The sequence below is a fragment of the Macaca nemestrina genome, chromosome 3, assembly GCF_043159975.1.
Source record: "Macaca nemestrina isolate mMacNem1 chromosome 3, mMacNem.hap1, whole genome shotgun sequence".
NCBI lineage: Eukaryota > Metazoa > Chordata > Mammalia > Primates > Cercopithecidae > Macaca > Macaca nemestrina.
The window spans coordinates 4,991,559-5,135,737 of NC_092127.1; the positions used below are offsets into that span (position 1 = coordinate 4,991,559).

The window sequence follows — 144,179 nt, forward strand, 5'->3', positions numbered from 1 at the left end:
GTGAAACCCTGTCTCTACCAAAAATACAATAATTAGCTGGGCGTGGTGGCACATGTCTATAATCCCAGCTACTCAGGAGGCTGAGGCATAAGAATCGCTTAAACCTGGGAGGCGGAGGTTGCAGTGAGCCGAGATTGTGCCACTGCACTCCAGCGTTGGTGACAGAGTGAGACTTGGTTTCGAAAAACAAAAATTACAAAGGTGACAAAGTCAGGCCCAAACATATTCTGTCTGGGCCTCAGAGAATCAACCTGTGAAATCACACAGCCCAGAGGGCCAGGACCTATCCGTGTAATTTCCTACTGAAGGCAAAGCATGAGCAGTTGATGTATTTCACCATAATTACGCATGCAAGAGTATATGTGGTGTGCATATAATGAGAATATTTTTTTCAAATCCAAACTCAGGACACATGGCCTGACAAAGGACTTCTAAAAATTGTTCATTTTAAACATAATAAAACAGACAAATCCATTGTGTGTATGTGTGTGTGTATATCTGTATACATATATATAAATCAGTATGTTTCATACTGCATACCATTGCCAAGTGTTTGGTAGAACTTGGGAAAAATTCTGAGGCTGAATCTGGGCTCGACAAGAAGAAAGCTGTGTTGAACGGTGTTGTCTGATAGGCACCCAGGAGGAGAAACTGGCAGCCCCCATAGCTCACATGTGCCATCGCTAGACAATGAACTTGTCAGTGTCATAAAACTTACATATTAAACCACACGTATCATTTCCATTAGTGGTATGGTGAGAAGAGAATAGATATTCTCAACAGAGATGTAACTCTTAAAAAATTGGGAGTAGAAGATCAGAATGAATCATCAAAGCACGCAGAGGTTTCAGGTAAAAACTAAACAGATGAGGCAAGCTACACGTGTTTATTCTTTGACATTATAAAGTATGTGTACATCATAAAAAAAATCACCTTTCTTAATAAAGTCAGAACTTTCAAGGTGAACACTGAAAATGAATCTCCCAGGTGAGACCGAGAAGCCAGGCTGAGAAGTTCTCCTTCTGTGCCCCCAAGAGTCACTTGTGTTTTGACTTCTCATCAACGCTTGTGGCCACCTCCACACCCACCATGGGGAGGCTCCCCCAGCTGTGGCCTAAGGGCCCTCCTAGGAGACTCCAAGGCACAGCTGAGACAAAGCTGAGGGTTCAAAAAGACCTTACCAAAGGCTGATGGATTACAAAGAGGAAATAAAAAGCTAGACCATAATTTGAGGTGAACCCCTAGATGTTCATGGACTCCAGGTTAAAAAATTCTGACATGTATAGGTATAGTGTAGATTTTTATGAAAAGTGATTTGAGTCTGTATTTCCCAAAGTAAAATAATGCTTTATGCAAAGGGTCAAACCTACTTTTTGCCAAAAAATTATCTTTTTATATAATTTTAAATTAAGTAAATAATTGATCTTTTCCCTCTTCAGTTATATCTAGAGACCATTTCAAAAAAAAAAAAAAATCAAGAACAGAGGAAGAAGAAGAGCTACTTGATGTAAATAAGTGACTGAAAGACAAGTTCAGAGAAGAATTTAGGAATATGAGAGAACTTGAAAAACATGATCCAGAAAAAAGAGGCAAAAAGTAAATATTTTACGAATTATACTCGGCCCACATTTCATTGTTTTACATTTGAGGATTTTTCAGATTAAAAAAACACATTTATTATGGACAGATTGGAACCTATAGAAAAATATAATCAAGAAAATGTAAATCACCTAATAATTTCATCACTCTGATCATCACTATTATTATGTTGGTATATCTCTAGTTTAACAAATTTTTAAATGTAAATAAAACAAAATTTGTGATCATCCTCATTATTATTTCGTGAATGTCATTATCACGTCATGAACATTTCAACAAATCATTAATTAGAGTTTTGATATGAATTTTAATATCCACCTAAGAGTTTATCAAATGGATATATTATAATTTAACAATTCCCCCAAACTGGTAAATTATTACCAGTTATTCACTATTATATTTACTATATTTAAGACTTTAATGGATATACATAAATATTTATTCATTTATTTCCTACAGGCAAAACATAATTGTGAATATCTTTAGGAATATTTTTAAAACTGCTCTCCAGAAACTTACACCAATTTACCTTATTACTAACAGTATATATGCGCACCAGCATTAGCTTTCCTCCTGGTCTACACTGGGTGTATTAGACGGAGTCTCACTCTGTCCGCCAGGCTGGAGTGCAGTGGTGCGATCTCTGCTCACTGCAAGCTCCGCCTCCCGGGTTCACGCCATTCTTCTGCCTCAGTCTCCTGAGTAGCTGGGACTACAGGCACCGCCACCTCGCCAGGCTAATTTTTTGTATTTTTAGTAGAGACGGGGTTTCACCGTGTTAGCCAGAATGGTCTCGATCTCCTGACCTCGTGATCCACCCATCTCGGCCTCCCACAGTGCTGGGATCACAGGCGTGAGCCACGGCCCCTGGCCCTTATCTAGTAAGATTTCTTAGAACAAATAGACATTTATTGGCTCACAGTTCTGGAGGCTGAGAAGTCCAATGTCAAGGCACCAGCATCTGGCAAGGGACTTCTTGCTGCGTCATAACATGGCTGAAGGGTGGAAGGGCAAGAGAGAGAGAGAGACAGAGAGAGAGAGAGATTGATTGATTGATTGTAAGAGGGGGCAAACCCATTCCCATGGTAATGAGCCCATTCCCATGATGACAGCTTTAATAACCTAACTACCTCTTAGAGTTCCCACTTCTCAATACCATCACAATGACACATTTTACCATGAGTTTTGAAGTGGACGTTTGTTAAACAACAGTATAATATAATATTTATTGAGCATTTGCTATGAGCCAGGTACTGAGTTAAGCATTTTGTATGCATTTTCTAATGTAATCTTCCCCATGATCCAATAAGGTAGGCACTATCATTAACACCATTTTACACATGAGGAAGCTGAGGCACAGGATTAACGTTATCAAATGTTATATAATTGGTGAGGGAGCACCACAGTCTGTGCTCTTAACCATTATCTTACACGCATCTTATGCTCATGTGTGTATTTGTACTTTTACACATATGTATATGTGCATAAACAATATAGACAATTGTTTTAAAACTACACATAAATGATATCATATTGTAGAAATATTTTTGCAATTTTCTTTTTTCACTGAACATTGGTTTTGAGATTTATCCCTGTTGATATATGCAGATACATTTGATCATTCATGTTAACTGTCTTATAGAATTCCATTGTGTGAATGAACCACAGTTTAGCCATTTTCCACTGAGGGGAGGTTAGTTTCATTTTTTTCACAGTTAGATAAAACGCTTCACTGAACAGCTTTCCATATGTCTTTTGGGGCACATTTGCATGACTTTCTCTAGAATAGATAACTCAAATGGATTTTTTTGGCTACTGGGGCTTGTGCCTCTCCAAAATGAATGTGCCCATTTATTTACCAGCAATGTATACAAATTCCTATATTGTATGTCTCTGACATGGTTTAGATCTGTGTCCCTGCCCAAGCTTCATGTCACATTGTAATCCCCAATGTTGGAGGTAGGACCTGGTGAGAGGTGATTGGATCATGGGGGCAGTTTAGCACCATCCCCCTTGGAACTGTTGTCGCGATAGTGAGTTCTCCCGAGATCTGGTTGTTTAAAAGTGTGTGGCCCCTTCCTCCTCCTCTCTCTCTTCCTCCTGACCTGGCCATGTAAGATACTCTTGCTGCCTCTCCGCCTTCTGCCATGATTGTAAGTTTCCTGAGGCCTTCCCAGAAGCCAAGCAGAAGCTGCCAGGCTTCTGTACGGCGTGTGGAACTGTGAGCCAATTAAACCTCTTTTCTTTGTAAATTACCCAGTCTCTGGTATTTCTTTATAGCAGTATGAGAATGGACTAATAAAATCTCTGGCTGTATTAGTTTGCTAGGGCTGTCAAAACGAAGTATCACTGCCTGGGTGGCTTAAACAGCAGAAATGTATTTGCTACAATTCTGGAGGCTGCAAGTCAAAGATCAAGGTGTCACTGGAGTTGGTTTTCTTCTGCAGCCTCTCTCCTTGGCTTGCAGGTGTCCATCATTTTGTGTCTTCACATGGTCTTCCTTCTCTGTGCATTGTGTCTTAATTTCTTCTTCTTACAAAAACACTAGTCAGATTAGATTAGAACCCCTCCCCAATAACCATATTTTATTTCACATTAATTAACTCTATCCAAAATGTATTTATCTGTAGAGACAAGGTCTCACTATGTTGCCCAGGCTGGTCTTGACCTCCTGGCCTCAAGCAGTCCTCTACCTCAGTCTCCCAAAGTGCTGGGATTACAGGCATGAGCCACCATGCCTGGCCTTAATTATCTCTTCAAAGACTGTATGTTTAAATACAGTTACATTCTGAGGTGCTGGGGGCTAGAACTTCAACATATGAATGTTGAGGGAATACAATTTAGCCCACTCACACTTGTCAGCACTTGGGTGTATCAGTCTTAATAATTTGTATCTGTGAAAGTTGACAGAATCAACATTGGAGTCACTCGTGTTAAAAATCCTGACAAATGGGGCTGGGGAAGGCCGTGGAAGGGAGATCTCTCACAAGTGCCTGGCAACAGGATCTATCATAAAAGACTCTGCAAAAACCACAAGCTTGCACAGAGGCCTTTGCAACCTTACTCAAAAAAATAATTCTGTGAGGACAACTGCCCATCAACTGCTTGTCCAGCTTTGGACTGGTGCCATAATTGCTATTGATCCTGTAGCCAAGGATAATTATCTCAAAACAATTCTGTAATCCTCCTCATTTATTCCTTTAGAGACCTTTGTCTTCCTTTACCTTCCTGAATATGCAGAGCTTACTATGGAGTGTGTACTCCTACTGCAGTGCTCTAGTCCCAAATAAACATCATTTTCCTTTAGAGTCTCCCTCTCTGTTATTTAGGTTGTAAATGGTATTGGGTTATTTATTTTTTTACTTTTTTTCGAGATGGAGTTTCACTCTTATTGCCCAGGCAACAAGTGCAATGGTGCAACCTTGGCTCATTGCAACCTCCGCCTCCTGGGTTCAAGCGATTCTCCTGCCTTAGTCTCCCAAGTAGCTGGGGTATTACAGGCATGTGCCACAATGCCCGGCTATTTTTTTTTTTTTTTTTTAAGTAGAGATGGGGTTTCACCATGTTGGCCAGGCTGGTCTGGTACTCCTGACCTCAGATGATCCGCCCGCCTCGGCCTCCAAAAGCACTGAGATTATAGGCATGAGCCACTGTGCCCCGCCTATTGGGTCATTTAACCATGTATGGACAAGTGTATTTTCCCTACTGGATAACAGCCCTTTGAAGGTAGAGCTATTTTCTTATTGATCTTTTTAACTCCACTGGATAATACATAGTTGGCACACAGTAAATACTTACCATTAGAATTAGATTTTCAAACCAATGCGAAGGAAAAGAGAAAAGTAAGCTCTGTAGGATTTGCTTGGTTAGAATTCTTATTACCTAAATATTTTCTTTGGATTGTTTTTATTAATTTCAAAGTTCATAGGTGATATGGTTTGGCTGTGTTCCCACCCAAATCTCTTCTTCAAGCGATTCTCCTGCCTCAGCCTCCCAAGTAGCTGGGACTACAGGCACGTGCCACCACACCGGCTAATTTTTGTATGTTTAGTAGAGATGGAATTTCACTATGTTGGCCAGGCTGGTCTTGAGGTCTGGAACTCCTGACTTCAGGTGATCTGCCGGCCTCAGTCTCCCAAGGTGCTGGGATTACAGGCATGATCCACTGCTTCCAGTCCTTCTGTCTGTTATGGGAGTCTCTGAAAAGCATTTCTCTGATTTTGTAAATCCCAGTATATCTAGGCAGGGTGGAGACATAGAGTGAGCAAAATACAAATGTAACCTGATTTGCTTTGGTTTTTAGTTATGTTAAAGACATGAATCAGTTGGGTAAAATAAAGATTGGAAATAAACCTATATATTAAGTTATCTATTTAGAAAAGATACATGACCTAAGTGTTAAGCATGTGTTTCTACATATTTTGGTCATTTTATGAATGGCATAATTTTATAAAATTTTAAATTAATTCAGTCTTAAATAGACAAGTTCTAAAGAGAAAATGAAATAACCTTCCATTGAAAAATGTCCCTGCTATCTTCCTCTTTCTGGATGTTCTAGCAGGGAGTGAGCCCTCCCTCTTTGGGACTGTTGTAGCACTTGGTGTGGAACGGTTATCTGTACAAATAGTTGTAACAACCACTAACATGGAGTTTTCGCTCTCCAGTTATAACGTAAGCCCCAGGAAGTCAGTCACTATGACTTTATAGCCCTGTTGTGTTTTATCCATACATAGTAGCTACCTAAAATTATGCTAATAAATTCTCCATATTCTTCTCCATCCTCCTCCCTGAGATTCTTCACAAGAAGGAAAAAAATTTAAAACCCAAACCTGCTGGGCATAGTGGTACACACCAGAAGTCCCAGCTACTCAGGAGGCTGAGGCTGGGGGATTGCTTGAGCCCAGGAGTTTGAGATGAACCTGGGTGACATAGGGAGACCCTGTTTCCAAAAAAACAAAATAAAACCACCTCCCACTCCCCAAACTTTGTCAAGTAGCAATGGCTGTTTGCTCTCTCTCTCTGTGGTTGAAAAAAAAGATTTTCTTTCAGTCCTGAAGAAGTTGGCCTGGCAGCTGAGAGAATATTTTGATGATTTCCTGAAGAGAGGAAACCTTATAAACAGTCCAACTGGCATTAGTTATTTGGATTTCCTGAGAAATTCCAGGGTCACGGTAATGACAGGGATCGTGCACAATATCCTCTCAATGCCCATGCACAGGTTGTCCTGCCTGCCCCTCTAGACTGGGAATGCCATTCTTCTAATCCACCGAGTCTTACCAGACCCAGTGAGAAACTTTCAGGGAGGCTCAGCTCCTTAGATTCTTTGCCTGTGTGGTGCTGTCTTCCTGGAGACCCTGTGCTAATGGACAAGGGGTGTCCCGGTCCATGGATGGTCCATGAGAAGTCGACCTCTAGGAACAAAAGCGCTACAGGAATGAAATTACTCCATTTGTTACCAAAATTATTGGTATTATTATTAAAATTACTTTTTTTTTTTTGGACAGAGTCTGGCTTTGCCTCCCAGGCTGGAGTGCAGTGGCAATATTGGCTCATTACAACCTCCAGTTTCCAGGTTCAAGTGAGTCTCCCGCCTCAGCCTCCTGAGTAGGTGGGATTACAGATGTGCGCCACCAGACCTGGCTAATTTTTATATTTTTAGTAGAGATGGGGGTTTTGCCATTTTGGCCAGGCTGGTCTTAAACTCCTGGCCTCAGGTGATCTGCCTACCTCAGCCTCCCAAAGTGCTGGGATTACAGGCATGAGCCACCAGGCCTGACCTGAAATTACTTTCATGTAAGAACCAGTCTGCTTTCCCTAGCTGAGGAGGTTACTGCTGTGTACAGGAGGAGAGGTACTGACTCAGTATGACTCACTTCCCCTGGACAGCTCCTTCGTTTCCCCAGTGCCACACTGTATTTTTAGCTTTGGCCTTCTACAGCGCTTGCCCTTTTGCCTGGTTAGAACAATGTGCTATGCAGTGCAAACCCACAGCCTTCCCTGCCCCATGCAACATAGGGGATGAATATATTAGATTATGGCTTCTTTGAAAGATCTGCAATTTAGGTAGGACAAAGTAAAACTGCTCACACACACACACACACACACACCCCTTTGGTAACACTGCCGCCACCTCTTCTGCCATCTGATGCAAGAGATTAGTATAATCTTAACATTTATGAAAATATTTATAAAATATAGACAAGAATCCTTGCACCAAAATGTTAATTCTACTCATTCTAGAATAAGAAACAGAAACAACCTTTAAAAATAGAAGGTCGTTAAATAAATCATGGATTATCTATACAATGAAATGCCAAGCAGGTATTAAAAATGATTACAATGAAATTTTAATGAAATGGGAAACCCTAAATATGAAATATTTGGTAAAAAGTCTTAAGCCAAAAACTATAAATACAACATTATTAACAACAGGCTATGCCTGTGCTTGTCTCACTGTGTTCACTGCCACAGCCTCAACCAGCAGCGAGCCCCTTCCATCCGTCCCCCCTTCGATCCGTCCCCCCTTTGATCCGTCCCCACTTCCATCCGTCCCCGCTTCGATCCGTCCCCACTTCGATCCGTCCTCCACATTGAAGCCAGAGAGGTCTTTCCAAATCGAGTCTAATCTTGTCCACTCTACACTCAGGCTCTCCAGTGACTCTCCTACTGATGTTCAGACTCATTGACATGGGTTGCAGGGTAGCAGAGGGCTCTGGAACCCATGTCAAGGAGCCTACCCTCAGGAAGATGTTCAGGCTCACTGACATGGGTTCCAGAACCCTCTGCTACCCGGTCCTGGAGCCACCTCAGCATATGTGTATGTCCTATTCCCCCATCTTAAGCAGCATGCTTTATATTGCCCAGACTATTGCACATGTTCCGAACAGAAAGTCCGTGCCTTCTTTTTGTCTTGATATCTTCTTCTCAGCTGGTCCAAGTGCAGTCACAACCAGTTACAGATTTCTTTGTTCCTTCTCCACTCCCACGGCTTCACTTGACTAGCCTTAAAAAAGACATTTTCTCATCCTTCAAATCTCAGATTTCCCCTCATTTCCTCAGGAAAGCTTTCCCTCATCTCCACCAGGATCTCCTCGCCCCTTCTCCATGCTTTTATTCCTCTCTGCGTGTTCCCTTACGGTAGAACCTATTGTCTACTTGTTTTTTCTTTTCTTTTTTTTTTTTTTTTTGGAGACGGAGTCTCGCTCTGTCACCCAGGCTGGAGTGCAGTGGCGCCATCTTGGCTCACTGCAACCTCCGACTCCCAGATTCAAGCTATTCTCCTGCCTCAGCCTCCCGAGTAGCTGGGATTACAGGCACCGCCACCACCATGCCTGACTAATTTTTGTATTTTTAGTAGAAACGGGGTTTCACCATATTGGTCAGGGTGGTCTCGAACTCCGGACCTCGTGATCCACTTGCCTTGGCCTCCCAAAGTGCTGGGATTACAGGCGTGAGACACTGCGCCCGGCCGAACCTATTGCCTTTTAAAGTAGCCGCTGATTCCCTTACGAATGAAAGCCTGTCGTGTTCATTGTTCGCTGCCAGGGAACAGTGCCACAGGGTAGGCACTCATTAACTGTTGAAAAATCAATAGTGATAAGCTCCCATTGGTTAATAGAAATTTTCTCTCTGAGGTATTCAATTTTGAGTGGTTTAAAATTTTTTTTTACTCTCATACTGTTTTTTGTTTTTTTTTTTTTAAATTGTGGTTTAAAAAAAAAAAAGCTGACATTAAATTTTACCACCTTCCTCTGCACGGTGACTCACGCCTATAATCCTAGCACTTTGGGAGGCCGAGGTGGGCGGATTGCCTGAACTCAGGAGTTCAAGACCATCCTGGCAACATGGCAGAACCCTGTCTCTACTAAAAACACAAAAAATTAGCATGGTGGTGTGTGCCTGTAATCCCAGCTACTCGGGAGGAGTACGTGTGTCTCGTGTGTCGGGAGACACACGAGAATTGCTTGAACCTGGGAAGCGGAGGTTGCAGCAAGCCGAGATTGTGCCACTACACTCCAGCCTGAGACTCCATCTAAAAAAAAGTAAAAGAATAAATAAATGTTACCACCTTAACCATTTTTTAAGTGTACAGATTAGTAGTGTTAGGTGTATTCACATTGTTATGCAACAGATCTGCAGAACATTTTCATCTGGAAAAACTGAAACTTTTGTAAACCAAAAATAAAATTCTAAGTTTCCCCAAGTGACTGAATGGACCCTTTCTGAGCCAATGGGGCTCCAGAAAAACCTGAAAAACTGAATTCCCGGCCATCATGGGAAGGGAGATGGGATACACCTACCCCTTCCTGTTGGAGTTTTGGTACAACTGACCAGCATTAACATTAAAATAGACATGTTAAGCCTGACAAAACAGACTTTTTGTAGCAATAAGATAACAAAATTCCAACCTGAGTCTGGTATAGCATCATATGACAGACATCAGACCTTGAGGAAAATAAAATTATTTTACCCCAAAATATATTTCTTTGACATATTTTGAAATGGTCCTGCAAACTCTTCTGTGGGGGAAATTTGCATCTGTAGAGAATTTCCGTCAATGCAGCCAGGCCTTTCCTGGATCTAGGAGAGGTTTACTAGGAGTCTGACACCTATTTTCTTTTCTTTTCTTTTTTTTTTTTTTGGAGACAAACTCTTGCCCTGTCACCCAGGCTGGAGTGTAGCGGCATGATCTTGGCTCACTGCAACCTCCACCTCCTGAGTTCAAGCAATTCTCCTGCCTCAGCCTCCCAAGTAGCTGGCACTACAGGCAGGTGCCACCATGTCCAGCTAATTTTTGCATTTTTAGTAGGGATGGGGTTTCACCATGTTGGCCAGGCTGGTCTCGAACTCCTGACCTCAGGTGATCCGCCTGCCTCAGCCTCACAAAGTGCAAGGATTACAGGTGTGAGTCACTGCACCTGGCCTTGACACCTTTTAAGTGTCTCTGAAATGAGACATTTGCCATCTATTCTCTCTGAAGGCTGCTACCTGGAGGCTTCATCTACATAACAAGAACCTTGGCTTCTACAATCCCCCTTATCTTAACTCAAGCATTTCTTTCTACTGACTTCAAGTCTTTACACAAAGCTTAATTCTCTCAATGAATTCCCAATCAGAAAATCTTTGAATCTGCCTATGACCTGTAAGCACCCCCACCCATTCCACCTCCCACTGTGAGATGTCCTGACTTTCCAGGCTGAACTAATGTACACCTTACATGCATTGATTTGTAGTTTTGCCTGTAACTTCCGTCACCCTAAAATGTATAAAACCAAGCTATAACCTGACCATCTTGGGCATGCCTTCTCAGAACCTCTTGAGACTGTTCCCTGGGCCATGGCCACTCATGCTGGCTCAGAATTAACCTCTGTAAATGTTTTACAGAGTTTGGTATTTTGTCAACACTCTCCATCCACTAAACACTAATTCCTCCCACCTCTTCCTGGTAACTACTTTCTGTTTCTTTAATTTTGACTACTTTAGATACTTCAGAGGAAAGGAATCTTGCAGTATTTATGACTGGCTTATTTCTCTTAGCATAATGTCTTTGAGAGTCATCTATCTTAAATTTTTTTTTTTTTTTGATATGAACTCTCTTACCTCTATAACTAGAAAAGAAGTTTTAATAGAATCGTAGGAGCTAAAAGTGACTCTAGAACTTATTTTGACCTATTTCCCCCACTTCATACTTTACTTTTTCTAGATGATGTAAACAAAAAATAAAATTCTAAGCTCCCCAACTGACTAAATGGGTCCCCTTCTCAGCCAAGGGCATTCCAAAGTCAACCCGAAAAACTAGTTCCAATCATGATGGGAAGGGGGGTTAGATAGGCTCGCCTTATTACACCCTCCTCCCTTTGGAATCTGGGCACAACTGACCAGCATTAACATTGAAACAGAGATCTCAAGACTGACAAAATACTCTTTGTAGCAATAAGATATCGAATTCCAACCTGACTCTAGTGTAGCATCACAGAAGAGATAGCAGGCTCCAAAGACATCGAAGTATTTAACTCTGAAATGTATTTCACTGACGTATTTTTAAGTGGCTCTGCAAAGCTGTGTCTTACAGGGAAAATCTGCATTCTGTAGAGAATCTCCTTTCCTTTTCAGGTCTTTTCCTGATCCAGGAGAGATTAACTGAGTCTGGCACCTTTTTAAGTCTGATGAGAAACATTTACCATCTATTCTCTCAGAAGTCGGCCACCTGGAAGCTTCATCTGCATAAGAACTTTTGTCTCCACAACACCTTATCTTAACCCAGACATTCCTTTCTATTGATTCCAGGTCTTCAGATAATAATTTAACTTTTTTTAACCAATTGCCAATCAAAAAATCTTTGGATCCACCTATGACCTGGAAGCTCCTGCTTTGATCTGTCCAGTCTATTTGGACTGAACCAATGTACATCTTACATGTATTGATTGATGTCTGCCTATAATTTCTGTCCTGCTAACATGTATAAAATCCAGCTGTCAATCAACCACCTTGGGCACATGTTCTCAGGACCTCTGGGGCTGTGTCACAGGCCTTGGCCACTCATATTTGGCTCAGAATAAACCTCTTTAAGTTTTACAAAGTGACTTTTTTTTTTTGAGACGAAGTCTCGCTCATGTTCCCCAGGCTGGGTGCAGTGATGCGATCTCAGCTTACTGCAACCTCTGCCTCCCAGGTCCAAGCGATTCTCCTGCCTCATCCTCCCGAGTAGCTGGGATTACAGGCACCTGTCACCACGCCCGGCTAAATTTTATATCTTTAGTAGAGACGGGGGTTTCACCATGTTGGCCAGGCTGGTCTTGAACTCCTGACCTCAGGTGATCCGCCCACCTCAGCCTCTCAAAGTGCTGGGATTACAGGCGTGAGCCACCGCGCCCGGCCCAGAGCGACTCTTTTCATCGACACTAGATGAGAAATCCAGAGACAGAAAAGAAACTTGCCGAAGGATAAAGATTAAATAATAGTAAAATTGAACCCAACTCATATATAAATAAGTAATGAAAGTAAATTTTAATCCTTTTACACATTATAGCACTTTTCAGCCTTTTATTTTCTACTCAGTTTTAGCTGTTTAAAAATAATTTTGTTCTCCAATATTTCATTTTGTATTTGAAGCAAAATTAATCTGCCTAGAGAACAACAATTCTGTTAAAGATTGTGCTTTTTCAATTGTGTTTATAAAATGCATTCCATTGGTGTTCAGATTTGACATTCTGGACATGGGGCATCCTGTTGCATTAAGAATAAAAGGCTTCCTCAGGTTTGTGGGAGAATTTGATTCTTGAGCCACCCAGATCTCACAGGGCTGGAGTCACCAGCAAAATGTTACAGAGATATTGTAGTTCAGCTGCTTACAATTACACAGCATTATCTCCTCCTGAAAGAGAAAGATCCGGTGAGTGACAGATTGTCAAATACCTACCAAAGAAGACCCTCTTGTTTTCAGGGACCAAACTAACTCAACAAACAGGGATTATGAGTCCACCATGGGCCCTGTTGTCATTTAGAGACAAATTTAAGACACGTATTTCTTGAGTTGGTGAAAAAGAAAATGAAATAATCATGCCATTGAGAGCTAAAGGGTCATAGCAGTTATGGAGTAAAACCCCTTCATTTTATTGCATATGAGAAACGGAAGTCCAGAGAGGGACCCAGGGCAAACGGCTAGTCAGTTATGCCCTGGACCTTGAGATTCCTGCTTCTGACTCCCAGGCCAGGGCTCCACGCAGTGCCCTAAGGAGTCAAGGAGGATGTGACAGCCCCCAGATTGTATGCAGGCTCGGTGTGAAAAGGGAGACAAAGACTCTCACTCAGCCTGCTTTTCTTAGAATTTTATTCTGCTTTTCTAATTTACTTGTCAGCGTGATTTTCAGTCTTGTCTTAGTATCTGTACTGGTTTTGAATAATGAGGAGAAAACTCTGGAGATTTCCAGCCCGCAGTGATTTAGCTTAGCTTGACAGGGTAGTCCAACATGGATGGATTATCTTTCTTTCTTCCAATAGACAGAACGAGGAAAGGAAATTGCAAGCCTCAGCTGAGACTGGGCACATGATATATAGTGTATTGACCTTGGTTTATGTGAAATAATGACTAAAACCTGCTTGGGGAGGATCTTTTGCTTGATGTTTTTGGTTTTGTTTATGACTGGAAGATAGGAATCCTTTCCTATCTAAATGTGAGGTTGCGGCGCATTTTGGCAATTTTTCTAACATATACACATTTTGTATGTTAAGATTTGAAGGAGAATAGACTCCCAAACGTTTTATTGTGCATTGCCCTTAGAATATTCTAAAATGCAGTGAAAATAATTTTAGAAATTTTGATTAAATGATAGATTGCTTCACATTTTATATTACTGTATGACTTTATAAGCTTATGTTACTGATATGAAACTTAGTGAATATATGTACAAATAAATAATTGTAATTCTTTGAAAGGTAGGCAAAAATTATCACATCATTATGATACTTTGTTCTGTAGGGTTGCAAGAAAAGAAATAATATCCTTTGGACAAAAAAGTACCCCAAGCCAGGTGTGGTGGGGTGTGCCTGTAGTCCAAGCTACTCGGGAGGCTGAGACGGGAAGATCACTTGAAGTCAGGTGTTCAAAGCTGCAGTAAGCCATGATCACACCACTGGACTCCAGCCTGGGCAACAGAGTGAGATCTCATTTCAAAAACAAACAAAAAGTATCTCAATTTATAAAAGCCTCTCAATTTATTACAGAATATCCACACAAATGAGGAATATGTTTAAATTTATGTAAATTAATTTAAGGGAATGCACACTGTAACATTTGCTAAATACTGTCCTGTAACTGTTGCTGTTGATTGGATACTCAGCAAAGTGATACTGTTAGACAGGACTAGTGCTTTCCACAGTCCCTCAACAGAGGCTGTAGGTTCAGAATTACCCAAATGTTCTTCTCCATTGGGCAGAAATGATTTTCTGTGTGTAACTTTTGGTAACGGAGATGGTCAGAGGTTCCATGTTCCTCAGTGTGGTGGTCACCAGGTGGATTTCATACTACACCAGGTCCCTGTTTTCTAAACTCTCTTCCCAGAGCTAAAAGCTGACGTGGATCTTGCTGACAACACGTAGAGTGGGAACCCACTCAAGCCCACTCAGTGAAAAGTCAACCAGTCAAGTGAAAGTGGATGAGCAGGAGGGCAGAGGTGAATGACTGAGGGGTTACTAATAAGGGTTACAAATGGTAAGAGTCTAAGAGACAAATTAACTATCAAATATTTCTGATGGATTCCCCCAAAGGAGTGAGGAACCTTTGCCAGTATTTACTTTCAATCTGTCAATTTTAGACTATAAGTTAATTAATTTCAACACAGTTTACTTTGGCAATTATACCTTGGTGTGTTTACTTATGTGCCAGAGTTCTGCAGGCAAAAGAATGGTCCAATTCAAGGGACAGCTTTTTAGCTTTAAGATGTTTTAAACAAAATGCTAACACTTTTACCTCAGAATAAATAACTCAGTTCCCTTCTTTTGAGTAGACTCAGAATTAGAAAACATTCTGGCTAAATAAAATTGGATCTAGGTCAGCTCTCTCACTTGACAGAGGAGGAAACTGAGGCAGAGAAAGGCGAAGTGACTTTTTCCTAAATCTCATGGTTGGTTATGGGCAGAACCTGGACCAGAACTCAAGTTTCTTGATTCTCAGTTCGTTGCTTTTCTCCTCTCAAAGTCTGTTTTCCTCAAACATGGCTTTTTACTTGATCATGTTTTCATTTTCTCAGTCCTACATCTCAGCTCATCCTCACGGGTCCGTCCTTTTCTGGTTCCTTTCTACAGGCTACCTTTCTGGCAAGCTCTTTCTGGAGTACAGTGGCATGATCTCAGCTCACTGAGACCTCTATCTCCTGGGTTCAAATGACTCCTGCCTCAGCCTCCTTAGTAGCTGATATTACAAGAGTGCACCACCACGCCCAGCTAATTTTTGTATTTTTAGTAGAGACGGGGTTTCAACCATGTTGGCCAGGCTGGTCTCGAACTCCTGACCTCAAGTGATCCACCCATCTCTGCCTTCCAAAGTGCTGGGATTACAGGCGTGAACCACCGCGCCCGGCCCTGGTAAGCTCTTTCTGAAGAGTAGGCTGCTCCTCCCACCCTCTCACTCGCTGTTCAGTCCACTGGCTTGGGCTTCTTCGCCTTGAACTTGCTCTCTCCAAGGTGTCCAGTGACTCTGCATTGCCAGTGAAAATGTCCACCCTCATCCTTAGTTTATCTGACTTCTCTGCAACATTAAACTCTACTGTTCACTCACTCCTTCCTAAAACCACGCATTTTTTTCTTCTTGGCTTCTAGGATACAATCTCCTGGTTTTCTTCTCTCTCTGGCTTCTCCTTCATGGATTCCTTGGTGGGGTCTGGGTTCCCACTTCTTAAATGCTCGTATGGCCCAGTTACTCTTTTCATGTATATGTTTTTAGATGTGCTCTCGGGCACATCGTTCCTCCTCCATTACCTCTGTGAGGATGACTCTTATGCCCACATATCTGGCTCAGACCTCTCTCGCTCTCTCTCACCGCCCCCACCTTTTTTTTTTTTTTTTTTTTTTTGAGACAGGGTCTCACTGTTACCCAGGCTGCAGTGCAGTGGCACAATCAATCGCACAACTCACTGCAGTCTCTCAAACTCCTGCGATCATGCAATCCTCCCACCTCAGCCTCCCAAGTAGCTGGAACTACAGGTGCACACACCAGGCCTGGTTAATTTTTTATGTTTGTATTTTTTGTAGAGTTGAGATCTCCCTATGTTTCCCAGGCTGGTCTCCAACTCCTGGCCTCCAGCAATTCTCCCACCTGGGCCTCCCAAAGCACTAGGATTACAGATGTGAGCCACCATGCCCAGCCTCAGACATCTCTTTTCAGTTTCAGCCACATATATCTGCCATGAACGTCACCTCAAATTCACCACATTCAAAACCTGTGCCACTTCCTCTGTCTTCTGTATCTTGGTGTCTGTACAAATCAGAAAACAAAGTAACTTAGACTCCCCATTCTCCCTCAATTCACACTTAACAAGCTACCAAGTAGTATAGAAACTATTGCTTTATCATCTCTCCTGTCTTCCTTCATCATCTCCCTCATCTCTACCTTTGATCAAACACTGTTTTGTCTTGTCTGGACTGTAACAGTAGCGTCTTAGCTGCCCTTTCGGCCTCTAGTCTGCCCACCCCTACATATTGCTGGACCCCCAAATACTGCTGGAAGTATGACCCTTCTATTTATTTATTTTTTTTGAGACAAAGTCATACTCTGTCACCCAGGCTGGAGTGCAGTGGCGTGATCTCGGCTCACTGCATCCTCTGTCTCCTGGCTTCAAGCAATTCTCCTGTCTCAGCCTCCCAAGTAGCTGGGATTAAAGGCGTGAGCCACCAGGTCCAGCTAATTGTTTTTGTATTTTTTGTTTGTTTGTTTTGAGACAGAGTCTCGCTTGTCACCCACGCTGGAGTGCAGTGGTGCGATCTCGGCTTACTGTAAGCTCTGCCTCCTGGGTTCACGCCATTCTCCTGCCTCAGCTTCCGAAGTAGCTGGGAGTACAGGTGCCCGCCACCACGCCCAGCTAATTTTTTTTTCTATTTTTAGTAGAGACGGGGTTTCACCATGTTAGCCAGGCTGGTCTCGAACTCCTGACCTCAGGTGATCCACGTGCCTCGGCCTCCCAAAGTGCTGGGATTACAGGCGTGAGCCACCGCGCCCAGCCTGTTTTTGTATTTTTAGTAGAGACAGGGTTTCACCATGTTGGCCAGGTTGGTCTCGAACTCCTGACCTCAAGTGATCCACGTGCCTCGGCCTCCCAAAGTGCTGGGATTACAGGCATGAGCCACCATGCCCAGCCTGTATGACCCTTCGAAACTGCAAATATGATTAGAACCCTTTGGCGTGCATGCCAGATCTTGCATTCGCTGGGTATGGCATTCCTCTCCAGCCTCACCTCCCTTCACCCCCACACATCCAGCCTCCATCTCAGCCTCTCCAAAACACGTGAAAGCTCTACGATGCACTGCGCCGTTTCTTACCTCCAGTTCTCTTCACGTGCTGTTCTTGAAATGCTCCTCCCTTTTTTCTCATTCGCTCACACTCGTCCTTTAAGTGCAGTTTAAGTGCCACCTCCTCAGAGGGCCTGCTTGCATTCTTCCATCTGACTTAGATGCCTCCTCTCCTCCCTGACTCTCTCTCAGCACCCATTCCATACCCTATTATAATTGTTTCTAAACTGTAAACTCCTCAGAGACCGAGTGCACTTTTAGCCTGGTATTAATAGCGCATTTACAGATTTCACTTGAGTTTTTCCAGTAATGTAGCATATGCATTACAGCACAAGGAGATTATGCCTCCCCAACTTTCTCTGCTTTCCAGAGCTCCCAGGTGTGGGGTGTGGAGGCATGGGCAAGACCATCTACTGCTCGGAGCCGGGAGCTGCAGGTGCCACCTCCTTCCCCTAACCACGCCCCCTTCCCCCCGCCCCCCCTTCTCCCTACTCTTGCGGGTGAGCCCCATGGCCAAGCTGCTGCGGAGCCAGGAAATGAGACGTCTGGATGCCCTGCTGCTGGACTGCCACAGCTTCCCATGCCAGCTTCTTGGCCCCTCCCTACCCCCACCCCAACGAGACTGGGCGAGAGGGGAGGTGTCCATGCTCGTTCTGCTGACTGGCCCCTTTGAGGGGAGATGGCTGGCCCCAAGACAGGAGATGGTGGTTCTCTAAGCATAGAAGGTGGGAAACTTAGCATCTTTTCTTTCCTCAGTCAATCCCAGAGGTAACAGTAAAATCTAAATTCTTCTTGTTGGCCAAGAGCAATTTTGAGGGCTTTACATTTAATCCTTATGGTTAACCCTATGATGAATGAATTAGCCTTATTATTCTCAATTGACATATGAGGAAATTGAGTGAAAGAAAGGTTAAGTAACTTAACAAAGTCACCAGCTAGTAACAAGCGCAGATTCAAACCAAAGCAGGCTGGCGCCAGAGCCCCTCTGTGTGCCCACGGGGCTCCGCTGCCTCTCTCCTCAACCAGTTGTTACAGGGAGGTTCACTGACACCCACGGCAATTGTCCAGAGCAGTGTCCGGCAGCCAGGCGTTCCTCCCTGAGCCTCAGTGACCACATGGGATCATGTGCTTCTCTTTGCCCCTCATTTAATTTTACCTGCTGGGTATGGTTTTCAAGTTACAACATCTCTTGGCTGGTTCCCCATGGCTTTTCAAAAATGTTTCTCTTAGAGTTTAATTATTAGTCATCTGCCCACTATTTATTTATACTTTTCATGACCTTTACTTTCATTTGCTTTTACTGCTTTTTTTAAATTGAGAAAGTAATATGCACTCATGAGAAGCTATGCTGATTGCAAAAAGTGGACAGTATGTAGAACAAAGGCATACATTTTGTTCACGACTTAAATGTGGTGATAAAATGTATGCTTTTTTTGTCTGTGACTAACCTAGCCTTCCTTCTAACTCCATCCTCACCTCGCCTCTCAGCCACCCCCACCCACAGACTAGTGGCAAAAAATCAAAAAATAATAATAACTCGTGGCTCATGCCTGTAATCCCAGCACTTTGGGAGGCCGAGGTGGGCAGATCACAAGGTCAGGAGATCAAAACCATTCTGGCTAAGATGATGAAACCCCGTCTCTACTAAAAGTAGAAAAATTAGCCGGGTGTGGTGGTGGGGGCCTGGAGGCTGAGGCAGGAGAATGGCGGGAACCCGGGAGGCGGAGCTGGCAGTGAGCAGAGATCGCGCCACTGCACTCCAGCCTGGGCGACAGAGTGAGACTCTGCCTCAAAAAAAAAAAAATTAATAATAATAATAACTCAGTGTCTGATCTTGGTTAAACCTCAGTCTGCCTGGTCGTTTCAGCTGTGCTTTAGTGGGGGTTTCAGCCTGTCTTGGAAGAAAGGGCCCGTCTCCCAGAGAGCTTGTCCTTTATCCTACTCCTCTCAATGAGGAGAGGGAGGGACGCGGTGCAGCTGTATGGCCTGGAAGCCAGCATTCTTGCGTCTGCTGGGTGTCTGTCTGCTATTCCCCGGCTCCCCCGGCCCCTGGGCAATGCTCTCTACCCATCAAGGAGACCCTGCAGATCCCTGGTGCTGAAGTTGAGTGTGGAAGGTCGGGGTCTTGTGTGGGGGCAATGCTCCTGGTGGGCCTTCCTGGCTGCCCTGACCTCAGCCAGACTCCTGACAACCCTGCCACGCTTCTGGGTCTGGGGAAGCGTCCATCAACCCTACTCAGGTGGTCTTCCTGCAGCCCTCCACAAAGCCAGTTTACCCTGGCCACGGCAGCTGCCTCTGCTCAGCTTCCCAGCCAGGGCCAGTCAGCACAGGAACCCAAGAGCAGCTCGGGAAAGCTAGCATGGGTCCTTCTTCCTCTTGATCACAGTGCACAACTACAGCGTGTCTCACACTGGCTGTGCTGGGTTGGAATGGGATACCTCCCGAGGCAGTCCTCCCCGGAGCCCCAGGCAGAGCGCTTTGGGAGGGTGCAACTTCTCTCTCTGCCCTTACTGTTGCTTGCACTTACCTTTCTTCACCATCCCTCCTGGATGCCACATATTGAAAAACAAAACAAAGTATGGCCTGTCACTGACTACAGTGTTATTTTCTTCACTGTGTGAGAGAATCCAGTGTGTATGAGTCCTGAGGCTTGGGGGCTCGTACACTCAAGGGGCAGATAAAGGAGTCTGAATCTTTACTTTTTTCTCAGTAAAGCTCTATTTTCAGATATCAGTGATTGAAAATTGCTTCAGTTCTTCTGCAGGCATTCCTTCCACAATGTGTAAGTCTAGTGATGCTTGGCTGCAAGTGACAACATCCAGGTAAAAGTGTCTTAAACAATGAAGACACTGATCATCTCAAATGACAACAGTGCTGGGGCTCCAGGCTCCAGGGTTGGTTTGGCAACTCCAGAAGGCCACCAAGCACCCAGCCTCCAGCTGCCCTGTGCTCCACCATCCTCAGCACGCCAGGTTCTCACGGTCAGGCTCGCCCCCGGGCCTGGGGGAAGCTGCAGCTGCTCCAGGCATCCCTTCAGCAGGCAGCCTCCTCAGCAGGCAGGGGCAAGGGGCGCCTTCGGGGTGGACAGACACCTCCTCAGGTCTCTCCTCTTCTTAGCAGTGAAAACCTTTCCAGAAGCTGTCCCAGCAGACTCCTCTATTTCACGTCATCCCTAACCTTGCCACATGCCCGGAGTTGGAAGGAACACTGGGAAGGAGGGTGCCAGGTGTTTCCACAGCCTCTGCTGTGGGAAGCGGATTGGCTGCCGTGGAGGAAGGGGGTGTAGATGGCTGTGGTGTAAGAAACAGCGGCATCCGCCGCCTGAAACAGACCCTGCTCTTTCCCCGGGCAGGGCTATGCTTTAAGAGCTCTAGGCTTGTGCTCAGAAAAGGAAAATAGAAGAATCCACTAACAATTTTAAAATATAATCTCCTCTATATGGCAGCATACACTATGGATACGTGGTAATATACACTTTTTTGTATTTTACTTTGTTCATTTGACAATGCTGACTTAATCATATACTAAATTCTATGTATACTCGAGTCTATTTCTGGACTTTCTGCAGTGTCGAGTCCTGTGCAGTGTGACGCTTGTGTTGTACACTCTGGCAGGGCTAGGCATCTTTACTACTCTTCAAAATTTGCTTGAATATTTTTGCAAGTATGTTTTTGTAGTGTTAGCCCCATTTAGAGCTGAGCTATGCCTTAAAGGCCTGGTTATGTTCATGTTTACACACACGTATTCATGCTTAACTGGAATTATGTGCTATTAAATGACCAAGCTCCTCTTGTTAGCTATCCCAGGGGGTCACACTTCAAATTTCTACCTGAGCCAGGCAAGTAATGTAAATGATTGAAGCAGGCTGTAGTTCAAAGATTTAAACATGCAGCAATTTTCTTAGCTTCCTGAAAGAAATAGTCTTTCCTCCATTTTTCTAGAACCATGTGTCTCATTTAATCTCTTTTGATAGAAACATAGTAACTAGGAAATATTTTTCAACTACCACGTGACTAGTAAGTTGCATCCAATATTTGACCTTAATTATGGGGAAATAATAAAGAGTAGTGGGGATTGTGGCAAATATGCCTCATCTGAAGAGAGTAATGGCATCAGCCCTACCAGTTGCTGCTACTGGGAATTACAGATATTCACATATCTGCTGATTTTTACAGAGAGCTAGAAATACAGATTTTATATGAAATTTCCTTATTTAAAATGCTAATATTTAACACATCTTCAGGCCAGGTGCCATCCATAGGCTATTAGCATGTAAGCTCTGAATTGGACCTATATATTACTACCTTTAAAAAGTAGTTTATTTTTGCTAAATTGTAAACTATCATTTTTAACTGACTAAACCAAATACTAATCAAAATAACTAAAACCCAAAACAACTCAGAGGAAGCTGTATGTAAAATTATGTTGGATAATGTTAATATTAACCAAGGGGGCCGGGCGCGGTGGCTCAAGCCTGTAATCCCAGCACTTTGGGAGGCCGAGGCGGGTGGATCACGAGGTCAGGAGATCGAGACCATCCTGGCTAACATGGTGAAACCCCGTCTCTACTAAAAATACAAAAAACTAGCCGGGCGAGGTAGCGGCGCCTGTAGTTCCAGCTACTCGGGAGGCTGAGGCAGGAGAATGGCGGGAACCCGGGGGGCGGAGCTTGCAGTGAGCCGAGATCGCGCCACTCACTCCAGCCTGGGCAACAGAGCGAGACTCCGCCTCAAAAAAAAAAAAAAAAAAAAAAATATTAACCAAGGGAAACCACATTGAGATCTAATGATTTCCCCAGCTTGTTTGGGCATCATCTTATTTATTCATTTTATTCAATTAATTTATTTACTGAGTACCAACTCAACTCAAAGTATGGTAGCAGACTTAAAAGGAGGGAAAAAGAAAAAAAGACATGACACCTTCTCTGGTTTGGCTTACTTTCTTAGTGCCATTAATGCTGATATTAATATAATATCAACATTAGCCCAGCTTTGGACTAAGGTTGTCATACACACACACACGCACACACACGCACGCACACACACACACACTTTATTACGATATTTAAATAAATATTGAGTTTTTTCTTTTAAGTATCACCCATAATGCAAATAAACAAAAAACCCTCCGAATTCTAGAAGAGTTCTTGTTTTCTTTTTTTTTTTTTTTTTTTTTTTTTTTTTTTTTTTTTTTTGGAGACAGAGTCTTGCTCTGTCGCCCAGGCTGGAGTGCAGTGGCCGGATCTCAGCTCACTGCAAGCTCCGCCTCCCGGGTTCCCGCCATTCTCCTGCCTCAGCCTCCCGAGTAGCTGGGAGTACAGGCGCCGCCACCTCGCCCGGCTAATTTTTGTATTTTTTAGTAGAGACGGGGTTTCACCGTGTTAGCCAGGATGGTCTCGATCTCCCGACCTCGTGATCCGCCCGTCTCGGCCTCCCAAAGTGCTGGGATTACAGGCTTGAGCCACCGCGCCCGGCCTTTGTTTTCATTTAGAAGTCCAAACAATGGGAAAATTAATCAAGGTAAAGCAAATAATTTAAATACGTGAAGTCGTAAATTAAAAAAGAGGAAAAAGCTGAGACTGGATTCCTGCCGTTATAAGATGCTGTCTTCACCCAGAGACATTAAGTCATATTATTTAATGTTACATTTTAAAATAGGTTTTGTAATGAAAGAAGAATCAGCCCCACCTCTACCTTAACTGCAATTGAAGTCAAATTGGCAAATTTGTTTCAATACAATTTTCTCCAATTCTTGACCACTTTCCAGGAGGCGTTTGATCAATGCGAATGTTCTATTTTTATGTTTGTTTCTATACTGGTTACTTCATTCTCAAGGGAATTACAAAACCAATCATTATTTTAAGTGTTTATTAAATTAGAAATATTTTGATAGAGATATGATAGAAATATACTTTAGTTGGCACTTCTATTAAAGTGATGGAGAGTTCTGAAATTATCTGTAGTTTGGTTTGTACATTATCAATAACTCTGAAGGTTGTGAAGCTGCATCTTGAGAAGATATTTTTCTTCTGCCTATTCCAAGTTGTCTATACAGTACAGTTGAAAAATGCTCATATACATTGACTCACTTATGCTAGAAATGGGACCATTTAAAAAATCTATTTTTTGTGTATAATTTGAGGGAACTGTTGAATAATTTTCAGGAAGTTAGAAATACAGCACCTGGATTTACCATGACAAGGTCCATTTTTCTTTTCCTTTTCTTTTGTGTGTGTGTGTGTGTGTTTGACAGAAAGATTAACAAATTAAAAGAACACATCATTAGTCAATAGGAATTTCAAAAATAACATACATGTAATTCTTGAAAGCAGGTAATATGAATTTACATATACGTTACTTTTCAATAAAGTACTATATAAATAATGGAATCTTTGGTGATTTCACTTTTCTACAGTGCCCTTAAGTGAAATAAATTTTATTCTGCCTCTTCACAACAAAATGATAAATATTTTTTCTTTGTTTGTTTTACTTACCTTTATAAAAGAAAACTGCATGAGCTATCATTTAAAAAATTTCTGAGACTGGGCATGGTGGTTCATGCTTGTAATCCAGCACTTTGGGAGGCCAACGTGGGAGGATCGTTTGAGCCCAGGAGTTCAAGAGCAGCCTAGGCTGAAATTAGGTGAGCGATTTTAGGTATTAACCTACCCAGTAAAAAACTACCAATGGTAATTTCCTGAATTTGAAATTATAATATTAAAAATTCATCATTTTATTTCCTTCTCTGTATGAATATCTCTTACAATCAAATTATCTCTGATTCTCTACATTATGAATCAGTTCATTATCATTATCATATATGGTTGGAGCGAGAGCTTTTGATTCCTGCCTGGTGACTGTGAAAATCTCTAAGCCACCAGGTGGCAGAGTGTCCTTGGTTTAGATTGAGCATTGCATTTTTTTTTTTTTTTTTTTTTTTTTTAACTGATTGCCAAATGTATTAATAGTTTACAGCTATTGTGAGCAACCTTTAAACCTTTTACTCATGTACCCCTAAAATCATTTTGGAAACATGTGCATCACCCACAAACTTTTAAGTTTACATATATTTCAACAAAAATTTAAATAACCAAGGAGATATAACTTTTGGCATACTGTAGAAACTTTAAAATAAAATGGTTATATCAATCTTTACATACATCAAACATGATAGGGGTCTGATAACCACCATCATCTGTTTTTAAAAATTCTGAAACAAGCTCATCTTTCATAGTTGGATGCTTTATATTACTCCTTTTTTCCTTGAATCTCATTTTCCGTTTTATCTCCTCTACAGAATTTTATACTAATATAAAATATTTTATAATTAAAAAGCTGTGATCATCCTAGTGTACTTCTCTGCAACAAGAGTATATATATAGATATTTTATTTTTTATTTCTCGTGACCAAAAGGTGCTGAATGTCAGAATTTTACTAATATACAGTATCCAACACCATAAACATATTACTTTTGATAAATAGTTATAACAAAAAGTGAAATTAATCGGAAATGCATTCCTGAATGAGTCAGCTTAGGGGGTTAGAAGTTTTATTGTTTGGGGCCCAGGATTCTTGCACTCCCAGGCAGTGCACTGCAGGAAGATTCTGGATGGGAAGAGAGGGGGCCTTTTGTCAAGTCGGAGAAGGGTGCTTGTGAAAGAAGAGACAGGAAGAGGAAATCCAGCCTAATGAAAGCTTGTTAATTTTAACATAATGGGCGCAGGTTGATTTTAGGAAAGAATATGTATATGAGCTGATGATCTAGAAATTTGTTTTCTTAAAACAGTGGTTCTCACCTGGGGGAGATTTTGCCCACAGGGCACATTTGGCCATGTTTGGAGACATTTCTGGCTGTCACGCTGGGGGCAGGGTGCCGGCATCTGTTAGGTAGAGGACAGGGCTACTGCTAAACTACTCTGTTCCCAAAGTGACACAGCTGAGAGCCTGAAACCTAGCAAGTCCTCAATAAACGTTTGTGGAAAGGAAAAGACAATAAAAAGGAAGGAAGGAATCACACAATTGGCTACAGAGAGAGCTACAGTAAGATGACTAGACTCTTGTAATTACATTTGCTGAAAACTTCAGAGTACTTCCTTCTCTTCTGTGTTTATAGTTTTCTTATTCGAAAGGAGAAATTCGAGGAATAAAATTTAAAAGGTCTACATTTTCCCAGTATATGTTTTCATTAATTAGAGAAATCCTGAAAAACACAAAAAAGACCAAAACGACCCCTAATTATACCACCTAAATATCTATGGAGAATAATAAATAGCAGCCCCTGTTTTGCTGATCTCATCCCACTTTGCCTAAATAACATCTGCTAATTAGTTGATGCCCATTCTTTCATAAGTTTTTCAAGGTTCTTTTTTTTTTGTTTTTTTCTTTCAGATGAGAGTCTTGCTCTTGTTACCCAGGCTGGAGCGCAATGGCGCGATCTCGGTTCACAGCAACTTCTGCCTCCCAGATTCAAGCGATTCTCCTGCCTCAGCCTCCTGGGTAGCTGGGCTTATAGGCGCCCGCCACCATGCCCAGCTAATTTTGTTGTATTTTTAGTAGAGATGGGGTTTCACCATGTTGGCTGGGCTGGTCTCGAACTCCTGACTTCAGGTGATCCACCTGCTTTGGCCTCCCAAAGTGTTGGGATTACAGGTGTGAGCCACCGGGCCTAGCCTTTTCTAAGTTTATAAAGAACAATTTATACATTTAAACTTTAGAGTATAGAATATCAAGATGGCTTCAAAATTGCCTATTTGAGAGATTCTTTCTTTCCTAGTATTAAAAGCACAGCGGTCCATTGGAGGTATATATGTATATTTACACACACGCACATGCACACACACATGTACACACATATTATTGTGTACTATGAGAAACAAATGACCGTACTTTAAAGATAATCTTTATTGAGATATCATACTGCTGAAGTTTAGAACCATCTCCTTGGGGATTTAGGCAACTGCAAAGTTAGAGGGAACACGGCCCTCTATAAGACCCACTGCACTCCTGACACCAGTCGCAGGTTCGGGGGATTGGTCCCAAAACCACCCTTGAGTTCAGTTATTCACTAGAGGGACTCACAGAGCTCGCTAAGAACTGGGATACTCACAGCTGTGGTTTATTATAGGGAAAGGTTACAGATTAAAATCAGCCAAGGGAAGAAGCACAAAGAGCAGAATCCAGGAAAAACACCCAACATAGAGCTTCTGTTGTTCTCTCCCCATGGAGCCTTAGACGTTATTTTCTCAGTATGTGTCTGTAACAATATGCATGGAATATTGCCGAGTAGGGAAGTTTTCATGGGGCTCCATTATGCAGATGTGATTGATGGCCTGTACGGCTGATCTCAGTCTCTGGCAAGCTGATACTGTGTGACTCAAACCCCTGCGCTACATCCCATTGTTGATCTTTCTGACGGGGTCAGCTCCACCCTAAATACTATCTGGCATGGCTAGATCCAACCTTACATGACATTGTTAGACTACTAGCATAATCCAAGGCCCCAGGTAAACAAAGTCACTCCTATCTCTTATGACATCCAAGGGCTTAGACGTTACCACCCAGAAGCTGAGGGCAAAGGCCGGACCTCTTCGGGTATAAATTTAAATTCTTTATTACACATGTATACATACAGCCTATATGTAGCCATTTTAAGTGTACAGTTCAGGCTGGGTGCCATGGCTCATGCCTGTAATCCAGCACTTTGGGAGGATGAGGCAGGCAGATTACCTGAGATCAGGAGTTTGAGACCAGCCTGGCCAACATGGTGAAACCCCATCTCTACTAAAAATACAAAAATTAGCTGGGCGTGGTGGCACGTGGCTGTAGTTCCATCTACTTGGAGGCTGAGGTGGGAGAATCGCTTGAACCCAGAAGTGGAGGTTGCAGTGAGCCAAGATTGCTCCACTGCACTCCAGCTTAGGCAACAGAGTGACGCTCCATCAAAAAAAAAAAAAAAAAGAGAAGAAAAAGTGTACAGTTTAATGAGTTTTGAAAAAATGTATACATCTGTGTAACCACCACCACAATCAAGAGAAAGGACATTCCCAGCACCCCAGTAAGTCCCTCTTGTTCCCTTGTGGTCAGTTCCTCTCTGCCCCCTGGCTGGTTTCCCCTTTTTAGAATTTCATGTATAAATGGAATCATACAATGTGCATGATTTGCTGTCTGGCTTCCTTCAGGCAGCATGTTTTTGGGATTCATGCATAGTGTGCCAGCTGTGTGTTAGTGCTAGGTAGTAGATCATCTCCTATGTATGTGCCGCAATGTGTCTATATATTCACCTGTTCAACATTTGGGCTGTTTCCAGTTTTAGGCTACTTTGGACAAAGCTGCTATAAACATTCACATATATCTGTTTGTGTAGACATATGTTTTCATTTATTTTGGGTAAATCGCTTGGAGTGGAATTGTTGGGTTGGATGGTAATCATATGTTTAATTTATAAGAAACTGCCAAACTGTTTCTATCGTGGTTTTAACATTTTACATTCCTGCCAGTAAAGTATGAGAATCCAATTGCTTCACAGCCTTTCTAGCACCTCAGGCTTTCCAACTTTAGCCATTTTCATGGGTGTATACAGTAATTACTTATTGTGGTTTTAATTTGCATTCCCTGGTGACTTTTTATGAGTTTACTGGCAACCATACATCTTCTTTTGTGAATCTGATGAGATTCTTTGTCTATTTTCAACTGGGTTGTCTGTCTTCTCATTGATTTGTAGGAGTTCTTTATATTTTTTGGATATATCCTTTTCCAGATATGTATGTTTGTAGCTTGCTTTTTAAAATCTCTTAATGGTATCTTTTGAAAAGCAGATTTAATTTTGATGAAACTGAAGAAAACTACATTTTTAAATGGTGCTGTGAACTCCGAATACATTTATAGCTATTTCGTTGCCATCCAAAAATTCTACAAAAGTTATCTAACAGGAAACTGATGAATTTCAGGGGAGTGCCCACTTACAAAGTCTTTCTCCTAAAATTAAGCAGTGTTAATAGTAATATTACACAGTTTCTCACAGATCATCAACTAAGTCCTTCTTCGGTGGGAAAGGCAGACGCTTTACAAGAAATAGGTATTAATTTTACTTCCTGCTCTATTTTTTCTTTACATAGTAGACACAAAAACCGTTAAAGCTGGCTGGGTGTGGTAGCTCACGCATGTAATCCCAGCACTTTGAGAGGCTGAGATGGGTGGATCACCTGAGGTCAGGAGTTCAAGACCAGCCTGGGCAACATGGTGAAACCCCACCTCTACTAAAAATACAAAAGTTAGCTGGGCACGGTGGCACATGCCTGTAATCCCAGCTACTCGGGAGGCTAAGGTAGAAGAATCACTTGAGCCCGGGAGGCGGAGGTTGCAGTGAGCCAAGATTGCACCATTGCACTCCAGCCTGGGCAACAGAGTGAAACTCTGTCTCAAAATAATCATAATAAAATTTTTTTAAAAATTAAAACCATTAAAGCAACCAAATAGTACAATTTTGGCTACTACATTGTTTTGGCTGCTACATTTTAGGCACTGTGCTAAAATAAATTAATCCTCTTGGAAACTCTGTGAAGTAGATATTTTTGTCTTCATATTCAGATACTCAGATAAGGACAGTGAGTTCAGAGAAATTAAATACCTGGATGAATATCACACAAAGAGGTGGCTACGCTGTGATTCCAAGCTAGGTCTAACTCCAAAGTTGGTGTTCTTCATTAATATTCTGTATCTGTTCAGGACATGTACAAATCAAATCATGGACATTTGATTTTAGATATACCGAATGTTGATTTTGGCAGGTTGTAGAGGGAGTAGAGGCTGAGGAGAGGGGATGGCGGACAAAGATTAGGTCTGGAACTTATTTTGGTTCATGCCTCCAGTTCCTAATCCCCTAGATAGGCTGGATAACTTTATGAGGGTCAGTGTAGCCAAGCCAAATTGAATCAATTTAAACACATTCAGAAGCAGAACTGCTTCAGATAATCTAACCAGTTAGCAGGACATTCCGCTTATTACATGCTCTGCCGGAATTTCACGAGATCCTTCTTTTGTTAAAGAATATTGAGAGTGACTTCCTCAAACTTTATGCTAAGGCTTGATCTAAATTTCACATGTAATCAATACTTTTCTTGCTACCACTTATGTCAGATCTCCTCATGAAAGTCATGTAATTATTTGGAATCTTATCCTGGTGATTAACACAATTAATGCCCAACTCTCTTTTGAAACCTTTAATGCATGTTGTTTTCCAACTTAGCAGACGTGAAATTCCTGTAGTTTACTGAAGCTGCAAGTTTGGGACTTTGGCAGTCTCATATTAGTAGTCACACATTCTACTAAGGCCCTTCCTTCTACTTGATGCCCTGAGTGGATGTCACTTGCACAGCAAACATCATATGCTCAGTGAGATCATTAAGTTATAACTGCTTTAATCAGCAATATAGTGTCCGCTATTGTATACTTCTGCTGAATTCTAACTCTGTGAATTTTCCTTTTTACAGTTACATGTTGCATATGAAAATCCAGATGATCTTGACTAGTCAGACTGAAATGAATTAAAGACTGAGCATAACCTATTAGTTATGCACTTATTAATAAAAAGACAAATCTGTGTTTTCCCCCTTCTTTAAAAATCAAGCACCAAAACAATAAGTTAGTTTTAGAATGCATTGAGATGGTATTCAACTGAATTGTGGAAGGAAGAAGTAAATTAGAAAGAAAGTGATAGCTATATGTGCTTAGAAATCGGCTGCTTTCAACCAAGGGAAAAAGGAACACTTACACAAAGGCCAATGCTTTTTTTTTTTAATTGCAAAAGAATATTTAAAAGATAGTTAAAAGACTTTCAAGTCTTTTAAGAAATGACAGTTAAAATAGAATTTTGCAGCCTTTCCTTTTATCATAAACTATAACAGGAGGTGAAATCCACAATTTTCTGAAATTTTGTCCCATTTAAGCTTCCAAAATGTTTCTTATTTTTAAACCTGAAAAACATTAAAACACCCTTATCCTGAGAAGTTTGTATCATGTTTATATCTGCTCTGATCCTCCCACAATCCACTATTTGATTATTAAAGGTAATTGGCACTTAGCATCAAATATTTAATACACTGATATGTAAGTATCTAATTTTCTTACTATCAGGCAGGAATTTAGACTTCTTATAAAGTTTTTATGCTTATCTGATTGCTGCTGCTTATAATTAAGGCCTCAATAATCATAAAAACATTCCAATAAATGTTTCAGATATAAAAGAAATTTAAGCAATATTTTTAAAAAATAGGGTGAAAAAATGACAATAGGCATGTCTTTCTCCCTCTCTGAAAATATCCCCTAAAAAAACTCTCCTGAAAAAAGTTTCTCATTAGAAATAATTATGAATATACTGTCTGTGCTTCACAAAAGAGTTGTAAATATAAAAAAAGGAAGTCAGATAAAATATATACACTAAAAAGGGAGAAAAGACATGTAAATAATATAGTCTGTTCTTTTGGAATCCTATTTTTGAAGTGCTTTACAAATTACCATATTCTTATAGTATTTTGTGAGTTAAGTAGATAGTTAATATTCTTGGTATTTGGCAACTCAGATCATAAAGAGGTAAAATACACTAAATTGTCCACATCCCTTGAGCCTACACCTGAGGCAGTAAGATAACCCATGTCCCAGGACTCAGCTTTAGTACTTTGTCCACGCTCTTTTCCTCTGTCCATGGTGCTCTGCCTAGGGGATGTAGCTAGCCATCCCACCCTATAGGGGTTAACTGGGCCAACTGAGAAGGGCCATGACAAAGAATAGCTTAGGCATCACTCGACATCAGGCATAGAAAGAGAACAACTAATGGGTAAGAAGAGTCAAGTGATATTGATCGGTGGCTCCCCAGGGTTGAATTCAGAACATGTTCTGCTGTCTCTTGGGTGCCAAGTTTTGATGGAAAGGGCAAAGGACAACTTGAACAATGTGGGGTGGGCGGGTGAAATCTCCATTTATTGTTGTTCACGTGGGAATGGAGTGCTCGGAATGAGGGAGATCTTGACAAGGCTCCCTGCCAGTAGCGGCCTCTTGTTTCTTATCAAAAACTGAATACTCCGTCCTCCTTTCTCTTCACCGCTGGGGTTGGAAAGTATTGGGAGAGCGTATCGGTACCAGAGGGCAGAGATATTGTGTGAAGAGGACCTTTGTGCTTAATGGGAAAAAAATAGGAGAATGAAAAGAGGAGAAAGAACAATACTTAGAAGTTGAAAAATGGAAAACAGACTAAATGAAAAAGAATAAGCAAGAAAGTGGCCCTAGGTCTAGAAAACACCAATTTTTTTATTTTGCCAGAGGGTGAAAGGTCCAATGTAAAGGAAACACACACACACACACACACACACTTCAAGAAGCTCATGTAAGGAAAGAATAGGCACAACTTATATATACATTAGTAGGGCGTGGGTCAAATACATTATGGTACAGCCATACAATAGAATACCATATAGGCTTTTAAAACGATTTAAGTATACAAATATTGGCACAGACATCTAAGATTGATTTACTGAAAAAATAAAATGGCAGAGTAATTTTTAAGATATAACTTTATTCTAAAAGTAATACAGGTATAGAATATGTATAGAATAATATGTATAGAAAATAATATGGAGGGTAAAGCATCAAGCAGCCAAAGGCAGTTATTTCTTGGGGGAGAAAGGGAGAAGGAGGAGAAATTATTGTGGAAGGTGATTGTGTTTTATATTGCACATTTTTGTGTTTATTTGAAACTTTTTTTTTTTTAGACGAAGTCTTGTTCTGTTGCCCAGGCTGGAGTGCAGTGGTGTGATCTTGGCTCAGTGCAACCTCTCCTCCTGGGTTCAAGCAATTCTCCTGCTTCAGTCTCCCAAGTAGCTGGGACTACAGGTGCGCCACCATGCCCAGCTAATTTTTGTACTTTTAGTAGAGACATGGTTTCACTATGTTGGCCAGGCTGGTCTCGAACTCCTGACCTCATGATCTGCCTGCCTCGGCCTCCCTAAGTGCTGGGATTACAGGTGTGAGCTACTGCTCCTGGCCTATTTGAAACTTTTAAAAATAAAAATATCATTTCCATTGTGTATTCGAAATACATCAATAAGAAGTATAGAAATAAGTTATATTGCAAAGAAGAAACATAATACATAGGTTAAAAAAAGAAAAATTTTATAATTTGCAGTAAAACTTAACATTGAAGTAATCTATACACAGATGTCTGTATCTATGAAATGGTGATCCCAAAGTAAGAGTTTCAATTTCATTTAAAGAATGTTTGTCTTAAATTGACATGAGTGGTGAATTTTTAAAAGGTGATAATTATAGAAGTGTATTATACTTTATTAGCTCAAAACTGGATATTAGATATAATCCATAACTTACCTATTGATGTAATTGATATTTTTCAGTAATTGAGTATTTTCTTCTGATCAATTTGAATTATTCTCTTCAGCTCTTATATTTGGGTAAATCTCATAAAGTAACTCTAATTGCTTCAATTTAAAGACAGTCCTTCCAAGGAGAGACTCACAAAGCACTAAGAGGAAAGGGAGAGCAATAAAATTTTACAAATATGTATTGAAATACATGAACAGCATATTTTAAATCAAGTCTTTAGAAAACAGCAGAATTTGGAAGCCGTCTAACTTGACTGCAATAGTCAACCTGCATAGATGGGCCCAACTGCTGTAACTTTTGAAGTAAGTAGACTAGGTTACATGTGAAACATACAGTAATGACAATTTCACCTGGGATTTTGGATATTCTTCCACTTATCATTTAGGAAAAACTCTTACATGAAATCAGACCAAGAAGCTATCCAGGGCATTGTAAAATCTCAGCCGCAGCCATACCAAAAAGAAAAAGAAAAAAAAGTGTAGGCCGAGCACGGTGGCCCACGCCTGTAATCCCAGCACTTTGGCAGGCCGAAGTGGGCAGATCACCTGAGGTCGGGAGTTCGAGACCAGCCTGACCAACATGGTGAAACCCCATCTCTACTAAAAATACAAAATTAGCTGGGCGTGGTGGCGCATGCCTGTAATCCCAGCTACTCAGAAGGCTGAGGCAGGAGAATTGCTTGAACCCGGGAGGCGGAGGTTTCGGTGATCAGAGATCGCGCCACTGCACTCCATCCAGCCCGGACAACAAGAGCGAAACTCTGTCTCAAAAATAAAAAGAAGTTAAATCTTTTGTTGGGTACAAAATCACACAGAAGCTATGTTCCCGTCTGTTTGCATATGGCAGTCAGGTAGATAGAATTCTATTTAATAGGATGTCATAAACAGTCCACTCACATAGAGCTGGGGCCCTGTCCCAAATTAATGTAAGCATAAGAAGAATTTCCTAAGCTGGAAAAACTTACAAGTATTTATGATTTTGGAAACTTTTGAAGGCTTGTCTTATACATTTCAGGCTTAAGTAAAACTTCAGAGTCATTTCTCCCCATAGTATTGTAAAATTAGAGGCCAGGCAGAAAAGAATTAAAAGAGTAGGATGAGGAAAGTCAGTAGGGGCAGAGCTGGGGATTTGTTAACACCTAGAACAGTGCGAAGAGGTGACAGGAAACGGTCCCCTTCCGACATCTGGACCAAGGTGAGGCACTGGGGAAACTCAACGGGAGACACTGCTCTCAGAGGGGAAGAGCTGCTGGCTGTAAACAACTCAGGCTGTCTTGTCTTGGGAGAACAGTTAAGGAATGGACACCACGAGGGCAACGGACTTCTGAGATAACTAAACGCACCTCTACTTGGCCACTTAGCTCCTCACCAGGCCCCAGGGTCCCACCCTTCCCGGGTTGCCTTCCCAGCATGCCCCGCGCTTTTCCCGGCGTGCCCTGCGGCCGCTCCCCAAGCCGGTCCCCCGGAGGACTCCGGGCGCCCCTCCGCCATCGGCAGCTCCCTGCAGACTTGCAGGCTCAGACGGGAGCTGTCCACCGCCTGCATCAGGAAACGGGCTTGCGTGCGTGCAGTAACTACCTTCTTCAACGTGAGATTCCCCCAGGTCCCGTAAATGCTTGGGAAATTTCCCTAACCCCCTCCCGTTCCATGTGACCTTAAAAATCCTGAAAAACCTATGGTCCCAAGGCTTACCCACCTGGGAACAAGTCTTGTTTCCAAAAGTCAATCAACCTCAGGTTAAGCAATCTAGGGAGAACACCTGCTCAGGATCAAAACGTTTCCTCTTCATTCCTTTGCAGAAATCTTCAGCTTTAGCCTATCTTGAGCTATTATTCATTGTCTAATTGCTTTGTTCCCTAGTAACTCAAATAAAATCAAATTCTGCAGAAACCGAGTTTCGCTGTGTCTGGAGGAACAAGGAATGCAAAGGTAGTGTGAGGAAACGAACCATTCACCTTTTTCAGTCCTAGCATAGAAGTAAATACAAACTTTACCTAGTTGTATTGTTGATACTATGAATGTGTGACATTAAGAATTTAGAGTTTATAGAGTAATCTATGTGTTCATTAACGAGCTTGAATCTAGAAATAATCTTGTTGGTTGGTAGCCTAATTGTGATTATCCTGTGCATTTTAAAAATGAAGAAACAATCTGTGAGAGCTTACGAGACTTTCTAAAGCCTCACATCTAGTAAGTAGCAGAACTAAGGACTCAAACCCAGGACTCCTCACTTTATTACCCATGTTAAGAAATTCTTTTTTAAAAAAGTCATTGAAGTTATTATTCAAAGCCCTTCACTTATGTTTATTTTGATTAATATAAATGACTGTTCTATGATGACAAATATCCTTTTCTTTGAGGATAGTCTGATAAAAAAAACCACAACACATCCATATAGAGATAGACACTGTAGATACAGAGATATTATCTATACAGAGAAAGAGAAAGAGAGATACAATATAAGTGTACAATATAGGAAAGGCAGTTGTAGGGAAAGAAAGATAAAGAAAGAGAAAAAGAGAAAGGGAAATCACAAGGTGATATGGCTCAAAAGAGAGATCTCTCAGTTGGGAGGACCTCTGGAGATTTGGGATGACGCTGGGCCACTTGTGGTTCATAATACCAGGATCACACTAATAATTCTTATATCTCAGGCTCAGCCCCACCTGGCCCTTCTGGAGCCTTTCAAGCCCATGGATCTCCTAGGGTAATTTCAGCCTGACTTTGGAGTACAAGGTGGAGAAAAGACAAGACATATTACTCAGGATGGGTAACGAGTATGTCATATACCAAGAGATCTGGCATATATGATCAGGATTAATGGTTTTTATCATCACCCTGGGTTTGATCAAATTTTTTTTATGTGCTTTTAATGTCTAATGTTAGAAAAGTAAATTCCTGGAAAATTAGTTAAAGGCTGGATTATTTCTCCATTTTGAAGTATAGGCTAAGGATACTTTTACCAGAGTTTGAGAACTTATTTTATAATAATACCCAGATATTTTCTGAGGGAATATGATATTAAAGATTTTGACAGTAATGAAGGGAACAGAGGTGATGAAAAATACTGTTTTTCCTGCACTATATATCCTGGTCTGTATTTTAAAGATAAAGTAATCTATTGGAAAAGATGTTGATGTAAGAAATTAAAGTCTTTAAAAACAAGCTCTAAACATTGTACTTTTTAAAAAGAGGATAAGAATATCATCCTGAAATACTTTTTGAATATTACATGTGATTTCATTGCATACTAAAATAATTTAAGTATCCAATTAAACACAGATTTGTGAAGAAAATAGATGGTTCTGTTTAGGGATTTGGTTGAAAAATTAATGCTAAAATGCAATGAAACAAACCCAGATTTATAACAGTAGACATAGTATTATTTCTAAAACACATAATTACAAAAATATATTTAGCCAATATAGATTTTTTTTTGTTTTTGAAGAATACGTCATTTAGTAAAAATTACAAAGTCCTGAACAAAGAGGTCTAAAGTCATTAATACATAAACACTTCGATTGTAAGCCTTCCCATTGTAGTTACCTGTAGGAGTAAATAAAGGAGCTTTATTAAATGTAAGGCCGCATCTTTTCTACCTAAGTCTTTTAGACTTTTAGGTTCCTTGGAAATTTCACCCACTAAAATCAACATGTGATTGCTAAATCAGTATTAAGATAGTAAGAATCCAACTGTGGGTTTTTTTCTAGATTATTTATTTTTAATTTCTTCTTGGATTCTATATACAAATACTATGCTTTGATATTTTGAAATTTAAATAACAGAAAAGGAGAATTTCTATAATGGGATTCCTACTTATTTTATGTCTATGAAAGCTACTTTGCTTGTTTATTTGCTATATACAGACAGAAAAATGTATGGAACTAATTTTAAAAACCCAATATATTTTCTGTTATGGAATTTAAAATAAGCCTGACAGTAACTTATTTTTTTGTCCTTGGGGAGAAATATCAGAAGCTAATTTCCTCTCTGAGGGCAGATCAAATTTATTGTGTGACAGATAATTTCTTAAACACACTGGATCTGTCCTAAAATACTATCTTTGGGACATAGGCCTTAAGACTACCTTCTAAGTGAAGGAGGTCTTTGGGATACTTAAGAATGTAAGCTGTCTTGGATAAAGTCTGAGATGAACTATCCTGATTTCAAAATCCACTTACGGAGTACTGTCTAAAGGTTAGCTTTGAGTGTATTGACTTTGTCATACTCTTATCGTACATTAATATTTAAGTTTCTGTGGAAGGATTGTGGAGAAATCTGCTAGAGAAAGTGTGCAACATGGTAAAGAGAATTGTAGGAAGAGAAATGGCAGCCCTGCTCAAGCAGTGAGAATAATAAAATGGTCATCTGGAGGTTTCCAGAGACAGTTGGCAAGGTTCAAATCCAAGCTCTACCAGGTAATAACTATGTAAGGTTTCACTGTACAACGGAGATAATATATAGTACATTTACCTCATAGTGTTGTTGTAAGGATTATAGAAATACAGGTAATGTGTATGGCATGTAGTAAGCAGTCAATAAATGTTTGCTATTATCATTATAGCTGAAAACTTAAGCTACTTACCTCTACCTGTAGAGACGGTGAGTGATGAGCTAAAAATATGGCCTAGATAGTTATGTTTGAGGTTTCTTTTATAATCTTAATCCATCTGGCCTCATACTAATTTTCCTTATTATACTACCTGTAATGTAACCTCCACCCCCAGTTGTCTAGCCTATATACCCTTTCAGAATTCTCTTACCCTAATGTTCATCTGGGTTTCTTGTTCACTCCTCCAAACTCTTACGCTTCCCTTGTTGTAAAATCCTCCAACTGTACCCTCCAGAATTCCCAACCCAGAGGCACAAACTCTTCTCCATCCTCCACCATTTTAAATACTATGATCTAGTTTAATCACAAACTGGCTTTTTGTCCAGGACATTACTTCCTTTTTCAGGAGGAAGCTGCTCATTTGCCTCGCTCTTTAGTGCGATTTCCAGACTATTTCCCTTTAACTTTCTTCGCCCGCAGTCACCTCAGAGATCTCACTGACACTATTAGAACAGTGTTGGGAATGATAATAATTGATATTGGTAGGGTTAAATGGGGACAATGCATGTAAAATGTCTGGCATAGTGCTAAGAACATATGAAATTCCCAGTAAATTTTAGTTTTTGCTACTATATTTACCTTCTAAGTGAAGGAGGTCTTTGGGGGTTACTTAGAATGTAAACTCTCTTGGGAGTCTGAGATGAACTGTGATATCCAAAATAACTACACCTAAGAAATCATGAATTGAGCCCATTCCTATTATCTCCTATCTGTTCTAGTCCACTGACCTTCCTGCTGTTTCCCAGTTCTATCCCTGCACACATGTTCTCTCTTCCCTCTCTAAGCTGGAGCACAGTTTAGATTCTATTTTTCTATGAGTCATTTTTTGGTCAATATCCTAGACTCCCTTGCTTTGTTGTCTTTTGACACATTCTCAAACCTAGATGTGCCCAACTGCTCATCTTGTCTTCACCTGCACCCAGGCTGCTTAGTGCTGCTGGGGAATATCATACTACTGAGTAGGCTTACATTACTGTAAATTCATTGTCACCAGCTTCACCTGGATTCCTAGTATTTCCTGTCAATTTCTTGTCAATCCCCACTATGTTTTATTAGTCAACTCTATATTCCATTCTCCACTGTGCTTATTTCAAACCTTTTTCAATCTCTTCAAAGCACACATTCTCTACTGGTATGTTTATGGCAGCACTATTCACAATAATAAAGATATGGAATCAACCTAAGTGTCTATCAACAGAGGATTAGATAAAGAAAATATGGTATATATACACAGTGGAATACTATTCAGCTTTTAAAAAAAGAATGAAATCATGTCTTTTGCAGCAACATGAATGAACCTGGAGGCCATTAGCTTAAGTGAAACAACTCAGACACAGAAAGACAAATACCACACATTTTCACTAATAAGTGGAAGCTAAAAAAATGTGTCCACATGGATGTAGCATGTGGAATGATGGACAGTGGAGACTCAGAGGGTGGGGACTGAGGGGGTGGGAGGCAGGTGGAGGATCGGGGGCTACTTGGTGGATACAGCGTGTGTTGTTCCAGTGATGCACGGAAGGCCCTGACGTCACCACAACACAATATATCCATGTAGCAAAATTGCACTTGTACCCCAGGAATATATACAAATAAATACATAAAAGCTCCTCTTTATGTTGTTATTATTTCTTTATTCTTTTTTAAGTTGACATAAAATTGTATATATTTATCATATACAACATGTTTTGAAATATGTACATATTGTGTAATGGCTTAAACTAATTAACATATGCCTTATTTCACATAATAAAACTTCCTCTTTTCTCAAGTACATACACCCTTACAATAGAAATGAGTTAGTCATTTGTTCATTGACTAAATATATATTGAGTACCTTCTGGTTGTCGTTACAGATTCTAGGGGTACAATGGTGAACAGGCGAATGGAATGGTGAAGTCAAGTCCTGGAGATGACTGGTGTTAGTCCCCAGTTGTACTAAACCTGTTTTCATGGAGTTTACACAAGAAGTGGAGACAAAAGACAGACAATAACCAAGTAGTCAGTAAACCAATAAAATAATTTCAGACAGTGGTAAGAGAGGTAAGATAATAATAGCAGTGTGATAAGATAGAGACCGGACACTGAGGTGGGAGACTAATTTTAGTGGTTAGGGAAAGCCTCATTTTATCCAATACAGTGAAGGTAGTTTCACTGTTAAAAAAAATACATTTTACATTAAAGAGAGTATATGCATATTTATTTACTTAATCGATTTTCAAAATAGCCTTTCTTATTATACAGATGAAAACCGAGGCTCAGGGAATTAAGGAAATTGCCCAAGGCCACACATAGCTACTAAATGACAGAGCTGGGATTCAAATGTTGGTCCAATTAACCCAAAGCCCGTGCCATCTCCACTATACCATATTGCCACTCACCAAGATAGGCTCTTGAGAAAAAGGGCTTGTGTTACTGTTAGGTTTGAACAATCTTTTTTAGTATGTTTGAGGCCTTTTTTAACCTGTTTTCTACATCAAAAATAGTAATACACAATATTTATGTGATATTTTTCCAGGCACTTTTGTTATCATTATCTCACTATCACATAACCACTCAGTAAGATACAGAGCACTCACAGACCTTTGAGACCACTTTTATAACTGAAATGTAAAAGTTGAGTGATTTTCCATGATTTCATAGCTGTGGAATGGTGGATATAAACTAGATTCGGATTTCTTGACTTTTAATCTTTTTTTTTTTTCTCCAATATGCCTATACAAAATGTTCGTTTCCTTTTAAAGTACTGAGTTTAAGGGTTTAAATCCAAATAAAACCTAAGAATTAATTTTCATTTCTGATGCAGAATACCAAGGATTTCTCCATTAGTCCTGGTAACTTCATTGCGAAGAAATGATAAAGAGAATAAAAGGGAGTAAGATAAACACTGTACAGGCATAACATTAAATTACTCTTTCTTTTTCTAATTTTATACAAATGAAAAAAAGGATACCCAACTGCAAAGTCCCTGAGATACTGTTTAAATTCAAGTACTTCTGAAATACAAATATGTGATAACTTATTTGCAGCTTAGGAAAAAAAGCCATTTTTGTTTGTCGTGTTGTTGTTGATGATGTCTATGTGTTGTTTGATAATTACTAAGAAAGTATACTCTGGTTTCTCTGCAGACCATATAAATATTTTGCCTTTTTATAATTGTTAAGGAAGTAATAATGAAAATGGAAAAAGAGCCTTTTTGATGTTATTCTGTCATTGCATTGTCAAAAGAAAATATATTCCCCTCTTTTCCAAAAGTCAGCTGGGTTTTATCAGCTTTGCAAAATGATGAATGAATGCCTTGTTCATTCTTATTGCTTCAGTCATTCTTATTTATGCCAGTGATTCACGGATTATGTTTTGATTGTTCTTGAGAGATGAAAACACTTCCTCGCTGATGAATAAACACTGCCACTTTTAAAATGTTTGTATGCAAAATGTCTTTAAAGCCATTATGAAATGCTTTGCAAGAGTATTAGGAAGCTGTTTTTCGAAAGGCATTTTTTTCTCCACCTTTTCTTTCATGCTAAGCAGCCCAGTTGAAAGGCTTTTCAGAGTTAACTTGTTTAAGCAATACCAGTGTTTTAGTGTAATGAATAACTTTTTATAGAGGACAATCGCACACAATTCCGCATGCCGGTGTTTCTGTTTCTGTGCTCCACCGATGCAGGGGTTCTGTGGTAGAATCTCTTTCTTTGAGAAAAGCTGAGGCGATGAAAGCCCTGATTAACCTCTGATATTCACGTGGTGCTCTTGATCTTGAGGACTGCAGCAGTCACAAAGCTTTAATGGCAGCCATATGCTTAGGGTATTGTGGATATGGGTGACCCAAATGTGAACTTGGGGGGTGACTGATGCTAACTGCTATTTGTTTCAGGTTTGGTGTGGAGATTACTGATGAAGAGTTTGACTTACTACTTGACAGAATCCCCTTGATGAAGATGGAAATGTCAGAAACCCCCAGTTCATGGCCATGTTGGATTCTTAGCACTCCTTTTCCACATTTTCTCATGTCTTCGTAATTTTTTTATTCTTGTTTTTAATACAGAGAATGTACCCCTAAAAGTACTAGGATTATTTAAATTTTCTCTTTATTGCCTGGTATCTTACTTATTAATATTTTCTAAGTGACGAGGGATTTTTGAAAAAACATTGTTAACAAAAGGGTAGAATTTTTACATGATGAACTACGGCAATGCATTTGAAACTATTTAATGTCTTAGAACCTGAATAGTGGACATGGGAGGATAATGTGTGACTGAGGTGACAAACGAGGCATGTGAACTGTGTTTGCAGAGTTGGGAAGAAAATTGCAGTAAGTGACAAAAGTCAAGTCCTGGAGATGACCGGTATTTAGTCCCCAGTTGCACTAAACATTCCCCCACACACTGACCTTTTACCCCCTCACTCACCTCCCAAGGGACTCCCATTACGAGACATCTTTCTACTTTCTTTCCAGAGGAGTCTGCCTGGACAGTAGAGTACACACCCATTGCCAATGGTTGTGTTAAAGGCAGAGTAAGAATGCTTTCTGAAATACTCTCAATCTGTATTTTTCTATCTGGGAACCCAAATTTTTACTCTTTTCTAAAATCTTTTCATGGATTTTATAGGGTAGTTCAAGGCTTAAGCATTTAAAATTCTGATCAGTATTGACCATTTTGTTCCTCGAGTACTTTAAGGCATGTTGCAGTCCCAGGCATCTGATGAGTTGGGCTGAAGCCATTGAAAGATGGGCTGCTTCTTCCTAAAGATACTTTTTTTCCCAGAGCAGTTTCAGAATATAACTATCTTCATCCCATATGCCTCCTGGACCATCCTCCAAATCTCATGATTATCTCTTTAGCCACGAAACCCACCCATGTTTTCTGTTAGTTCTTGATAGCAGGGTGGAAGTTAGCAACCTGGTTTGGCCTAAAGGGCATGAGAAGAGCATGCTGCAAGTCAGAGAATGTCCTCAGACAGAGTCGCAGGTGCTGGCAATAGAAAGCCCTCGAAGTGAAAAAGAACCAGGAGTGCTGAGGAGATACCAGTAGGCCTTACCTAAAGGTGAGCATCTCCCACCGTGCAATTATTCCGTAGCATTTCCCAAGCTTACTTGACCATCTCTCATGGAGCATCTTAAGAGGCCAGCATTCCACAGAGCATGGGAGTGCTACCTTAGTTGAATACGTTATTCATCTAAGTATTAGCCTTTATTTTAGGAGGTCAAGATCAGGTGCCTGAGAGAATGAAATGAAGCAGGGGCAGGGGTTGTTTGCTTTGTTTGGTTTTGTTTATTTGTTTGTTTTTTGAGACAGAGTCTTGCTCTGTCGCCCAGGCTGGACTGCAGTGGCACGATCTCGGCTTACTGTAACCTCTGCCTTCCAGGTTCAAGCGATTCTCCTGCCTTAGCCTCCCGAGTAGCTGGGATTACAGGCACGAGCCACGATGCCCAGGTAAGTTTTTTATATTTTTAGTAGAGACGGAATTTCACCATGTTGCCCAGTCTGGTCTTGAACTCTTGACCTCGGGTGATCTGCCTACCTCGGCCTCCTAAAGTGCTGGGATTACCGCGCCTGGCCTGTTTATTTGTTTATATATGGGGCTTATAGGGAAAGAGAAATGCAAGCAAGTTGTTCTGAAGGGAGTTTTCTGAACTTCCAGAAGGCAGCAGGGTAGAGGCACTGAGGCCCAAGTGTCAGTGCCAAAGGAAAGTGGCAGGGTGGAAAGAGAGAGGTGGGGCACTAACCATAGAGCCGACATGAGCCTGGCCTATTCCCCTCAGTTTCAGGTGGATACATGTAAATGACAGGTCACATCTCTTTGAATTCTTTATGTTATTGACTCAACACATAAAACGACAGATTGTAATTTCGTTGTTAACATTAACAAATGCCTCTACTTATCTGATATTTTACATACCCAAACTCATTATTATTCCATTTTTGCCTGTGAGAAAACAGATACATAGGAAGATTAAGTGAGTTGCGCAGGTTACAGAAGTCAGTGAGTGCACACTGCCAGCTAAACCTAGGTCCATCTGATTTGAAAGTCTCCAAGAGTTTCCACTATTTCACATTGCATTTCTGAATTATACAACAACAGAAATAATTGTTCCCTTTAATAAGCGTTTATTATGTGCCCCATGCCCTGCTAAGAGCTTGACATGCGTTATTTAATTTAATGGTAGAGACCGTTTTCCTCAATTCCGCTTAAGTTCACTGATGGATTGCCATCTGTCCATCTCGTCTGCCAGAGAGAAGGATGGTATTCATTGCTTGGTGGTGTGGTGTAAAGGCCCCTGAACTGGGTGTTCGGAGACTTGGATGACAAGAGTTATAGCTTGGCTTTTCATTTCATAATGACACGCCCCTCGTCAAATCCTTAATATCCCCTTGCTCAGGTTTTCTCATCTGTAAAATGAAAAGTTTAGCTCAAAAGATATCCAAGGTTCTCTCTAAGTGTAAAATTCTGCTTGAAGCAGTTTTTATTCTTATCAATATTAATGGAGATTTGAGGCAGCCACTTAGTATGACTTAAGAAGATGCTGTAACAGAAGCATGTGTCTTCCTGGTAAATAAGAAGAATTAACAAGCAATAACATTAAAGTAATAAATTCATTTTTAGAGTCTACTTTATAATCATCAAATTAAAATCAATACAATAAACATTTATGAGTACTTGTGTTTACAGTCAAGCATTCCTGAATTGTGAAAATAAATGTTTCTTTTAGAGAATTTTTTTTGTAATTTTGTCACAAAATCTGCATATATGATTGAGAACTTCATTTCTTATATATATAAATGGAAATGGAAAAGAAACATAACTGTCAAGTTGAGGAGAAAGAAGAACTATAGAAAAGAGTATATAGAATGGTTAACAGTTCCAGGAGTATTAACAATATAAAAATCCATATCACTTTAGACTATTTTTATTTTACTTCTTTGTAAGTCCTACCTTTAGTGCCCCAGTTTTTAAGGATACACATAAATACTAAAACTTTTTAAAAACTGAATTAAACTCAGGAGGCTGAGGCAGGAGGATCACTTGAGCCCCGCAGTTTGAGGCCGCGGTGAGCTATGACTGTGCTACTGCACTCTGGCCGGAGTGACCACATGAGACCCCGTCTCTAAAACAAAGAAACAAATAAAAAACTGAATGAAAATTAATGTTTTGACCATAATAAGATGTTTGAAAAAACTGTGGCAAAAGATGACAAAGTCCGTTAAGAACAAATGGTAGACTTTGTGACATGCTCACACTAGTTTCATCACCAAGAAACCAATGGAATTATTTCGCTGGGTTTGTGACTTACCTCGTTCATTTTATAGGCAGCTGTCCCACCAGGAATACCACATCCAAGAGCAGGATTCTCCTTCCAAAGTGTGTGTGTGGACTGGAGAAGCAGCCTTTGGAAGATGGGGCTACCCAGACTTTATAGAGCCTGCTTTAATTCCTTGGAGGTCTGCAATCTCCAGGTTGTCAGCCATCCAGGACCGTGGCTGTTGGTGAGACAGAGTGCTTCCTTCTGGGTGAAGAACTCTGTATTACTTTCCGGGGGCTATCATCATGGGGCACCACAAACTGGGTGGCTTAAAATGACAGGAATGTATTCTCTCACAGTTCCAGAGGCTGGAAGTTCAAAATCAAGGTGTGAGCTGGGGCACGCTCCCTCTGAGACTCAGGAGAATCCTTCCCTGCCCTTTCCTTACTTCTCAGGGTGACTGGTGATCCCTGTGAGCCTTGTTCCGTGGCTGTGCCACTCTCATCTTTGCCTCTGCTGTCATATGGCACACCGCGCGTCTCTGTCTCTGTGTCCGAATTTCCTTGCTCTCATAAAGATACCAGTCTTCTCAGATTGAGGGCTCAACCTACTCCAGTATGACTGTGTTTTAACTAGTAACATCTCCAACTACCCTATTTTCAAATGAAGGCATATTCTGAGGTGCTGGGGATAAGGACTTTGACGTATCATTTGGGGACACAATTTAACACACGACAAACCCTGTTATAGATCTAGCATGTCTAGTTTCTTACAAATTAGCTCTTGTGCACTCTTGTGCATTCTCTGACAACAGCAGTACCAATAGCTAACATGTAATGCCTACTACTTGTCAGGCACTAAATACTAACTCATTTCATTCTTACGACAGCCCTGCTTCACATATGAGAAAGCTGGGACACAGAAAGCAACTTGCCCATTGTCCTCCAGTTAGCAGTGGCGGAGCCAGGGTGCAAATCCAGACTGCACCTGCCCGGAGCCCACGTACTCAATACCACCCTGCCTTCTGGACAGTCAGGACAAGCAATTGTGCCTCTGCTACCATTACTGTGCCAACAAGTAAGGTTACACTTGAAATGTGGCTTGCAATGCAAGGTTTAGCTTTTATAGGCAACTCACTTATGTTTTCTGGTTACTTACTATTTTTTTAGGTCTGAATTCAATTTAGACTTAGTATTAAAAAAAGAATATTAAAATCAGTGATTTTTATATTGATTACATATTGAAATGATTATATTTTAGATATATTGGGCCACATAAAATATATCATTAAAATTAATTCCACTTAAAAGCATCTTTTTTAGTGTGCTATTAGCAAATTTAAAATTGTGAATGTAGTTTTTAGTGTATTCCTATGAGACAGCTTTGAATTAGACAGCAAATTTTTAAAATTAGAGTAGGCAGCATGATGGAAGAAAGAAATTGATTCAGTCTTTTGTCCCAAGTAAATCAGTTCCTCAGGTCTCTGTGCCTTTGTTTCTCTATTTATACAATGTGATAGAAAACTTGAATTTTCCTCACAAGTTTAATTTAACTAATAAATTGAAGACAGTCGATTATGAATCATTTTGCCTAATGTTTGCGGGAGGCTAGACAATTACCCAGCGAAGCAAGAATATTGTAATAAAATAGCTCATCCAGATTAAATATGAATTTTAAGTGTTTATTTATTACTTTCTTTAAGCAAATAGTTGTGTATCTTTGAACTACATAGAATCCAGAACAAATTTTTTTTTTTTTTTTTTTGAGACAGAGTCTCGCTGTGTTCCCCAGGCTGGAATGCAGTGGTGTGATCTCGGCTCACTGCAACCTCTGCATCCTCGGTTCAAGTTATTCTCCTGCCTCAGCCTCCCGAGTAGCTGGGACTATAGGCGTGCGCCATCACGCCTGGCTAATTTTTGTATTGTCTAGGCTGGTCTGAAACTGCTGACCTCAGGTGATTTGCCTGCCTTGGCCTCCCCAAGTTTTGGGATTACAGGTGTGAGCCACTGTGCTTGGCCAGAACAAAACATTTCCGTGGCGAGGCCTGGCTTGCTTGGCTCTAAAGCCAATACTTTTCTCATTATACGTTCCAGGTAATGAAAATTACGATAAAAATACAAAAAATTAGGTGGGTGTGGTGGCAGGCACTTGTAGTCTCAGATACTCGGGAGGCTGAGGCAGGAGAATGACGTGAACCCGGGAGGCGGAGCTCGCAGTGAGCCGAGATTGCACCACTGCACTCCAGTCGGGGCGACAGAGTGAGACTCCGTCAAAAAGAAAAGAAAAGAAAAGAAAATTATGCTTAATAATTTTTAGGTGAGGTGATGATCAGCTGTGCTTCCCCTCAGCAGTGGAAGATGTATGTAGATAAATGAGATGAGGTTAAAGCTTCTATGCTTTTATTTGACGTGATATATTAATTTGTGTAGCCAATTTTTACATAAACCAGAATCTCAAAACTTTTACTCTGTACTTTGCTGGGACTGTGAAGTTGCCACAGTGGCACTTTCATATGAATAAATTCAGAAAATAAAACCACTTAGAGACGATAAGATATTCAGACGTTTCAAGCATTTCATGTGTTTTTGTCACTTATTCTCTTTTTTGTTGTTGTTGTTGTTTTTTGAGACGGAGTCTCGCTCTGTCTCCCAGGCTGGAGTGAGTGGCGCGATCTTGGCTCACTGCAAGCTCCGCCTCCCGGGTTCCCGCCATTCTCCCGCCTCAGCCTCCCGAGTAGCTGGGACTACAGGCGCCGCCACCTCACCCGGCTAGTTTTTCGTATTTTTAGTAGAGACGGGATTTCACCGTGTTAGCCAGGATGGTCTCGATCTCCTGACCTCGTGATCCGCCCGCCTTGGCCTCCCAAAGTGCTGGAATTACAGGCGTGAGCCACTGCGCCCGGCTTTATTATCTTTTAAGTTAGAAAAGCAATAAAGGGTTATCGTAAATATCCAAATATAAAGTGTATGTAAAATGAAGAGGGAAAGTTTCTGCACTTACCGTCTTTGCCCAAATCCGGCCTTCAAACAGAAACCAGTTAATTATTAATTTTAACATAGAAGTCAGTACATTAGTTTCGTGGCTCTAAAATGTTTGATAAATTATCCCAGTGTTCAATATGAACCTGTTTATGGCTGTGGCCTCTACTAATGTTATATGTATACAATTATTGTTTGTTCTTTATAGTCATATTGGATAAAATGTATACATCTCACATTCATTAAATAAGGCAGTTCTGCTAAAAATATGTGTATTTTCCAACATTTTTTGTTGTTGTTGTTGTTGTTTTAGCAAAGAATAATGAAAAGCTGATTTAGAACAATGATCTCCTCCAGAGATGTTTGTTAGAAAAAGCAGACATTTTTCACATCCCAATTTCATTGTGTGTTGGCATGGCTTATTATGGGGTTTACAAAGATCATCTGTGTGGTCTCATGAATATGGGAGAGTATCCATAAAATTATATGAGTTATAGGTTTTGTTTAGGTTTGTTTTGAATGGCAGAGAAATGGCATTATTTAAAAATATGAATGAGCCATGAATATGGGAGAGTATCCATAAAATTATATGAGTTATAGGTTTTGTTTAGGTTTGTTTTGAATGGCAGAGAAATGGCATTATTTAAAAATATGAATGAGCTATGAAAGAGAATAATTAGGTCAGGGTAGTAGTTAGGGTCTAGTTTCTTTAGCTTCATGAGTACATTTACCACAAGTCATTTGAACATGTTTATCCCACACATACAATTACATAAAAATCATAGATATATTCCGTCTTTATGAAGGTCACTTTCCTTATGTTCAGGGGACTCATCTATGAGTACATTAAGTTTGGCCTTTTGGAGAGTCCCACAGAATGGTGAGCCCCACAGTATGGTGAGCCATAAGATTTTCCCTGCTGGATTGTAATTGAGTCTTGCAAATGGCAAACCCCTTGTATCTCAGTATCATAATTAAGGAGTTTCGGGAAACTTATTGACAAATGGTCTAATTCTGAACATGTTATCTGAGAGCAAGAGGACAGTATTTGCAAGTCAAATGATGGAAGAATCTATTGTCGGACAATTAAAACATCTTCGCCGAGACCCACCGAACTAACCTTTGTGTGGTCTTGTTCTCAGATGGAAATGATTCCTGGAGACAGTTGACAGCGTGAATTTTGAGACGACACTAAATGTGTGTGGGAACTTGCAAAAACAAATCTAAAAACAGATTTAGGATCAGGGTTTTCTTCGCTACTTCTTTGCTATGATGGGGTGGGAGTGGGAGCTGGGGCCGGGGGTTGTGGGGAGGCATCAAGGGAAAGGTGACGTTAGAGATGCTGGTAGAAGTTAGTCCTGGTCGAGCCCGGGGTGAACAATGACACAGTGTTGTTGTGGGCTGCCTCCACGACTTAGATATTCTTCCCATGTCAGTATAATCACTACTGGGAGGTAGCTCGATTAAGGATTACCATATCATTAATAGTATCCATGACTTTTGTTCAAAGGCTACTTGTGCAATGTTGCCTTGTGGATGAAGCGCCGTAATCCTCTGAGCCGCAGCTGTAGAGAGGGAGGCTTCTCAGAGCCGCCCACACTGACTTCCCTGTCCTCTCGGATCAGTTCTAAAAAACAGACAGAAACAACAGTCAACTCAAAGCCAAAAAAAAGAAACATCCATTCTACATTTCCACATTCATCCCCAAGCTTCAATCCCTGCCAATGTCTCCCATTCATCTCTTCTCTAACATCCAGATCACCACTCGGATGGTGGCCAGATTAAAGGGGAACAATGCAGTTTTAAATGTAAAGTTTGCATCTAATTTTTTTCTTTGCATGAGAAAAAGCACATTGATTCTATCTATGTGTCTGTCTAATGCTTAGCCAGTAGTTTGTCAGGTCTTTCTTATTTTCTTTGGCAACATGAGGCATGCTTGTGTCTTCCCACTGTCTAGGGTTTCTCAGTTTATTCGGTGAAGACACTTAACTTTGAAATTTGTACTTGGGTAGGAAATTATATATGCAGTTATTAAACAGTGGAATTTTGCTGCATTTAATTAATATTATTGCTGCTAAGCAACTTCTACTTCCAGTGGGTGGGAGCACTGAAAGAAATTGAAAAATTTAGCAGTAGCTTGAAACCTAAGCAAACACACCCGGGTACTGGGATTGGGCAGAAGAAAATAACTGAGTGAGCCACATTTGTTAAAACTCCTTGTGTTAGAAGACGGGAAAGAATGGAGGTAAGCTTTAGAGGACATTTCATTTCATAAAGATCACCCCTCAAAAGGGGAAAGGAAAGGGAAGAGGGAAAAAAATAACCTTTATTTATTTGGCAGAGGAAAATGTTTAAAAGTAGTATGAAACCTAGAGTTCAATTTCTTGGATTTTAGCTTCATAATCATTTTTATTCCAAATTGAAATGAAGCTTTGCCTTGGTTTACTCATAAATCATTATTCTAAAGAGTATTAGTCTTTTATTTTCATCTTATTGCTTCATTTAAAAATCACTGTAACTTTATTTTTTACAAAAAACACTGACAACTCTTATCTATCCTAAGTTGTTTTTCTGAGGAATCTATAAAAAGATTTGGACTATGGCCTTTGGATCAGCATGTCTTAAGTTCTTTCTGGTTGCCCAAAGATTGACGTTTGTCTAAAGTACATGGGAAATTTTACTTTTTAAAACCTTGCTCAGTGATGACACTTTCTTTTCCCATCTTTTCTCTTTCCTGTGGCGTTGACATCCAAGCTGTGCTGTAATTTAATGTCACTGACATCTCTTCCCTTTAAGATATATTTATTGGGATGGAAATTACGTAAGTCTTGCTATCTGAAACACTGTAAGTGCGAGACAGCTGGGAAAACTCAGGAATAGTTTAGCACTTCTCTAGGCCAAGAGTATCTAGTCAACAAAATCATTCTCTTTGGGAAGAAAGACTTCACAATACTCATCAGACACTTTAATTTAGTGTCTCTCTATGTCATGAATGTATATGCTCAAGGGATATGGTTTACGTGTAATGCTGCTTAATCTTGTATGTAGTATTTGAGGAACAGAAAACTTGGGAGAATGTGCTCTTGACTATGAAAAACAACCTAATTCTGACCTTTACTGTGCTCATATTGGTTAAAGAAGTACCCAGTTCTAGTAGAGGTACTGGTAGTTTGCTAAGACATGAGCCATCATTTCCATCCCCATTCCAGGATTTGTCTTTGTTGAGTTGATGCCTATAAGTAGAAGTTCTTTAACCTGGAGTTACTTTAAGAAGACACATTATTCCTAACATAGATGACAAGTATCTGAGATTTTTAAGAAAATTATTTAACATGTTAGCATAGCACTTGCAGGTGAAGGCAAGAATGAACCAGGAGAAGAAAGGTGAACAGTGGTCCAAGCAGACATTCACATATGGGAATGTTACCGTATTAAAATGTGATACCAATTTCTGTGAGTGTAAATAATACCTCAATGTATCGTGTATTCACTCTTTTTTTTTTTTTTTTTTTTTTTTTTTGAGACGGAGTCTCGCTCTGTCGCCCAGGCTGGAGTGCAGTGGCGCGATCTCGGCTCACTGCAAGCTCCGCCTCCCGGGTTCACGCCATTCTCCTGCCTCAGCCTCCCGAGTAGCTGGGACTACAGGCGCCCACAACCGCGCCCGGCTAATTTTTTGTATTTTTAGTAGAGACGGGGTTTCACCGTGGTCTCGATCTCCTGACCTTGTGATCCGCCCGCCTCGGCCTCCCAAAGTGCTGGGATTACAGGCGTGAGCCACCGCGCCCGGCCTCGTGTATTCACTCTTACAAAGAGGTTCACAAATTATGCAGGGTTTTTTTTTTAGTGACAGGAAAATTTCATAAAATTGGTACTCTGCTAAAATATGTAATTTTAGGTAACACAACAGACTTGCTGCTCAGTGCCATATGGGGTAATAGTGATTATCCATACTTTTTTTTTTTTTTTTTTTTGATGCGGAGTCTTGCTCTGTCACCCAGGCTGGAGTGCAGTGGTGTGATCTCGGCTTACTGCAACCTCTGCCTCCCAGGCTCAAGCGATTCTCCTGCTACAACCTCTCAAGTAGCTGGGACTATGGGTGCCTGTCACTACGCCCGGCTAATTTTTGTATTTTTAGTAGAGATGGGGTTTCACCATGTTGCCCAGCCCTGACCTCAAGTGATACCCCCACCTTGGCCTCCCAAAGTGCTGGCATTACAGGCGTGAGCCATGGCGCCTAGCTTGTTATTATCCATTCCTGATGTTCTTTTCCTTGTCGAGGGAGCCCCGCTAGCGTAGCATTCTTGGCTTCTGTCTTCTGCCTCCTTATTTTCTCCTCCCAGGAGTAGAAGAGTGACATTTCTGATTTGCACTGTGGGAGAGCATAGCCCAGCCCCTTTCTCTGCCCTGGGAGCCACTGCCCACAGGGTGCTTGCGTTCCAGACTGCCCTTCTGGCTCGAAAGTTTCACAGGAGCCTGCCTCTAGGGGGAGAGCTGCAGTTTTTAGCACCGTGACTAGATGATAAGTTTGAGGGACAATATTCAGAGGATCATTATTACCATGCAATTATGCCATATTATCCAAGAGCTCTGTCAATAATAAAGCTGACTCACATAATACTTATCTCTCAGTTCTAGACCCAGGTGATAAAAGCAGAGGTCTTTTTTTATAGACACTGCCCCTTAAGCAGCAGTGTCTATAGCTTAAATGCTCGGAATCAGTGGTTCTCAAAGTTTGATCTGAGGACTTTTTGGAGTCCTTGAGACCCTTTCAGGGATCTGTGGGGTCAAAACTATTTTGTAATACTACTAAGATGTTATTTGCACTCTCGTTCTGATGAGCATGGAGTGGAGTGTGCAGAAGTGACGTGTGATGACACTACTGAAAAGTGCGCTATGTAATTTTACGTTTTAAATTACACAGTTTTTATATTGCTAAACATTGATAGTCAGAATGAATGTATATGTTCTGGATTTCTCAGTAAATAATTATATATAAATAACTTTCTCCTACATACATCAGTGCTGATTGGGGTCCTGATTAATTTTAAGAGTGTAAAAGAATTCTTAGATTAAAAAATTTGAAAATTGCTGCTCTAAACCATAATGGGGAGAGAAGCGCTCTGGCCTAAAGTGAGACACCTCTGGGTGGCTCTGCTACTGAAAAGTGTGGGCGTTCCCTCAGGAGACAGCCAGATTTCGTAATCTTGGACATCTCAATCTACCCCGATGAAAACTGGAAGAGATGAATTACTCATTAAGCTGCTGTTCATTGAAGGTCTGCTCTATGCTGGGCACTGTCTCCTAGGCAGGGAGGACCCATGGATGAGCAGCTCCATCACTGTCCTCTAGAGTCTCACTGTCAAGAGGAGGCAACAAACCGGTGAAGAGATTGACATAGAGTGTCAGGTATATCAGAGGTGCTGTGGGAACACAGAGGGGTGCTAATCCAGGGAGCAGGAGATGGATAGACACTCTAAACTGGATCTTGACAGACAGGTAAGAGTTGGCCAGGAGAGGAAAAAAGTGAACGATATTCCAAGCAGAGACACTAACATATGCAAAGGCCTAAAGCAGTGCTTTTTGAATAGTGGGCTGGAATCCATTAGTAGGTCATAAAATCAATTTAATGTGTCATCACCAGCATTTAAGAAAAAAGCAAAATAGAACAGAATGTCGGAGTGCACCTCATATAGTAAGGATATTTTTTTAATGAAACCTTTTTTCTCAGTGTGTGTGTGTGTGTGTGTGTGTGTGTGTGTGTGTCTATACTGGGTTAAGATGTAAAATGCATTTCTTAGTGTAAGAAAAGAATTTTAGATATTATCTAGGAAAATAATTTTAGATATTTGATTTTAGTAATAAAAGTTGTCTTTTCAGTATAAGGAATGAAATGCTACAATCGTATGCTAATTCTTTTAGAGCATGTTATATCCTATGAATGCTGAGACCTGTTAATACATTTAGCCAGTCAGTGAGTTCAGATTTGTAAGTTTGGCAGTGCTGGCATCGAAAAGCTTGGAGGAAAATCTACTGAGGCAGACTGAAATTTCTGAAGTATTATACATAGGAAAAATTATTAGTGATTGATCATAATTCAATTAAGAAAATGCTATTGAGGCATTCATCAAAGTGCCTAAAGAAATAAACAAGCATTTTATTCATGCATCCTGAGAGTTGTGACAGAATTTTCGGGTAATAAATGTTAGAGTTTTGGAGACTAAGCTAATTCCACATTAGAGTCCCAGATAACTCTGATCTAGTGTTCTGGCCTAATTTCTTATGTGACCCACTGCTGAATATACTCCATGTAGTGGATGGTAAAATATTGTTTTATCTAAGTGAGACTTCATGAGAGCACTGGTTGCAAATGTTAGGCGTCATTTGTCTGGTGTCCTTCTGGTCTAATACTGATGTCAGCAGCCGAGATGCTGATTCTAACCAGGGTTTTTTTGTGTGTATGGGGTATTTAAAATACCCAGAGAATTGGATCAAAGATGATCATCTGGTTTGTGTTTTTTGACATATGATTTAAAAAAAATTGAACTCAGGTGTATGGAGGTATAATTTACATACAATAAAATTCGTCCCTTTAGGTACACAGTTGAATGGATTTGATAAATGTAAACTACTTTCAAAATCAAGAAGCAGAACGCCTCCCCAGCCTTTATAGTCAATCCCCTACCCCAGCCACCGGCCAGTGATTTTGTCTCTGTTCCTAGAGATTCGCCGTTTCAGAATTTGCCTGGATGACTTCAGCAATAAAAAAATTGACATACAAATTAATATGGGATAATTTAATGTGCAAGGAACAATGTTACTTACTAGGAAAATCACCGCCTATTTGGTGTGAGTCATAGTAAACCTTTTCCACTTCTTACTATGTAACCTTTGTCATGACTGCCCAGTTAGTTCTTGATGAACCGAATGGATTTCAGAAAGGTTTAGGAGTCCAGGAACGTACAATGTACCTTGTGAGAGGACTCTGGGCTCTCAGAATGTCAAAGTAAACCACTCCTTTGGCCTGTCGGCCTAGGGGCTTGCAGTCACACTTTCTAATTTCTAATCCATGTTGGGTTGTTTCCATCTGGGCAGGTTAGGCTTACTAGCCAGGATGACCACATACTGTGCATTAAACTGTAGGGAGGAAGTTTAGACAAGCCACAAGCAGAAGGACTTTGTGACCACTTTATTTCCCACAGGATTGCATTTAGTCACCCAGTAGGATAAGCTTGGAGTGTGGCTGTCTCAGCCAGGGCAGATAGCCAAGGGTATCTGTACCAAGAAGGTCCATTAAAAGTATTAAGATTGGACAACTACTTACATGCCAAGTCCCCCTTTGATTTCCACAGTAACTTGTATTTTTAGTTTTAACATAGTACTTTCAACTTCAAAGGTCTAAAATAACTAGCGACTTGAAATCTTAAGGGAAAGGTCATTTGTCTCAGTAGCCAAATCGTTTACTTACTACATACATCCTGAAGGATGTTGGTTTATTCCCAGAACATTTCCATTTCTGCCTATCTGAAGACAATGTGTTTACTTAGTGTATATGCACTATTTTAATTTATATTTTTATTTTTTGGTTACTTCCAGAAGAGAATTCATATCCTCAGCAAGCTAGCACTAAAGGGGACGGCAGAAGTCATATTGTCCATCTTCTTTCTGGAACAGGGAAGAAATTTGAGACTCAAGAAAGGTGAGGCTTCTAAGGAAGATTAATTTTTAGGTATTAATTTTTTAAAGAGTACAATGTTTTTATTCATCAATAAACTGAAAGTCAGTTTCTAGATATTTCTTTCTCATGTATGCTCGATTTGTTGTATTGGTAGTCAAAGCCCCGGGAAGGAAGCTTTACCTGCTCCTCAGACTCACCCATCTTCACTGTGACTGATGGGGATGCAGTGAGACCCGTGAGCCTCCTTGCAGGATGCAGCCACTCAAGGCCAATCACGAAGATTGTTCTCCCTAAGGTATTTCTTGGTGAGGCATTTAAAGGACCTTTTGGAAAATTGTTTCTCAGAAACAACTGTGATTTCATTTTTGAAGCATTCACTGTTAACGTCTGTGAGATTTTCAGTTTTTCCATTGATTTTAACCTTTTAGTAACGTTCAAAATTTCCAGAATCTAAAGTTCCATCTTCTATTGAATGAGTAAGGTCCAAATTAAATGTCCATGTTGACCACGTACACTTCTTGTCTTTCTCTGGCATCATCTTGAGAGCTGGCCGTATGATATGAGGGCAGGAATTAATGTTTGTGTGCATCTAAGTACTTTTGTTAGATCTCTAAGCCTAAAATTGGCAATACATCTGCACTGGAGCCCAAACTACCAATCCACACCGTGTTTCACCAGCGAACTACCAATCCACGCCGTGTTCCACCAGCGAGCTACCAATCCACGCCGTGTTCCACCAGCGAGCTACCAATCCACGCCGTGTTCCACCAGTGAGCTACCAATCCACGCCGTGTTCCACCAGTGAGCTACCAATCCACGCCGTGTTCCACCAGTGAGCTACCAATCCACGCCGTGTTCCACCAGTGAGCTACCAATCCATGCCATGTTCCACCAGTGAACTAATCTATGCTTTGCAGCAATTCCTCACTGACGATACTGGCATAGACATTATCTGCCCTGTGCTACCACCAGCAAACCATTATCATAGGTCTGAAAGTCATCACATTTAGGCTGGACATGGTGGCTCATGCCTATAATCCCAGCCCTTGGGGAGGCCAAGGCAGGAGAATAACTTGAGGCCAAGAGTTGAAGACCAGCCTGGACAACATAGTGAGACCCTATCTCTACAAAATTCAAATAAAATAAATTAGCCAGGTGTGGTGGCACAAGCCTGTAGTCCCAGCTACTCAGGAAGCTGTGGGAGGATCACTTGAGCCCAGGAGGTTGAGGCTGCAGTGAGCTGAGATGACAGCACTGCACTACAGCCTGGGTGACAGAGCGAGGTCCTGCCTCAAAAAAAAAAAAAAAAATTACATTTTTCTCACACAAAAAAATCATGAAACATTTATCTGCACACAGCACTAACATAGCTACTATATTATGTTCATTAACTAACACTTGAGAGGCCTAGTACACATAGGTCTTGGTGAGTCTAAGTCTGAGTGGTACATAATTTAGAGAAAAGACAGAGAAGCTAGATAATATATTCATCTTATATATGGTCAACAAGTACTGTATTTTTAAGAATTTTAAGAAACTGCAGAGTTTGAGAATTTTAAGAAGCTTCTTCTGATTAAGTCAGCATTTCAGGAACTCCTTGATAGACTTAGCTTTCACCTTACAATAATTCTCCAATCTTTATGTTGGAAGAAATAAATCAGATTTAGGATGTGAACATCTGATGTGTGTATATTTACCTTTTGCTACATCACTAGGGAGCAGTTATTAAGTATAGTTTTATGAATCTCATTATTGAGGTGGTTTCCAGCATAGCAGGTGTAGTCATTAACCGTGGCTACTGAGTGACCGGACCTCTGTGCTGAGGCCTCACAGACATACTACTGTAGAACTTCACTTCCGGCCAGGCGCAGTGGCTCATGCCTGTAATCCCAGCACTTTGGGAGGCTGAGGCAGGTGGATCACCTGAAGTTGGGAGTTAGAGACCAGCCTGACCAACATGGTGAAACCCCGTCTCTACTAAATACGAAAAAATTAGCCAGATGTGGTGGTGCATGCCTGTAATCCCAGCTACTTGGGAGGCTAGAAGGCTGAGGCAGGAGAATCATTTGAACCCAGGAGGTGGAGGTTGCAGTGAACCGAGATTGTGCCATTGCATTCCAGCCTGGGCGACAAGAGCAAAAACTCTGTCTCAAAAAAAAAAAAAAAAAGAAACAAAGAAATAAATTCACTGCCTTGCTCTCCTCTCTCTGCTCGTTTCTTAGAGAAAGGATTCCATTGGATCTTTTTCTGTTAGACCTTGTGTCACGTAGAATGAGGCTCTGTGTGAGTAAAAGAAACTTGGCTCCAATGTCTTAAACAGGACAGAAGCATGTTTTTCTGTTCCCTGAGAGAAGAATGGAGGCAGCAACCCATGCTGACGTGGTGGCTCCAGGGTATTATCCAGGCTCTCTACCTTCCAAAGCTAAGTTTCCTGCCTTCAGGGTCACATTGTGGTTCTAACAGCTGCTGGAGCTCTGGCCTTCACGTTCTTGTGGCAGGCCTGAAGAAGGGGAAAAGGTGGAAGGGTGGAAAGGGGTTCCTTCTACCTGAGTCTGTTCCCTTTAAGCATGATTCTCAGGGCACTTGCAAACACTTCTGCATAGGCCAGACACGGTGGCTCACGCCTGTAATCCCAGCACTTTGGGAGACTGAGGCGGGTGGATCACCTGAGGTCTGGAGTTCGAGACCAGCCTGACCAATATGGAGAAACCCCATCTCTACTAAAAATACAAAATTAGCTGGGCGTGGCGGCACATGCCTGTAAACTCAGCTACTCGGGAGGCTGAGGCAGTAGAATCACTTGAACCCGGGAGGCAGAGGCTGCGGTGAGCCAAGTTTGTGCCATTGCACTCCAGCCTAGGCAACAAGAACGAAACTCCGTCTCAAAAAACAAAAAACAAACAATAAAAAAAAAAAAAAAACCCACACTTCTACTTCTGCTTTTATCTTACTGGTGGAATTTACTCAGGCGGATAAACCTAGCTTCAAAGATGACTGGGAAATGTAGTCTTTATTCTGAGGAGCTTTTCTGACCAGCTAGGAAGGGATGGAGGCAGGGAAGGTGGATGTTGTGGTAGAAAACTAAGCTTCTGCCAGGTCACTTAAGTGGAATAGTCTGTCTATATCCATGAAGCCTTAATGCCTCCTAACTAGCAACCACTATTTCATAGAAAGAAGCTGTATGAATACATGACTGATGCAGTTAGCACGGTCACCAGTCATCTGGACATCCTCACAGAAGCTCAGAGATTGTTCTTGTGTCATATGAGCGTATTCGCAGTAATGGTTTATTCTATACTTGAATGTTTTCAACTGTAAGAATTCATACAAAGCAAATTTAAACTAAGATCACAAAAAAACATCCACTGTATATATTTAACAAAGTCTTCAGGGAATCTAATAGACTGAAGTAAAACTGTGAAAATTCTAAAACACAGTAAAAGGCTATAAAATAACTAATGGCTTTTAATGAAATAATTAATTAAAGTATGATTGCTTAATACAACCCCCCAAATAAGCTTCTTGTTAATTTTTAGGGAGGTTGAGGAACTCCAGCGACAACTTATATATTCTACATCCTACATCTTTGAGTAGGTTTACTAATCATAGGTCTTTGTAGATAACTTTTCTTTACAACTTGTGCTACCATTTATCAGTTGTGTAATTTCACAAGGAGGTGTATTGAAGTATAATTTACATATGATAAAATTCACCCATTGTAAGTGATTTGAGTAAATTTGTTGAGTTGTGGAACCACCACCACAAACCAGTTTTAGAACATTTCCATCCGCTTTCTGCTTCTGTAAATTTGTTTTTACTAGGTATTTCCTATAAATGGAATCAATTATGCAGTATGTATTTAGTGTCTAACTTCTTTCACTTAATGGTTTTAAAGTTCATCCATGTTGTAGCATGTGAAGAAATCCATTCCTTTTCATTGCTGAATAGTATTCCATTGTAGGAATGTACCATATTTTGCATATTCATTCATCAGTGGATAGCTATTTAGACTGTTTCCAGTTTTTGACTAGCATGAATAATGGTGCTATAAACTTTTGTGTGCGTGTCTTCGTGTGGACATGGATTTTCATTTTTCTGATAGATTCTTAGAAATAGAATTGCTGGATTGTATTATTAGTTTGTTTTAAGTTTTTAAGAAACTGCCAAACTGCATTCCAAAGCGTCTGTGGCATTTTACAATCCGACTAACAATGCATAAGGGTTTCAATTTCCCTGTTTCCTTAACAGCACTTGTTATTGTCCGTCTTTTTCATTATAGCCATCCTAGTGGGTGTCTAGAGGTATCGTCTTCTGGTTTTAATTTGCATTTCCCTAATGAATAATAATTTTGTGCATCTTGTCTTTGTATATTAGACATCGATATTTTACCTTTGGGAAAATGTCTATTAAAATCTTTTGCTCATTAAAAAAATTTGGCAAACACTTTCTAAGTGTTGGTCATTGTAAATGCTCTCTATATATTCTAGATTTAAGTCTTTTATCACATATACGACTTGCACACGTCTTATCCCAGCCTGTGACTTGTCTTTTTATGTTCTCAATGGTGTCTTTTTTTTTCTTTTTGAGACAGGGTCTCACTGTGTCACCCAGGCTGGAGTGCAATGGCACAATCACAATCACAGCTCACTACAGCTTGACCTTCTAGGCTCAAGTAATTCTCCTACCTCAGCCCCCGGAGTAGCTGGGACTACAAATGTGCACCACCACGTCCAGCTATTTTTGTATTTTTGGTAGAGATGGGAGTCTCACCATGTTGCCCAGGCTGGTCTTGAACTGCTGGGCTGAAGGGATCCACCTGTCTTGGCCTCCCAAAGTGTTGGGGATTACAGTCATGAGCCACTGCGCCCAGCCCGTTGGTGTCTTTTAAGCGCAAACGTTTTAAATTTTGATCTAGTCCAGCTTATCAATGTTTTCTTTTATGGTTTGTGCTTTTGGTGTTGAGTTATGGGATTCTGAACAAGTTGTCTAACCTCTTCAAACTTCAGTTCCTTTGTCTATAAAATCATAATAAGAATTCTTACCTCAAAGGTAATTGCAATTTAAATCTGATTTCTTTGTATGTGTTTGGAAAAGAGGGAGTATAAGCAGTGACTGCAAGTTTAATTTTCAACTTCATCTTAAGTTTCATAAGTTCTTCGTACTTATGACTGGCTTGCTGGGAGCAGGGAATTTGGTATGTGTAAAAGTTACTGAATGTATCTGCTAATACATTTTGCCCTCATCTTGGATCCAAGCGATCAAGCTTCACAGATGGAAGGAAATGAGCATATGAGGTAAGGGGAACTGTACATAGGGGATTAATAATTGGTTGAAGTTGCCTGGGAAAGGGAGTGGTGAGGAGTAGGAGGGAGAGATTATGAAGGGGCTTGAGGAAACTTCTGGGGTAATAGAAATGGTAGTAATAATCTTGATTCTGATGATGGTTTCATGGGCATATACATATGTCAAAACGTATCAAATTATACACGTTAAATATTACTGTTTTGTTGTATGTCAGTTACCCCAGTAAACCTTTTTAAAAAAAATTTAAAGGGAATGTCACACCTATTAGGATGGCTACTATTTTTTAAAAAACACAAGTGTTGGGCCAGGCCTAGTGGGTCACGCCTGTAATTCCAGCACTCTGGGAGGCCAAGGTAGGCAGATCCCTTGAGCTCAGGAGTTTGAGACCAGCCTAGGAAACATGAGGAAACCCTGTATCCACCAAAACTAAAAAAAAATTAGCTGGGCATGGACGCGTGCACCTGTGATCCCAGCTATTTGGGAGGCTGAGGTGGGAGAATCGCTTAAGCCCAGGAGGCAGAGGCTGCAGTGAACCAAGATGGCTCCAGTGCACTCCAGCCTGGGTGACAGAGTGAGACCTTATCTCAATTAAAAACAGAACAAAACAAAAAAACAAGTATTGGCTGAGGATATGGAAAGATTGAAACCCTCGCACATTGGTGGTAGGAATGAGAAATGGTATTGACAGACACTGTGGAAAACAAGTTGGCAGCTTCTCAAAAAAGTTAAACATAGAATTACCATATGATCTGGCAATTGCACTTCTGGGTACGTATCCAAAAGAATTGAAAGCAAGGACTTGAGCAGATATTTGTTCACAGCAGCATTATTCACAAGAGTTAAAAAGATGAAAACAACCGAAGTGTGTGTCAACAGATGAATAGATCAACAAAACTGGTATAGACATACAGCGAAATATTATTCAGACTTAAAAATGGAAGAAGTTCTAGTACGTACTGCAACATGGATGAACCCTGAACTCATTATGCTAGATGAAATAAGCCAGACACAAAGGGACAAATATTGTATGATTCTGTTTATGAGAATAGGCAACTCCTAGAGACAGACCTAGAACAGAGATTACCAGGGACTGAGGGAGGAGGGGATGGGAATTTGTTGTTTAATGGGCACAGAGTTTCTGCTTGGGATGATATAAAAGGTCTGGAAATGAATAATGTTGATGGTCGCATAATATTTTGAATGTATTTAATGCCATTGAACTGTACATGTAAAAATGGTTAAAATGGTAACTTTTATGTTATTCTATTTTCACAACAAAAATTGCAAAAAAGAGAATGGATGAAGTGATACGAGTTTAAGCGGTAATAACAATGAAAGAGGTATAATGGGAAGCTGACGAGTCAGCCTCAGGGATAAGTCCAGAAATCGGGAGATTCGGCTTCCTTCCTGGTTTCTTGATCCTACCACTCACACCTATCCATTATTATAAATTTATTCTCCCATTTCCTTACTCCCTCATTTTCATGAGGGAGTAAAAACATGAGGGTGCTTAAATGGGAGCATGGAGAAATGTAAAGTGGAAAATAAGTGGAATGCATTGAGCCTGGAGGGAAGACTTGGGGGAGGTCATGACAGCTTTGTGGAAAGATTTACAGGGCTGTCAGGTAGAGGAAAGAGGAGGCTTATTCCGTGTGCTTCAGATGACAGAAATAGGATTTCATGGGAAGCAGATCTTTTTTGCCTCCAAAAAAGGGATAACATTTTTGCCTCCAAAAAAGGAATAACATTTTAATAGCAGGAATAACATTTTAATAATAGGACAGTCTATGGATGGAGTAGATGCCTTGGCATGCTGGAAGTGGGTAAATAGAGGCTGGGGATGTTGCAGAGGGGATTGCTGCATTGGATGGGAATTTGGACCAGGTGGTCTCTATATTAACAACCCAACAGGAAGAAGGACATTTCAGCTGGGATTTTGAAGCATATCTAATGAAAGAGCTATTTACAGAGATGTGAGCAGGATTGAGGAAGCCTACAAAGGATATTGAGGTACCCAAGAATGAGCAACAGTGGGAAGACCCCACCATCAGGCCTGAAGGAGCAAAGCTGAGCAGTGCTGTTCAAGGAGACCAAGGGAGCTGTGGGAGAGTGGTCAGCAACAGTTGGAAGGGGGACCCCCCCAGCAGGAACTGGTAGTCACAGATGGAGCAGCCTCTGGCAGAACTGTGGTGCCAAGGCAGGGAAGCAGCCGGGCTAGAACTCCCTGGCCTCCATTTCCTGCTGTTTCTCGTTGCCAAATCCAGCTTGAAGCCAGAGACACAGGAGCTCAGGGGATGCAGTTTGCAGGGAGGGATGACCTTTGTAAGGCCTGAGCAGGGCGGAGAAACGTGTCTCTAAGGTTTCTTCCATCTCAGAGACCTTTGAGTCCCCTCACTGCCCCTAACTTCAAACTTGGGAGAGCAAAAGACCTGAAGATTACACTACTCTATGAATGACCAGTTCATCCTGTGAAAGTAAAGATGGGATTGGGTTATCGCAGTTTCGATAAGGATCAGGGAAACGCCCTTGGTAAGCCAAGATGGGAGAGAAGCTGTCAGTCAGTCAACATGTATTTACTGGGACCTACTGCATGCTAGGCATTCTTCTAAAGGCTGTAGATCCACTGGGGAGCAACACGGAAACTCCTCCCGTGTTACACACTAAAAATAGGCAGACGATAAGCACACAAACACATTGCTCAAGGTGCCATCACACGACACAACACATTGGCTGAGATCATGACCTGTATCATTTCGTAGTTGTGTGACCTTCATTAAGTGACTCAATCTGTGTCTCCGTTCCATATGTGTACATGAGGATCAGTGACTGTACCTCCGCAGTGGGGTTGTCATGAGGCTATAGTTACTTAGTACGTGTAAATCCTTTAGAACAGTGCTGAGCACATCTAGCAATGTTTGTTATTATTATTAGCAGGCAGCATTAAGTACTAAGTGAGAGAAGAGCTAATACAGCAGAAAAAGGCAGAGAAAAGAAAATGGTGGGTCTGGGCATGATGAGAGCCATGAGAGAGGAAGCTGGGGGCTGGTGAGCAGACTTGCCATTAGGAAAGGGCCAGAGCTTCTAGAGGAAAGGGGGAAGTAGCCACCCAAACCCTCACAGAATCCTGTCAGCATCTCTAGGGACAAATCCAGCCACCCCACAGAAAGTACACTTGCATGGCCTGTTAATGCTGAGGTCGAATTCATTAGAAGAAATTGTGCGATATAGAATCGAATCATTTTTAAGCATGTAAAAGCAAGAAGCAGAAGTGAACCATGCTTAAAAGAGGCAGGCACATAGTATCTAAGAGCTTGGGCTCTGCAATTAGACTGGCACAAGTTCAAATCCCAGCTCTGCCATTCACTATTATCTGACCTGGGAAGGGTTACTTCACCTTGTTGATGACTAGTTTCCTCTTGTGGAAAATGGAAATAATCATAGCTATCTGCAGGCTATTTTGAGTCTGAAAGGAAATAGTCTATGGTAATTGCTTTGCACAATGCCTAGAATATTCTAAGGCACCAATACATGTCGCTGTTGCTTACTGCTCTCATTATAAAGAGAGAATGAACACCTGTGCATGACTTGGAAAGGGTGAGCATGGTAAAATATGGATGCATTTCGCTTTAGTTGCTTTTTGTGATGTTCGGGCTTATAAAAGATAACTTTTGAATTTCTTTGCCAGCTCTGACTCTCCCACCACTAAGGAGTAGCATCCTATCTATGATGCCCTCACAGAACCAGAACATCTGCTCCTGTTCCGCATGAGCAGTTATCAACATAAAGATCTCCCAACACTCAATGGAAAACAAAGTATTTTAATGATAAAATTCAGTACTTGAGCTATGTTTATTTTTGATTCTTTTGACATTTCAAGCTCAGAAACAGCATTTGTGAAATGCGTATTGCTGGTGAAAATTAAATGGAAAATTGGTACTTAAAGATTTTACATTTTTCCCAGCTAATTCCTTTCTAAATACAATCTATTCCTTAAAGAGTCTTGCTGTGATGATTTCTGCTAATTTCTTTCTCGGTAGTTTCCAATAAATCAGACTTCACAGATAACAAGAGAATAACAAAATGATAAAGGTGCTTCTTTCTTTCCCTTCAGAAAATACTCATTTGCAGGTTTTTTACAGAGTACAAATGAACGCCTGAATGTCAAAGTTTTATTTTTGTTTTTAAATGGCAAGTTGTTCTGAGGTACATATACTTTGACTTTCAGGCATTCATTCGTACTCTGTAAAAAAATTTGCAAGTGGGTAGGAACTTAAAATAAAAGCTGAGGAAATAACAAAGAAACACTAGAAAAGAAAAAAAGAAAAAACTCAGTATCTGTGAAGCTCAATAAAATGAAGCACAACAGAAAGGGGAAAAAAATGCCAAGTGTGTCACCAGGAATCATAAACCACAGTGTTTCTAAGTAGCTGTTTTTATAAAACACATTGGAGTAGATCTTTACTTTTCTTCCTTTTTTTCACTCTGTCACAGTATTAAAACAAAATGCTCATTAATTTGGATTAATGGGAAAGAGGGCTTATCTATTCATTATGGGGGAAAACTTAAACATGGAGTGTTACTACTTCAAGCAGTGCTATCCATATTACAAATAAAAAGCTAACTAGGAATAAGTGATTTTAAAATTCCTATTCAGAGCAGGCATATATCACTACATTGCAATGTGCCACAAACAAAATAAAACTTTAACACAGGAAAAGTAACTATGGGATTTAAAAGTTGAAAACACACCTAAGGAATCCATAATTTTATGGAGCTTTGGCGTATAACTGTTATTGACTTTAGACTGACTCTCCCTTTCCTCTTAGGTCAGTCCAAGGTGATTTATGAGGGGAGAAATTCTTTTGAAGGTTTTATTCTTTAGGTAGTTTGGTATTTAGTGTCAAAATACCCACTTTCAAAATAGTGGAGACTAAATGAATGATGTTCGGCAGTATAGAAGAGTCCTCTACGTTTTCCCTTTTCACCTTTAAAACTTAATCATTTATTTAGCACTTGGGTGCTAAATATTTTAAGGATCAAGAACAACTGAATATGTGAAAGAAGATCTTGCTGTTCTATTTGAAGGAGTTTCCCTTGGTTTTTCTTTTCTTTTTTCATTCTTTCATTTTCTCCCCTTTTGGAGAAAGCTTATGTCTTTGTAATTCAAGAGAGGTCTCGAATTCACCTTGAGAGGCAGCCATATATTAGGAAACGCAGTTTCCTGAGTCACATCATTTGCTTAGCATCCCTTACCAATTTAGTAGAAAGATTCTCCTCCCGGGATTGTCAGCTGTCATATATCTCTTTTGCAGAGTAAGTGGGTCTTTCTCCTCCAGGAGAATTCACTGGCTTGGTGTTACTGGCTTCAATACGTGTGACTTCTTTTCTGAATCCCCCACGCTGAGTTCTTGTGTTCCCTTCCCCCAAAGGTCATGTCCTACACAGGGTTCCCACTGCGCTGGGTCAGCAGGAACACAGAATGACCATTTTTGTTCATCATTATTTGCCTAAACCTAGAGAAAATAAGATCATTATGGATTTCACCCTCAGGTTCCCTCTACAAACTACATTGTCATACATACAGAGTAATTATTGGTTTTTCACTCCTTAGGCGTGTATAAGAGGTGAAGATGGGTGCTCTGCTTTTCAGTTTGGGCAGGGCACTATTGAATAGTGAACAAGATGCAGAGAATGGCTGATTCAATCTCCTTATTTCTTCCAGTGGTCGCATTGAGACTATTTCAAGCATGTACAAGATCAAGGATCCATTAAACCTTTTTATTTTGTGTAACTTTTGTGGGTTTCCATAGAATGCTGGAAGTGCTGTACCTCCTTTTAAAAATTAAATTAAATTAACTAAAAAGAGAAAGAAAAAGAGCCTGCATTTTCCCCGGAGGCTTTTTTTTTATCTGTTTAAACTAACCAGGGATTTTTCACATATTGACATAAGCATTCTTTTGCTAATTTGTTGGACATTAAACTGCATGGAGTCTTCCCCAGAATCTTGAATGAAGCTGAAATACTTGGGTCCTTAGGGCTGCTTGAGTCCTGCATCGTTTCCTGAACACATATGGTTTTCCCTCCTCTATCTCCTTAGATAAAAGTCAGTGCTGATCGCCTTAAGGAAAGAATGAGTTAAATGGACCCATATTCTAGGCCTGGATCTAAAACTCCCGGCCTTTTCAGACGCCCCTTAGCATCTGCAGCAGCAAAGCCATTTGCACATACATAAATAAATAAATTAACAATGAATAAATAATCTAATCCCAGTCACACAATGCCACCTTGCAGATTTGATCCTTTGCAGCTCCCAGCGAATTTGTCCATTTCTAATTCTTTTTGATAAAGTCCTCAGATGCTTGCTGACTGTCAGGCTCATTTTCTTATTGTTTTCGCTTGATTAGTTCTGTATGACCTAAGGTCGCCCTTAAAATCCACATCTCTCGTGAAGACTCCGAAAGGCCTTCTTTTTAGAACCCACCCCCCAGAAAAGGATGGAAAGTGCCTGCCGTTTCTCCACACAAAAGCCAGGCAGGTTTTTCGTCACCAGCCTCCTGAAGCAGCCCTTCGTTCACCCAAGCGCAAAAATAACTCATTAGGGGCTACCGTGTTTTGATAGCCTCTTTCTCCAGCGCACTTGGGTGTGCCTGTGTCAGGTCTCCCGGGTCCTGGAGGAGCTGGGCCACCTCCCCTTTAACCCTGCTGGGCTGCCTGTCAGTGACAGCACCAGGCCCGGCACCTGCCCACCCATACTGAGTGCCTGAGGCTGTTTTTTCCTGGTCTTCTGAAAAGATGCTGGCCTTCATGGGGGCTGGAGAGGAGTGGAGAAGGATTGCTTTTTTTTCCTTTTTGAAAGCTGGCTGGGGCCGGGCACGGTGGCTCACGCCTGTACTCCCAACACTTTGGGAGACCAAGACGGGCAGATCATGAGGTCAAGAGATCGAGACCATCCTGGCCAACACGGTGAAACCTCGTCTCTACGAAAAACACAAAAAATTAGCTGGGTGTGATGGTGGGCGCCTGTAATCCCAGCTACTCGGGAGGCTGAGGCAGGAGAATTGCTTGAACCCAGGAGGCAGAGGTTGCAGTGAGCTGAGGTTGCGCCACTGCACTCCAGCCTGGTGACAGAGCAAGACTCTGTCTAAAAACAACAACAACAACAACAAGCAAACACAAAAACTTTCAACCTTCAAAAGATTAATCATCTCAGGATAGTAACGGGAAAGAGAAAATGTCACTTCAAGCACCTGCCTTACTGTTTTGGGTCCAATGCTTGCTCTTCTCCCACAGTTATGCTGGGTGCTCTTTGAGGCTGTGGCACTCAGGACAATCAACGTTTTATGTTACTAAGGAAGGAAGAGGGGTTGTTGAAATGATTCTACCTTTCTTTTCAGGAAGAGGGTTACCCAGTCTTTGTGATGAGAAATCTCTATTGGACGTTCTTGAGCTTTGCAAAGAGAAATTTGTGAAAAAGCAGAAACCTCTGCATTCCCAGAGAGCCTGCAGCAGACAGAGAGCCCAGAAGTGGTAAAAGTGCCGTGAGTGCAGCATGTGCTGTCAGAACGGCAATCCAAGCCTTTCCTTATTTTGGAAGTTATAAAATACTTCAAATGCACAGGAAAATATACAGAATGATACAACAGGCGCTCATCCACCTACTGCCTAGATTCCATGACGATAACATTTTGCCGGATTTGCTTTAGCTGTTTTCTTTCTTTTGTTTTTAAGTGGAGTCTCGCTCTGTCACCAGGCTGGAGTGCAGTGATGTGATCTCAGCTCACTGCAACCTCTGCCTCCTGGGTTCAAGCGAATCTCCTGCCTCAGCCTCCCGAGTAGCTGGGACTATAGGTGCCCGTCACCACAGTTGTATAATTTTTGTATTTTTGGTAGAGAAGGGGTTTCACCATGTTGGCCAGGATGGTCTTGAACTCCTGATCTCAAGTGATCCACCTGCCTCAGCCTCCCAAAGTGCTGGAATTACAGGCACGAGCCACCATGCCTGGTCTAGCTCTTTTTTTTCCCTAAGAAATCAAACTTTACAGATGCTGTTGAAGCCCCTTTGCATCCTACCTGGTCACACACCCAAGGTCACTCCCAAGTTCACTATCGTTCTTAAGGAACCTTTATTTCCACTCTCCTTGTCTCTATAGTTGGCCTACTAGGATGAAAATACAATCCATATTATACATTCATGCACACACGTGTACACACAGAGAGCAGAGTGAAAATGGTACATGAAAAGGTTCACAGTTGATTTTCACAAAATTTGGGAATTTTTTTTCTTTGCACTTGTATGTATTTTCTACATGTTCTCACTGGTCATATGTTTAAGTAATGATGAGTAATGATAAAGTAACAAGTAAAGATTAGTGACAAAAATGTGGTTAAATAAAAACATCTTTTACTATTTGCAAAAATAAGTGTCATGTGGCACGTGTGAAAAAGTATGCCAAGGTTCTTCAAATTCCCATCATAGTGGATCCTGGATGAATCATGCTGTGCCAATCAGTGAGGTCCTACTCTTAATTTCCTGGTAGCTTCCTCAGCCAGAAGGCAAAAATCAGGAAGAAAACAATCAGGCATAGATAAACTAACAGTTGGATATCTAATGAACTTTTAGAAGATGACTACCATTGACTTTGACATTCTGTAAAGCTATTATTAGATCAGCAAACACCAGGAGTAGCAAACCATGCATCTAATAATAAAGAGCAGCAGCCAGCCCCTCGCGTCCCTTAGTCCTGGTTCATTGGTGTGGTGCCCGTGTGCACAACCACACACAGCAATTCTGCAGCCCGGCCTCTTTCATGGTTCTCCTGTTCCCACTTTTCTCTGGTTCTTCAGAAATGGCCCCATGCGCTCTGGCCTCTCACATTGGAATAGACTTGGGGCCTGGGACTGAGCTTGGGGAAAACAGGCTGAACTATTCTCCTGATCCGCTTTGGTTCCACTGTTCACACTGCCCAAACTTAGTGAAAGGAGATTCCATCAGTCCGGTGTAGCTTGCACAAGCTCTGCTTTGGTAGTTAGGGTTGAATCTTCCGCTCGTTAGAAGTGTTTACTTGCTGTGTTTCATCATCTTGTCCATGTGTCCTTCAGAATGTCTTGAAAATAGGTGGTCTAAAGGGTTAGGGTATTCCTATTTGTCATATCGTTTCTTAGCATGCCCAACATCTCAACATTTGTCATCATCAGTGAGCACCCAGTCAGACATAACTTACTTCAACTCCTTTTAACTCAACAGAATAAATATTTCATCCACTCTTATAATGAATGATAAAATGCCTTGGGGGCCAGAGTGAAAGGCAATGTCCTGATCTACCCTCCCAAAGGGAAGGGTTGAGTGGAGAAAGACCCCTGTGCTCTTCCAGAGGCCAACAACTTCGAACTTATGAGTCCTTTTCTGAACCTCATTTCCATAGTGGCAAGGGAACGGTAAGCGCATCCTTGGATCCAAATCCTGACCACGGGAGAATCATTCTGCATAGCCCTCCTACCTGTGTATGGGGAGACCCAACAGTGCGGGAATGAAGAGCTGGAATTACCATTGTGTTTGTTATTCAACTGGTGGTTGGTATGGTCAATAATAAGGACTTCTAGCACACGAGAAGAGCCTAACAGAGGCCATCTTTGTCAGATACTGTATATGTTACTGAGCTATATGTTAAGAGGAGATAGCCATCAACCCAGCAAGTGCCGGACTTATTAGACTTATAAATTTTAGGGCTACTCTTCCTTCCTGTGAATTTACTACTTGTTTTATTAAGTCTTTGTTTATGTTGCTGTCAAGTGAGTTTCTATCACCAAGGGACATTTCAGATTCCATCAGCTCTCCCCTCACTACCATAGTTTCTTTGAAGGACTTAGCTGTATACTGCTATGACCCATCTAGTTCTAAAATCAGGCAGCAATCTAGGCCTCTTAAGCATGGAGATCCTTTATGTTTCATGTGGTTTAATAGAACTACTGGGAGTGGATGCTTGTGTTGCCAGAGTACTTTTTTCTTTCTTTGTTTCTTTCTTTTTTTTTTGAGACAAGATGTCACTCTGTCGCCCAGGCTGGAGTGCAGCGGTGCCATCATTGCTCACTGTAGCCTCGACATCCTGGGCGCAAGTCACACTCCTGCCTCAGCCTTCCAAATAGCTGGGACTACAGGCACAAGCCACCATACCCCGCTACGTTTTGTGGGTTTTGTAGAGATGGGGTTTCGCCACGTTACCCAGGCTGGTCTTGAACTCCTGGGCTCAAGCGATCTGCCTACCTCTGCCTCCCAAAGTGTTGGGATTACAGGCTTGAGCCACTGCACCTGGCCACAGTTCTAACTGTTAGCTCTTGGGAGAAGACTAAGAATCATCTAATTGAAACCCCTCATTTTACTGAAGAGGAAATCAAGTCCCAGCAAATTGGCATGACTTAGCTCTACTTAACTCATTGTGACGCTTAGTTGGATCAACATTACAGAAAAAGGAACACATAATATCTCGTTTTTGCCCAGTATATTGATATGAAATGCATCCTACAGCTATGCTGACTTCTTGGATTGTTCTAAATTCTTCAAGATCACTGTGATTTGGAGTTTATGGTAATTTTAATATTTTATGAAATTCACATAAAAATTGGAACCTAATACTCAGATTCCTCCTATTAAAACTGAATTAAATCAGTATTTAGAAAATAAGTAAAGCTTCCTTTATTCTTTTTTTTCTTCAAAAGTTACTTCAGCTGAATCAAAATTTGATTTCCAAACACTATCAGGCAGTAGAAAAAGAATTTGAAGATTTAGATGAAAGGAACTTCTGATGCCTCCTCCAGGAAAATATGTACTTCATTTTAAAGAGGTGAGAAAGCTTACGTTGTTTTAAAGAGTTTTTTTTTTTTAAGGTAATGCTGTTGTACTGTCCGTCTTTACTATAGTTTTTCTTTGAAAATATATGCTTTTCTAAAGAATAAATTATCATATAGTTTGGGAGTACAAATAGACAATCTTTTAAGGAAAATTAAATGTCATAATTTATAATTATGCATAATTTGTGCATGCATTCATTTGATGGAGTTTATTGAAAACACTTTATTAGTTTGCAATTTGCTTTTCTATAAAGCCCTTGAAAAAGTGTCCAGACATAGAAAAGTCAATGGCATAAAACAGAGCTGGTAGCTTATTTCTACATAGTCACATATTTATCCTAGTTCCTTTCACAATTCCACTGTTCCATTACATTTAGGACTCACAATATTTGAAAGGTTTGATATTCATCCTGAAAGGACATCAGGAGAGAGCTGTATTCTTTGGAAAACACTGACCACAAACCAAAACAAGGCCCTGAACTTCAGGGAGATTGTGAGACATTGTGGCCACTCACCAAAATCTGTTTTCCCAATGCCAGAAATGAGCCCCTCTAGGAGAGGTGACAGCTGTTTCAAGATGCGTTCTCAGATGCTCATCTGTGATTCAGACATACTTGTAGATAGAGGAGGGGCAACGGTAAGACCTCACATCCCACCCTGGCCCTGGCAAGCCCCATCAGCCACCCGAGGCCCTGTGTGTGCTTATCCACGGCTTCACAGCTTAGCTTTCTGGTAGGCCTCAGGATGACAGCTGTTGATGACTCATTAATGCTAACCATTGATTCTTGTGTCCCAGGTTAAGACTCAAAGGACAACATGGCAAGCAATAGCAGTGTCACTTGTGATTTCTCCCCACAGGAAATACTCTTCTGTTCCTCTCTGGCCACACTGTCCTCACAGGAAGTGACTTCTTACCCTGTCCCTAAAAATCAGGATATAGACCCTGAACCCCTCATTCTTTCTCCTCAGTGACAAAGGTCTATAGTTCATACATTTTATAACCTAATTTTTTAAATATTATTTAAGTTGTTCTCCAAAACAATTTCACTGAATATTTAAGACCACGTTTAGAAAACTTAAGCACTATAGTTTTAAGCCAGCTGTCTAGGAACTTAGTTTGGACACATGAGAAAGATGGTCAAGAATCAAGAGCAGTGATGGGGTCTTGGGTACCCAGGGGTACACTGGACTGTTAGGGTAGTAAGGAGAGTCTGAGAGGTGGCTTCAGAGGTCTGGATTAAGTGTTGGTTTGTCTGTCCTTTATTAAACAATGGATCGTGTCCATTTTCACCTCTCATTAGAAGGCGCGCGCGCGTGTGTGTGTTTGTGTGTGTGCACGCGCTCACTCGCACTTCCTTTTCCCTTTGAATTTCTCCTTGGTACTGTTAAGTGTGTACTTAATGCAATGTTTTTGGAGGGGGTGGGCGGCTAGTAATAGCTGCCTTAAAAACCTCATGAGCTCCCCCTGCTGTTTTGCAGCTGACAATACAAGTCCCTTCTATTTTAATTTCCAGAAGCACAGAAGAATGAAAGAGAATCCCTCGTGGGTCTGTTTGATCTACGAGGCAGATGAATACTTGTCAGCTTTCTCCTGAAGGTTTACGAAATCACAGAGGAAAGGGAGAGTTAGCATTTGATCTGGGCTATCACTTAACCTAGGGCACCGGAGTTGTCCTCCTCATTTGATCTAAGAAGCGGGTCTATACCACTTTTGAATACCTGCCAATGAAGAATGAAGAAACATATTATGAAGTTACATCAGATCTGAAATGAAATGGCTAAAAGCTGGAAGATGTGTTTCTAGTCATTTCATTTTTTAGTCTGTAAAGATTTGGAAAAAAGCTAATATGTTTTTAAAATATGCCATTGATACAGTTTCTGTTGCGTTTAATTTTTTCTCCAACACTTCTTGAAACTTTATATGTGGCTTGGTTTAAATTAACTTAATTTAATTTAAATTAATTTAGTGTGAATTTTCAGTGAGAATTAAATATCACATAGAAATCACCTTTGTTAATCAATATTTTTTCATATAAGTGTATAAGTTATCAAGTATCATTTAACACAAATTAAAAGTATCAGAAGATATGCATTTACCAGATTACAAATATATATGATGAAACACTAGTCACCAGGCACGGGGTAGGTCCTGGGATATGATGGTGACCAAAACAGAGGTTTCAGTCTTTGTATATCTTATAGACTATGAAAGGAGGCATTTCTGTAATAAAACATTCAAATAAATATATAACTTAACATTATGAGTTACTTTTGAATATGACACCAAAAGAACAAGCAATAGAAGAAAAAAACGGATAAATTGGATTTCAAACTTAAAAACTTTTATGCATCAAAGTACACTCTCAACAGAGTGAAAAGCCACCCCATGGAATAGAAGACAGTATTTGCAAATCATATATGTGATGAGGAACTAATGTTCAGAATATACGAAGAACTCTTACAACCCAACAACAAAAAAGCATAGGCAAAGAACTCGAATGTCTGCTTTTAATTCTTTTGTGTATATACCCAGAAGTGGAATTGCTGGATCATACAATAATTCAACGTCAATTGAATAGCCATTTCTCCAACAATATTCCAATGGCCTATAAGCACATGAAAAGATGTTTAACATTAATGGAATGTTTGATTTGCATCAGAGAACTACAAGTCAAAACTATGAGACTCTACTTCACACCCATTACAATAGCTATTATTAAAAAAAAAAAAAAAAAAAAAAACAGAAAATAACAAGTGTTGGTGAGGATATGGAGAAACTGGAACCCTTTGCATTGATGGTGGGAATATAAAATGGTGCAGCCATTGTGGGAAACAGTATGGGGTTCCTCAAAAAATTAAACATGGAATTATTGTATGATCCAGCAATTCCACTTCTGGGTATATACACAAAAGAATTAAAAGCAGAGATTCAAGCAGATACTTGTATATCCATGTTTATAACGACATTATTCACAATAACAAAAAGATGGAAACCTCCTAAGTGTCCATTAATGGATAAATGGATAAACAAAATGTGGTATAGAAATACAATGGAATATTATTCAGCCTTGAAAAGGAAGGAAATTTGGATACATACTACAACCTGGATGATATTAAAGAAATTATGCTAAATGAAATAAGCCAGTTACAAATGAGCACATTTTGTTTTGTTTTGTTTTGTTTTTTGAGACAGAGTCTCACTCTGTTGCCCAGGCTAGAGTACAGTGGCATGATCTTGCTCACTACAACCTCCACCTCCCAGGCTCAAGCAGTCTTCCCACTTCAATATCCCGAGTAGCTGGGACCACAGGTGCACACCATCATGTTCAGGTAATTTGTATGTTTTGTAGAGATGGGGTTTCGCCATGTTGTCCAGGCTGGTCTCAAACTCCTGACCTCAAGCGATCCACCTGCCTTGGCGTCACAGAGTGCTGGGATTATAGTTGTGAGCCACTGCACCCGGTTCAAATGAACAACTATCATATGCTTCCTCTTACATAAGGTTCCTAGAGTAGTTGCATCCATAGAGACAGGAAGTAGAATGGTGGTTACCTGGGGTTTGGGCTAAGCGGGAATAGGGAGTTCGTGTTTAATAGGTACAATTTCAGTTAGAGAAGATGAAAAAGCTCTGGAGATGGATGGAGGTGATGATTGTGTTACCAAATGCCAGGGGTTTGGTCTAGGTCCTGCTGCTCACCACACAGGAAGCCAACCACTGAGACAGCGAGTACTGCCAGGAGGAAGCTCTGACTGGGTGCTACAGCTGAGGAGATGGGGGCTCAGTCTCAAATCCATCTCCCTGATCAACTAAAACTAGGGCTTTATATAGCAGGGAAGAAATGTAGCCATGTACGGGAAAACAGGAACTTGGAAAGGGGAAGGAACCAGTCCTGGCGAATGAGGGGCCTGGGTCTCATTGTCTGGATGTAGTGATTTGGTGAGTTTCAGTTCTTTGATACTTTTTGAGAGGGCTGGGAGTCCTTTCCTGAGGAGGACACTCAGATTAAACAAATGTAAGTTTTAAGCTTTAAGACCACAAAGGTCTATTTCTATGTTTATCAAAAACAACCAACCAACAAAACAAACAAACAAAAAAACTGTCTATGGAACTACTGGGTCTGTTTCAGCTGCACAGCAATGTAATGCCACAGAACCATTCACTTAAAAGTGATTAAAATGGCAAATTTTATATTATGCATATTTTGAGACAGTTTAAAATAATTACGGTAAGTAATTTGAAGGAGAGAAAAGCAACAGGTTTCTACCACCAGATATTTGGGTGGGTAAGGGGAGGTGGTACAGGACAGCCTTGCTGACACCTGCTGTTGAGCGTGGTGAGGGGAGTGGGAAGGGCGTTGTAAGGCCTGTGCTGATAAGGCCTGTAGTGCTCTGAGGCACCGGGGGAGACCAAGGTAGCAGGTGCAGAGGCAGCAACGTGGGGAGCAGAAAGCCATGAGGGTAGGGAGGAGGGCAAGAGTGGAGCACAGTCCTGTCGCTGGGGGGAGGAGCTTGGGTTTTACCTGCAGCAATGAGAGGTTAAACACTGTCTAAACTCCACCTAAATAGGCCACTCAGACTGCTATGTGGGAAACAGATTCTGAGAAGCCAAAAATGTAGCCCGGGAGGCCGGTTAGGAGGCTGTGGCAAAGATGAGAAATAGTGGCTTGAACTACGAGAATGTCACAGGATATGGAGACAAGTGGAAAGACTGAAGGTTTTGGTGATGGACTGCAAGGGGGAGGGGGGAGGGAGGTGCCCAGGCCGGTGGAGTGTCAGTGCTATGGTAGGCAGAACTGGCTGCCTGGCTCGATCTGCTCTGAGAATTAGGATCTGTTATTTCACCTCCAGAAAAATGAATTGACAAGGTACTTTTAATTCCTCAAAAAATAATGCTCCATAAATCTAAATTATTAGGATGGCAGTTCAAAGCTATCCACTACCCTGATCAAACTTCGTTTCTCATCAGCTGGATCATAGGATACGACAATGACAGTAATGGGTAATAATTGTGATGTTTTAAATGTCTCTGGGCCAAAAGTGCATTCAGAAGTTAAAAGGTGATCTCAAGCTGCTTGTCAGAATTGTAAATGAGGTCATTGGAGCAGTTTTAAACTTTCAAATCAATTTTTTTCCTTCAATGTGACTGAAAGTAATATTTGGGAAATGAATGGGGAAGAGGTTGGGGTATTTGAGTGAAAAAGAGAATCGCTCTCTATTCACTTGGTAGGCGAAGTGTCAGTGAATAGACTGCACTGGAACCTCCCAGCTCAATAAGCCAGTGAGCTTCTGCCTAAGGAAGTGAGACAAGGTAGTCACTCTTGTGCAAGTCAGAGGAACCGATTAGCGTTGCGACTCTTAGAGCCAATAGGAGTGTGAGGGGGCACGGAGAGCATGTCCGTGACTGGCAGCCCAGGACAGGATACAACGGGAACGTGGGAGGCGGGCGGACAGGCGAGGCTGGGAACAGCTCTGAAGGGGCCAAAGTGAAATGAAGACTTATTAACACTTCATTCCAGTTGTTTAGAAACAAAGCACTTAGTTTAGCAGAACGGATGAAACCTGAGTCCGATCCAGCCTCTGGATCCAGCTGCAGGAATAGAGAACACAGAGGGACATATGCGGCTCACTACAGCTCCACCAGCTCTGTGACTGCCCTGGCCAAGTAGCCAATGTATTGATCCAACAGATGGATTGTAAGGAAATGACAAAAATGGAAGGGGAATGTGTGGATTAGAAGAGATCTGAAAAACATGCCAAATGTTTTCAAATGAGCAAGACAAAAACTGGACTGTCCAGGGATGCATTTGGGTGTTAAAACTATGTTTTAAAAACATCCATGGAAATGATTACTATAAAAATCAGGATAGTGGTTAGCTAGTTGGAGAGAAAGAGGTTGTGGTTGGGATGAGGTCACAGGGAAGGGGCAAAGTTCTATCTTGACCTGGGTGGTGGTTGCAAGGCTGTTCACCTGAAGATAAATCATGAAGCCCCTATTTGCTTTGTGTGGTTTCCTGGATCTTTGTTTTATTTTCTAATAAAAAGATGTTTTAAAGTGTTCAGTTTTTATGAGGCATTACATTATCTTTATTCTGTTCACTAACACTCAAAATCCTATCCCCATAACTTAGCAGTGCAATTTGGCCGTGTTTACATCAGGCCTGTTTTGTTTTATTTTATTTTATTAATTTATGTATTCATTTAAAAATAGAGACAGGATCTTGCTGTGTGGCCCAAACTGGTCTTGAACTTGTATCTTCAAGTGATCTTCCCATGTCAACCTCCCAAAGTGTTGGGAATACAGACATGATCCACCATGCCTGGCCTATTCTTTTGTTTTTGTTTTTGTTTTGTTTTTTGAGACAGAGTCCCTCTGTCGCCCAGGCTGGAGTGCAGTGGCACAGTCTTGGCTCACTGCAACTTCGGCCTCCTGGGTTCAAGTGATTATCCCACCTTAGCTTCCTGAGTAGCTAGGATTCCAGATGGCCACCACCACACCTGGCTAATTTTTGTATTTTTAGGAGAGACAGAATTCCACCATGTTGGCCAAGCTGGTATCGAACTCCTGACCTCAAGTGATCTCTCCGCCTCAGCCTTCCAAAGTGTTGGGATTACAGGCGTGGGCCACCACACCCGACCCCTATTCTTATAGATGTGTATTTTTTATTATTGAAGTCGTTGTTATCATTTCCATGTCAAGCACACTCTTCCTCAGGATCAGTTTCAGTGGCTACCGGAAACCAGTCACCTGCGGTTGGATCTTCGGGTTGCTTCCACTACTATGGAAAATACTTGTCATTGTTTTCAAGTTTGGAAATTGGCATTTGTGTAATAAAGATGCTATTGTTTTAATTATACACACACACACACACATATATATATATACACACATATATATATTTCTTTTTGGGGGATAGAGTCTTGCTATGTTGCCCAGACTGGTCTCAAACTCCTGGACTCAAGCAATCCTCCCACTTTGGCCTCCCAAAGTGCTGGGATGACAGGCATGAACCACGGTGCCCGGCCTTAAATGTACATTTTATCAGAAATAGTAAGAGACTCCATTTTGTGTTGCATTCTTGCTCTACTCAGTTTAACAAAAAAAGAGCCTCATCTCAGAGCTTCAGCTACCATAAGGAATTGTTACATTGGTCTTTTATAGACAGTTCTCGAGCCCATACTCTGTGCCAGACTCTGTGCTAAGTTCTGGGGTTGAAAACATGAGTATGATCTAGTGCCCTATTAAAAAGCTCGGAGATGAGCAGCCGTCAAAAATAGTGCAGAATTATGAGACTGAATTAAGTGGATATTGGGCTTCAGCTCTTTCTAGAGGAATCCCACATAAATGCTACAAATACGGGTCCCTATCTCGGGTCTTGCTCCTCTCTAGTTCTTTCTCTACACGGAAACCAGAGATTGAAAGGCATATCTAATCAAGTCTTCCAACAACTCACAGGCCGTGCTAGACAACCACCAGCTCCTCAAAAGGGCCTCTTGCATGCCTCGGGGCCCTCACAACGATGTTCTCTCTACCTGAAACCTCTTTCTTCCTTTTCTTTCTCATCTCACCTGGTTAATTCCTACATTTTCTTCTGGTATCAGCTGAAATGCAACTTTCTCTGCCTCAACTCAACCAGTTGAGAGTCTCTGAGGTGGATCCCCTCTGCCCATGCCCCAGAGTTCCTCTTTTGGACTTGTCACACTTTAATAATTACTTACTGTATCTAATACCTTCCTCAATAGCCTCTATCTGCTGTCAGCACATTGCTTGCCTTGCTTCCAGTTCTCTCAGTCGTGGCACGCACAGGCATTTAACAGGCATTTGTTAAATGAACGGCAGGGGTCGTGCACACGTTATGAAGAGCAACAGAGAGCAGTTCCTCATGGGGATCGGGACGTGAGCAGATGGAGCATCAGAGGAAGCTTCCCAAAAGAGACGGAGACTACCCCCTAAAGAGGAGGCTGGAGTTCGCCATGTAAAGAAGGGACGTGAGGCTGCTGGGGTGGTGTTGGGATGACTCTTGAGGCAGAGGAGTCTCTGCAAAGGCCAGGGAGAGCTCCGCAAGTTCAGGCAACTGCAGGTACTCTAGGCGACAGAATTGTCAGGGAGTAGAATGGGCCAGTGACCCTCGCCACGTAGAAAGACCTGGTTTGCTGGAAGGATGCTGCACACAGACCTGTGATCCAGCGCCTCACACCCCAGTACACGTGCAGCCCTGCTGGGGACAGACGCAGTGTTGTGTCATTTCAGATCCCTTGTCTCTCTCAGGTGGGATGTTTATGGGGAAAAGCCTTCACCAGATTGATTGCTCTCACGCTGGACTGACCAGCAAGGACTACCTCAAGGTGATTCTGACTGGCTGTGCGACATCTTGGACAAATCTGAGTGTGAAATGCCGGGAAAGCGGTGAGACGGAGGGTGAGTCACTTCTAGGGGAGAAGGAAAATTAGATATGCGTTTGTATTTATTCATAAAATAACATACTGTTTTTAAAAAACAAGAATTTAAAAATTACTCAGTTTATGTGTCTGTGCGGACTATCTGTTAAAGGATACAGAAAAAGCTGATGCTGGTGACTGCTTCCTAGGATGGGCAGTGGATGGCTGGGGACGGACACGAGAGGAAGATTTACTTGTCACCACATACGCGTTAGTATAGTTGACCTTTTGTCCCATATAAGTGTATTAGCTATTGAAGATGTATTTTAAAATTAATGTGTGCATAAAAAAACTGTAAGGAAGCATATCAAAAAAGCTAACAGTGCTTATATCTGGATGGTGGGACAGGTGTTTTTGTGTCTGCTTTATCCTTTCTATGTGAGCGTGCATTGCTTTGGTAAACAGTTTAAAAGGGATGTCGGCTGGGTGTGGTAGCTCATGCCTGTAATCCCAGAACTTTGGGAGGCCAAAGCAGGAGGATTTCTTGAGCCCAAGAGTTTGAGACCAGCCTGGGACACAGAGCAAGACTCCATCTCTACAAAACCAAAAAACTTAGCCGGGCAAGTTCCGGGAGTCCCAGCTATTCGGGAGACTGAGGTGGAAGGATCACTTAAGCCCGAGAGGTCAAGACTGCAGTGAGCTATGATTACATGACTGCACTCCACTGTCTCTAAAAAAAAAAAAAAGAATTGTTAATGGAAAGGGATGTGATTTTTTAAAAAGCTGAATTTTAAAGACTGTACATTGGGACACTCAACTGCTCAGTTTTGAAGTCACGGAGGACGACAACTTTACACCGGGAGAGAAGAGTATTTCTAAACTTAGCCTTAGACCTTGCTATTCTAAGGGAGTATGAAAATGTTGCTGATTTGGCAGCTGCTGTGTAGAAGAAAGCACACTGGGCCGGGCGCGGTGGCTCAAGCCTGTAATCCCAGCACTTTGGGAGGCCGAGACGGGCGGATCACGAGGTCAGGAGATCGAGACCATCCTGGCTAACACAGTGAAACCCCGTCTCTACTAAAAAATACAAAAAACTAGCCGGGCGAGGTGGCGGGCGCCTGTAGTCCCAGCTACTCAGGAGGCTGAGGCAGGAGAATGGCGGGAACCCGGGAGGCAGAGCTTGCAGTGAGCCGAGATCCGGCCACTGCACTCCAGCCTGGGTGACAGAGCGAGACTCCGCCTCAAAAAAAAAAAAAAAAAAAAAAGAAGAAAGCACACTGGACTGGGGAGCACACGTATTATAGTTACAATTCTGATGCTGCCGTGAAGTAGTTACATGGCTTTGGACAAGCTGTGTTGGCCCTCAGCTGCAGGCTGTGTGTGATGAGGCGTACTGCAGAGGGTACTGTGGGGACGAAATGCAGTGACTGCGTGGGAAAGCACCTACCACCGTGGCGGGCCCTGGGAGGCGTCAAAGAGGCTCTTTTGGGCAAGGTGGCCCCCTCTTCATTTCTCCCAGCTCCAGGGAGGCCTCTCCAAACAGTGTGTTTGTTGTATGAATGCAGCGTTAAGACAAATCCTCTGCCCTGTTCCAGTGGCTGCTCTGCACTCTTAACACCTGGTCCTTCTGGAGCCATCTTCGTACCTGATACTTAGCAAGTTCTAAAAAAGATCTCTGGGCCAGGCGTGTTGGCTCAAGCCTGTAATACCAGCACTAAACAGTATCTCTGTCTTCCTTCCTTTTTAAAATTTTTTAGAGGTGGGTTCTCTGTACATTGCCCAAGCTGGTCTAGAACTCCTGGGCTCAGGTGATCCTCCCGCCTTGGTCTCCCAAGCAGCTGGGATTATAGGCTCACACTGCCACACAGCCTCCTTTCTTCCATTCTTAATATTTTCCCTGATGCAAAGAGGGAGATGCTTTAAAGACAATCACCCAGGAAAACAAAAAAAGAAAAGAAAAAAGAGACAAATGCTAAAATTAAGACTGCTTCAAAGAAAAAAAAAAGGCAGTGAATTGTCAATATCAACAATTTTTCAAAAATTCAATATTGTAAGTAGGTAACCAATTTTAAGGGATACAGTTTTCATCCATGTCGAAATCTCATGCAGATTTCATTTCTTTCTTTTTTTTTTTTTTCTAGATGGAGTTTCACTCTGTCGCCCAGGCTGGAGTGCAGTGGCACAATCTTGAGTCACTGCAACCACCTCCTGGGTTCAAACGATTCTCCTGCCTCAGCCTCCTGAGTAGCTGGGATTACAGGTACATGCCACCATGCCTGGCTAATTTTTGTATTTTTAGTAGAGACAGGGTTTCACTGTGTTGGCCAGGCTGGTCTCGAACTCCTGACCTCAGGTGGTCTGTCCACCTTGGTCTCCCAAAGTGCTGGGATTACAGGCGTGAGCCACCGTGCTCAGCCAGATTTCAGTTCTAATAGCTAACAGCTATGGAGTTGAAACTATTATCCAGCCACTGCTCTGTTAACTTCTTGAATCCTCCCACCCACCAGTGGGATAGGCACACCGGTCCCATTCACCTGGTGCAAACTGAAACTCAGAGCTGTGAAACTGGGCGCTGGAGGTCATACAACTAGAAAACAGCTGTGCCTGGACTGGACTCCAACCCAAGCAGTCTAGCTCCAGGACCATGTTCTTAATCACCATGCCTCTCAGTGATGCTATAATTAATGCCTCTAGCAATGGTGCTATTTAACTATAAGAATTAACGAAAGTCCAGAGAAAACATAGAACACACATTCCATATAATTTTGTCAGCATTTCATACCTAGGGTTTCTGAAGCCATTCCAGAAACAGGTTTGTATGAATGGGACAATGTTGCAACAATTATGCGTTTCCCTTCACCTGGGGAGGATAAGGACCAACCTTTCACTGGTTGAAAGAGTCAGCAGGGCTGTGTGTGCTGACCAATCGCCTAAGGGAAAAGGTACTGGGACTTTTCTTTGCTTCACGTTCCCAGTCCTCATGGGGTCCTTCTTCCTCTCACTCTCTCTATAGTCCAGCCCAGAGTTCCTACTCCATTCAATTTCCCACCCCCATTTAGTAGCATTTCAATAACTTCCCCCCATCTCCCATGCCCCTATTCAGCATAATGCTGCTTGCTGCCACTCTTCTGTTTTGCTTCAGCTCTACTTGCTATAGAGGGAGTTGGTCAAAAAGTATAATCGCACAGATTTGCAGACTTTCTTTATTATTATTATTATTCTACTTTAAGTTCTGGGATACATGTGCAGAATGTGCAGGTTTGTTACACAGGTATGTGTGTGCCATGGTGGTTTGCTGCACCTATTGACCAATCCTTTAAGTTCCCTCCCCTTGCTTCCCACTCCCTTAACAGGCCCTGATATGTGTTGCACCCCTCCTGTGTCCATGTGTTCTCATTATTCGACTCCCACTTATGAGTGAGAACATGTGGTTTTTGGTTTTCTGTTCCTGTGTTAGTTTGCAGAGGATGATGGCTTCTAGCTTCATCCATGTCCCTGCAAAGGACATGATCTCACTCCTTTTTGTGGCTACATAGTATTTCGTGATGTATATGTACCACATTTTCTTTATAGAGGCTGTCATTGATGGGCATTTGGGTTGGTTCCATGACTTTGCTATTGTAAATAGTGCTGCAATAAACATACGTGTGCATGTGTCTTTATAGTTGAATGACTTCTATTCCTTTGGGTATATACCCAGTAATGGGATTGCTGGGTAAAATGGTATTTCTGGTTCTAGATCCTTGAGGAATCACCACACTGTCTTCCACAATGATTAAACTAATTTACATTCCCAGCAACAGTGTAAAAGCGTTCCTATTTCTCCACATCCTCGCCAGCATCTATTGTTTCTTGGCTTTTTAATAATCACCATTCTGACTGGCATGAGATGGTATCTCATTGTTGTTTTGATTTGCATTTCTGTAATGATCAGTGATGATGAGCTTTTTTCATATGTTTGTTGGCTGCATAAATATCTTCTTTTGAGAAGTGTCTGTTCACATCCTTTGCCCACTTTTTGATGTTTTTTTTTTTCATGTAAATTTGCTTAAGTTCCTTGTAAATTCTAGACATTAGCTCTTTGTCAGATGGGTAGACTGCAAAAATTTTCTCCCGTTCTGTAGGTTGCCTGTTCACTCTGATGACAGTTTCTTTTGCTGTGCCTAAGCTCTTTAGTTTAATTAGATCCTGTTTGTCAATTTTGGCTTTTGTTGTCATTGCTTTTGGTGTTTTTGTCATGAAGTCTTTGCCCATGCCTATGTCCTGAATGGTATTGCCTAGGTGTTCTTCTAGGGTTTTTATGGTTTAGGGTTTTATAGTTAAGTCTTTAATCCATCTTGAGATAATTTTTATATACAGTGTAAGGAAGGGATCCAGTTTCTGTTTTCTGCATATGGCTAGCCAGTTTTCCCAGCACCATTTATTGAATAGGAGATCCTTTCCCCATTGCTTTTTTTGTCAGGTTTGTTGAAGATCATATGGTTGTAGATGTGTGGTGTTATTTCTGAGGTCTCTGTTCTGTTCCATTGGTCTATGTATCTGTTTTTTTTTTGTTTTTTTGTTTTGTTTTGTTTTGTTTTTGAGACGGAGTCTTGCTCTGTCGCCCAGGCTGGAGTGCAGTGGCCAGATCTCAGCTCACTGCAAGCTCCGCCTCCCGGGTTCACGCCATTCTCCTGCCTCAGCCTCCCGAGTAGCTGGGACCACAGGCGCCGCCACCTCGCCCGGCTAATTTTTTGTGTTTTTAGTAGAGACGGGGTTTCGCCGTGTTAGCCAGGATGGTCTCGATCTCCTGACCTTGTGATTTGCCCGTCTCGGCCTCCCAAAGTGCTGGGATTACAGGCTTGAGCCACCGCGCCCGGCCCATGTATCTGTTTTGGTACCAGTACCCAGACTTTCATAATGATAGTTTCTTATCTCCCACGTGAGCCAGAAGTAAGTTGGGTCCATTGAGCTCTAACCTAGCAATTCTATTCACTGGGGAGCTCTTTCCTCTGGCCCTAGGTTTCCTTCATGCACACCCTTGTGTACATAAGCATACACCCTGCACACACGTATGTGGCACTCCTGGGCCTGCACCGCTCATGCACACAGGCATGTATATATATCTCCATTCCTAGCTGCACGCAGATAAGCACCCACGTTCTGGGCTTTTAGGATAGCCAGTAACGATTTTTTCTTCCTACTGTTCTCAGAACCCTTTGATATATAAATGTAGGTGACAGGCAGAGATTAAAATGTCTCTTTTGCAACTGACAGAAGGATGTGACATCAGTTTACAGGGACAGTGGGCTTGCAACGTTTCACCTTAGAATTAAGCTTATCCAGACCGGGCACGGTGGCTCACGCCTGTAATCCCAGAACTTTAGGAGGCCGAGGCAGGCAGATCACGAGGTCAGGAGAGCGAGACCATCCTGGCTAACATGGTGAGAAACCCTGTCTCTACTAAAAATACAAAAAATTAGCCGGGCGTGGTGGCGGGTGCCTGTAGTCCCAGCTACTCGGGAGGCTGAGGCAGGAGAATGGCCTGAACCCAGGAGGCAGAGCTTGCAGTGAGCTAAGATCGCGCCACTGCACTCCAGCCTGGGCGACAGAGCGAGACTCCATCTCAAGAAAAAAAAAAAAAGAATTAAGCTTGTCCATCACAAGCACAGGAAGAGCTAGACATCTTCCAACCAGCCTGTCGGGCATGCTTGCTTGCCTTCTGTGGGCAGGCTGACACCAAAGAGAAAGGGGCTGAGTGGAGCATGCCTGGGTCCTGCTTCCAAACACTCCAATCAGATCCCTGAGGAATATGAAAGGCATGCGGAGAGGTGCTGACTGTCACTCCAGTAATATCCCTCCCCATGGAGCCAGGAGCAGTGGGAATAAAAGTCCCTCTCAACGTAGACGCACATGTAAGTATCGGGCACACATGTACATGGATCAATCCTCTGGCCAGGCCGTGGGTGTTGGGGAGTCAGACCTCAGGAACCAGAAAACCAGGGAGAAGGAGAGCTGAAGGCCAAGCAGGAAAGTGAGGGGAGTTGGGGGACAGAGTCCAGGGAGCTGGGGGGCTGCAGCAGGGCTGGAACCTGCATCTCGGGTTGACTCCTCAGGGAGTGGAGCGGTAGGTGATAAATACCATAGGCAAAAGGGAAAAATGGAATGGAAAACTTAAACAGAAAGTGAGGGGGAGGCTGAGAAGAGCATTGAGGTGCTACCAAAAGTGTGTTTAAGGAACATTGAATTAGTTTGTGTCCCTCTTGGGCCAAAAAAAATTCGCAATGGCCAAGATTTGTACATGAATAGGCATTACACTGTAGGGAGTGTGTGGCTGCAGGTACAAGAGCTGTCATACAACAACATGAGGCCAAATTTCTGTACCTAAAAGCTTGTAAGGGATAGCATTCCAAATTTAGTAGAGGGGATCTGACAACCAATCATAGCTTGAAGCAGGGCGCAGGACTCCAAGGCTAATGGTGGGATGAAGTTAGAAACCCCTATCCTGACTTCTCCTAAATGAAGACAATTGTCTGTTCCAGAGCAAGCCTTGGGGGTTTAAAAAGCCCTGGGATTAAAGACTTTTCTCATGATTTGCCTGGGCATTTTGTTTTGTAGCTTGAACTGGCCCTAAATATCTAACTCCTTGGAAGGCAGAGTAGATTAAAAATAACTTATTATAATAGCTAACATATACTGAACATTCCGTACGGGCCAGGCACTGTTGGGAGTGCTTTGATGTCCCAACTCAGTGAATCCTCATAGCAACCCTAGGGAGTATGCACTTGTGATAGCTTTTGTTATCGATGATGAAAGAGACTCTGAGAGGCCGAACAACTTGTCCAAAGTCACACAGCTAGTAGACAGCAGAGCTGGAATGCAAATCCAGGCTGTCCAACTCCAGAAGCTATACTCTGAATCATAAATGAAGCAGAAAGGAGGGTGGAAGCTGACTTGGCCCCACCTGGAGCTTTTCCATGTGAAAGGAGCAGAACTCCATCAAGCTAGTTCTGAACCCAAATTCTGCAGTTGTGTTCTGCATTTAGCTGGACCTGTGGGGAGAGTTCACTGCCCTACCCAAGCAGGCCAGGCATGGTCTCCTGCTGCCAGACCACAAGGTAGAATGTCCAGGAAAAGGCAAGACAGTTGCTCCTTCTGACAATCCTCAGAACGTGTGTGGAGTGCTCCATGGATTTCTGGGTGGATGTACAATTACTTGCTAGTCTCTGATGACACAGGGTGGCAACTGAGGATAGGGAGGACCTGATACAGAACTCCAAGAGCTCAGCACTGTTAGGCAGTTCATTCAGCCATTCCTCAAGTATTTATGGAATTCTTCCTCACACCCATGAGGCCTTTCATTTCTTGTTTCTCTTTGCAGACACCCACTACGAGGTTTCCAGAAGTCCATGCGTCTGTGGGCTCAGGCACTTCCCATGGCAGCTCCTCCACCTTCCTTTCCTGATATCCAGCAGCTTGGACTGGAGAGGTTCTCACTGACACACGGGGCTGTCTTTGTTCAACAACGCTTGGAAGAACAAGTGAGCTCTGTATTACCGCCCTTTCGGCAGGGGCGGCTGGAGTGCCTGGAAGCGACTAGTTCCAGCCCTGCTGGGCCACAGGGACCCACCCCAAGCACCAGCCATCAGCTTTGTTCTTCGAGCTTCTGGAGAAAACCTTTGATTTCATGGGGATGATTATTTTTATTCTTGCCCACTCAAGGATGAAGCCCAAGAAAAAAGAGGTTGCCCCTTTCAGAAGCATCACAATGGGTTACCTCCACCCAAACCCACTGTTTTTTGTTATTTCTAGGTTTGGTTGGGCCTCTCTTGGAAACCATTACTATACAACTTACTTAAAGAAAGTGGAGGGATTGGGCATAAGAGACTCAGACAGAGGGAGACAGGAGCGGGGGCTATAGCTGGGAAGCCGGAGGTAATGTATTGTCAGAGACACTGCAAGAAGAACACATTCACGTCACAATCAGATTTGAATCCATTCCATTTTGTAGTGACATTTTTAATCTTTTGCAAAGTCAAACTATTCCAAGATTGACTTTTAGCCAAGCCTGGAGAATTGGGACTTTGGGTGAAGGTTTCAGAAAAAGACACAAAACATACACATGTACACACACACAGAGGGGGAGAGAGAGAGAGAGAGAAAGGGGGAAAGAGAGAAAGGGGAGGGAGACTTTTATCCTAAAGTCATTGTAAATCCAAAGCAGGGTTTTATCCTCTACAGTTAAATGAGAAAGGAAAAAAATCAAGAATACCAACATTTGAGGTACAAAGACTGTCATGGACCAGTGGAAGTTTGCAAAATTATATGTAAATGACGGCAGTTTTTACTGCGGTGGCCCTGTGCATTCCCAAAGCTAATCCCAAAGAGAAAATCTACTTAGCAAAAGAAAGTTTTGTCTAATTTGGTTAACAGTTGAGAAGTGACAAAAATGCTGAATATATTAATAATTTATATTTCCAGGGTAACACTATATCTTTAATGCTTCACTGCCGAAGGGAATTCAGACTGGCTTAATGCTCAGAGAAGAAAACTCTGAAAGGCCTTCTTCATATTCTGTATCCAGCGTGATGAAAATGGGTGTAAGACATGTGTTCCAATAATAGGCACCATCCTTTCTCCCCATTTCTGCATAATTTGTTTTTATCCCATATTGCTCAATGTATATTTGTTATCCGGAAGGGCCGCCTGGTCTCACTCTCACTTCCATGCTCCAGCTCTATCACTTCATAGAAAGGAGAGAGCTCACATTTTATAGACAAGTTATTTCAAGAACCTCTCACAAGCAAGACCGTTTCTAAAGTATATGTTTCTCCTGGCAAAACATATACGTGTAATTTTCACTTTACGAGCAATGTAATGAGGGCTTCTTCTTCTTCTTTTTTTTTCCTGTGTGTGCATAATGAAGTTTGATGGTTTACAAATTGCAGGTCATCCCATTCCATGACCTCAGCAAACAGTCTAGGTCAGAGCTTTCTTAAACCCTGTCCAGAGAAAATAGAATAAGTTAATTTATAGTCTTCCAGCGGATCTGGGAGAAGACAAATCACCACAGTTCAGCGGAATGGCCTCTGAAAACAAAGAGGAAAACGTGCTACCTAATTTCGAATTATTTATTTAAAAGGCATTAAAATTAATGAGGCACAAAAGTTCAAAGAAAAATTTAAATACCCACAAACGCAAATTTAGCCAGTTGGATACATTGTTTATTTTACCTATTTACATAAAACGACGGGGAGCCCTGTTTTGCCCTTTGAGTCTTAGAGAAACAGGATTTTAGCTTGCCGTTTTAGATGTATCGCTATTTTGTGGGTAGGGCACAGATGCCCTGGAACTGAAAATCACAATCCCCTTAAAAGATCACTAGCCAAGTCTTTCCTGGATTCCAAACTTTCCTCACCACGTTCGGGGTGGAGCGAGATTTAAAAAAAAAAAAAAAAAAAAAAAAAAAAAAAAAAAAAATCACACTGGGGAAAGGATAAGGAGGACTTTTCTCTCCAAGCCTGAGAACTTAAACGGAGAGCCCAGGGTCTCCATCCTGCACCAGTGGCCGAAAGGTGGAGGATGGCGGGTAGGGAACAATCCCCTACGGGGTGGGGAAGGGGCGTCTCCCAACCCGGCCTGTGTGGATCTCTCGCCTAGACGCCCAGCGCCTCCGAAGCTGGCCTGCTCTGTGCGCAAAAGGCAACACCAGCTTCTTGGAAGCCTCTGGCGCTGAGTAGTTGTCAGCAGTGATGCTTCCAATCCTCAACTCAGAACTGTACTTGGTTCCGGTATTTTTTTAGAGGTTTTTTAAGACTGTAAACTCAGCCACACGCCCCGGCTTTGGCCCGGGTGTCGCCGCATTCCAGACCCGCGGGCGTGCGGTGCGCGCGTCGGGCACTTGCCTCCGGGTAGGAAGCGCGCCGGGTAGCAGCTGGCAACAGTCCGCCTAAGTCAGTTTGGGGCAGGTCCTTCAATTTGCATTTTCTTGAGAGCCAAGGGCAGTGTTCTTCGCCTCCCCTGTTTCTCTGAGGCTAATGCTCAAGATGCGCGCTGGGCAGGTGCAGGGAGCCGCGAATCCCGCCCTTCAGCGACGCCTGGAATATCTGTCTGAACCTGCATTTGACGTCCGCCTCCCTCAGACTCCGCAGCGGGCCGCTTACCAAATTACTGAGGGCTGTTACCTTGAGCCCTGTCAGCCTTGCGCCCTTGGCACCGCGGAGGGGATGGGTTGGGGATGAGCAGAAGATAATAAATAAATCCCTCTCTTTGGGTCTTTATCAGAAAACGTTTATTACCAGGGGGAGATCCTTCAGAAGACTCATTCGCTCTTTGCCTCCCCCCGCCCAGTTTTTTTTTGGGTACAATATTTACACAATATATGTACAATATATACAGCATTTCTCCTAAGCAGCGCCCAAAGCGCAGAGAAATCTGGCGGGCGAGTGGGCGTCAGAGTACCGGGGGGTGCTGGGGCGTGTGCAGGTTAAGGGCGTTGGGGTGCGCGTGGCCGATCAGGTTGAGGTAATGCCGGTCCAGGCCCTGCACCGGCGTCAGGAAGGGGCTGTGTTGCTGCGCTGGGCTCGCGAGCTGCACTGACGCGCTGGGCAGGTAGGGCAGTGCGGGGCTGCGGGCCGCGCCAGGCGGCCAGGGGAAAGGCCCGGCACCAGAGCCCTGCGGCAACACAGCGGCCTCGCCCGGGCTGTGGCCAGCGAACTCCGGCCCCGCAGGGTGCAGCTGGTAGGAAAAATCCGGCTCCGGGAGCGAACCCAGCGGCGGAAAGGCGGGCTCCGCGCCCAGGCGGGCCTTGGACTGCAAGAAGGCAAGGATGCGCGCGTACTTGGTGTCCTTGGTCTCCATCCGCTCCACCGTGGTGAGGTAATGCACCAGGTTCTTCATGCACTCGTGGTAGCCATAGTGGAAGTAGTTGGCAAACTCCGCTAGAAGTTCTGCTGGAGGAACGAGAAAGCCCACAGGACGGACACACCCTGAGCGCCCCTTTGCCACGGGAGCCCAGAGCGGGTGCAGGGCACCTCCCACCACATTTTCTGGCCAAAGTTCCCATTTGAGGCCCGCCCTCTCCTCTGCGCAGTCTTAGAGACTGGCAAGGAACGCGCAAACGCCCCCTTTCCCTGAGAGCCTGACCCCACCCACCCACCCGGGAAGAGGCGATGGAACCAGCCTCTCTGGAAACCAGTTCTCCCTCGCCGCCTTGCTGTCGCCGGGCCGGGAGAGGCGCCTTCGCAAGACCCCTGCCCTCCGGGAGAGTGGAGCTCCAGTAGAGCTCTCGGGAACGCTCAGTCACTCCCCTCCCAGCCCCAGGGTCTCTGGGTGGCGCAGGCGCCTGACCCAGGCGTCCCATTCCCTAACCCGTGCCCACCTTTTTCCCTTCCCCGGGGAAAATCAGCGGAGTGCAGTGCTCTCAGGTACTGAACGGTCATCTCGAGGATCTCCGCCTTCTCCAGCTTCCCGGAACTCTGCAAAAGGAGGAAGGGCCCCTCGCAGCGGCCCGGCGCCTGCTGGGCGGGCACTGTGGCTCTGGAGAGGACCAGCCAGCGGGCGCGGCAGCGGATCTGCGCCAGAGCCTCCTGAGGCTCGCCCTGCGCTCAGGCTCCCTGAGAGGGGCCCGCAAGTGAGGCCCTCTGTGTCTGCAGGCTCGGGCGTCTCCGCAGAGTGGCCGCAGAGGCCTCCCAAAGCCTGGCACCCGGCTCCGGGCCGCCAACGTTACCTGCTTCGCCAGGGCCATGGGCACCGTCTTGCCCAGCTCGTTCAAGCAGCGGTTGATCCTGTCCCTCCTCCGCTTTTCTATCACTTTATGCGAAACGGGGGTTCTCTGCGAACAGAGGGTTGTACGTTTAGGATGGCTTTGCCCGGGAAGTCGTCTAGGGCGCGGCTATAGCAGCTGCGTGCTAACCGCCTCTCCAGCCGCGCACACTGCTCAGATTCGCCCTAGGAAGGGACTCCTGGCCCGCCACGCTCGGGCCGTTTGAGCTCTGCCCTCTCACGACCGCGCTGGCGCGCTCCCCTTCCAGCCACCCTACCCAGGCCTTTGGGGAGGTGGCCACCAGCCTCTGGGCACGGACGTCTCCCTGGTTCAGCACCCTCCTCTCTGTATCCCACCCCCTTCCCAAACCACTCGAGATTCCTCCACACTCAAAGTCCCGTGTAGGCACTTCCCTGCCGTCGGTCCACACAAGTGGCGGGTCGCTGAGTCAGACGCCTCCACCACCAGGGCGCAAGTGCCATTTGGGCTCAGCCGACTCACTTTGCGTTCCTTGAGCTTGTCTGACATCCTGGTTAGTACGCGCCCTCGGGAGAGGCGGTGGCGCAGGGCACCCGTCCACTTTTCCGCCTCGTGTGCCTCCTCGAGTGTCCCAGGTAGACTGCAGCCTCCCAGCTCCGAGGGTTGCCTTATAAAGCGGCCATCTAGGGCTCCAAGTGCATTCACGAGTTGAATTATTCCATAGGATTAGGGGAGCTGCGTTTGGAGGATGTATGCATTCAAGATCAGTTTTAAAGAAGTTCAGAAAAAAAATTTAGCAGCCGAGGGGGGCGAGCTGGGGGCAGATCAGCTTTGTTAATCCACGTGGCCCTTCAAAGGACACGTGATCGGCCCGGGAATAACATTTGCATGGCAACAGCCCCGGCGGGAAAAGGAGGCGGTAAACGGGCCGGCGGGCGAGCGAGCGCCTGTAGCAGTCGCGGGCGCGGAGCGCAGGGGCGCAGTGGCCGCGGGCACCGGGGGGCGAGGACCCTCACAAAACAGTGTCGCCTCTTTTAGTTCCACCGCTGAGTCTCACACGATCGCCTGTTTACAAATCCCAGCAAGCCCGCCGTCCCAGCGCCGAGTGCGTTTTAAAGCCTGTCCAGAGTCATTAAAGTAATTAAGTAAGCCTTTAATAGGCTGTTCCGCCGGGTTCAAGGGAGAGCTCTTGGAGACGGAGGCGCCCCGTTTGTTCCCAGGCTTTTCTCACACGACTTGCTGACACGTCCTTCTCCCCCCTTTTTGTTTACACCGCTTTATTTGTCCGGACATCCCGGCAGGTGTGGGGCTGCGGCTGGCACACGAGGCTCCCGCCTCGCCTCGCCTCGCCCCTCCCGCCGCTGTTTGGCACGCGACGCTCCCCCCTACCCCCTGACCACGTCGCTGGCTTTCTTTTCTCCCCCCCCCCCCCGCCCCGCTCCCTCTTCGCAGGGGGAAGAGGCTCAATTTGTAGCCTATTATCCTATACGAAAATGTCCATTGAAAAGTATGAATAGTTTCATTGGGTTAAATTTTAATAATGCCAGAGGGTGGGGGAGGAGAGACTGGCGGGCGTCCGTGTGTGTTTGTGTGTGAAGGGGCGGGTGGGAGGATTGGGGGGCAACACGGAGAAGAGTGGGCCGAGAAGAAAAGGGGGAATGCAGCTGGCCCAGGCGAGCATTATGCGACGTCACCTGCGAGAGGGGGCGCCTACAGACCCCTATTCATTTGCCTAATTTTGGTCAATTTAACAAACTTCAGGAGAAATTATTGTGGCTTTGTCAGGGAGGGTGAAGCCTTCTGATCGAATTAACAGCATGTTTTGATCCGGTAAATGTCATTAGAAAGGGAGAAACAATCGCGCTTAGAGGGCTCTGAGTAATGCGCCCAAGTGGAGACGCCAAAGCGCACGGCTCACAAAGGGAGCAAGTAGCTGCCACAGGGAACTTTTGTACCCGCCCATCGCCCAAGTTTTGACACAAAAAGGCATTATTTCATACTTGAATACGTTTAATCCAACGATTGTCTATTTTCTGCAAACATATTTTCACAGCATTGTTAACTTTTTATGTCTCCCTTTCGCGGCCCTCTTTTCTTAACGTTTGGGGGCGGGAGAGCGCAGACACTTTGGGCATCAATATTTGTCACTGAAAAGGGCCCCGTGAAGTTTGGGAAGTTGATCTCTTTTTTATGGTTTTAGAAAGCGAAAATATCGGGGGGAGGAGGAGGGAGGGAAGGCACGAACAGAAACGAGGGAGGAAATTTGCTGGACGGGCCCAAGGGGAAGGAGGGGGGCGGCGGCGGCTGGGAACTCTCTTGGACGCCTGCGCCTCTGCGGGCAGCCTGGCCCCGCGGCCAGAGGCCTCCTCCCCCAGGACTGGCCTCGCTCACAATTGCTGCCTCGGATCCCATACTCTGGGGGCTCTGAGCTTGCGGGGTGTGGGTGTGGGGTGAGCTTTCCTGCAGATGATTTTTGTTTTGTGGCCCTTTCTAGAGCCACCGAACTCTCACCTCTCTAATTTTCTCCATCTGGGAACAGCTGAGACCGCTTCTCTATCTTCTTCTTTTCTGCCTGCCCCCGACCCTGCCTATATTCTCTCTACTCTGCAGGGCAATGGCAGGGCCCAGCGCCCCCAATGGGGTCGTTAGACCTTGGCAGAGGTGGGTAGGCGGCTCTCCTCTAGTTGGTGGGACCTGGAAGCCTCAGGGCGCAGAGCCAGGCCTGGGGTGCCAGACCTCCGGGAAGCCATCGGCTCACCTGCTTCGGCCTGGGAGGTGTGAGGGCGCGGTCTGCACCTCGCGCCCCTAGGCTGTCCCTCTTGATCCTGCCTCCAGTCTCCTCACGACGTTTCTTTTCTGCTTCACGCCAGATTGGACACGATCCACACCCTCCCAGGTTACTCTGCCAGCGGAGAGTGCCCTCTCAGGGGTTGTCAATTTCAGGATATTCACTCGCACACAAAGGGATTAAACACGAACCCTTATCATCCAAATTAACTAACGTGAATGGGTAAAAGGGAGCGCGCACACTTCGCACTCCCACCCCCATTTTTAAGCCAGCGGCCGGGGCGTTGATCCTCTTACTGCCAGTGTTAACCGCCAGCTGCAGGCACCTTCCACCGGCCACATTTTATTCCACGCACAGTTTAATTTCCCGGGCTTGGTCTCGGCGCTGGGCTCAAGGCTTGCCCAGGGCCAAAAGTACCCGCGTGCAGGTGAGGAGGCAAGGGAAGGCGGGTGAGTGGAGACTTGGGCGCAGGTGCGCAGCCTCGCCCGGTCCTTCCGCTGCTGCAGCACTACCTGCGAAACCTGGAACGCCCCCCGCTTCAGGATAGGGAAGGAAATACTTCCTTTCTCCCTTCTCGGCCCGGGTCTGGGTCACACACGCTGCCCCAGAGTGGGGCGCCTCACAGCTGTCTTCTCTTTGCTCCTCCTCAGGGGAGTGATCAGGAGTTCCCTGATCCTGACCTAGTTACCGCACGAAATAAGAGCAGAGTAGGGAAGAGCCGAGGTTTGCTGGAGCCAGCCAGCCTGTTCAGATCCCGGCCCCACCGCCCACCAACTGGGCGAGACTTGAGGCATCTCCTGAATCTACTGTCCCTCAGTTTCCTCATCTGTAAAATGGAAATAATGTGTCTACCATGTTACCGGCTGGTCACTCCAGTGGAATAGGTAAATACAGACGAGGCACCTAAAAGAAGACTGGATGGTGCAGTTAGGGTTTTATTTTGCCTGCAAATCTTTCCTGTGGTGGCTTTTCTGTGTTTTATAGGGTAGTGTGGAGTTTGCACTGTTTCATGGTTTTTCCACTCATTTCATTTTTTTGCCCTCATCCCGGAGAAATCTCTAGCCCCCCTGAAAAAGTCACAGTAATTCCTCCTGAAGTTTGTTTAATTGACCTAAATCAGGCAAATGAATGGGGGCCTTTGGGCACCCAGGTGACATCACATAGTGCTACTGGCCAGCTGTGTACTCCCAGTGTGTGTGAGGCTGAAAGGGGCTCTAATCACAGGACCCTCTCAGCATCCTGAGATGCAAATATTAGCATCAAAATCAAAAGAAAGCTAGGAAGCAAGATTGCCTGGAAATTAGACAGTGCTTACTAAATATTACTCTGAGTTTAGCCTCCTGGCATCTAAAGACCTCTACTGGAGAATACAGCAATCACAAGCCGACTGTGATTATAATTATCATTATTTTTAATATTAGTTCTTTGGCCCCATAGGTTTGACATGTAGATTGCAAACACTGAAAGATGGTTTCTTTTGTGTTTCCTTCCAATTTTTAGAAACTGAGGATTTGTGGGCTTGGGGGAAGTGGATGGATGGAAAGAAAATAATACAGTAACTTTAGACAAATTGCACTAAGACAAAGAGTTCTGGGTAATCCCTCCCTCCACCCCTGCCTGCAATACACAAGTTGACTTTCTAGACACATTAACAGTACTGGAGATTTCATCAAATGTGAGGAGCCCTGGCTGAGAGCAGGAGAACACCAGCATGGCTGGCCCTACTGACTTCTGAGGTGCTGGGAAGATGAGGCCTGGAGGGAGCCCAACTCCCGGGCTCTGTTATGAAGTGAGCAGGATGTCAGGCTGCTCCCTCTGGAAGGGCCCACAGGAGCATGGCTCCAGCACCCCACTTCACGCTCGAGGGTCCTGGGGTACCACGAGGAGCGGCTGCCTGAAGTCTCCCATTTAGCATTTGTTGATTCTCTGTGTGAACTCCTCCAGGGCTGAGGAGGAAGGCTGGCTTCCTCCTGTCACTGTGAAGGAGGACTGGTCAGATTCCTGTGATTAGGGCTGGCAGCCGTTCTGTGGGACACCTGCTGCACGTGGCGTGTGTGTGTGTGTGTGTGTGTGTGTGTGTGTCATCATTGCCAGGAGGCATTGGCTGCGTCTATGCCCCCGTTACTCCTTTTTCTACCTTTCATGAGTCCCGTGGTAATGGCACATGGTAAGCACCCACAGTGAGTCCAAGCTGGCAATTCCAAGCAGAAAGGGACTTGGTCCTGCCTATTACAAATGTGCGCTTGAAGAAGGAAAAAGTATTCATACTGATGGTCCCAGGACAGCAGTCTCCACACAACAGTCACTCCCAATGTCTGTCGCAGCAGCCGTAGGTGGCACTGGCTATCCCGTTGGGCTGGCAGCTTCTCTGGACTTTCCTTGCTCAGCACCTCTAATTCCTCTGCACTCTGGTCACCAGTAGTATTCTCAACCCAACAGCGATGCCACCAGGAAGAGCCTGCCAGGAGGTGCTTGTTGGTGCAGTCAGGTGGCAGCGAGAGGGCTCCTGGGGAGCACTTCGATCTCTCTAACCACGAGGACACACACTGAAGGTGTGTGCTGCTCTCTGAAGCCCAGGCCTGAAAGGAGCCCAGAGACATGAGAAACATGAGTCCAATGCGAGGGGATTTCCCAGGGCTTTCATTTCTAGCCCCTCTGTTCTTGTCTCTGAGCAGCTTAGTTCTTTGCTTTCCAGTGCTCTTTTTAGGTTTAGTACCTGGCAGTGAAGGTAGCAGCAGTGACCACAGTCGCTCATCAACACCACAACCTATCAAATGATTCAAGTGCTTTCACCTTCTCCAGCCTTTGGAAGAAGCATTGGGAGCGTTACACACACTCCACTAGAATCTCATGCCTCCAGAAGTTGGGTTTGTTTTAAGTAAAAACTAAGCGCTCTGATTCTTTGCTACTGGAAATGTGGTCCTCAGAACAGCAGAATCTCACCACCCAGGAGCTCGTTAAAAATGCAGAATCATAGGCCTCTCCCCTGACCTCACTGAATCAGAACCTGCATTTGAACGACACTCCCAGTTGGGATGTGCATTGCAGAGTCTGAGAAGCACTGCTGCAGCTGAAGCTGGAAGGCACCCTGGCTACCTGACGAGCAAATCCCAGGGGGGGATTGGCCACCCCAGAAGGATAGTGGGGAGCAAAGGTGAAGGAACTTTCAGGTTGACCTAACTGGCATGAATTAACTGCACAGACGAAAAATCTTCCTATGCACAAGATGGGTTTTGCAGCACTCCTTGTTCCAACACTCCAGAGGATATTTCCAGGACTTCTGCCTACTCCTGTATGCAACAGTTTATTTCTTGCATGTCTCTCCAGACTTTGCAAGTAGGAGATGCTCAAAATGGTTGTTGCGTTGTTTTTTTGTTTTGTTTTTGAGACAGGGTCTTGCTCTGTCGCCCAGGCTGGAGTGCAGTGGTGAGATCATAGCTTACTGTAGCCTTGAACCCTTGAGCTTAAGCCATCCTCCTTCCTCAGCCTCCTGAGTAGCTAGGATTATAAGTGCATGCCACTGTGCTGGCTAATTTTTATTTTTTGTTTTGTTTTTTGTATGGACAGGGTCTCATCTCAAACTCCTGGCCTCAAGCAATCCTCCCACCTCAGGCTCCCAAAGTGCTGGGATTATAGTCCTGAACCATCTTGCCTGGCCTCAATATAGTTTTGTTGAATGAAGAAAAACTGGGATGGGGACTTCAAGAATTATTTTGGCATCAATTTTGCAGCAAATTCTGTAGGCAGTCTCTCACTTGGTCACATTTTACAATTTATTTTTGGACTTTTTTTTTTTGAGACAGAGTTTTATTATTGCCCAGGCTGGAGTGCATTGGCATGATCTTGGCTCACTGCAACCTCAGAATCCTGGGTCCTGGGTTTAAGCGATTCTCCTGCCTCAGCCTCCTGAGTAGCTGGGATTACAGGCACACACCACCACGCCCAGCTAATTTTTGTATTTTTAGTAGAGACGGGGTTTCACCATGTTGGCCAGGATGGTCTCAAACTTCTGACCTCAGGTGATCCACCCAACTCGGCCTCCCAAAATGCTGGGATTACAGATGTGAGCCACCGCATCTGGCCTATTTTTGGACTTTAAAAGGCACTCAGGGCCAAGCAGTGGCCTGCACCTGTAATCCTAGCTCTTTGGGAGGCTGAGGCAGGAGGAGGGCTTGAGCCCAGGAGCTTGAGACCAGCCTGGGCCACATAATGAGATCCTGTTTGTATAAAAAATTTAAAAATTAGCCAGGCATGGCAGTGGTGCATGCCTATAGTCCTAGCTACTCAGGAGGCTGAGGTGAGGGGATCAGTTGAGCCTAGGAATTAGAGGCTGCAATCAGCCATGATTGCACCACTGCACCGTGAGACTCTGTCTCTAGAAAAATAAAAGCGGTAAGTGGAGGGAGCATACATATAAGGATTGAGAAAGAATACTTCGAGGGAGGCAGCAGAATAGCTGGAGGTGTTTCTTTCCATATTTTGATGTTAACATCACTTAGAAAGCATGTTGCAGGTGCCATTAATTGTGTTCATTATGGGCTCTGGTTATTCTCGGCCACTGCCTTTTTCCTTTGGGCTGATAGTTACAACTTCTTGCACTGTGTTAACTGGAGCAACCATCCAGCAGTCATTGCCCTGCAGAGCTTTGGCTTACTGTGTTGAGGGGCATTTTTTTATGGCTCTCAGGGAGGTGAAGTCAGCACTTCACAGAAAGATTTCATCTGTTTTCTGGGGCTCATAATTTGAACTCCTCAAATTTCTCCTCTTTTTCTAATTGCCACTGGGCTTTTGAACATGTCGTGCTCATGCTGGCCAGGACCTGGGATGGAGAGATCTGGATATATATATCCTGACTCTGCTCACTGAATGGTCTCGGGCAAGTTGCTGAGTCTGTTTCTGCAACCGTAAAGCAGTGATGATGGCATCCACCTCCTAGGCTTGCTGAGATGACTCAATGCAGCGGTGTCTGTGAGGTACCTGGCATCACACCTGGACCAAGAGGGGCACAGGGGCTGAGATGCTCATGCGTTGATCTGGGCGAGTGCCTGCTAAATCCTGGATCGGTGCTGGATCCCATATTACCATGGGGGCAGGATGTAGTCACTGCTCTCAGGGAGTTTCTGGAGTGAGGCAGACACAGGAAGGGAACTTAGTATAAGCCGGCAAGAGGTGGGTGATGACGGAAAGATCAAGGGAAGGCTTCCTGGAGTAGGTGTTTCATGAACTGAGTCCTGAAGAATTAGAATATTAGTTTTCTAGAGCTGTTGTAACAAATCACCACGAACCTGGAGAATGAAAACAATGCAGACGTGTCCCATGGCAGTTTTGGAGGTCACAAGTCAAAAGCTGAGGCAGTGGCACGCCATGCTTCCTCTGAGGGCTTTAGGGGAGGTTTTGCTGCTTGTCTCCTCCAGCTTCTGGTGGCTGCAGGGGCTCTCCAGTTTGCAGCAGCATCACTCCCATTCCACCTCCATCCTCACTCGCCTTCTCCCTTTTGCATGCCCATGTTCTCTTTTCCTATCAGCCCTTGCCATTGGATTTATACTGCCTGGATAAGCCAGGATGATCTCATCTTGAGATCCATAATTTAATCACACCTGTAAAGACCCTTTTCCCAAATCAACTCACATTCTCAGGTTCCAGGTGGACATATATGTGCAGCGGGGGAAGGCGGGAAACCATCCGACCCACTGCCGTGCGTAAGAGGGCACCACACAAAGACAGGTGGGAAGGGTGCTTTCAGGACAGGGTTTGGCATGAGGAAGGGCACAGGGGCATGAATGAGCTCTTTGATCTTGGGAAACCACACGCAGTCTTACTAGAACTGTGAGGGAGAGTGTGGTAGAAAGTGAATGAAGGGTCAGGTCAGGGGGCAAAGATGAGGGGTGGTGGACTTGGCACCAAAGATTTTAACTTCTTAGTGCCACAGTGGTTCAGGTAAAGACCATGAGGTTCTGAATTGGGGTTAGGGATGGGCTGAGCATGTTGGAGAGATAAAATCGGAAGAACTGGATGGAGGATTAAACATGGTGGGAGAAGAATAGGAAAGATGATTGCTGGCTTTCCAGTCTGGGAATGGACTAGGTGATGACTCTGTTGATTAATATCGGCAATAAGGAGGAAGACAAAGTCATTTTCAAGAGGTGGGTATGTATATGTGGACAGTAAGAGAAAATGATTCCTTTAATTTTGGATATATTTATTCTAAAGTTCAAATGGACACCCCATTAATGGATGCCTGGAAGACAGTTGAGATGTAAAACTGAAGGTCAGGGATAACAGTGTTCTCCCGGCCCGCGGGATAGTCGAAGCAGGCCCTGGAGGAGGGGGTGGGAATTTGGGGAACAAGAGATACGAGAAATGGAGACAAGACAGTGCTCTGATCAAGTCTCGTTTAATGGCGGTAATGCAGTGCCTTATATACACTTGGAGGGGAAGGGGTTGGGCCAAGGCGAAAATGATCTCATAGTGGAGGCGTGGCCAGATAGGTATTGGTTTCTCTGGTCAAACGTCATGTTGCACCTGCGCTGTCAGGTAGTAATTTTCGCGGGCGCGGGAAAAATGGGTGAAGAAGCAGCAGGAAGAGCGCCATCTTTTATGAGGTATTAATACAGGGAAAAAAGGCAAAGATAGGGAGAAGGTGTGGGGTGGAAATGAATATAGCTCAGGCGTCTTCAATCGTCAGCTACTACTCGCTATGGCCGGGGCGTGCAGCTCCGGACACAGTGTCAGCTGCAGGACAGGGAGCATGACATTGGATGAAGTCACTTAAAAAGAGCTCAAAGGAGCCAGGTGTGGTGGCTCATGCCTGTAATCCCAGCACTTTGGGAGGCCAAGGCAGGAGGATCGCTTGAGCCCAGGCATTTGAGACAAGTGTGGGCAACATAGCAAGATCCCATCTTTACAAAAAAAAGTTTAAGAATTAGCTGATCCCAGCCACCTGAAGGCTGCGCTGTGAGAATCGCTGGAGCCTGGAAGGTCAAGGCTGCAGTGAGCTGTGACTGCACCACTGCACTCAAGCCTGGGCAACAGAGTGGAATCCTGTCTCAAAACAACAGCAATAACAACTGCAACAATAAAAACAAAACAAAAAGCAAGAGCTCAAAGGACAAGGTCAGGGTGCCCAGGAGAGAATCGTGGGGGACCCTGATGGACAAGGAGAGTAGGTGAAGGACTTCCACCAGGAAGATGGATAGGAAGGAAAGAGAAGGAGAGCTCAGAAGGCTGCTAGGATACCTAGGAGCAAAGGCGCAGGTGGCTTAAAGGAGGAGGAGATGGTCAGTAGCATCTGGAAGGAGAGGTACAGAAAGGGCTTATAGGATTCTAAAGACCCATTGGATTGAACACGGAGGTCATCATTAAAGTCTGTTTTTGGCTGGGCACAGTGGCTCACACCTGTAATCTCAGCACTTTGGGAGGCCGAGGCAGGCGGATCACTTGAGGTCAAGAGTTCAAGAGCAGCCTGACTGACATGGTGAAATCCTGTCTCTACTAAAAATACAAAATTAGCTGGACGTGGTGGCACGTGCCTGTAGTCCCAGCTACTCAGGAGGCTGAGGCAGGAGAATTGCTTGAACCTGGCAGGCAGAGGTTGAAGTGAGCCAAGATCGGGCCGCTGCCCTCCAGCCTGGGCAACAGAGCAAGACTCTATCTGGTCATATGCCAGCTGGAGCTGAATGTGAAATATGTTGTAATAGGTCCGAGACAGCCAAGGGTACTGGCGCCCTGCAGGGGGTGGTGTGGTGCCATCCTGCTCTTCTTTCTCATAGGCTGATCATGATAATGGTCAGGTGCAGAGCAGCAGATACTCCTCTGGGCACTAAGCTGCTCTTCACTCATTTAATCCCCACAATGGTGGGATGGGCAATGTGTTTATTTTACATAAGGAAACTGAGGCTTGGGGAACTCAAGGACGCCTGACTCAAGGGCACATAACTGTTAGGTGGTAGAGCAGGATACCAGTTGAAGCTGATCTGACTCCAAAACCAGTGTCCCTTCCAGCAGTGTGCTGGGCCTTGCTGTGGCCTCAATCCCACTGAGATTAGAAGTCATAGGAGGGATTTCTCAGCCAAGAGACTTATACTCACCTTCCAAAGGCCACGTGTAGCTGCTGCGTAGTAAAGCAGGGGAGCATGGTCTCAGTATGTCTGGGGACCTTGGCGATTTGTTGTCCTTCTTATCATTCCCAAAGGTACAAATCACCAAAAAGTCATCAAATATTCATATTCAGTCTGCTCTCCCCATTTCTGATACCGTTTTATACACCAGAAACCTTTTGACAACACACATTTCTAGAGCCCATCACAGACCTAAGGCTATTAAAAAGAATCTCTGTGGATGTCACCCTGGAATCTGTTTCTTAAAAAGAAAGAAAGAAAGAAAGAAAAACCCCTCAGGTGATTCTGATGCACACTGGGATGCACTGGTCCAAGGTCCTGCATTTATTTGATACCATTGCTATGCAGCGGCTTGTCAATAATGTGAGGCTATGTGTGGCTATGTATTGACATTAGACATTAGCAGTTAGTTAGGATAATGAGCAAAGATTTTAAAAAATCTTTTACATATTTTTCTGGTAATTTATTAATAAGGCAACCTTTGGTCTCTTTTCTCTGTATTACGACAGCTTGACTCCCTCATCCCGTAACTTACTGACTCAAGTGTAAAGTCTGTTCATGAATGGATAAAGAAAATGTGGTTCTTGGGCTGAGTGGGGTGGCTAACGCCTGTAATCCCAGCACTTTGGGAGGCTGAGGTGGGCGGATCACCTGAGGTCAGGAGTTTGAGACCAGCCTGGTCAACATGGCGAAACACCGTCTCTACCAAAAATACAAAAATTAGCTGGGCGTGGGGGTGCACACCTGTAATCCCAGCTACTCGGGAGGAGGCTGAGGCACAAGAATCTCTTGAACTGGGAGGTGGAGGTTGCAGTGAGCTGAGATCACACCACTGCACTCCAGCCTGGGCAACAGAGGGACACTCTGTCAAAGAAAAACAGAAAGAAAATGTGGTTCTTATACACAATAGAGCGACATTCAGCCACAACAAAGAAAGAGATCCTGTCATTTGCAACAACATGGATGGAACTGGATGTCATTATGTTAAGTGAGATAAGCCAGGCACAGAAAGAGAAACTTTGCATGTTCTGTGGGATCTAAAAATCAGAACAATTGGCCGGGTGCAGTGGCTCCCGCCTGTAATCCCAGCACTTTGGGAGGCCGAGGCAGGCGGATCACCTGAAATTAGGAGGTTGAGACCAGCCTGGCCAACATGGCGAAACCCCGTCTCTACTAAAAATACAAAAATTAGCCAGGCATGGTGGCGGGCGCCTGTAATCCCAGCTACTAGGGAGGCTGAGGCAGGAGAACTGCTTGAACCTGGGAGGCGGAGGTTGCAGTGAGCTAAGATCGGGCCACTGTACTCCAGCCTGGGCGACAGAGGGAGACTATGTCTCAAAAAAAAAAAAAAAAAAAAAGATCTCGTGGACATAGAGAGTAGATAGATGGTTGCCAGAGGCTGGGAAGGGTAGTGGGATGGGGGATTGGGAGGTGGGGAGGGTTAATAGGTACAAAAGTATAGTTAGAATGAATAAGATGTAATATTTGACAGCATGACAGGGTGACTATAGTCAATGATAATTTATTGTATACTTAAAAATAACTGAAGGAGTATAATTAGATTGTTTGTCACACAGAGAAAGAATGAATCCTTGAAGGGATGGATACCCCATTTACCCTGATGTGATTATTATGAATTATATGCCTGTATCAAGATATCTCATACCCCCATAAATACATACGTCTGCTATGTACTCACAAAAAAAACACTTAAAAGAGTAAAGTCTGTGCAGCCAATGTAAAGCTTGCCTCAGCTGCAGGGCTCATTTTGAGAAAAGATAAAGGGTATTCGTATTCTGTGATCAGGAGCCGCGACCCGGTGCTGAGGCTCCCTCGCGATGTGGGCACATTTGGATCCATCGAGGGTTGGCTGGTGCCCTCTAGTGGTTGAAGCTGTTCAGCCGCTTCTAAGGAGAGGCTGGCTTGAGAGGAAGCTGATTTGGCCGCTGGAGACCGGGCTGTGCCTTGGCGGGACACCGCGCCTCTCTGGCTGCAGTGTTTTAATGTGTGAATAGGAAGGTTGGATGACGGCGTCGGTGAACAGGGGCCTCTCTGGCTGCAGTGTTTTAATGTGTAAGTAGGAAGGTTGGATGACGGCGTCGGTGAGCAGGGGCCTCTCTGGGTGCAGTGTTTTAATGTGTAAATAGGAAGGTTGGATGACGGCGTCGGTGAGCAGGGGCCTCTCTGGGTGCAGTGTTTTAATGTGTAAGCAGGAAGGTTGGATGACGGTGTTGGTGAACAGGGGCCTCTCTGGGTGCAGTGTTTTAATGTGTAAGTAGGAAGGTTGGATGACGGCATCAGTGAACAGGGAGCCACTACGTCCGCAGGGCTGCCCAGACCAGTCCTGGGTGGAGCCTGGGCTGGGGGTGGGGTGTGCCCTGCTGGGCCACGCTGGGCTGCCCCCTCCACTGGCGTGTGAGTGCTCTGAGCCTGGGGCCTTGGCTTGCTCATGGTACCCTCGCACCTGGCACAGTGCCTGGCATGGAGGGAGTGCTAGTAAGTGTTTGCTGGAAGGTAGATTGGGCTTGACTGCGTCTGCTCAGGAGGTGGCGGGGCAGGAGTGAGTCTTGGGAAGTGGAGCTCGGCACTGCAGCCCCTCACACACTTGAGAGCGGGCCGCACGCTGTCGCCGAGGAGCAAACACGCTGGATTCTGACGCCTGACCTGACGCTTGGTGTCCCCGGGATCCTTCGGCTCCCAGCGTTCCGCCTGCAGGAGTAGAGCCGGCTCCGTGGAGCAGGATCTCTGGGAAGTGCAGGCTGCAGGAGGTCGGCTCTCCTCTAAGGGCCTTTGTTCCTGCTCAGCCTTCCCCTGGTGAGAGTTGGCACAGTTAGTGGAAAGGGCACAGGCTGCCTCGAGCCCTGGGGGCTGGCGCTGACTTGCCACTGGTGCAGTCTCACCTTGAAAAGTCCCTTCCCTTGTAATTTCCTTTCCTGCCGAGAGAGAGGCTCTTCTGGCATGAGTGTGGTCACGGCGGGGCCTTTCTGTTTCACTCCACCTCTCCCGTGTCCTGCAGCTGACGGGACCCGGCAGGTCTGGAAGAAACCACAGGGAGAGAGAGACACACACAGGAAGGAAAGAAAGGGGGAAAATGGGAGGAAAAGGGAGAGGCATGAAAGAGAAGCAGACAAAGGAGGGAGGAAAAGGTAGAGAATGGAGAACATAAACACATCATAGGCAGGTTTCATGACCCACACACCATCACCAAGGGCTGTTTTTACTTGGGGCGATGGTTAATTTTTTGTGTTGACTTGGCTGCACCATGGTACCCAGATATTTGGTAAAACACCAGCCCAGGTGTTGCTGTGAAGGTATTTTTAAGATGAGATTAACATTTAAATCAGTAGACTTTGAGTAAAGTAGGTTATCCTCTGAATGTGGGTGGGCCTTGTCCAATCAGGTGAGGGCTTGAAGACGAAAAAACTGAGGTTCCCAGAGGAGGGGTAATTCTGCCTCCACACTCACTTTCTTAGGACTCAAGTTGCAACAGCAGCTGCGCCCTAGGTCTCCGGCCTGCCCACCTGCAGATTTGGAGCTTGCCAAACCTTCACAATCGTGTGAGTCCATCCCCGGAGATAAACCTCTGTCTGGTGTTGCATTTGCTGCTGGATAGAGGGGTAAGCAGACACACCTGTGAGGAGCATGCTGTCCAGTGGGAGAGACTCAGCCACCTTGGGGTCTTGCACTGGGTCAGAGGTTTGGTGATAGACCCGGTGGAGACACAGGGGAGGGATGACTGGGGAGCAGGTGTGGTCAGAAGGGACCTCGAGAGGGACGGCGCTGAAGGGAGCCTTGGCTGAGGGGTGGTGCCTGCTCTAAGCACCACTTGCTTGCTGTAGGTACGTCAGGTGGAGGGAGTTGTGCAAAGAAGGGCCTGGCGACGTAGAATAGCTGACGGGTGAGGCTTGTGAGGCCTGAGGAGTCTCCGCAGCCCCTCCCCACCTGTGTCTGCACTGACTTCTCAGTTTGGCTGTCACTTCCTCAGAGGAGCCTTTCTGGCCTATTTGATTGAAGCCCCCTAAGGTATGGTCCCATAGCATCAGGTACCTCAGTTGTCACACAGAGTCACAGTTAACATTTATTTGAGGGATTATGTGATAAGCAATCTGTATCTGATGCCAGAGTGGGTTGGAAGAACTTGCTACTGGCGACAGGTGAAAGAATTAGGAGGCTCTTGCCAAGACCGAGAGAAATGATGGAGGTAGAAATAGTGGGGGCTGCTTTGATGCTGAAAAGGGAACGGACTAGACAGGTGTCGAGGACATGGGTCTGTCCCCATCGGAGGTGCAGACCATCTCTTTCCTGCCTATTATTCTCCCCCCAGAACCTAGTGTGGTGGCTGGCAGAGAGCGAGGACTGAAAAATGTTCATTGAAAGGATGAAGGAACGACTGATAGCTGCGTTTCCTGGCACACACGGTGCTTCCTAAGTCATGGTTTAGGGCTACATGAGTGAACGGCTCCGCTGCATCCCAGCGTTGTGTCTCTACGAGAGCCATGGCTGCTGGAGCGTTGCTGTCAGGGCTGAGGCATCACGATGCTTCTTGCGTCCTGCGCCGCATTCTAAAGGCTGCTGTGTGAGGGTCAGAGCCACCCGGACGGTATGCACACAGAGAGGCGTCCTATGGATAATAGGTTTGGGAGATTCCTTATTTCCCTTTCTGTTAAACAGAAAGCCTGGTTCCATTCTGGGACTGCAGGCCGAGAGTGTGGCCTTCCTCGGACTTGCTCTGGGAGTGAATCCTGACACACATCTGGTTTGCAGTATGTGCCAGGAACGGGCTTAGGCACTTCACACACGTCATCTTATGTAATATTCGTAATTCTCTGAAGAGGTACAATCTCAATTACAATCACAGGAAACCAAGACAGTCAGGCTAATGACTTCCCCAGGGTCACTTGGCTGGTAAATCCTAGAGTGGGGAGGGGCATCCCGCAGGCTTGAAACCCCTCTCTTTATGCCAGTGGGTCTCAACCCAGGCTGCCCACTCCAGTCCCCTGGGGAGCTTTCTTCCAGGCCCAGGCCTGTGACATTAGACCCTCTGGGGTGGGGCCCAGAATGAGAGGCTGTCAAAGCTTCAGGGGTTTCCAGTGGGCAGCCAGGGTTGAAAAGCACCAACCCACAGCCTCAGCCACCATCTGTGTCTCTTAAAAATCCAGATTCCTGCCAGGTCATTCCACCTGGATGTCCCAAATTTGGGACATCCTAAACAGCACTCCCTCTCCAACAGCCTCGATTTAGAATTCCTTCACTAAAACACTCCACACAGAAATGCTTGAGTTGTTCTTGACTTCCGCTTTGCTCTGACCACATCCCACAGGCATTAAGTTCTGTTGATTCCTTCTTGACATCCCTTCAGTCCGACGCCCCCTCCCCAGCCACCACATTGCCACCCCACAGTTTCTCTCATGGGTTTCTGCAAGAGTCGCTTTATTTTTTGCCCATCACCAGAAAGCTTCTGCGTACTGGTATTAGGGTGATCTGTCTAAAATGCTTGACAACCTTCGGTTGCTTCTGTTGACTTTAGGAAAAGTATCCCAACTCCTTTCGTGTCGTGCCTTGCCCTGAGAGACCAGTCCTCTCCTGCTGTGTTATTTCGGGCAGCCTGCAGTGTTAAAGTACTCGTAGTTTTCCCTCCAAGCACTCAATGCCCTGGGCCTGTCTGCCTCTGCACAGGCAGTTTCTCATGCTTACAATGCCCTTTCCTGGGTAAATCCAATTCATCCTTCAACACCCTATTCAGAGGCACCCTCTTCCAGGGGTCCCCTTAGATAACCTCTGCCCAACAGGCTGGTTTAGGTATCTTTCTGCCCTTTCTTTTTTTTTCTTTTTGAGATGGAGTTTCGCTCTTGTTGCCCAGACTGGAGTGCAAAGGTACAATCTCGGCTCACCGCAAACTCCGCCTCCCGGGTTCAAGCGATTCTCCAGCCTCAGCCTCCTGAGTAGCTGGGATTGCAGGCATGCACCACCACACCTGGCTAATTTTATATTTTTAGTAGAGACAGGGTTTCTCCTTATTGGTCAGGCTGGTCTCGAACTCCCAAACTCAGGTGATCTGCCAGCCTCGGCCTCCCAAAGTGCTGGGATGAGAGGTGTGAGCCACCGTGCCCAACTTCTTTCTACCCTTTCTATGTGCCACAATTGTAGTGCTTTAAATTAGGTTGTATTTTCCTATCTGGTTGTCTGTCTTCTCCACTGGATTGAGAGCCTCTTGATATTGGGCTTTACCTTACTCATATTTGCACTCCCTGACCCAACATTGCCCAGCATCACATGGCCACACGGCATGCATTTACCAAATCAAGAAGAGCTAAAAGATGACATAAAGCATGGACTCTGACCCCAGACTGCAAAAACATAATGCCAGAGGGCTGGGTGCGGTGGCCCACACCTGTAATCCCAGCACTTTGGGAGGCGGAGGCGGGTGGATCACCTGAGGTCAGGAGTTTGAGACCAGCCTGGCCAACATGGTGAAACCCCATCTCTACTAAAAATACAATAATTAGCCAGGTGTGGTGGTACATGCCTGTAATCCCAGCTACTCAGGAGGCTCAGGCATGAGAATTGTTTGAACCCCAAAGGAGGAGGTTGCAGTGAGCCGAGATCATGCCGCTGCACTCTAGGCTGGGTGACAGAGTGAGACTCAGTCTAAAAACAAAACATAATGCCAGAGAATTCGGTAGGATGGCTTGGAGAAAGCAGAAGAAAGGTGGGAGTCATCGGAGAAGATTCTAGTATCCTGGGTAAGAAGTTGTAAGCTTAGAATGAAAGTTTAGGCTGTAAGGCCAGGCGCGGTGGCTCACACCTGTAACCCCAGCACTTGGGGAGAACAAGGTGGAGTGTTGCTTGAGGCCAGCAGCTTAAGACCAGGCAGGCGACATAGGAAGACCCTGTTTCTAAAACATAAAAATTAAGATATTTTAAAAAAAGAGAGCTCAGGACATAGAAACGGGGAGGAAGACATGATCCTAAAAGCAGCAAGAAAGGCAAAACTTATGATCACAGATTATTTTCTGATAAAGGTAGGGACATTTTTAGACAACCTCCTGCATGCATCCAAATACATTTTTTTTTTTTTTTTTGACACGGAGTCTCGCTCTGTCGCCCAGGCTGGAGTGCAGTGGCGCGATCTCACTGCAAGCTCTGCCTCCCAGGTTTACGCCATTCTCCTGCCTCAGCCTCCCGAGTAGCTGGGACTACAGGCGCCTGCCACCTCGCCCGGCTAGTTTTTTGTATTTTTTAGTAGAGACGGGGTTTCACCATGTTAGCCAGGATGGTCTCGATCTCCTGACCTCGTGATCCGCCCGTCTTGGCCTCCCAAAGTGCTGGGATTACAGGCTTGAGCCACCGCGCCCGGCCCCATATACATTTTTTAAAAACCCAACTACCTACAAAGTTATATCAGGGGAATACCTGGTTATAGGTTCTTGAATTATTTTTAGTGAGAAGCTAAGTATCTATATCTGAAACTACAGTAACACTAACATAAAGGTATTTATCATATTTGTGACAAATATGGTCTTCTATGTCCTGGAGAAATCCCCATATTATGAATTCTCCTCTTGAAGGTAGAAGCTACAATTCAGTATCCAGCCTCCCTAGAAGCTAGAGCAAAGGAATTGACCTAGGCTCTGTCAGTCAGACTTTTATTTGGAAGAAGACGGTATAAGAAAGGAGAGCTGTGTGGAATCTCTTCCTCGAAGGAGTGGTGTGTTGTGGTGGAGAGAAATCCAGCTTTCAGAATAGCAGTGGCAGAGATTCTCATCCAGTCCTCCATTGCTCAGTGTTAGGGGTGTGAATGCAGGGTCAGCACCCAGGTGTGATGGGCCATGCCTGAGAGAAGTCCTGTGGGGTGAATGGATATTGCCCTGGCTTCATAGCCTCCGGGACGAATTCTTTGGCTCTCCCTGAAATACTGTGAGCTATCAAGTACCCTTTAGTAAACTTCTTTTCTTTTCTCTCTTTTTTTTTTTTTTTTTTTGAGACAAAGTTTTGCTCTTGACTCCCAGGCTGGAGTGCAATGGCGCGATCTCGGCTCGCCATAACCTCCGCCTCCCGGGTTCAAGCGATTCTCCTGTCTCAGCCTCCTGAGTAGCTGGGATCACAGGCATGTGCCACCACGCCCAGCTAATTTTGTATTTTTAGTAGAGATGGGTTTTTCCATATTGGTCAGGCTGGCCTTGAACTCCCGACCTCAGGTGATCCGCCCGCCTCGGCCTTCCAAAGGGCTGGGATTACAGGCGTGAGCCACCGCGCCTGGCCAGTAAACTTATTTTCTAAATAAATTTCTGACAGAATCACTAAAGTGGATTCTGTTCCTTGCAACCAAAAACCCTGACTGATATGATTGCTTATATATAAAAGTGTTCAGAAGAATGATGTGATCAAAATAGAAAACAAAAGACAGACTACAGTATAACAAGCAAATACAAATAAAAAGAAAGTAGAGGTCTCAATGCTAGTATCAGACAAGATGGAATTCAGGTCGAAAAAACCATTAAATAAGTGCACTTTATAATGCAAATAAGTGTAATTATCAAGAATATATAATTGTATATATGGCTGTTTATGCACCAATAACATAGCAACTTGGTTAATAAAGTAGAAATTACAAGAGATAAAGGGAGAAAGTACAAACTACATTAGTAGACTACTTCTTCTAGTTTGTAACATTAAGTAAGGTAAATCTAACTGATATATATTAAATAAACTGTACCCTGGAAATAGAAAATGTACCTTCTTTTTAAGTGCCCATGTTACATTTGTGAATGACAGATATCCCAAGAGTATAAATAGTACAGGAGATATTCTCTGATCATCATGTAATAAAATTAATCATAAAGCCAGAAAAAAATTCTCCCTTGTACTCAGAAACTAAAAAATCTTTATTTTTATATTGAAATGTTTATAAGAAGATGATAAGATATCTGGGATTTGGAGTAAGATGAACCAAGATTCATCATATATTGGTAATCATGGAGCTGTGTAATGGGTATATAGAAATCCTTTATCCTATTTCTATACTTTTCTTTATGTTTCGAATTTTCAATTAAAAAAATTTAAAACCATTTTATCAAATACTCTTTTTTTTAACAGGGAGTCTCACTTTGCCACCCAGGCTGGAGTACAGTGGTGAGATCGCAGCTCACTGCAACCTCTGCCTCCCAGGTTCAGGCAATTCTCCTGTCTCAGCCTCCCAAGAAGATGGGATTACAGGTGCCCGCCACCACACTCAGCTAATTTTTGTGTTTTTAGTAGAGACAGGGTTTTGCCAGACTGGTCTCAAACTCCTGACCTCCAGTGATCCACCCACCTTGGCCTCCCAAAGTGTTGGGATTACAGGCGTGCGCCACGGCACCCAGCCCAAATACTCTTGATATAAAGAAGATATAGATATCAAAATTGTAAAATTTCTAGAAAACAGCAGTTATGAAACCTATAAAAAATAAAGCAGAGCTCATGGGAGATTTTAGTCTTAAGTATTTAAGTATTTAAATCAATCCAGAAAGAAATGGAAAAAAAAGTGAATTAGTATCCAACTCAAAAAATTAAGAAAAGAAAAAGGTACAATAAAATAAACCAAGAAAAGAGGGGACACAATAAACACAGATAAAAGCAGAAATTACTGAATTAGAAAATAGAAAAAGGTAGTGCCAAATCTAAAAGCTGCTTCTTTAGTACAAAATAAATCACTAAATGACTAGAACTAACTGGATCACAGGCTTATTAAAATAATGCTAGAATGCATGGCTTTTTACCCAGAAATGTTTGCAGCGATTGCCCAGTTAGACCATAAACTTGATTATACAGTTGTTAATAGCAGAGGCAGACCCGACTCAGTACTCACGCAGGAGGGAAAGTATTTTGAAAAAGAAATTTGGAAAAGATAAAATGAAGCTGTTGCACCATAACTAATTTTCACAGTTAATTTCTGCCTAAAATTGAGATATGCCCATAGGCAGAATATTTTTCTTTCTGCTTATTATTTGGGCCTGGATGACCTCTCTTAGTTCTTGCTTCTACATACCAGAACCAGGTACAAGTAGCACGTACAGCCTCCTGCAAGCCATGGCTTACCTCAATTTCAGCACTAAAGTATTAGGTTGGTGCAAAAGTAATTGTGATTGTTGCCATTGAGGATTAGAAATCATTCTACTATAAAGACACATGCACACGTTTGTTTATTGCAGCACTGTTCACAATAGCAAAAACTTGGAACCAACCCAAATGCTCATCAATGATAGACTGAAAAAGAAAAGTGGCACATATACACCATGGAATACTTTGCAGCCATAAAAAAGGATGAGTTCATGTCCTTTGCAGGGATATGAATGAAGTTGGAAACCATCATTCTCAGCAAACTAACACAAGAACAGAAAACCAAACATTGCATGTTCTCACTCATAAGTGGGAGTTGAACAATGAGAACACATGGGCACAGGGAGGGGAACATCACACACCGGGGCCTGTCAGGGGGTGGGAGACAAGGGGAGGGATAGCATTAGGAGAAATGCCTACTGTAGATGACGGGTTGATGGGTGCAGCAAACCACCATGGCACATGTGAACCTATGTAACAAACCTGCACGTTCTGCATATGTATCCCAGAACTTAAAGTATAATAATAATAAAAAAACCACGATTACTTTTGCACCAAACTAATACTTTTTTTCATAAATTTCTAGCTAGCAACTGGCATCGCATCCCCACTGTCTCCAGCCCCTCGACTGCTGTTCCCTCTCTTTCTGCCTGTGCTTCCTCTCCCCAGCTCAACGTGGCTCTGTTGAGGTCACCTTGCTGCATCTCGCCTCTTTCCCTCCACGGCTGGGATCTATTATCCCTGGGAAGTACTCCACCTGTGGGAGTCTATCTGCCTCTCTCCCAGACCTTTCAGCTCCCTCATTAAATATTGAACAAAAAATTAATGGGCACCTGGTGTGTAGGAGGGACTGTGCAATCGACTGCGATACAGTGAAGAGTCACACAGACATGGCCCCTTCTCACGGAGACCTGCACCTGGGGCAGAGCACAGCGATCCAATAATGACTTAACTAAAGGCTTAGTTACAACCAAGGCAAGTGCCGTGAAGAAAGCACCGCTTCACATCCCCCACATCTTCCAGGTCTGGTGAGTCACTTCCTATGTTTGCTTTTGTGCTTTCTAGCCCAGACCCCACAGAACAGCAATTCCAACACTCTCTTACCAGCTCCCTCCACTCCATTGCTCCTTGTTCTTTGGCAAACCACCAAGCATGGAGTAAATTCATTTATTATTGTGTATTTTGAGATAGGATCTCCCTATGTTGCCCAGGCTGGATTTGAACTCCTGGGCTCAAGCAATCCTCCTGCCTTGGCCTCCTGAGTAGCTGGGACTACAGGTGTGAGCCACCATACTCAGCAACATGGAGTAAATTCAGATTGACACCTTCCTTCTTTACACCAGGAACCTGAACGATGCTGATGAACCACACTTCAGCGGGAATGGGAGCTCCAGTGCTTTGATGCATCCAACCCCAACTGCACTGCACACTTCTTTTTTTTTTTTTGAGACGGAGTCTCACTCTGTCACCCAGGCTAGAGTGCCGTGGTGTGATCTCCGCTCACTGCAGCCTCTGCCTCCCGGGTTCAAGTTCTCCTGCTACAATCTCTCGAGTAGCTGGGATTACAGACACACGTCACCACGCCCAGCTAATTTTTATATTTTTAGTGGAGACGAGGTTTCACCATATTGGTCAGGCTAGTCTCGAACTCCTGACCTCAGGTGATCTTCCCACCTTGGCCTCCCAAAGTGCTGGGATTACAGGCGTGGGCCACCGCGCCCGGCCTGCACTGCCCACTTCTTAGCAATGTTCACACACACACTCCTCGTCTCCACAGTGGCTGCTCCACACTGCTCAGTACTGTCTCCAGATGATCTCACCCTCATTTCACAAGGTGACTTTGTGACTTACTTCGCAAAGAAAATATTCACCGCCATCAGGAACTCTCCTCTCTTGCTCCACCCACTCACCTGCTTACATGATATTCCTTCTCACCTCCTTCTCCCATCGCTCTGATAAGGGCCCCTTCTGTCTTTAAGGTGAATTTCTCCTTCCGCTGCCTCCTGCCCTGACCCTGTGCCCTGGGTCCCATTTAATTTCCGCTGCTAAGAATTGGTTCCGTTAGTCACGCGTCTTTTTCCATGTCATCCTTCTCTATCCCTCGTTGGTCCCTTCCCCTTAGCATACAAACACACCCAGCATTTTCACATCCTGAAACAGACAACAATAAAATTCCCTTTCTCTTGCCTCTGTTTTTCCTTCTAGCTCTCTATTTCCCTCTGATTACTTAGCCAAGCACCTGGCCAGAATGCGCTCCAGGGATTCTGAATGTTCCCAACACAATGACAAGTGTTTGAGGTGACGGATCTGCTAATTGCCCTATTTGATCATTGCACATATGTACATGTACCAAACTATCACACTGTACCCCATAAATATGTATAATTATCATGTGTCAATTAAAAATAATAGTAAAAGAAAAAAAGGCCAGGCACAGTGGTGCACACCTGTAATCCTAGCACTCTGGGAGTCCGAGGACGGTGGATCATGAGGTCAGGAGTTCTACACCATCCTGGCCAACATGGTGAAACCCCATCTCTACTAAAAATACAAAACTTAGCCGGGCATGGTGGCAGGTGCCTGTAGTCGCAGCTACTTAGGAGGCCGAGGCAGGAGAATCACTTGAACCTGGAAGGCAGAGGTTGCAATGAGCCGAGATCGTGCCACTGCACTCCAGCCTGGTGACAGAGCGAGACTCCATCTAAAAAAAAAAAAAAAAAAAAAAGAAGGGTTCCATTCTCTGTCTCCACTCACTGTGCCCACCTCTCTTCTGCTTACAACCCCTGCTGAAATCGTTGGTTTCCATTTTCACCAAACCAGTAAAAGTATCCCGTACATCTCTGTGGTCACATCCAGGGGCCTTCTGACTTCTTTTGGCACTTGGTACAGGTGAGCCCCTCCTTGCTGGAACTCCTTACTCTTGGTTTTCATAACACCACTTCCCTGGTCTTTATAGTATTTCTGGCCTCTTCTCAACCTCTTTTGTGAATTTTTGGTTTTACCTCTGCTGTCTTTTACGTCTGTATCCCCGGGATTCTGACCTTGCTATCAAGGTTCTTTGTCTACTCTTTCTACTCAGCTTGAGTGATTTTGCTCACAACCAGGTTTTCAGCTGTCACCCCCCTGCTCTTTGTGCCAAGTTCTCTCGCCCATTCTTTCTCTGGAGAGCTTCCTCCTGACCTCCAGACATGCTCCCCGACTTGGCTATACCCTTGGCAGATCCGTCACGCTCAGCACTTCGGGCCTGCATCTGTCTTCTTCCTCTCCACACCTCGGGACACGCCAGGATTTCTGTCCTGCGCTTCACATCTCAGTGGATTGCAACACTGCAGGCAACTGCCCAGAGAGCAAAGCGTTATCGCAGGGGCCTTCTGTCCCCAACTTGCCAACACCGCTGACACTTTCTCTGAAATATATTCACCCCTGCCCTCTAAGCAGCCTCTCTCCCCACCCCAGTCGTGCTGCCAAAACCTAGGTTCAGATGCAGAGAGGCCGTGGGTAAATTTCCAGCCTCCTGCTTCCATCCTCTCCCCATCTACGCTGGCTTTCAAAAAAATCGGAACAGATCTTTGTGTCCCACAGATAGGATCATGCTTTCCTCAGCAGAACTTGTCCTGAGCTCCCCGTGGGCTATAGGACAAAGCCTAGTGTCTTTTCCCTGAAGCCAAGGCCCTTCATTGAGGTTCCCACTGCGGTGTCCTCGATCCTGCGATCTATGCTCCTGTAGCTCGGACTTGCTTGCCACACTCTCTACTGAAGGCACCCCTCTTCCATTTGTCCTTCTAGCAGATGCTTCCTCTTCCAAAGGACGCAGCTCCGATGTGCCTTCTGGGAGGCACCACAGAGATGCTTGGCACGCGTCTCCCACTGCCCTTCCTTCTCGACTTCACTGCAGGAATCGCCCTGCAGTGGCACCACTTCTTCTCAAGTCTGACAGTAAGCCCCTGCAGACCAGATGCCACATCTTCCTACAGGTACGTCCCAAGTTTCTAAAGCAGTGCCTAGGACCTTGCTAATGCCCAGTAGATGTTCGCTGGGATGATCTTATGCCCCCCAAACTCCTTGTTAGTTGCTGCCTCTTTCTCTGTTGCAAACACAGCTTCCATGTCGGGATTGCTGAGGGGCTGCCCCACCTCACAGACGTGCTTTCTCTTCCTTCTCCTTTCTTCACCATGGAGGTGTCCCTTCTCCAGTCTCTCTGTGGGGAGAAAATGCTCTCTCGTGTCATATCCGAAATTTTTCTTCCTTCTATGTCCTCTTGGCACCTGGCTTGTTCTGTGAAAATGTCCTCTGAAGTCCCCAGCCCAGCCCAGCTCTGTGGTGGGGCAAAGGGGGAGCCTGGTACCAGGGTCGTGGGAGCTCTGTGCCCTGGTGTGCCGCCTTGCTGGGTTCATCTCAACTAATGAGCTTTTTGTATCCCTGTGCCAACCTTTGGGCTATTTCCTTTTCTAGTCTTGGTTTTGAGTTTCTTCTTCTGACATTTAATTACCAGGAAGAAAAGTGGGAGGGATGTATTTTCTCAGAGAACTCCATGATTGTAAAATCATGGTGCCTGGTGTCAGGGGTGTGACACCCACAGGGACACGGCTGGGTGCTTCTGTAGCTCATTCTTGCTTCCCCGTCACACTGGCCTTCTCTGCAGAGGTCAACGCCCTCCTACAGACCCCCTGCCCAACTCTCCCAGCCTCTTGCTTTTTCTCTCAATCAGGCTAGAGAAAAATATTCCAATCTCCAAATTGGGACCCTCAACAAAGGAGGTTTTATTCTTTGTGAAATTTGTTTGCATAATAAGCCTTAATAAGCCTTACAATTATGTGGCATTTAAGTGAGATCTATAATAATTTTATAGAAAAAGCATAAATGATACTAAATTGGAACTGTTTGAGAGAATATGGACTGTAAGTGTGCTGAGGCAAGTAAAACCACTGCAGAAAAAGGATTTAAAAGCAGGGAGAAATAAAACACTCTTAGCCATATTTTCCAGTAAGAGACATTCCAAAGCCTACTTCAATCAAAACTGCTTTTGTGTTAGTCAAGAGTGTTGGCATGTAAAATCTATCATTTAAAATAGTTTCCAAATACATTAGAAAGTGAGAAATGACAAGGTCCATGAGAGGATTCCTGTGCTGTCACTAAGTATCCTTGCCTAGGAAGTCCAGGCAAGGGCATGTTATAGGTGAATTGTGTCCTTCGGAAGGATACATCGACATCCTGTCCCCGAGAACTAACCTTGAAAGTACAGTCATTGCAGATGTGATTTGTTAGGACAAGGTCATGCTGGACAGGGTGGACCCCTCATCCGATATGACCAGAGTCCTCACAAGAAGACGGTGTGAGGACACAGAGGACACCATGTGACAGCAAAGGCAGAGGCTGAGTTTTGCCATCGCCAGCCGAGATCACCAAGGGCTGCAGCCACACAGAAGCTGAACGACGGGGACTGGTGAGAGCCTGGCCCTGCCGCACCTCGATTTTGGACCTGCAGCGTCCAGCACTGTCAGTGAACACATGTCTGTAGTCTGAGCCAGTTTGTGGCAATATGCTACAGCAGTCCTGAGAAACTAACAGGCAGGAGATGAATGTCCAAGGGCTGTGCGTTTCTTCGAAGGGTGAAACCTGGCTGCTGTGTGGCCTCGTTCACCATACCATCCAGGTTAACACTCCGTAGTTTGGCTTGCCATATGAAGGAAGCATTAGTAAAAACGAATGTGGGATGGCTCCGCGCTGAGATGGGACAAATTGTTTGTACATTGTGGTGAATTCATACATAGAATTATTGGTCTTTTGCCAGCAACACTACCCTGTAATTAGGTGTCTTTCATTTGTGAAAGGGTGTGGCGAATGTTGGTTTAATGTTGGTCAGTTTAATAAAAACCGATTTGCCAAGATTTAATTCTGCAGAAATAAAATTTGCCTGATGATAAATTCATCAAATTTACCGCATTTGTTGACTTACTAAATTTATCATTCATGTTGAGTCACTTTACCGGCAAACAGAGCTCTGGAAAGAGTTAATTCATTTCCAGTTTTGTCGGTGTTATCTGGCAGTATTTAAGTAAGGTTCAATTTCTCGAAGGCTGGCGCTTGAGGGTAATATAGTCCTCTATGAATGAATGTATGTAGAATCCAATAATGCATATTTTACCGTCAGAAACCCCAGTTTCAGGATTTTCTACGAACATTTTTTTCTGTTAGAATATCAATTTTTGCTTGACAAGCTTTTCTGCAGATAGTGGTTATAAGATTCTTTTTCCAACTTCTCAAATACTCCATCAACCTTCGCTGGTGATTTCTGGCCATTAGTAGCCCAAATATTAGCACATGTTAGAGTCATTCCTGTCACTTCCTAGTTTGTTTCTTACTCTATCCATATTTTAACTTTTAAAGCACTATTTTACTATCTTTTATTCTTCACATTTTTGTCATTATGGTATAGGCATATTACATCACTACAGTCTTTTGTAGTAATACCTTAGGTCATCGCCACCTCGAAAGGTTTTATCTCTTCCCACTGAATCTTCCTCCAAACTGCCACCAAGGCTGTGTATCCTTAATGCTTTCTGTTAGAGTTCACAATGTGAGCACTTCTTTAAATCCAAGTGTTTATAAAACGCTGAATAGGCCCAGTGTGGTGGCTCACACCTGTAACCCCAGCACTTTGGGAGGGTGAGGCAGGAAAGATTACTTGAGGTCAGGGGTTGGATACCAGCCTGGCCAACATGGGCAAACCTGACTCTACCGAAAAATACAAAAATTAGCTAGGTGTGGTGTGTGTGCCTGTGGTACCAGCTACTCGGGAGGCTCAAGTGGGAGAGTCACTTGAACCTGGGAGGCAGAAGTTGCTGTGAGCCAACATCGCGCCAGAGTGAGACCCTGTCTCAAAAAGAAAAACAAAACGCAAAACAGTTAATAAACAAATATAGCAGTTGATAAATTTAACAATGCCTTGTGCTGCTTTCGATGGTTTCAACAGCCTGAGTCTATTTTATAGTTTTAGTTATAATTTAGTAATTTAGTTCTAATTTAGAAGTGACGGTTTTGCAGCAGCCTCTGTGTAGCCTGCTCATTGAATGTCAGTTTCCTGTGTTTCACATTTCAGATTCTGTGAGTTCTCTTTTGCATAAAACATAAGGAAAATATTCATCCAGTAGAATAGCTTAACAAATCTGTGGATCGGGGGAAATAAAAAGGCAATTGACTAAGTTGCAAATATGTCATTGGAAGAAAAAAATGCAACTTGTCATTTATGACGTCATTGTCACTTCCACATAGCCTGCCCTGACACTTCGTAATCTAACCCCTAATAGTTCACTGTCAAATCTCAGGCGCAGATAGTGATTTCATCTGAAATGTTAAAGTACATCTCAAGTCAGAATGAATTCCTTACAGGCCAAGGCATCTGAAGATGGTGTCTCTGGCTTAGTTGCTCTTTTGTTTGTTGAAGATAGGATATTGGGTGACATTTGATTCAGATAATCGGGTCAGAATTCAGCTCTGTGATGTCCTGTGCAGCTCCGGTCTCCTGTGACTTCCCAACGCAGGTGCTGGAGAGGAGGGCGTAGCCTCCATGTAGCCCTCAGTGAACGACAGACCCGAGGCATCCACCAATGCTCATTAAAGTGGTTTCCAAGCGTTCCAGAATATGTGGGAGAAAATATACCCTTGGAAATGTTGAAATGTTTTATAAGCAAGCACATCCAGTTCCTGGGCAGCTCCAACTTGCTTGGCTCTCATTTGCCCGACGGCTCAGCTGCAATGCTGCCAAGGAAAACAGTCATTGAAAGTCACACAGGTAAGGTGTGGTGTCACAAATCAGTCACACCCTGCTTCTTGCCACAGGGACAAATTGATGACATTGCAGGAGACACAGATATCCTCATCTCTGAGTGGAAGACTGATGTGGCTCCACTCCCTCCATATGAAGCAGTAAGCGAGGACAATGCTCAGAGCCGACCTCTGGGTGGTTCCCAGAATGTGGGGTGACCCAGCTGCATACACGAGCCTGTCACACCACCACAGGCTCCCTGTCACCAGCACTCATCTGGGCGGCACAACCTTCTCAGAGTGGACTGGGATGTTCTCATCATACTGCATGCATTCATTTTCTTTTGCTGCTGTAGCAAATTACACAGACTTGGTGGCTTCAAATGACACAAATTTATTCAGAAGTCCAAAATCAGTTTCATGAAGCGAAAGTAGAAGTGTTGGCAGGGCTGGCCTCCTCTGAAGGCCCCAGGGGAGAATCGCTTTGCCCTTTCAGCTTCTAGCAGTCACCCGGATTCCTGGACTTGTGACCCCTTCCTCTGCCTTCACACTGTCCCTCCAGTCTCTGTTACCATCATCACAGTCCCTACTCCTGTTCTGCGGTCAGATCTCCCCCGCCTCCTCACAAGGACACTTGTGAGGACACTGGGCCCACCTGGGTAATCAGGAGCATCTCCGCATCTCAAAACCCTCAACTTCATCACATCTGCAAAGTCTCTTTGGCCATATAAGGTGACATGTACAGATTCTGGGGATGAGGACATGGATATCTTTAGGGGCTGTACTCAGCCTTGCATGCTGGGCCAGGGTGTGCAGTCACCATTGATGAAAGCTCAGTTTATCACTCGCCATTCCGAAAACACGTAAAGCCAGGGGAGGGCTGGGGGAGATCCTCCTTCACTGGGGCTTGCAGGGACTATGCAACCATCTTGGGTGGAAATAGGTCTTTCAAGGCTGTTGCTGCTACTCTTGCAAAACACACACACGCATGCACACATGCATGCACACTCACACATGCACCCACACACACATGCACACATGCTCATACACACACTCATGGACACACACACTCACATGCACACTCACACACGTGCCACACTCACACTCAAATGCAAATGCACTAACACACACATGCACACTCCACATGCTCACACACACACTCAAATGCAAATGCACTAACACACACATGCACACTCCACATGCTCACACACTCAAATGCACTCACATTCACATGCACATACACTCACACACTCATGCACACACACTTTCACACACATTCATGCACTCACACTCACACACATTCACATGCACACATACAGACATCAATGCACACTCACACTTACATGCACACACATGCACTCACACACATGCACACACTCACACACGCACACACACATAGACACACCCTCTCACACACACACGCACACACACTCACACGCACACACTCACACACACGCACACACTCACACACTCACATGGACACACACCCTCTCACACACACATGGACACACTCACATGCACTCACACACACACACACTCACACACACGCACACACACACTCACATGGACACACACCCTCTCACACACACTTACATGCACACACTCACATGCACTCACACACACTCACACACTCACACGCACACACACTCACATGGACACACACCCTCTCACACACACTTACATGCACACACACATGCACACTTTCTTATCTCTAGTAAGTCTGTCTCGCTGGTTACATTTCATGCCAGTTTATTTTCTCCAGTAAAAACCCCAGGCTCTGTCACTAGGGCTGGTCTGATTCGAAGGCCTTCACCAACCTCAGTGCCATGTAGAAGGGAGAGCACTGGGAATGACAGCAGGCACTGGATTGTAGCCCTGTTTCTGCCATTCATAGTTTAACCTTGGCTAAGCCACTTCATTTCTCCAGGCTCAGATTCAATGCCCCAGTATGAGTTGGTCTAGAGCTGGATTTCCCCAGAATGTGGGGTATAGCATAACAGCTGCTCCTTGGAAAGAAAGGGTATCTTGACCAAATACACTGGGACACTGTTTCAGCGTGTATATACCTCCATCCCTCTTGGAGAGTCATAATGCACATAAACTTGACAAAGGCTCTGAGAAGTCCTACGTAAATGCAGTTGGGTAACTCTTTAACCTAGTATTTTGTAAACGTTTAAAAATCACAGAACACCCTCACTTGTTTTTTTCTTTTTAAATACTGAAGAGCAGACTTTGAGAAATGCTCATCATGGTGGTCTCTAAGGAAATCAGGATTCCTGCCCCATTACCTTGAGGGTGACTTTTGAAATTGAGATGTTTTGCCAACAAGCTGACCCCTGAGAAAGGCAGAAAATGTCCCATGTTGCCTTACCTGGCCTCTTGGAGGCCTTGTTCATCATCATTAATCTTAAGGGGTGCCAGGCTTGCCAGCTGGAATCCATGAGCCAGCCCTGATAGTGAGACACCCACATTATAGAGGCCCTTCTCCCTGCCATCCTCCCTTAAAAACTCATTTTCATTCCCCAAGGATTTCTTCATTGTCTTCTAGGAGTTTAGGCCGGGGGATGGGGACAACAGAAAGACCTTGAGAAACTTAATGTTTCTGTTGAGGAAATGACCATCTCCCCACAAGCCAGGGAAAGGAAAAGGAACAAGCAGGCACTGAGCCTTGGCCAGGAGAGGGCTGTGCTCCCTTCATTTTAGTTGAGCCTTGTGAACATCTTCTAAGGTAAAGGTTACTCTTCCCTTTAGAAGACAGAAGCCCAAGGCAGAGAGAAGTTAAGTCACTTGTCCACGGCCACTTGCTTAACTTGTGGCAGAATCAGGATTCAGCATTACTCAGGTGAGGTATAAGAAGGCATGGCACATACAAGTAGAGAGGGCCAGACCCAGGGGAAGAAGGAAGGTGCACACCAGGCTGGAGGAATCTGGGGTTTTGGGGAGAGCCATGGCTGGGAGACAAGATAACATCCAAGTTCAAGTCCTGGGTCTGTGCTGTTAGCCTTTCTGGTTTTCTCAAGTGAGGAGACTGGAAACGACTCTCTTCTAGCTGTGACGTTAATGAATTCACTTCTAGTTAGGGGGTGAGACTTGAGCAGGTCTGGGAAAGAGATTAGAAGGCAGAGGCAAGCAGTGACAAAAACCAGAACGTGAAGAAAAGCTTGTGTGCACCCAGAAAAATATTCATTCAGTGCTATCTGGCAGACACCATGCTTGGACCTGTGGGTATCACAGTGAACAAAACAGAGCCAAGCCCTGATCTTCATGAAGGTTACACACTTGAGGGGAGACACACGAAAAAATGAAAATTTTAGAAGGTGATGAGTGTCAAGGAAAAAAATAATGCAAAGGAAAAGGAACCAGGAGTGGGGTTCTATCCTAGATAGGATGGTCAGGGAAGGCCTCCAGTGAAGGTGATATGTGAGCAGAAACTTAAAGATGACTGAGAAGTGGATGGGGTAGATTCTGGAGTATTCTGAGCAGAGGAGTAGCCTGTGTGTAGGTGCTGAGGTGCGTAGATGCTGTGGCTGCCATCTTCAGGGAGGGACAAGGAGGAGAGTGAAGAGATGAGGCTAGGAATGTTGACCTCTTTCAGGTGAGGGAGGAGGGGAGTGAAGAGATGAGGCTGGGGATGTTGACCTCTTTCAGGTGAGGGAGGAGGCGAGTGAAGAGATGAGGCTGGGAATGTTGAGCTCTTTCAGGTGAGGGAGGAGGAGAGTGAAGAGATGAGGCTGGGGATGTTGACCTCTTTCAGGTGAGGGAGGAGAGTGAAGAGATGAGGCTGGGAATGTTGAGCTCTTTCAGGTGAGGGAGGAGGAGAGCGAAGCGATGAGGCTGGGAATGTTGACCTCTTTCAGTATGCAAAAACTTGGGGAGAAAAGTTCAGTGGTACAGGCATTCTATTTGTTGGATAAAAATATTAGAAATTTTAAAATAAAATGTTTTGTGACTTAGTCCAAAATTCTAGAGGACACGGGCCTTTGTCCTTGGTTAGACTCTGTGTCCAAGAAACAAATAGCATCCCAAGAATCAACTCTCCCTCTCCCTGGGGACCTAGGTACCACATCTCTGTTCTGCTCTCTCAAGGATATCCAAGGCTCTGCTCACGACTGAAGCATGCACAGACAATGGTTGGTAACATTTGTCACATTTTTACGTTGCTTTACATGACTTTTGTCAACATGAAAGTGGAAACCAGACTCTCTACCATCGCATGAGTTGGGTTGTAAAAGTCATGGGTTTCTTGTTCTTTAGAATGGCTTTTCCTAGCAGTGGACTCCTCTGACTTTACAACCAATGGTGTGCTCCTGATTCAATCACTTAAATCACTCTGGGTGTTGGTTTATTGGTCTGTCCGGTGGGTGGGTGTAGACTAGATGATTAGTAAAGTTCCTTTATTAAATAGATCTGAAAACCCCTGTTGTACCCTCTCTAGCAAACAACATTCCTTCATTCAGTGTCTGTCTTCTCAGAGGTCAAACTAGTAATTATCCATCCCTTTTGCCTGTGTGTACGACATGCATAATTCATAGGTAGCCTTGCAAAATGGAAACGGAATGTCCATTCCCCAGTCCCCACATGACTAGTGCTCATGCACCAGAAAGTTTACCAGGGACAAATTCTGTTTTTCTTCCACCACCAGCCCCTCTCATTTCTACCAGCCCCCAAGGCGTCTATATAATAATCAATTGCAAGACTATTTATCACCTGTTTATACAATGTTAGCTCTTGTAGTTCCATAGCCTCATGTGACAGCTAAGGAAACTGAGGCTCAGAGAGGTCGCTGACTTTCCCAAAGCCACACAGACATGCCATGGGGCGGGAACGAAACTGCAGTTTCTGAACACGAGCTGAGATTCCTTCCCCAACCTCTTGTTGCCTCTATTTTGCCAAGTGCTAACTGTGCCCTGCAAATTATAAGATGTCTAAAAATACGTTTTGAGGATGATGATGGAGAACTCTGAAAAGAAGTTTTTTTGTTTTGTTTTTAAATACGCCCTCATAGATCCAATGCAGTTGAAACAGCGATCAAAGCCAATTTCCCTAGAAACACCAGATCGAAAACACGTGGTGAGGCTCTGATCTGTAGTGCTTCATCGTAAACAATACATTTTACAATCCCTGAAAAATAAAGAAAAAGGAAAGACTCAAAAGAACATTCTGGGCCTGTCACGGTTGTTTTTCATCCCTTTCATCACTAGATGTCCCCTTGGTTAGCAAACCCCATCTGGAGGGCTGTGTCCCTGCACATCCTTCCTGGAGGGCAGGTGCGGGGAAGAGTCATCCGCAGTGGGAAGCTTCCTGCCCGGTGGGCCGGGCAGGGGCGGGGCTTCCTGAAGGGGCGGGGCTTGTGTGCTGGCAGAACCGCTCGTCTGACACAGAGGAAGAGCCATCCTTGAGCTAAGAGGACTGGCTGTAATTAGCATGGAGAGATTAAATATGAAAGGAACACTGTCAAAAACCCATTTCCACCACAGGAAATGAGCGTGGCCTAGAATAGATGCAGAGCATGATTAAACTGCAGGACGGGCTCGGGAGGGAGGGTGAGCCGGCACACATCTCCCGGGGGCCGCCCCAGACCTATGCTTGGGACCACTGCTGAGTCAGATCCATGGAGGCGGTTCTCTGCAGATGATGCGGAGAAACAGGATGCTAGGCGTCTTTGTGAGTAGGCTCCTACTGTAACGATCCAAAGCCATTTTCAATACTTAATGTCTGGTTTCTAGGGCCCCATGGGAGCCACAGCTCTGGGTACCCCCACTACTAGGCCACACTTAATCATCAGTCTGTTGTCTGGATTCCTGCCCTTTAGGAACTCAGGGTCTAGTGGGAGGCACTCACACTCGTGGAGAAATAAAAACCTGTGCAAGGGCTTTAAGAGCTGTGGCTGCTGGGGGAGAGAGATGTGGCTGTGTTGGGGAAACTTTCCTGGAGGGCCTCGAAGGATGAGTGAGCCTGCCAGCTGGATAAAGGGAGGCATGCTAGCATCGGGCACAGAGTGCCAAGGGTGCCACATGCACGCCTCGGAGAGCGGCTGGAGGGCTGGCAGCCGGGAGGCTGGTGGGAGAAGAGCTGCACAGTTAGCCTGCAGGTCAGACACTGAGGGCTGCAGGGTTTGAATGGATCCTTTGATAGCCTTAAACAGACTGGTCTCAGGAAGGCAACCCTGGGGCAGAGTGAAGGGCAGGAGAGGTGGAGGCTGGAGGCAAGGAGGCCTGTTGGTGGAGGGCTGCAGTAAGCTCAGGGAGGAGGTGGAAGCCTCAGAGACAGTCGGGCAGGACGCCCAAGTGGTATTTCTGACCCAGTATCTATGGGTTTTGGGACCAGCTGGCTGGGGATGGAGGAGGACAGGGAGGAGTGATGACTCTCAGCTCGCCAGTTTGGAAGACTGCACGGGTGCTTCTGAGGAAGCTGAGAGTTCCGTGTTGAGGCTTGTGGCCTGGAGGCACACGTGGAAAATTTAGTAGGGATGTCCAGGTTGCTGGAAATGGAGGGGTGGAGCTCAGTCCAACTTGGCGAGAGATTTGTGGATTTTTGGAGGCCGGGGAGTGGCTGAAGCTCTCGAGACAGGTGAAGGTGGCCAGATCACTCAGAGCTTTTAAAGGCTGTGTGAGCTATTTAAAGTCTGAGCTGCCCACCAGATCCTCACACCTCTTTGCAAGTGTAATGAGTGACAGTGACAAGGGTTGAGGTCCAGCTTCTTTTCCCCGCCATAAAGATCCTGCTTCCAGTGCTGACTGAGCCATCCAGGCTCCCACAGAGGCCAAGTCCTGGCAGTAAAGAATGTGGAGACCCATACGGGCAGTGGGCAGACAGCCCGAGAAGGCCAGAGGCGGATGCCAGGTGTGTGCAGATGTTACCTGGAGCACTGACATCAAACCTGCAAAGGGGTCCAAGGTCAGGATTCCTGTTCTCGGGGAGGGTGTAGGGAGCAGGGCAGGAGCTCGGGAGCAGGGGAGGAGGACTGAGGCAGATACTCCAGCATGGGGAGCAAAACAGGACTCTGTTTCCTGGTACTGGGGTATGAGGCAGAAGGCCCAGTGTTCAGAGTAAGGTTAGGGAGAGTCAGAGTAGCCCTGCAGCTGGCTCACTGGATGCTGGCTGCCAAGTTACTTATTGGTCCTTCCATTTCCCCTGCAGTGGGAGGCTAGATTTAGAGTTTTAGACTTGCACTGTCCAATATGATAGCTACTAGCCCCATCTGGATATTTATTTATTCATTTTTTTAGAGACAGGGTCTCGCTCTGTTGCCCAGGTTGGAGTGTAGTAGTATGGTCATAACTCACTGCTGTCTCAACATTTCAGGCTGAAGTGATCCTCCTGCCTCGGCCTCCTGAGTAGCTGGGACTACAGCATGTACCACCACACCCAGTTAATTTTTAAATTATTTTTTAGAGATGGGGCTATTGTTAGGTTCCCCAGGTTGGTCTCACATTCTTGGCCTCAAGCAATCCTCCTGCCTCAGCCTTTTAAAGTGCTGGGATTACAGGCTATGAACCACTGTGCCCTATTTCATGTGGCTATTTAAATTTATTTATTTACTTATTTAGAGACTGTGTCTCACTCTGTCACCCAAGCTGGAGTGCAGTGGCACGATCTCGGCTCACTGCAACTTCTGCTTCCCAGGTTCAAGCGATTCTCCTGTCTCAACCTCCTGAGTAGCTGGGATTACAGGTGTATGCCACCATGACTGGCTAATTTTTGTAATTTTACTAGAGATGGGGTTTCACCATGTTGGCCAGGCTGGTCTCTAGCTCCTGACCTCAAGTGATCTCCCCGCCTCAGCCTCCCAAAGTGCTGGCATTACAGGCATAAGTCACTGCGCTTGGCCTTAAATTTAATTTTTAATTAACAAAACTTAAAAGAAATTAAATTCAGGTTCTCATTTGTACTAACTACATTTCCAGTACTCAGTAGCGACTTGTGGCTAGTGTATGGGACAGCGCAGATGCAAAACAGTTCCCGCCATGGCAGGAAGTTCAGTTGTATCGCGCTGGGCAGTGCTGAGCTCTGGCCTTCGGGGTGGAGTGATGGGAGTCACTGGGGCAGGATATTCCTGACACTTCAGAGGTCAGGAAGCAGAGATGTCCTATAGTCAGCTGTGTTTTGTGGTGGGATGTAAGAGGCAGCAACAGTACTGCCGTCCCTCGCTTCTGCATAACACTCGTGGTTGCTCTCTTCCATGTGCCAGGATTCCTGAAAGCCTCATGGACACTCCTTTAAAGCACTTCCTCCAAAGAAGGCCTTGCAAAAATACACACGTGATTTTAAAATGTTCATGCACTTGGATCCGATGATTCTACTTCTGGAAATGTATCCAAAGGATATACTCATAGATATTCAAATAGAGATCCGTAAAAGGGATATTCTACATTACATTATGATTTTTCTCGGGTCAGATTTAGGTGGGGTATGCTTTACATACAATAAAATGGATCCTTATACGGTAGACAGCTGGATGCATTTTGCCAAACGTATATAGTCGTATAACCACCCCCATAATAGAAAAACTTCCCATCATTCCAAAAAGTTCACCCATGCTACCCTTTGTGGTCAGTCCCCTCCTGCAATCCCTAGCCCCTGGCAGCGCTGATCCACTTTGCAGCTTGTAGTTTTGTCTTTTGCGAACGTCACACAGATGGAATTACAGATGTGGCCATCTGCACCTGGCTTCTGCCACTTAGCAAATGTTTTTCGATGCATCCATGGTATTGCATTCACGGGTGGTTTGTTCCTTTTTTGGTGAGTAGTATTCCAGTGTGTTGTCATGGGTTTGTTGACCCGTTGTCCTATCGGTGGGCCTTTGGGATGTTTCTGGTGTCTGGCAATCAGGAATAAAGCAGCTAAAACATTCATGGGCAGGTCTGTGTGGACCACGGGGTGCAGACCTGCAAATGAATGTTGCTCTGCACATGAATGGTTCCAGGAGTCGAATCATTTATATACAGAAGTGAGGGAGGGCAGTACTGTTGCTGCCTCTTACATCCCACCACAAAGCATGAGTGACTGTGGAACCACCCTGGTCAATCCAGCAGGCAAGGGCAGGGGCAGAGCCACCAGACACACAACTCAGTAGACTGTGGGTAAGGAAGCCCCTCAGGACAGCTGGGAATGGAGCGGGCCCCAGAACACAACAGACGTCCCAATATAATACAGAAATGTATAAACGCTCGTTGATCAATGGGTGCAAATATGTAGTCAGATAGAAGAAATGAGACATAGCACTCGATAGATCCGTAGAGTGACCATACTTGACAATAATCTATTGCACAACTTGAAATAGCTAGAAGAGAATAATCCAAATGTTCTCAGCATAAAGGAAAGATAAATATTTAAGGTGACAGATACCCCAATTCCCTGACTTGACCTTTATACAATATAGCAATGTATCAAAATATCACATATGCCCTAAAAATATGTACGGCTCTTATGTAACACTAAAAAAGATTAAAAGAAGATTTAAAAAATGTTTTAAACTGGGAGCTTTTTATAATGGGCACCTGCTACTTTTCAAATGGGAGACAGGAGCAGTAGAACATTACATTGCACAAGAAAAAACCCATTTTCTGAGAAAGATAAGAACATTCTGGCGAGTCCTGGCTGAAGATATAAGCACTCGTGACTCCATTCATGTTGGCTGTCTCCCAGGACCAGAGGGCAAGGCTACGAGAAGGGCCCAGGGACCTCGGTCTGTGGAAGGTTAGAGACAGAAAGAGGCTGAGAACACTGGGACCTCGGGGAGGGCGGAGCTTGGGGAGGGCTGAGAGCATGAATTCACTTCTTATGTTCTTTCTTGTTGTTTTTTGCATTATAAATATATTTTGCTATCCATGAATATAGCACTTGACATTTACTAAATATTTATAATTCTTCTCATTTTTACTTCCTGAGGCAATTTTAATTGAAAAAAATGTTTCCAGCTTTACTGAGGTATGATTAACAAATACAAATCATGTATATTTAGTGTACACAATGTGATCTTTTGATATATATATATACACACACACATTGTGAATATATACACAATCAAACTAATTAACATATCCATTACCTCCCATAGTTACCGTGTGTGTGTGTGTGTGTGTGTGTGTGCTGAGAACACTTCAGCTGGTGACTGTAGCTAATAATAATGCATGTGTACTTTAAATTTGCCAAGAGAGCAGATCAAAAGCGTTCCTCTGTTGCCCAGGACAGCCCTGAAGGAGGTTTGAAAGCACGGCCATGCTGCTCCTAACAGAGCCCACATCCATTAGATTTGCTGTTTTAAAACTTTTGTTTCCGTAGAGATTTATACCTCACACCTCCCCTAAACACACAGAATTCTTTCAGCTGAAAACTTGAACGATTTACCGAACTCTGTTTTCATTCTTATCATTGTATAGACATAATTTTCTCCAGTTGTAATCAACAAGTATGTGTCTTTGTTCTTTTTATTCATACACACTTTTCCACATATTGACAGAGTCCACATATGTATTATTTTATTTTATTTTATTTTATTTTAATTTGTTTTGGAGACAGAGTCTCAATGTCACCCAGCCTGGAGTGCAGTGGTGCGATCTCAGCCCACTGCAACCTCCACCTCCCAAGCTCAGGTGATCCTCCTGCCTCAGCCTCCCTCCCAAGTAGCTGGGACCACAGGTATGTGCCACGACGCTCGGCTAATTTTTTGTATTTTTGGTAGAGATAGGGTTTCCTCATGTTGGCCAGGCTGGTCTCAAACTCCTGAGCTCAAGGGATCTTCCTGCCTCGGCCTCCCAAAGTACTAGGATTACAGGAGTAAGCCACCACACCTGGCCTACATATTATTTCAATGACTTTATATTCTTTTGCAGGTATGTCTGGGCATTTGAATTGTTTACAGATATTTTTGCTATTTTGAAAAACATAACTTCAAACTATGCATCTGACAAAGGTCTAAATTAGCATCTATAAGGAACTTAAATTCACACACACAAAAAACAACCCCATTAAAAAGTGGGCAAAGGATATGAACAGACACTTCTCAAAAGAAGACATACATGCAGGCCACAAGCATATGAAAGAAAGCTCAACATCACTGACCATTAGAGAAATGCAAATCAAAACCACAATTAGATACCATCTCACACCAGTCAGGATGGCTATTATTAAAAAGTCAAAAAATAACAGATGCTGGTGATGTTGCGGAGAAAAGAGAACACTTATACACTGTTGGTGGAAGTGTAAATTAGTTCAATCATTGTGGAAAGCAGTATGGCAAGTCCTCGAAAAGCTAAAAGCAGAACTACCATTCCACACAGCAGTCCCGTTACTGGGTATATACCCAGAGCAATAGAAATCACTCTACCATAAAAACACATGCATGCAAATGTTCATTGCAGCACTATTCACAATAGCAAAGACATGGAATCAACCTAAATGCCCATCAATGACAGATTGGATAAAGAAAATATGGTACATATACATCACGGAATATTATGCAGCCATAAGAAAGAATGAGATCATGTCTTTTGCGGGAGCGTGGAAGGAGCTGGAGGCTATCATCCTTAGCAAACTAACACAGGAACAGAATATGAAATACCACATGTTCTCACTTATAAGTGGGAGCTAAATGATAAGAACTTGTGAACACACAGAAGGAAACAACAGACAATGGGATCTACTCGAAGGGGGAGGGTTGGAAGAGGGAGAGGAGAAGAAAAGATCACTACTGGGTCCTGGACTTAATACCTGGGTGATGAAATGATCTGTACAATAAACCCCCATGACATGTGTTTACCTGTGTAACAAACCTTCACATGTACCCCCAAATCTAAAATAAAAATTAAAGAAAAAAGAAAAGCATAACTTGAAATAATTTAAAAATAGGGCTTGTTCCCATTTTGGTCAATAATAACTATACTCTTTTAAAAACCACTTTAATATGTTTTGTTTCCTATTACAAAACTAAAATATGTTTATTGTAGACGTTTTAGAAAATACAAGCTACTTGGCATGTTTACTTACAGTCTACTTGGGGCACAATTACAGATTCATTTTTTATTTTTTGGTTAACTGTCTGAGACTTGGCTCATTGCAGTTGGGGTCTCCTTTTCCCTCAATTGCATGATAATCCCGGGGTTCGAGAAGCGTGGGTTCTTATTCCAAATGCAAGACACAGAGGATGCCGGGGAGCCTAAGCAGCCCTCTGGGGCCCGGCTGACCTGCTGTCCTGCCCTCTTACTAGCTACAGTGTTGTTGTAGAAAATTGGTGTGGATCAGCCAGGCACGGTGGCTCACTCCTGTAATCCCAGCACTTTGGGAGGCCAAGGCAGGTGGATTATGAGGTCAGGAGTTCGAGACCAGCCTGGCTAACACAGTGAAACCCTGTCTCTACTAAAAATGTAAAAAGTTAGCTGGGCATAGTGGTAGGCACCTGTAGTCCCAGCTACTTGGGAGGCTGAGGCAGGAGAACCATTTGAACCTGGGAGGAGGATGTTGCAGTGAGCTGAGATCATGGCACTGCACTCCAGCCTGGGCAACAGAGCGATACTCTGTCTCAAAAAAAAGAAAAAAAGAAAAGAAAATTGGTGTGGATCCTAGCGCAGAAGTTTCCCACACAAGTCACGGTGATGCCAGCAATCAGGCTTCCAAAGCTACTAGTGTTTTGTTTTTGTTTTTAAGCCTACACTCATAACTTAGCCACCGCTTCCAAAAGAGGGTGCCAAGTCTAGCAGGGAGCCCTGGCTGAGCCACGCCCTGGGTGAGTGTCAGCCATGCCCTGTGGAACTACTGGATCCATTTGCTGAGCTCTCATCACCTGTCTTGACTTCCCCAATGAATTGGAACCATCGCAATTTGTCTAGAATGTTTTAATAAGGTCGATCTTTAAAAGGGAGCCTCAGTGATTCCCTATACAGATTTTCCTTTCCTCCCACCCCACACCCCAGAGCTTTATACACCTGAAAACTCACTACTTCCCAGTTATTCAGCTACAGTTGGATAAGAGACCCAATTCTAACCCATGAGACATCGGATAAAGTTTTCTGTGATTTCTGGGGAAGTTTTTCTTTCTTGATAAAGAGACAGAAGATGCCATCATTCTTTCTTTTTCCCTTTTCCTCTTTAAAGGTAGACGTGGTGTCTGGAGCTACGGTAGCCATTACGTGATCACGAGGTGACAGACACGAGCCAACAGGGAGAGATTTTCACAGAGCCACTGGACCAATATCAATAATCACCTACACCTGACTATGTGTTAGGCTGAAGCCACTCTGAGTTGGGGTTTCTGTTAATTGCGGCTGAACCCATTCTTAACTAATATTTTAATTATTAGAAACGAATTTGCAATAAAAAACTTGTGGTTAAATCTTTGTACATAGTTTTATAGAATATATTCACGTAAGAAAAAGTGGGGGATGTTCTGGGCTGAATTGTGTTCCCTCTGACACACAAATTTATCTGTGGAAGTCCCAACCCCCAGTACTTCAGAATGTAGCCATATTTGGAGATAAATTCTTTAAAGAGTTTATTTAGCTAAGTTAAAATGAGGCCTTTAGGGTGGCCCTAATCTAATATGGCTGGTGTCCTTTTAAGAAGAGGAAATTTAGACACAAATTTAGACACAAATTTAGACACAACCACACACAGAGGAAAGACTATGTAAAGACACAGCAAGAAGGTGGGCTGGGTGCAGTGGCTCATGCCTGTAATCCTAGCACTTTGAGAGGCCAAGTTGGGTGGATCATTTGAGGTCAGAAGTTCAAGACCAGCCTAGACAACATGGTGAAACCCTGCCTCTACTAAAAATACAAAAATTAGCCAGGCGCAGTGGCACATGCCTGTAATCCCAGCTACTCGGGAGGCTGAGGCAGGAGAATCGCTTGAACCCAGGAGGTGGAGGTTGCAGTGATCAGAGATTATACCACTGCACTCTAGCCTGGGTGACAGAGGGCAATTCCGTTTCAAAAAAAAAAAAAAAAGAAGAAGAAGAAGAAGGTGGCCATCCACAAGCCAAGGAAAAGGGCCTTAGAGGAAATCAACATCACAGATGCCTTTTTTTTTTCCCTTTTTAAAAGACAGGTTCTGCCATCATACCTGACTGCAGCCTTGAACTCCTGGGCTCAAGTGATCCTCCCACCTCAGCCTCCACACCTGGCTAATTTATTTATTTTTATTTTCAAGATGGGGGTCTCACTATGTTGCCCAAGCTGGTCTCAAACTCTTGGCCTCAAGTAATCCTTCTGCCTCAGCCTCCCAAAGTACTGGGATTACAGACATGGGCCATCGCACCTGACTGCTGATACCTTGATGTCAGACTTCTTGCCTCCAGAACTGTGAGAAAATATCTGTTGTTTAAGCCACCCAACCTGTGGTACTGTGTGTGTGTGGCAGCCCTAGCAAACTAATACATGAGACCAAAAATATTTTTCTTATCTGTAAAATAAGAATAATCATATTATAAAGTACTTAGGTGGATTAAATGAAATAATGTATTAAAACATACAGATTGATATGTGATATACAGTAAACGTTTAGTAAATGATGGCTATTACTACCAGGAAACCTGAAGACAAAATTTTCTGGACAGCTCTTTCCTGTCAACTCTTCCAAAAATTAACTGAGGACCTTACTGGCCTCAAAAAGGACCACTGAGTTCAAGAGAGCGGTGACGTTATTGCAGCAGAGTGGGTGCTGTGTGGTAATCAGACCATTTTCTTCTCCTGTGGAGGTGCAGGAAGGATGCCTTTCCCAGCTTCTCCCTCATGCCTCTCGGTGGTACCACGTGGGTCACTCTTGCTGTGGAAGGTGAGCAGGAGTGCCACGCCACTTCCAGTTTGTGGCTGTGTAGATCAGGCGCCTTCTCTGTCTTCTCTCTCTTTTCCACTCACATGACTAGAGGGAAGGAACTCCAAGATGGTGAAATACCAAGAAGGAAGGAGACCGTGAATGATTTTGGAGGAGGACCAGGCAGGAAAGCCACCTGACGCACAAGAGCAAGACAGAATCCTAGGCTGAGTGAAGCCATTGAGATTTCAGGATTTATCCTTAGGGCAGTTGCCTTTGCTTACTCTGACTAATACATTCAATGTTCTCCTCTATGAACTCCTGACCATACAACACTATTTCCAGTGAGTGAAGTGTTCAGAGAGAAGGGTGTGTGCAAATTCATGGCTAAGTTTCAATCAATCCGCTATCAATTGATATGGTTTGGGGCAAATGGGAAGAAGAGGATATTCAGTTGTTGTTATTTATATTGTCATGTATAGGATGCTGTTATTTCCTTGATTCTCTCTTCTTTGGGCAAAGAGCAGACTCATACTCAGAGGATAAGTCTGAGAGCAGATAGGAAATGAATTCCACAGTCATCTTTATATATTGGTCTCTTTTCAGGCCCAGCCCAGTGAGATTGGATCTGATTGTTTGTTGGTGTCATTTATGTCTGCAATAGATGTCTAAGAATACAGCATAAAGATGCCCAGGTGCTCAGCCCTGCACTGAGCTGGAGAGAGGGCCGAAGGCTCGCCTTTCATGCATTGCCATGGACCTCGCAGCCACGGAGCAGGGAGGGGTTGACAACACCAGGAGCTCAGCCTGACACCTTCCACTCATGTCTCCTTGGACCCTTCCTGTGCTAATTATGATCCTTCTTGGAAATAAAAAACCAAACATTTGATGGCAGATACAGACAATGAAATCCTATCCAGCTTTAAAAAGGAAGAGTATTCTCACACATGCTACAGTGTGGATGAGCCTTGAGGACATCATGCTGAGTGAAATCAGCCAGCTACAAAGGACAAACACTGTGGGATTCCACTCATATGAGGTTCCTAGAAGAGCTGAATTCATAAATACCAAAAACAGAAAGGTGGTTGCCAGGGGCTGGAGGGAGGGAGGGAGGGAGGGAGGGAGGGAGGAATGGGGAGTGAATGGGACAGAGTTTCAGTTGGGAAGATGAGAAAGCTCTGGAGATGGGTGGTGGTGATGGTAGCACAACAATGTGAACATACTTAACACCACCAAACTGCTCATTTAATAATGGTTAAAATGGTAAAATTTGTGTTAAGTATTGTTTACCATAATAAAACTTAAAAAAAAAAAAAAAAAACCAGAAACCATTTGCACAGCCTCTCTTACATGGAGGAAGGTGACCTGGAGGGGTAGAGAAACATGGTTAGTGTCATGGGAACACAAAGGAATGTGACAATCCTGTCTTTGAGGAGCTTGCAGGTTGTGGGGGGAGAGATGGATTTGACAACAATAATTGGGAAAACGCAGATGCAGAAGGAGGGAAAGAGGGAGGCTGAATCAGAACTCAGAGGAAGGAGCTGTTGGAGTCTAAGGGCTCAGGGCAGGAATTCTGGAAGAAGAAATGCTTGCCTGGGGCTCCCAAGGTGTATTAGTCTGTTTTTAAACTGCTGATAAAGACATACCTGAAGCTGGGAAATTTACAAAAGAAAGAGGTTTATTGGACATACAGTTCCATGTGGCCTGGGAGGCCTCACAATCATGGTGGAAGGTGAAAGGCACGTCTCACATGGTGGCAGACAAGAGAAGAGAACTTGTGCAGGGAAACTCTCCTTTTAAAAATCATCATATCCTGTGAGAGTTATTCACTATCATGAGAACAGCACAGGAAAGACCAGTCCCTATGATTCAATTACCTCCCACTGGGTGCCTCGCACAACATGTGTGAATCCACAATTAGATTTTGGTGAGGACACAGCCAAACCATATCACATGGTCTGGTGGGATCTTGCATTTTGAAGAGTGGGAGTGAGGCTGAGCTCAGCGAGGTGGGGACCAGAGCAAAACACTTGCTGGGGGCTGGTGCTGAGGCCCTGGAGGAGCAACCTAGGCAGAAGAGTGGGTTCCTAAGGAGAGTGGAGGGAGGCTGTGGTGGCTACAGACCATGGGAGTCCTGACTTTTTTTTTTTTTTTAATGAACTTTCTAATTTTGGAATAAATTTAGAATTACCAAAAAGTTGCAAAGATAATACAGAGAGGTCCCATATACCCCTCAGCCAGTTTCCCCTAGGGTTAAGATCTTACATTACTGTGGTACATTTGTACAACTAATGAGCCAATATTGATATATTCTTAACTAAAGTCCTCACGTTATTAAGATTTCATTAGTTTTCCCTACTGTCCTTTTGCAGGATTCCATCCAGAATACCCAACTTGCACCCATCCAAAGTCGCAAAGCTATCCCAGTACACTCCACAATCAGTTTCCCTTATTATTATGAATATCTCATATTAGGGTGGTACATTTGTTACAATTAATGAACCAGTATTGATACATTATCATTAATAAAAGTCCATGCTGGATTCAGATCTCATGAAATTTGTACCTAACACCCCTTTTCTGTTCCAGGACCCCACACTGCATTTAGTTGTCACGCCTCCCTCGACTCCCCTTGATGTGACAGCTTGTCAGACTTCCCTTGATTTTGATGACCCAGACAATTTGAGGAGTCCTGATCAGGGATTTTGTAGTACAATCCTTAATTTGGGTTGATTTGATATTTTTCTCATGATATTTTTCCATTCAGCTCTCACAGGGGTTCTGAGTTTTTGAAGAAAGCATTGAGGTCCAGTACCCCACTCCTCACACTGCACATCAGTACCCCGCTCCTCACACCATACATCGGTTTGCCTTCTAGCTTCTGCGTTATCTTCATCACCTGGCCAGAGGATTGGTTCTCCACTGTAAAGTTATTTTTTCCATTTCCTGCACTCTAGTCTTTGGAGGTAGGCATTGGACGGTTTTGAGTAAAGAACATGACTTGATGAAAGTGGCATTATGGGATGAAAAGTCCCTCCATGGCTGATGTGCTGGGCGGGAACATCTCGACCTGCAATAGCACTGATGCTGGACTACATGCTGCATGCCACAGACTTCACACATATGGCAGCATTTGATCCTCCTGTTGACTCCCAGTTGAAAGATGAGGAAGTGGAGGCACTGGGAGGTTAAATAACCTGTTAAAGGTCATGCAACCAGTGAGTGATCACCCTGGGATCTGAACCTGAGGAGTGTGGCTCCAAATCCATGTTCTCACCATGTCCCTTGGTGACGGATTAGCACAATGAATTCAGACTGTGTGGAGCATCGGGATTTACATTCGAAGTCAGATTTTCCAGTCTCACCTCCAAGATTTGGTGTCAGCAGGTGTATGGCAAGACCCAGCCCTTTGTACCTTAGCCAGTTCCCAGGAGACTCATGAGGCCCAGTCTGTACCCAGCAGATTCAAGAACGAGGCTGGAGGTTGAGAGACCCTTTGGAACCTGCTAGTGACCATTTGGGTCATCACCCAGGGAGGCCTGACCCAAGGGACAGTGTGAAAGGTGAGGACGACTGGAGAGGTGCTGCAGGAGGCTGCATGGCCTGGTCATGACTGGCTGTCAGGCAGTGAGGGGCAGACAACACTCAGCCTGGCCACGGAGGGATCGCAGTACCCAAAACAGAGATGTGGGACTCTGAAGGACCATGGAGGACAGACGATGAATGAGGCTTTGAACTTGTAGGAGGCATGGGAGGAAATACTCAGCAAGATGAGGGCAGCACCTGCAGGGTCTCCAGAGACCCAGGGGTGCCAACGATGTCCCAAGTATATGAGCTTTCTATGTGACAACACCACTGTAAAGGGCAGAACATTGGAAAATGCCCCCTATTTAGAGAAGGGGTCATAAAAAGGGGGGCTGCAGGAATGCGGAGCTCAGTTTGCCTCTCCCTCAAAATAAACCCAATTGAACCCCTGAACTTTTACCTTATAGGCAGAACCCCACTGTCAGTGAAAGACAAGATGGGAGCACCAGCCTTGAATGGTGCTCACAGGGACAAGGGGAATTTCCGGAGTCCCATAAAGGATGTCCCTCCACGGCGGTGACATCTAGTGCCTTGAATCCAGGAGGTCTTGAATCCAGGAGGCTCCACCCTGCCTTGAGTCACTGATGTAGAGAAGCAATGCAAGTAGTTAAGTAGAAGGCAGCCTTGACGCCTGTGGTCTGAAGCCACTTCACAGCCCTGGACTCTGGAATGGGATTTGCAGCAGCCCTGGAAGGGAAGGCCAGGTTCCCAGTTACGGAGTCAGCTCAGTTGTGGGGTCCTCGTGACCCAGAGTCCCAAGTGGCTTTGCTCTAGGGATCATCTCCCTCAGCCTGCACATACCCTGCCCCTGCCAGGCCAAGCCAGTGCCAGGACTTGTTTCTCAGCTGCCTCCTCACCGACCTGGAATAACCTTTCCCCTGTTCCCAGGGCCTGCCCTGCCCAGGAGTGTGGCCACTCCTTGCTTAGGAGGGGGGCACCTCCTCCAGCCCGTGGTTCTGAAAGAGGCCAGCTTGGGTGAGTCCAGGCAGCCTTTGCTTCTGGCAAATTTTGTCATTGACGAAGAGAAAGAAAACCCAACCCATACATTTCGTCTTCTTTTGCTGTAACTGATTTAGGCCAGTTGTAGAACTAAGAGTTTGACAGCCTAGTAGAGGGATGCAGAAAAAGCTTGAATAGATTGTCAGTTGATTTCCTCTAATATTCAGTTTCCACACTGTTAATATCAGCTCCTGTTTTTGGTGGGGAGAGGGGTCATTCTTTCCTTTTACTATCGAGTATCTCAAAAATGCAGAAAATTATGGAGTAATATGGAGAACAGGACTCATGATAAGCAACTGAGTTAAAATTGCTCATTCTGACATATTCGATTCAGATGTTTGAGAAAAGAAATATTACAGGTACCCTTTTGTGCCGCTGTGTTTCTGTCATTCTTCCCCAAAGCCAACTGGTATTTGGAATTCTATTACATCATTTCTGAAATAATTCGTAAGCTTTTAAAAAATACTATTATATTAATGTCCCACCACAACTGTTAACAAGGCCAATATAGCAAATGAATTCCTCCTTCCTTCCTTCCTTCTTTCCTTCCTTTCTTCTTTTCCTTCCTTCCCTTCCTTCCTTCCCTTCCTTCCTTCCCTTCCTTCCTTCCCTTCCTTCCTGTTTTTCCTTCCTTCCTTCCTGTTTTTCCTTCCTTCCTTTCTTTTTTCCTTCCTTCCTTCCTTTATTCCTTCCTCCTTCCTTCCTTCTTTTCCTTCCTTCCCTTCCTTTCTTTTCCTTCCTTCCCTTCCTTTCTTTTCCTCTTTCCTTCTTTTCTTTGTTTCTTTTAGAGTGAGAATATTTAAAATCTACTCTCTTAGCAAATTTCAGGTACACAATGCAGTATCATTACCTCTAGTCACCATACTGTACATTAGACTGCCAGAACTCATTCATCTTAGAACTAGTAGTATCAACACTGTGATTCAACTTCAGTGTAAATTTGAAGCCATTAGATTCAAAGGCAGAGAGCAGCAGAAAATTGGTTCTTGTGAACAAACAAGTACGTTTTGAGGATGTGCCCTGAAGCAGAGATGAGCGCCCTGGCACTCATCCTGGCACTCCATCCCGGCACTCCATCCTGGCCAGCATACACTGGCTGCACTCCTGCGGTGTGCTGGACATACAAAGGCAACAAATACAGGCCTGATCTCGGATCTCTTAGTGCTTTGTACCCAGAGGAGATGGCTGTTACTCTAATACATACATCAATGCATGTAATTATATTCCATTACAGATTGAGACGTGGCACAGCTCTACAAAAACAAAGCCCTAGCTTAGACTAGAGGCAAAAAAAGAGTTTAGATTTCTTACCCTTTGGTTGCGACCCAGGACACGTGGCAAACAGAAAACTCAACAGCAGGGCATTTTTAGAATTCGTGAAGCTCCATATTGTAAAGATACTTAACTTTAAAATATCAACATCAATTCAGATTCTTGTCATTTCTCTATCTACAGATAGCATAGGACCTCACACGGGGAATGGAAGCAAATCCTATTTAAGCAACTCACAAACACAGACTTTGAAATAACCCACTATTCTCCAAGCACAGATTCATTCTCCATTTAGGGTCCTGCAACAAGAAGTCACCCGTAACTATTTCTGAAAAGGAAGCAGGCGGCACGTGCCCTGTGGACCAAGAGTTAGTGACCGACAGTGGGAGCGCTGACTGCTATCCAGGTAAAAGCCTACAGCGACGTCCTCTCCTTAAGGTTTTCTGAAAGAATGTAGGTCGCTAGCTGCCATCACAGTTCACTGTTCACAGTGGCTGAAAGAGATCATGCCGTTTTTTGGTGGGTTTTGTTGTTGTTGTTGTTTTTTGTTTTGTTTTGTTTTTTACGGAGTCTCGCTCTGTGGCCCAGGCTGGAGTGAGTGGCGCCATCTTGGCTCACTGCAAGCTCCGCCTCCCAGGTTCCCGCCATTCTCCTGCCTCAGCCTCCCCAGTAGCTGGGACCACAGGCGCTGCCACCACGCCCGGCTAATTTTTTGTATTTTTAGTAGAGACAGGGCTTCACCATGTTGGTCAGGCTGCTCTCCATCTCCTGACCTTGTGATCCACCCGCCTCGGCCTCCCAAAGTGCTGGTTTCACAGGCGCGAGCCACTGCGCCCGGCTGCCATTTTTACTGTCATCCATTCATGGTGCGTAGCGGAGAGCAATCCATTCAATTCAACCTGCTAACACCTAGTTTCATTGCCTGAGTATTAAACTTAGTATTTAATGTTAAATTAAATCTGACTCTCAACTATTTCGCTACACTCCAGGTACTCCTCAGCTAAATCCATTGACACAAGTAGAAGGGAATTTAGACTTTAGTTAATCTAGTAGTTACCAAAGTTTTAGATCTCACAGGCTGATAAAATTTTACAAAGAAGAGTTGGGGCCGGGTGAGGTGGCTCACGCCTGTAATCCCAGTACTTTGGGAGGCCAAGGCGGGTGGATCACCCGAGATCAGGAGTTCAAGACCAGCCTGGCCAACATGGTTAAATCCTGTCTCTACAAAAATACAAAAATTAGCTGGGCATGATGGTGGGTTCCTGTAATCCCAGCTACTCAGGAGGCTGAGGCAGGAGAATCGCTTGAACCCAGGAAGCGGACGTTGCAGTGAGCTGAGATCGTGCCACTGCACTCCAGCCTGGGTGACAGAGCAAGACTTCGTCTCAAAAAAAAAAAAAAAAAAAAAAGAGATTTGGAAGAACTGTATTGAGTTGCTAACTTTTTATTCACTCAGATGGAGTAATTAGAACACATATCACCCACTTTGCCACCGCGATAGAATTCACATGCAAAGTGAATTATAACAAAACAGAACTTCTCAGCATTTTAATAGAAATAAATTAGCTTCAGGACACAATTATTCCTTTTTTTGGTTATTGTGGTTTTCTCTTTTCTCCATCAACCTGTGAAAATGAAATCTTTTTCAGTCTAGCACCAGTTCTTGCACTAGAATTTGAGAACCCCTGACTTAAATCAGTGATTTAAATCCCTCTTGTCCTTATTTACAAAGGAGGCTGGCCCTGAGGGACCGCATGTGCTGTGCCATCAAAGTTTCCAGCTCACAGCTGAGGAATAGCCCTGGTTCAGGCCAGGGCTTCTGAACCCACGTTCAATGTGTCTGCCCTCTGCCTTATTGCCATGAGTCTCTGCAGGGCCCAGCAGGGGGCCCCGACCCTCTGCTCGTGTGATTGGCACCATACTGTCCAGGGAGCACTGAAGGAGGATGGCTGAGGGACACAGAAGGAGAAGCAGAGGCCTGTGCCTCTCTCTGCAGCCCACATGCCCTGGGCTGGATTCTGAGACGGGCTCTTTCTCCTGCCAGCACGCCTTGATCTTCAGGTATCCTTTAGTCGGGCCCATTGATTCTTTCAGACCATTGGGAAATATTTTGTGCACTACTAATGCCTGTAGTGTCCATTCCTCTGCCTCCCTCTCCTCCATAAAGAAGGGGCTCCAGGCGTTGTGGACTTCACTGCCTGTATTTTCAAAGAATTAAATATGACTTCAAAAGTATCCCAGGATGTTCAAGGTTTTGTTGCCAAGTCAGGGTTTAACCTAAAACAAAATAGAGTCACTTGGGAACAGAAAATCAAATACCACATGTTCTCACTTATAAATGGGAGTTAAGCTATGGGTACGCAAAGGCATAGAGAGTGGGTACGATGGACACTGGGTACTTGCAACAGGGGAGGGAGGGATGAAAAATCACCTGTCGGGTACAGTGTACGCTATTCCAGGGACGGGTACAGTGTACACTATTCCAGGGATGGGTGCACTAAAAGCCCAGACTTCACTACTACTCAATTCATCCATGTAACGAAAAACAACTGGTACCCTTAAAGCCCTTGAAATAATAAATTTTAAAAATAAAAGAAAATGAGAGATTCTGTGGTACACAGTGCTAGTGGCATACCACATTTGGGAATTTTGGATTTAAGCAATAGAAAAAGACTCTGGTTTATTCAAGTGGAAAGGGGCTGTATTGGAAAGGGTATTGGGTGTCCCGGTGGAATCGCTGGAGAATGAGGCCACTAGGAGCAGCCATAGCCCAGAACCTCTGTGGCTGCTGCTGGGACCAGCAGCTATTTACAGTGAGGTCCCCAGAGCTTCCAGAACCTCTGCAGCTGCCACACCCATCCTCAGCGCAGAGCCGGCCTCACCCCTGCTACCTCACATCAGCCACTTCCAGTCCACAGCCTGGGCTAGGGCTGGGGAGCAGGCGGAGCCTGGGCCACTGCTCACTGTGGGGGTCCAGGCAGGTGGTCTCCAGCACTTTCATCCTGTGCTATACAAGGTAGGCTTTTCCTCCACAGGGCAGGGGGTTCCTGAAATGGACAAATT

General features: G+C 44.0%; 1 protein-coding gene and 3 long non-coding RNA genes across 30 annotated transcripts in view; 2 read left to right on the forward strand and 2 right to left on the reverse strand.

The window, feature by feature from the left end:
• Positions 1-1,481, forward strand: part of LOC139362265 (uncharacterized) — an 8,055-nt gene extending 6,574 nt beyond the window's left edge. The window contains exon 2 of the long non-coding RNA XR_011620753.1: positions 1-1,481. This exon is cut by the window's left edge and continues 788 nt beyond it. This is a non-coding gene — a long non-coding RNA (uncharacterized lncRNA).
• An 11,146-nt stretch (positions 1,482-12,627) lies between these two features.
• LOC105466572 (uncharacterized) lies at positions 12,628-34,399 on the reverse strand. Its single transcript, XR_978273.3, has 3 exons — positions 34,334-34,399; positions 32,977-33,130; positions 12,628-12,973 (listed from the first exon to the last, which is right to left on the reverse strand). It is a non-coding gene; the product is annotated as an uncharacterized lncRNA (long non-coding RNA).
• Positions 22,974-90,467, forward strand: LOC139362264 (uncharacterized). 25 transcript variants are annotated; one of them, XR_011620733.1, is made up of 12 exons: positions 22,974-42,648; positions 42,970-43,037; positions 44,913-45,089; positions 45,735-45,922; positions 55,417-55,519; positions 55,653-55,793; positions 71,516-71,640; positions 73,162-74,977; positions 79,485-79,633; positions 79,914-80,293; positions 85,280-85,446; positions 87,384-90,467. It is a non-coding gene; the product is annotated as an uncharacterized lncRNA (long non-coding RNA). The 25 variants fall into 25 exon arrangements; XR_011620735.1 differs by having other exon boundaries at positions 22,976-42,648; positions 79,914-80,063; positions 87,384-90,466; XR_011620738.1 differs by lacking the exon at positions 85,280-85,446 and having other exon boundaries at positions 22,979-42,648; positions 79,914-80,063; positions 87,384-90,466.
• On the reverse strand, positions 90,207-92,728 carry LOC105466571 (helt bHLH transcription factor). 3 transcript variants are annotated; one of them, XM_011715610.3, is made up of 4 exons: positions 92,268-92,728; positions 91,731-91,835; positions 91,383-91,479; positions 90,207-90,951 (listed from the first exon to the last, which is right to left on the reverse strand). In XM_011715610.3, exons 1-4 carry the CDS (start codon positions 92,292-92,294, stop codon positions 90,455-90,457), a joined length of 726 nt encoding a protein of 241 aa, XP_011713912.1. In that variant the 5' UTR covers positions 92,295-92,728; the 3' UTR covers positions 90,207-90,454. The 3 variants fall into 3 exon arrangements, with proteins under 3 accessions (XP_011713912.1, XP_070948859.1, XP_070948858.1); XM_071092758.1 differs by having other exon boundaries at positions 90,207-90,954; XM_071092757.1 differs by having other exon boundaries at positions 90,352-90,954; positions 91,383-91,602; positions 92,136-92,294.
• Positions 92,729-144,179: the final 51,451 nt, after the last annotated feature.

Bases quoted from the DNA above. Each gene is read 5' to 3' on its own strand.
- LOC105466571 (XM_071092757.1), bottom strand. From the start codon at position 92,294: ATGTCAGACAAGCTCAAGGAACGCAAAGTGAGTCGGCTGAGCCCAAAT. The intron at 91,603-91,730 runs GTAACGTTGGCG...GCCTGAGCGCAG, and splicing joins CCATGGCCCTGGCGAAGCAG to GGCGAGCCTCAGGAGGCTCT. The intron at 90,955-91,382 runs GTGGGCACGGGT...TCGTTCCTCCAG, and splicing joins TCCCCGGGGAAGGGAAAAAG to CAGAACTTCTAGCGGAGTTT.